Source organism: Rana temporaria, chromosome 4, assembly GCF_905171775.1.
Source record: "Rana temporaria chromosome 4, aRanTem1.1, whole genome shotgun sequence".
Lineage (NCBI taxonomy): Eukaryota > Metazoa > Chordata > Amphibia > Anura > Ranidae > Rana > Rana temporaria.
Window position 1 is genome coordinate 239227199 of NC_053492.1, and position 144179 is coordinate 239371377.

The window sequence follows — 144179 nt, forward strand, 5'->3', positions numbered from 1 at the left end:
ACCATTAAAAGGTCAAGAGAGCCGTCTGCTATATAAATGTCTCTTCGAAGGTTTCATTAGAAAAACTTTGCTTGCAGCTTAATAGCTTCAGACAACTTCCAAGAGCAATGTGTCCGCTGACAAGTATTTCTTAATGTCATCTGTTTAACAAAGACTTTTGTCAACTGTGTATATACTAAGAAATAATTGAAATGTTTGCATGTAAGCTTTCCTAATTAACCTCAATCACTCTTTTAAAAATATTGCAAATGTGTCTACACGTCAGTTTAACAACATATTTGTCTGCTGGTCAATCATGACATAAAAATACTTAAAAATGAAAAAAGATCAATTATATTATGTACAGTAATTATATATATATATTAGTGCTGTCAAGCGATTAAAATTTTTAATCGCGATTAATAGCATTAATGTCATAGTTAACTCACGATTAATCGCGCCATTAAGGAGGTTCACCCTTTAAAATTTTTTTTTTTTTTTTCTTATTTTTTTTTATTTTTTTATAATATTAAATTGTGTTTTTTAAATTTTTTTACATTTTGATCACTTTTATTGCTGTCACAAGGAATGTAAACATCCCTTGTGACAGCAATAGGTGGTGACAGGTACTCTTTATGGAGGGATCGGGGGTCTAAAAGACCTCCGAGCCCTCCTTTGCACTTCAAAGTATTCAGATCGCCGAAAACGGCGATTCTGAATACTGTGTACTTTTTTAAATCCGGCGCCATTGGCAGCCGAGAAACCCGGAAGTGACGTCATGACGTCGCTTCCGTGGTTTCAATGCGGAGACTGAATCAAAGCCGCTTACGGCTTAGTGTCAGTCTCCGCCTGGACACAGAAGGCGCCGGATGGAGGATCGGGTCTCCCGGTGGGACGGGAGGCCCGGTCAGAGCGGCGAAAGGCGGCGGGAGGGGGGGGATGTCCCCTCCCGCTCCTCCGGCATAACAACCAAGCGGCTTTTAGCCGCATCGGTTGTTATGTTTGGATAGCCGATCGCCCGCTCTAAACAACGGTACCGGGATGATGCCTGCGGCTGCAGGCATCATCCCGGTATAACCCCCGAACGCTGCCTCGTTAATCGCGCGATAAAAAAATTGACGGCGTTAACGTGGGTTTGCGTTAACGCCGTTAATAGCGCGTTTAACTGACAGCACTAATATATATATATATATATATATATATATATATATATATATATATATATATATATATATATATATATATATATATAGAGAGAGAGAGAGAGAGAGAGAGAGAGAGAGAGAGAGAGAGAGAATTACTGTACATAATATAATTTATATTTTTTCATTTATATATATACATATATATAAATATATATTTACAGTATTTACATATGTAAATACAGTAAATTCAGTATATATTTTTTAACATTACATGCCTTTGAATATTTAATGCACAACAGGCCTAGTTTTCCTCAGCAGTGGTCGAGATAAATAATAACCCAGCCAGAGGAGCTTGAGCAGCTTTTTTAAAGAATATTTAAACTCTGTGGAAACTATTCTGGTAGGCATCCCTGGCAGTGTTAAATTTTGTCCTACCCATTTCCACTTTTGCTGGACAACTTAGTCTGCATGTACTGCATGTGGAGAAAACAATATAAAGAGATTTGAAATAAAAAAGGATTCATATGCTAAATACTATTTGCATTTAATATATCCACCCCCCCCCCCCCCCCCCCACACACACACACACACACTTTTATACAACCGTTATAGAACATAAACAGTTTAGCTGTTCCACCGTATTTCAAGCTTCAGCTTAGCCTTAGAGAAGAACACACCAGTAATTGGGAGCAATGAAATCATGTCCGCCTCTATTTTATTGTACCCACTGAAACCCTAATGTGGGAACTCCACCATATGCACCCCATATGTATATCCAACTATAAAGTGCTGAGTTCCAGACTTGCAAATTTGTATGGAAAATTATTTAAAGCTTGCTTAAATAAAAAGAAATGTGGGAAAGTAAAATGGTAACAAATTGGAACAATTTCCCTCATAATATTTGTTTTCTGTGGAAGTCGTTAGATAGCACCCATGGGATCTGAAAACAAATAAACACCCAGTCCTAATACAGACTGTGTGCCAAGAATCTCTAAAAACTAACAAACTGGCAGAAGATTCTAATTTTCAAGATATTGCTCCTAATGACACTGAGAGCAAGGTTATGTTAATAAATATTGTACTATATTAAATTATTATTCAGTTAGTACTATTTAAACAATAATATGAAATAGAACATTTCTAAAATATATTGACGTGTCATTGATTCCACACCATTGCACAAAATAAAAGACTTTTATGCCTTTAAGAATAGTATATGGAGCCATGATAATTTAATTTTGTGCTGGTTATAGTAAGTAGAGGAAATCTGTATTTTCTTGAAAACAAGTTCATTTGCAAAGCATTGATTTCACATAAGGTAACTAACATTGGGGTATTACCCCCTTTGCTATATAATTTAAATCTTTCATGTAACCCCAAATTCAGATATAGTCATTAATTCTGCTTGAATACTGCAGTTTCCCACTCCTCACTCCCATCAGTTCATAATGTCAATTGCTAGGGTCTTACAAGAGCTTTTCATGGCAGTAATTTATTTTCCAAAACACAACATCAAATTTCCTATCTGAGCTGTGGGTCATTATTTTTCCTCAGTGTACAAGTCAGTGGGAAGCACTCTCAGATATGCTGGAAAAGAGATTGTGTGATATAATCAAAGGCATTAAAAAAGGCTCATCTGGCCACAGCTTTATTTATAATAAAGAATTGCTGTTTTTGTTTTATTTGTGGTAATATAAAATGAACATTAAATAAATCAGTACCTTAAAAAATGTATGTAATATTTAGTAAATTAACAAAAAACTTTTGGAAGATTGATCAAAGAAATTGAAACTGCAGATCAATGTTTCTAAATGTAAATTAATGCATCCATGGAAAAAGAATCCCTTGGTAGACTACAATATTGGGTATACAGTGTTGGCCAGCACTACAGAGGAAAAATATTTGAGTGTACTTATTTCAGATGACTGCAAAATACACAAACTGTGTGGCCAGGCAGTGGGAAAAGTGAATAGAATTCCAGGCTGTGCAACTAGAGGGGTCACCAGCAGGGGGGGAGGAAGTCCTGATTCTCTATTTTAGGGGTATCAAACTAAATTTCATCGTGGGCCGCATCAGCATAATGATTGCCCTCAAAGGGGCCAGTTGTATCTGTAAGATTAAATGTCTAGCACTTCCCCTCCCCTTACATTAGATGTCAAGAGCCACCCCACCATCAGTAGTTAAGTTCCCCACTCTCCCTTACATACAGTGCACCCCCCTTTCCTTATGCTGCTGCTGGGAAGAAGCTGGATGCATTGCTTGAAAGCAGAAAGTAAGGGTCTGGAGGAGCACCAGCTGGAGCTCTCCTGCAGCTTTAGGAGAGGTGCAAGGGCCACATGAAATTGCCTGGAGGGTTGGATTTAGCCCGCTGGCCTTGTGTTTGACACCTGTGCTCTATATAGATGTTTAGTTAGACCTTATTGAGAATACTGTGTCCAGTTAGTTCTAGAGACCTCACTTACAAAAACATATTGATAAAAAATTGTGAAAAGAAATAAATGATATCAGGAGAGACTTCAGGAATTTGATATGTACAATCTAGCGGAAATAAGGGGAGACATGACTGAGGCTTTTAAATACATCAAGGGGGTACGTTTTTTCAATATGAAGCCAAGCTCAAGAACACTGGGATACAACCTCAAACTGGAGGAAAGTTCAAAACGAATCTTAGGAAGTATTATTTTATTTAAAGAATAACTAATACCTGGAAAAGACTTCCCAGTTTGTAGGATTTCTTACAACTGTATACAGCACTCTTAGGCATTGTACACTTTATAAAATACAAAAGAAGTGCAGCGCTAATAGGGAAATAATGAAGGAAATCAATGATGATCCTGAATACAATAAAACAGACACAGTGATAATATTAAACTAGTGTTTAACCTGGCAATGCCTGCCAGGTGCCCACGATTGCTCCTGACAGAACTGAGATCTGTCAATGTAAACAGACGGATCTCTTTTATGTCAAGGGTGAGGAGACAGATCTGTTGTTTCTAATACTTAGGAACAGCAATCGGTCTCCTCCTCCAGGCAGTCCCATTCCCCACAGTTAGAAACACTCCCTAGGGAACACATTTAACCCCTTAATCGCCCCCTATGTGAACCCCTTCCCTGCCAGCGACATTTACACAGTAAGCAGTGCATTTTTATAGCACTGATCGCTGTATAAATGTCAATAGTCACAAAATAGTGTCAAATCACCGCCATTATTAGTAAAAAAAATAAAAAATAATAATTATAAAAATGTCATACATATATTCCCTATTTTGTAAACTGTTTTTGTTGGCTATTTATTATAGCAAAAAGTAAAAAATATTGTGTTTTTTTTTCAAAACTGTCGGTCTTTTTTTGGTTATACCGCAAAAAGTAAAAACCGCAGAGGTGATCAAATACCACCAAAAGAAAGCTCTAATTGTGGGAAAAAAAGAACATAAATTGTGTTTGGTTACAATGTTGCACAATTGTCAGTTAAAGTGACGCAGTGCCGTATCTCAAAAAATGGCTTGGTCAGTAAGTGGGTAAATCCTACAGGGACTGAAGTGGTTAAAATGTTTTTGTTGTTTTAGCCAGGTATTATCAATGTTATATTCCATGTTCTGTTAGTTTGCCTTACCTTGTAATGATGGGCTTACATGTTGTGGATGCAGCCTGTAGTGTCATGGCTGATCGATTTCCCTATATCCATGCATTACTACAACTACCCTGTTTGTATGTGCAAAGGGGGTAGGACAACCTCCTGTTTCAGATCAGTGATTGCCCCCCTGTTTGGCATCACAAATGTGGGAGTGACAATGGGATGAAACACATCATCTCCCATCTGCTTGAGTAAGCTCTCTGTGTCAGTGAATAATCTGCCTGCTTGTGTCTGTGTCAGATCTAATTGCTGTAAAGCTTTCATCTGCAGGCGCACTAGACTAAGAGACTAATGCCTAGTATACACTGGCCAAATGTTGGGAGAGATTTTCCGGTTAAAAAAATCTGTCATTCGGTCCGTGTGTATGTCAGCCAGTCGGACAGAAATCGGCTTCTGTTGGACGAGCATGCTGGAAAAAAATCAGCCGACCGGATCCCAATAAGCACTCTCAATGGCAGAGAGCACTGATCAGAGTGTTCTGGTGGGGGGAGGGGGTTGGGGCTCCTGTCAGAACACAACAGCTCAGCAGGGGAGCTCATTATTACAGCAGCTCTGACTTGTCAGACTTTTTTTGTTCAACCCACTGGGTTTAACGACAAAAAAACATTGGTGTGTACCAGGCTTTAAGAATTGTTGGATATATCGTTTCTTCACAGGAAGTGACAGGTCTTACACTACAGACAGAGGTCATACATTAAACTGTGCAATGCCATGACACATGCCTCATGTATCACACAAACAGAAGTTTCTGACACAGAAAGCTGAAAATTTATTTTACTATAGGCTGTACATTACGGCCAACAAATGACACCACAAAACTACATGACCATTGCACATCTTATGCAGGTGAAAAACAAAAGGTGTAGATAGGAATTCTTATAATGCCTTTAAATGCCAAAATATCAACCCATGTCATATGATAGAACTGTAATGTGAAATGTATATTTTTTTTTATTATAGATATGAAATGCTCTTAAAACTCAACTCTCAAATGTATATTTTTTTTATTATAGATTTGAAATGCTCTTATAACTCAACTCTCAAATGTATATTTTTTTTATTATAGATTTGAAACGCTCTTATAACTCAACTCTCATTGAGAGTTGAGTTATAAGAGCATTTCAAATCTATAATAAAAAAATATACATTTGACATTACAGTTCTATCATATGACATGGGTTGATATTTTTTGAGAGGCACCCTCCCTGCAGAATATGAGAATTGAAAAATACAAAGTAGAGTGGGACTTTAAATGTGCCTCGTGGGGTTAAGAAAAAAGAAAATAAGTTCTATCAAAATTTTAAAACAACATGGAAAAGATTTTATTTACCATCCTTGGATGAGATTCTTTTAAAAATATGTCACAGTTTGATACAAAATACAGTTTTACTGTTACTTTGGTCCAGGGTGTGTAGATCCAGGTCAGATGTATCATAAGTATAGCCTACGCGTTTTGTGGGTAGCCACGCTTCATCAGGGCCTTAAAAATCACACACAAGAGAAGCAGCACATAAGATAAAATGTGAATCAGAATTTTGAAAATACAATGTCAACAGTGGTAACAAGTATATAAAATTCAGGACAGGTCATTATCATAGCATGAAAAGAGTAAAATCAATGCGGGCCATTTGTAATTGCCCCCTTAAGGACCCATTAACTCACGATTTTAACAAAACATGCACAAACATCTTATTGGAAAGAGATTGAATGCAGTGGTTTGGTTTAGAACACCTGAATACATGAAACAAATTGATGAAAACATCAAAGTTTAAGAAAGAAAAAATACGTTGTTGTTATATAACATATGTCATGCACTATTGTCTAAGCTAGCTACAGACATCTTAGATTTTTGAGGACATACAATAAAATATTGTCAATTACATATTAAAAATTAACTATGCCCTTGTTTCCTTTATAGCAAAGGAAGCTGTCTTCTTAGCCTCTTTTGATCTGTTTGATGTGCAGTTGCTGTGAACCTTGAGGGCTTAAAAGTTTGGTTAAAAACTGATATACCACACCAGCAACTGTGAGAGTGATTACCAGAGGCGTGCCTTGAATTTAATTGTTTTGGGAAACAGTTAAATTGGTGGGTTTAGTTAATTTATACAATATCCAGAGTTTATGAACCATTTAGATAAAAATAAAACCTTTCATGTTATTATTAAAAGGCTCACAACACTATATGTAATTCATCTCATGCAATTGCAAAAAAATAAAATGTCATAAAATTCTCCTATAAAGAGATACATACATCTTATTAACAGGGAAATTAAACTGTACCACTCTATTCATGTATACCTCAAGCCCAACAGACAAGCTGAGAGGATGATTTATTCCTTGAGCCCAGGTTCACACTGAGTTGCGGGAATGAAGTCTGAACTCGCACAATTTCACTCCCGCATGTCAGTCCCGATTTCGGCCGTGATTTCAGAAACATCTGTGCAGGTTTCTGCACAGAAGTCAATGTAAATCGCAGATTGAAATCTCAAAAAAAGTAGTACAGAAACTGCTTTTTGAAATCAGCTTGGCTCCGCAAATGCAGGGTCGCACCGATTAGGACGGTACCGATGTCAAATCGTACCACAGTGAACCAGGGCTTAGTCTGTAAGCCTTTTTTCCAAGAAGCCACTTATCTTACTTCTCATTTGTTGCTACTGAGAATGGCTAATGAGTCTTCTTCCAACTACCAAACTGATTTGTGAACTGCCTATTCACAGCAGCTATTGATTCACAGTTATATTGTCCAATCAGCAACTTGATTGCAAAGATGTGCTAAGGAGCATTGTGCAATGCTGCAGAGGAAAACAAATATTGTACATCCAGTGCACAACTGAAAACATCTATGCAAACTCAGAGATGAGGGTGGGATTCTTTAGGATAGATGTCCTGAGCTTACCAAAATTTTAAAATTCAGAACTTTACTGAGTGAAGCGACACCCTATTATTTCAGCAAGACAGGACCAACTACAGTGCAATCCCCTAGTCAGTAGCTTTTGCTAATTCTTAGCAACCCTCACCACGTCTTCATGACTATGACTCACCCTTTCATTTAAAACATTTATTCTACTGCCTGTCAACAGCACAAGTGCCCTGTGTGAAATTCCCAGTCAGCAAACTCCTAAATACTTTCAGTGCTACACGTTTACACATATTCAGCTGTTGTCAATTGTTTCTTGTTGGCAGTCAATAATCACCCGATCATATCCTCTATCACTTCAGAGACACTTTAGTAAGTGTGAACAGAAAGCAGTAGCAAGGAAAAATTGGGCACATGTTAGTATGTTAGCCAGGGGTCAAGAGCACAAGTTGTAGAATATTTGCATGTTTTCTTACGTCTCTTATTTTTTGTGTTTTTTTTGTGTGCTTCTGCATCTTGTGAATAGCTGTGTATTGTCAATGTATTTTCGCATTCTGCGCAACTTGTTTGGGTGTATTCAACAAGTTTTGCAAATATCAAAGAACTAAGTGCAAATTATAGGGCCTGAATGTGTAAGTAGTAAAGAGCTACTGTAAGGGCCCTTGCACACTGGGCGGATCAATAATGATCCGCCCTGTGAACCTCTGCTTGCTCAGCGGGGATCGCTCCGTTGATCCCCGCTGAGCCGGCGGATGACAGGGTGGTCCCCGCACCGTCTGTCCGTGTTCACCCGATCCGCAGATGGAAGGAAAATAGGGTTTTCCTCTGTCTGCAGAATCGGAGGAATGCAGAAGCGGGCAAGATCAGGTGTCAGCGGATGTTCATCCGCTGACACCCGCAATCTCATAGGGACCAATGTATGTCCCTTTTTCATCCGCACATGGATGGATGAAAAAGCGGTTATAAGGGCCAGATTCACAGAATTGATACGACGGCGTATCTCCTGATACACCGTCGTATCTCTTGTCGTATCTATGCGGCTGATTCATAGAATCAGTTCCGCATAGATAGCCCTAAGATCCGACAGGTGTAATTGACTTACACCGTGGGATCTTGGGATGCAGTACCTCGGCCGCCGCTGGGTGGAGTTTGCGTCGTTTTGAAGCGTCGGGTATGCAAATTAGCAGTTACGGCGATCCACGAAGGTTTTTGCGTTCGTTACGTCGGCGCAAGTCTTTTTTTCCCGTCGCAAAGTTAAGTGTGCTATTAACATGGTGTAAAATTACTCCACCATGTTAAAGTATGGCCGTCGTTCCCGCGTCGATTTTGAATTTTTTTTTCCGGTGTAAGTACGTTATGCACGGCGCGATTCACAAACACGTCGCGCCGACGTAATTTTGCGCAAAGCACGTCGGGAAAATTGCGAACGGAGCATGCGCAGAATGTCCGGCGCGGGAGCGTGCCTAATTTAAATGGTACACGCCCCATTTGAATTGGGCGGGCTTGCGCCGGACGTGTTTACGATACACCGCCGCAAGTTTACAGGTAAGTGCTTTGTGGATCAGGCACTTACACTGAAAACTTGCGGCGGTGTAACATAAACGGGATACGTTGCGGCACCGCAATTGTACCTGAATCTGGCCCTAGGTCCGCAGGTGTGAAAGGGGCCTAAGTGCAAGATATAGAGTCTGATGCAATCAGTCAGAACCAATTGTGTACTGCTCCGACCTTAGTAAAGTGAAATGTAATAATTTATTTTTTAAATAATTTGTTAGAAAGTAATGATTAGTGGGTGGGTTGTATTTCTATGAATGTACAAAACATAATTAATACAAAATATATATATAGCAGTGAACTTCAGAAGGCCCCTGTGTAGCAATAAGATTTGAGATTTCATAATTTCGTAATCACTGTTGTTCTGCTTATCTGTTAGTTATTGTCTTCCTAAGGCCCCGTACACACGAGAGGATTATCCGCTTGAAACGGTCCTCCGGACCGTTCCTGCGGATAAATCCTCTGGCGGATTTTGATCTGATGGTTGTACTAACCATCAGATCGAAATCCGTGCGGAATCCATCCGCGGTGACGTGTCGCGCCGTCGCCGCGATGATGACGCGGCGATGTGCGTGACGCTGGAAGATGAAGACTTCCACGCATGCGTCGAATCATTACGACGAATGCGAGGGAGAGGAGCGGACGGATTGATCCGGTGAGTCTGTACAGACTGTCCAGCGGATAGATTTCTTAGCATGCTAAGAAATTTATATCCGCTGGAAATCCATCGGCCGGAAATATATCCACGGAAAAATATCTGCTCGGACGTACACACCACCGGATCTATCCGCTGGAACTGATCTGCGGATAAATCCCAGCGGATAGATCCGGTGGTGTGTACGAGGCCTAAGATAATGTTCCCTGGTAAAGTTCCATTTGACCACTGTCAGTGCCCACAACAGATGTTATTGAAATTGCATTATAACTTCAACCATTTCATAGGGTTAGCTTTCTACCTTGGTTCCATTTCCTATTATGTCCCACAACTCATTGACCTTTGTATCAGCCACGCGTTAAAAAAAAACACTGGCTTCTGACTATTCCCATATCAATTGTACTCATGCTATGCCTGTAAAATTGTAGCGTTATGGTTGATTCTCCATACAGAAGGCCCACTGGTGAATGGCATCTGTCCCCATATGGGGCTTGCTGAGTACAACTTTTTATGTAAACCACCCAAATGTCCATAATCTGTGTAGAAAAGGATAAGTGACAAAAAAATCTTCTGCCCTTCTGTTTACCTACTTTGAACAATCATCTACTAGATTAATCAATTAGCTGATCAATTGGACAGATAGGCTCGGATTCACAAAGCACTTGTGCCAACGTATCTCGAGATACGCCTCGTAAGTGCAAATATGCGCCGTCGTATCTATGTGCCAGACTCAGAAACTAAGATACGCCTGAAAATAGGCTTCAACCGACCGACGTAACTTGCCTACGCCGGAGTAGAGTGGGCGCATATTTACGCTGGACGTATTTGGCGCTCCCATTGATTTTCTATTCACATATGCAAATGAGGGAGATATGCCGATTCACGGACGTACGTCCGTCCGATGCAGTGCGCATAAAGTCATACGTCCGGCATAAAATTATGCCCCATAAAGGAGGTGTAACTCAGCAGCATCCATGCAAAGGGCTGCAACAGGGAACACAAGCCTACGTATTTTACGTAGTTTACGTAGGACGTGAATATGACTACGCGTAGGTTACGTTCACGCCGTAGGCAGTGATTCGATGTATCTTAGGCAGTTGTTCCGACGTGATTGTGAGCATGCATACTGAGATGCGCCCACGGGATGGCGCATGCGCAGTTGGCGATTCGTATCTGTCTGGCGCTCGGCCCATCATTTGCATGGGGTCACGCCTCATTAGCATCACTCACGCCCACTTCCACTTACGCCGACTTACGCCTTGGAAACCCAGCGTAGATTTGGGAGGAAGTGCTTTGTGAATTCAGTGCTTGCCTCTCTGCGCTGCATCAGCGCAGCGTAACGGAGATACGCTACAACGGCATAAATATGCGCCAGTGTCTGTAAATCCGGGCCATAGAGTGTTGATATAGGGAGTATTCTATTTGATCAGGAGGGTATTTTTTCTCCTTTAAAGCATGCTTTATAAGTTTTTTTATTTTTTTGTCTTTCTCTAGTTTAAATGCAGAGTTTTCTTTCATGTATTTATTTTTTCATTTGGTTGAAAGCAAACATAATTTTTCTTACTTTTTTCAACAGTTAACCTCCACCCAAAACTACAAAGAAAGTGACTAGGGTGAGAATGGATGAAGATGGGGTAGGACATGGTAGGGAGATGCATTAGAAGGAAGGTAAGAGACAATAATAAAAAAAACTCTGGATGTTTTAGGCCCGGTTCACACTGCTGCGTCTTCAAAATCGCGGCCACGATTTTGACACAATTTTGTCGTGATTTGCGGCCGTGATTTCAGGGAATGCCAGTCTATGGAGCTGAATTCGCATCACACACGGATCAAAGTCGCACAGGACCCTTTTTTAACGCAGCTTAGATTTGCAACGCATTGATGTGAACAACACTCATGGAAAACTATGTTAGTAAAATGACTTGCGAATTTGAGCAATTGCAATAGATCAAATTCGCAATTGAATTTGCAGCAGTGTGAACCGGGCCTAAAGGGGATACAAACTGTCTTTGTCAGCAGTAAGTAGATAACCAGCATGTACATGTTTCAACTCCCTAGCAGTCCTTTGAATTAATGTGTTCTATACAATTGTACTAGTATGTACTAATTTTCAGATTTTGTACCTTTAAGGCCTCGTACTCACGACCAAACATGTCTGCTGAAACTGGTCCGCGGACCAGTTTCAGCGGACATGTTCGTTCGTGTGTAGGCAGTAACGTACAGAATTCCAGCAAACAATCGTCGGCCAGACCGTTTTCCAACGAACAACTGTTTCCTGGTCTTGCTTTAAAACAGTCTGCTGGAATCGTGTCCGTCAGACATGTTCGGTCGTCTGTACACAAAAGCAGCGTACAAAAACCCCGCGCATGCTCAGTCCAAATGAGGAGACGGGAGCGCTCGTTCAGGTAAAACTCGCGTTTCTTTGGGATATGGCACATTCGTCATTAGAAACCTTTTATTCTAGCAAGAGAACAATGTCTTAAAAAGGCGCACTAAACCACATTTTAAAGCCTCGTTTTATTAATTCTTCTCTTGCTAGAATAACCCCGTTCTCTTGCTGATGCAATTTCAATAGAGTTGTCCCATACTGAAATGTCACATTTCTTGCTTGTGATGTAATCCTTTAATAATGTTTTCTATGCCAGACGTGTGTTTTGGTTGGTGGTCCTCCATAATTTAGAGTAGTCATTTTTGTAAAGGAATGTGCATTTTTTTAATTTTTTTTTTTGTTTCTAGTTATGTCACCATTTAAACTATTTTTTTTTTACATGTTTTTTTTTTTTTTTTTTTGGTGTTTCATTAGAGAATATTAAACCATGTTGGCACACCAAATGTCCCCCCCCCCCCCCAAGGAGTGTGTCCTTTGTAAATTAGCCATTGTATATTTATTAAAGGTTTGCTGCCTAATAATCCCCACAGTATATCAAACAATAGACATGTTTTCAAATGAAAGCAAAAAGCCTTTTATTCAGGCAAATGTCATCACAAAAAATAAAAAGAACGGCAGCACTAGAATAGATAGCAAACTATATGCAAACTTGCATTTCCAACATGGTGAAGGATAAACTTCCAAGCCTCAGGAGCCAAACACAAAAATATGAAGCAGCAGCACACAAACAAAGGAACCCAAACTGTGGTAGTACAAACAAGATGTCCTTTATGTGGAAGGAAATGGAAGGCAGAAAATCAACGTTTCCTCCTCTTTCCAGCCTTCCCTCCAGGCAGCCTTCCAGCGGATCGAACACGGGGTCTTGCAGGTGGGGTTGATGTGGCAGCAGGAGGATGGTGTTCCGCAAGCCGGGCCGGGTCACATAGCCCAGTGTCTGGGGTCAGCAGGCCCCTCTGCATCCACCAAAGGACCTGGTTCATCAGGGCCTTTGCCAGTCTTCTCTGGTCCTCCTCCCCTTCATTTAAATCATGGGCCAATGAGGCACTGAAGGCCTCTGTGGGGTTGAGGGGGGCCCTCATGATGGCGCTTGCCTCCTGGATCATGCGGAGGCTTGCCTCCTCCACAGGCCTCAACTGCCTCCTTCGGCCTGATGGCCTCACCTGGGGGGGAGAAGACTGGCTGGTGGTGGTTCTCCTGGCCGGGTGGACCTGCTGCAGGCCACTGGGCCCAGCCTCCTCCTGGCTGCCACTGACCCCGGCCTCCTCCTGGCTGCCACTGACCCCGGCCTCCTCCTGGCTGCCACTGACCCCGGCCTCCTCCTGGCTGACAGACACCTGAGGATCTGCCACCTCCTGGCTGATCTCTTCTTCCTGTGTGGAAAAAAAATGAATTTTTTTACAATTTCGCTAAATAAAACCACACTCATTTTCATGTTTTTCGTTTAGTATTTTCTGTTCATTATTACTTGAATACACTCTACTTCTGACACCTGCAGTTGTCATCCCTGACACCTATTTGTCTGTACACCTTTTTGTTTGCTTTTTCCCAGCTTGGTTTTTTTTGTAAAATATCTAATCATTAATCCACCAAGAATTATTTACGTCATAAATATAGAGGAAACTACTATACCTCCTCATCGAAGGGTGGCAGATCTGCATCTCTGTCAGCCAGGCCCTCTTCCTCCGACTCTGCAGGGCTGTGGTCATCTGGGGAATGTCCGCTGGAAGGTAGCATGGAGGAAAGGTTGGAAGAAAGACTGGACATCGTTTTCCTGCCTTCCATTTCGTCCCGCAAAAAAGCCATCTGTTTATAATACCACAGTTTGGGTTCCTTTGCTTGTCTTGCTGCTGCTCCCGATTTTTGGCTTCTATTAGCTTTGTATGCTCTCCTGTATGTGCTTCTGAGGTTGGCAAGTTTATCCTTCACCATGTTGGCAGTGCATCCTGGCACCCAAGTTTGCATATAATTTGCTAGCTCTTCTAGTGCTGCCGCTCGTACCTCTTTATTGCAATATAAAGAGTGCTTTGAATTCCACAGGATGGGCATGTCCTGGTATTTTTGAAGTAAGGCCTCTATAGATTCCTTGCTTTGTAGGAGGTCCATTGTAATTTTTGCAAAATTATATTTCTTTTTGAGTCTAGATTACAAAAACATAAACCACAGAAAAATAAATATTCCAAAGGATCAGCGTTGACCTTGATCTAATATGTGTCTTCAAATGTATTACCTATATCTAATTCCAAACACAGTCTCTCTTGTTTAAACAATGATTGGCAGCTCGGCCGCATTGCTTGTACCAAACATTGATTTGCTAGATGCAGAGCCATTGTTCACATTGCAGTAAATATTTTAAATATATAAAATTAAACAATGCTTACAAATGACAGTTTTCATCTAGGCACTCTTTCATGTGTAAATCTCATGCCCCTGACAATGGATGACATAAAAGACACTTCCTAATGACCTCTGTACAACCAACACTTGAACAATACTTTGCCTGATCTGAATACACCATTCAAAAACTTGTCAATGAGGTACAGCATTGTTCACATCTCTATTTTGTGAGGTGTCCAAAAGCATTTGGATACCAAAATAACATTGTGGTACCCCATAGACAGAATAGCTTAAAAAGGGTGCAACCAACAGCCCAAACCCCTATCCCATGTGTCTACATTTTCAAGGCCTCTGCTGATCACATTTTTAATTTCCTTACCTTCCTGTCTCTCGCTCCTCGTTTCTCACGCTCGCCTAATTACCGCGTAAGATGCGTAATCACGGCGTAAACCTTTTAAACACTCCGCGTATTTATGAAACCCCGCCCTCGTCACCTTTGCGAGGCCCCTAATCAATGAGTTTAGGAAATATGGCGTTAACTGTGTATGTTCTGGATGCGCTCGAAGATTCTCCGCGTAACGGACGTAAACACGTTGTTTGCATTCTCTACACTCCGCGTATGTATTAAACGCCGCCCTCTTCTCCGCCCATGGCGTAAGAATTCATCTTTTCCACGCCCATAATCTCTGTGGGAAAGGAAAGATGGCGATGTCACACGAGCGGGCACGATGCTCTCATGCCACAAGTGAAGGGACAGAGGCAGGGACGTCCCGATCAAGGAAAAGAAGATATAAAGCCACTAATATGCGGTTCCAGGAAATGGTGGAGTTAGTTTACATCATGCGAAAAAAGGACTATGATGGTGAATTAGGGCCATACAAGACCCCTAACCGCCGAAAGGCACATATTATGGACAAGGTGGCGAGGAGAATGCAGAGGATGTTTGGGATCACCAGGTCCAAGGAACAGCTGAGGAAACGATGGTCAGACTTAAAATTGAGGGAGCCACATCAGATGAAGAAAATACTTAAAATTCTGCGTAAAAGTAAGTAAATATATATTGGGGTTGGGGGGGGGGGGGGTGATTGTCTGCAATAATGTGTTGCCATGTATATTTCACCATCTGCCTCCTTGGCCTGCTTGTAATTTTAAAGACATGTTGTCATTTATTTTTTAGGACATAAATAACTACATATTTACAAACAGTGTTCTTAGTAAACAACGTAACATCACATAGTTTATCAGAAAGGCTCGGTTATTCCAGGAACAACACACCTGGACATGGCTCACTGGCCAAAAACTTTGTTTGTAAACATTGTGTAAAAGCTAGTTCTAGAAAAAAAAAGTATGAGAATGGGAAAGGCAAACAGGATTCATTCTAAAAACAGTGGTAATAAAGCAGATGTTTTCACATCTGCAATGCAGAGCACCTGTGTCTCCCCAAATCAAAAATGGGTTTTGGTAGGGTCTCCCAGAAATACAGTTTAGGGGGGACATCCATGTGTGTCACTTTGCTAAAAAGGGGCAGGATCAGAGCTTGCCATATAGAAGTAATTGCAAAATGTAGGTTTGGTGAAAGATAAAAGTAACTAAATGAAAGCATCTTCTAAGCAATGTGTGCGATTTATGCTCTCCAATATCTGTGTGCTGATGAGTCTACATTTTTTTTGGTTTATTTCAGGGGAAAGAAGTCGCCAGCATTTGGAGGAGGCAGAGAGGGCCAGACAAGGCCAAAATCTGCCATCTCAACATGTGGAGGAGGAGGAGGATGTGGAAGGAGAAGAGGATGTGGAAGGAGAGGAGGATGTGGAAGGAGAGGAGAATGTGGAAGGAGAAGAGGATGTGGAAGGAGAGGAGGATGTGGAAGGAGAGGAGGATGTGGAAGGAGAGGAGGAAGGAAGAAAGGAGGAAGGAAGAGAGGAGGAAGAAGTAATTTTGGACTTAGAAGTCATAGCAGATGAAGGGCAAGTGGCGGAAGAACAATTTGGCGAATTGAAAGAAGGTGGATTGATGGATGAAGGAGGAGTCCAAGATGATGGGGAAGTGGTGGAAGAAGGAGGAGTGATTGAAGATGATGGGGAGGTGGTGGAAGAAGGAGGAGTGATAGAAGATGTCGAAGAGGTGGAAAGGAGAAGCCCATCAGGTCAGTGTCACCCTAGCTTGATTCAAAAAAACATATGTAGATAGGCCTCATTGAAAAATAATGTTGTAAATGCCATTTTTTTTTTTTGTTTTAGGGGAGGAGGATGGTGTGCCAATATTTTCACGTGCAAGTGCTGCTATAATTATTCAGCAGGTAATGGAGTGCAGCACTGAAATGCACAATATGCGTGAAAGGATGTTTCTCATGGAACAGAATGTAACAAATGTCCTTTTGGAATGCAGCACGGAAATGGACAATATGCGGCAAAGAATGATGGTCATCGAATCTAATTTTAAGAACATTATTGACATGATGGGCCGTGTCAAAGACTGAAACACCCCCCGCCCATCCCCCGCCCCCACAAACATTTTTACAGTTTGAATAATGAATACGCCAAAATTTGAAGATACACACACAGTGTGCCAACATGTGCTATCTGCCATCACAGAATATCTAATGTCTGTGCTTTGTGGGTCCAACCCCCTCCTCCATCCTCAAGTAGTTGAGAGGAAGGGTTTGCTCCCACAAAACACAGACATTGATCACCCATGATGTCAGATAGCACATGTGGCCATTTGTCTGTTGAACCAATGACATTTGGCGAGTTTGCACTGAATGTGTGTATCTTCCAATTTTGGCGTGTTCCAGTGTGAAAGCACACCATGACTGACTGCTGTTGTGAGTTTTTATATTTTTGGAATTGGATTTTGTTACTTTTTGACCATGTTGAACATTTTGGGATACTATAAAGTTTAGACCATAAAGAATAAACAACGCCAAAAAATTTTAAAAATATATATATAGAATTATAAATCTCTCTAATCACTGAATTTAGTGAAGTAGAGATTTGACTCCAAATTCTCACCTAAAAATTTACTTTTAGAAAAACACACCAAAAAAAAAACAAAATGGTTAAAAAATTATTGTTTTTTGTGCATAAAAAATATGCCCAAAAAAAAAATTAAGGCGGTAAACACCCCACCAAATATAATCTATATATATATATATATATATGTAAACAATAAATCTAACTATATTTGACAAAAAAAAAAGTGAACTTGTTAATAAATGTATAATCTGCATAATATTTTTGGTTGAATTACCTGAAAAAAAAAAAAAAGTTTAAAAAAATGTTGTAGACTCCTAAGTACAAAAGCAGGGAGTAATGAAAAAAATATAAAATTATTTTTGGGGTCATGAACAAGCAAAAATTAAAAAACTTGACCTCAACATTTACAAATGGAGTTGCTTCTTATTTCTAGACTCAATACCCTGTTTGTAGATGAGTGAATACTGTGCAAAATGTGGTTAGTTACTAAAAGTGGAGAAATCAATTATGCATTACAATTGAAGAAGTTAGTTAGAGAACCAGGAAGACAGAAAAAGAGAAAAAGCATTAATGACAAACAACTGTATAAAGTCCAATGGTCTAATTATTTATTATTTTTTAGAATATTCCTTTCTTTGGGGGCCGAATTAGAAAGAAATATGATCTGGCATAGCAATGGCCCCCCGACCCATGAAGTACTCAACATATTTGTCGCGTACCTCACGAGCTGATTGGGGGGCCAAGCCAGCGCGACCAGTGTCCAGCCCGGGAAGGGGATCTGAGGGTAGTCTTGCCTCAGAACCGATGTCGGGTAGGTACGTCTGGGAGTGCCTGCGTAAAAAGTTGTGCAAAATGCAGAAGGCAAATACAACGGTGTCCAATTTATATTCCGCCAGATGTATCGATGTCCTGAACAGGCGGAACCGGTTGGTGAGTATCCCAAAGGCATTCTCGACTACCCTCCGAGCCCTGGCCAACCGAAAATTAAACACACTCCTCTCTGAGGTGAGGGTCCTCTGGGGAAAAGGCCGCATGAGGTGAGGACCAAGCCCGAAAGCCTCGTCCGCTAGGAACACAAACGGAAGTCCTTCCACATTATCTTCATCTGGTGGCAATGCCAGACCACCAGCTTGGAGACGATCATAGAAATCAGTCCGTGCGAACACTCCCCCATCAGACATCCGGCCGTTCTTCCCCACGTCCACATATAGAAACTCATACTGTGCCGACACCACCGCCATCAACACAATACTATGATAACCCTTGTAATTATAATAGTAGGACCCCGAGCGGGGTGGGGGCACAATGCGGACGTGTTTCCCATCTATTGCTCCACCGCAGTTTGGAAAATCCCACCGCTTGGCAAATTGGGAAGCCACAGACTGCCATTCCTGTGGTGTGGAGGGTAGCTGTGGGGACAAACAAAATTAGAGATTTAGTACTTTGTAACAAATACATCCTACAAGCATCCTTGTGACAGTTCACAGTATTAAAATTGCTTTAGAAAAATGTGCATGGAGAATTTGGGAAATGAAATATATAGGGCCACTTCATTAAGAGACTCCACAGCCCTCTGATGGGGACAATAAAAGTTTGAAGGGGGGGGGGGGGGGACACAAAAACCAAAAAGTCCTGTTTGAAAAAATGGCAAGGTGGGTTTGTCCCTAGGATAGCATGCTGGACAGGTTAATATTGGGTAAGGGACAAATATGCAGGTAGGCCAAGAATAAAACATGTAAAGCTGATATCAACATGCATAGGGAGAAAAGGTAACGTTAGTTAAACACACAGCATATCTGGGAAAATAAAAATAAAGTTAGTTGGCCACATTATTAGAGCCAGGAAACTTACCTTAATATACTCCTCATGCATAACTTTGATGATGGCAGCACACGTGTCCGGTATGATGACCCCAAGCGCCTGCGGAGAGATGCCTGTCGAGAACTTGAGGTCCTGCAGGCTCCTCCCAGTCGCCAGGTACCGCAACGTGGCAATAAGCCTCTGCTCGGCCGTGATGGCTTGGCGCATCACAGTGTCCTGCCTCGTGATATAGGGGGACAGAAGATCCAGCAGACGGTTGAATACGGGGTCCGTCATGCGGAGAAAATTCCTAAAGTCATTAGGATTATTCTCCTGGAGTTCCCTAAGCAGAGGCATATGTGAGAACTGGTCACGCTGGCGCAACCAATTCTTGGTCCAGAAACGCCTCCGCCCCCTGTTTCTGGCCAAAGTACTGGACAAATGAACATATCCAGCAGCCATCCCATAAACAGCACCAACTCGCGAAAATTGACGCTGCTGCTCCATCATGGCTTCAAACCGGCCGGCTGGTCAGTCAAGAACACACTGAAACAGAAAGCACTCGCAAATCCAGCACTACCTGCGACAAACGCGTGACAAACAGATACGAGCGCACAGGATGCAACTGCTAAAGCAGAAACAACCTGCTTGCCTATAGCCGAATGACAACTACGTTACCGCAAGCACACGCACTGAACCCGTGAATACACGCTGTCAAAGCCTGGAGACCGAGAAGCGCGAATCAGCTCTAACCAAACCTTCACTAACACGAGCAAACCCGTAACTAGCAAAAGAGGAACAGAGGGCGGCGCCATTAACTTTGGTCTTCCCCTTTATAGTGACGTCGTACGTAGTTTACGTGCACGCGTTCCGGTACGACGGGAATTTGGTCCGCTGGTGTGTACACGCCAGCGGAACAAAACACAAATCAGCCTTGTACGCCGGAAACTGTCGGGCAGACAGTTTCCAGCGCACAGATCCGGTCGTGAGTACAAGGCCTAAGGGAGAGGATCTATTTATAAACAAAAAACGACTAAAAACCAATAAGAACCAATGGACTATGAAAGCACTATAACATTTTGTGTACTATAGGTAGACAGTATTAAACATATACACAATAAAAGCAATTATAAAAGACAGTAAATCTTTTTCTTGGCTACCCTGTTGAACCCATGGAATGTATTTCTTTTATAGGTCTGAGAAAAAGAAAATGACATTACCAATCAATCATTTACTTTTTGGATTTCTGTAGAAATATACGCACTGTTCTTGCAGCTCACCAGGAGCATAGTATTAAACATACTCATTCAGTCTCACTGATTAAACTGAATCCAAAACAGCTACTCAGTAGGTGCCTCCATACTAAAATCCCTCTTCACTTGGCTTCAAAATGGATAAAATTACTCTCTAAAAGCTGAGCACAGTGAAAGCCAAGAACAGTGGAAGGACTGGGCATTTTGAAACCTGTATCAAGCAGACACTGTAATAATTTGCTAAGAGCCATCTGTTTTACAGATCACAGCTGCTGGAATATTACATAGACATCAGCACTGTAAAAGTTCTTCCCAATTTCAAATACATTACCAAAGCCAGTACATGCCATGGATCCACATCAGACTTTAACTGTATTGTTGCCATTGCTGTTGTATAAAGTGACCCATGATATTAGATTTAAAAAGTATTTTTCATTTATAGTACAGTTGTAGTGAGGAAATAGACTTATTCAAAAAATGCAAAAAGTTGCCTTACTGTCATGTTGTTACTATGGCTTTAATATTTTTTGAGTCTGTCTGCAGAGTAGGAGATTTGATTTTACTTTAACTTTCCTGATCAGCAGGCTGGTTCTGGGTCAATGTCTCATAAAGTTTTAAATGTCAGTGTTAACCAGGCAACAAGCATGTTCAAAGGAGGTCAGCAATGAGAGCCCTCATTTCTGACAGTACAGTTGTCCTTTATTGCCTCTGGATAAACAGTTTTGCCTTACTTAGTTTCTGAATTCAGATTTTTCTCGTTCAAGAAAACAGTCATGCCTTGTACACACGACCAGTTTTCCCGTCTGGAAAACTGCCATGAACATGGAACTGGGTTTGGGACTTTGAATGAGGCATGTGGATGACACATGCCTCCATCCCTGAAAATTGAAAGAAAGAAAGGGTTGGGACTTTAAATGAGATGCGTGTTGATGCAAACAGTATGTATAAGTAAATAAATAAAGTAGTATAGCGTAATAACCAGGCTCAAGCTTACCAACCAAATTGCAAGCCAAATTCAACTGTCTAACTTAGTATGTTAAAAGCAGAGGATTGGTTGCACACATTTGCAAATATATGGATAAGCCACAGGCTGCTTACGGACGCTGGAAAACTGCCATGACAGCTTTTGGCCGGGAAAACTGGCCGTGTGTATGCTCCATGGTAATTTTCCCGACATGAAAACTGCCAGGAATCCCGGACGGGAAGAATGAGAACATGTTTTCTTTTTGCCTGCCGAGATTCCCGGCGGTTTTTAAGCCGGCAGTTTTTCTATGGGGAAAGCCTGCGGTGGAGCATACACAGCCGGCCGGGTTTCCCGACCAAAGCTCTCATGCCAGGAAAAGGGCTGTGTGTAGGTGGAAATAGCTTCTGAGCAGGTTGTCGGTTTTCCCCTTGGTTGTCCCGGCAGACTTTTTTCTGCTGGGAAAACCAATCGTGTGTACAAGGCGTTACAGTATATATAGCCAGATAATATAAGCATTTTGTGAATGCTATAAACATAAAGGCAACATGCATGTATCAGAATATCATTAAAACAGCCCTAAAATTTGGTATGGCCAGACTGGGAAACATGGCAAAGGGCAACCCTATTTATTGAGTTACATGAGCTTTAGCAGAACAGGTGTGAAGGTCAAAATTACCTGTCCTTTAAAAGAGAAAGTCCTGATCCAAGGATAAGAACTTTGAGTCATAGGAGTTTGAAGACATTGTCCTAAATAATGCTGCAGAAGCCAGCCACCTGTGGGGGCCTCCCTATTCAGAGCACTGAGTGCACATAAAACTAAGAACATAGGGCCAGATTCACGTAGAAGTGCGGCGGCGTAACGTATCGTAGATACGTTACACCGCCGCAAGTTTTCATCGCAAGTGCCTGATTCACAAAGCACTTGCAATGAAAACCTACGCTGGCGGCCTCCGGCGTAAGCTTGTGTAATTTAAAGGGGCGTGCGCCATTTAAATTAGGCGCGCTCCCGCGCCGGACCTACTGCGCATGCTTCGTTTCGAAATTCTCGCTGTGCTTTGCGTGAAGTGACGTAATTTTTTCGAACGGCGACGTGCGTAGCGTACTTCCGTATTCCTGGACGTCTTACCCAAACGACGTGAATTTTAACATTTCGACGCGGGAACGACGGCCATACTTTATACAGCACATACGTGTGCTGTGTAAAGTTAGGGCACCCAAAACGACGACTAACTTTGCGACGGGAAACTAGACTAGCAGCGACATAGCGAACGCGAAAAACCATCGTGGATCGCCGTAACTCCTAATTTGCATATCCGAAGCTGGTTTACGACGCGAACTCCCCCCAGCGGCGGCCGCGGTACTGCATCCTAAGATCCGACAGTGTAAAACAATTACACCTGTCGGATCTTAGGGCTATCTATGCGTAACTGATTCTATGAATCAGTCGCATAGATACTCTGAGAGATACGACAGAGTATCTGAAATACTCTGTCGTATCTCCTTTGTGAATCTGGCCCATAGGGCCATAGATAGCCCTAAGATCCGACAGGTGTAATTGTTTTACACTGTCGGATCTTAAGATTTGGTACCGCGGCCACCGCTGGGGGGAGTTTGCGTCGTAAACCAGCGTCGGGTATGCAAATTAGGAGTTACGGCGATACACAACGTTTTTTTGCGTTCGCTACGTCGCTGCTAGTCTAGTTTCCCGTCGCAAATTTAGTCGTCGTTTTGGGTGCCCAAACTTTACACAGCACACGTATGTGCTGTATAAAGTATGGCCGTCATTCCCGCGTCAAAATTTAAAAATTCACATCGTTTGCGTAAGACGTCCGGGAATACTGAAGTACGCTACGCACGTCGCCGTTCGAAAAAATGACGTCAGTTCGCGCAAAGCACGGCGGGAATTTTGAAACGGAGCATGCGCAGTAGGTCCGGCGCGGGAGAGCTCCTAATTTAAATGGCACACGCCCCTTTAAATTACGCGGGCTTACGCCGGAGGCCGCCAGCGTAGGTTTTCATTGCAAGTGCTTTGTGAATCAGGCACTTGCGATGAAAACTTGCGGCGGTGTAACGTATCTACGATACGTTACGCCGCCGCAGTTCTACGTGAATCTGGCCCATAATGACAAGGTTCTACCTGGAAAGTACAGTACCTTTAAAGCGGATGTGCCACGGGAAAATAATATTAAAAGCCAGCAGCTACAAATACTGCAGCTGCTGACTTTTAATATTAGGACACTTACCTGTCCTGGAGTCCAGCGCCGATCGCAGCAGAGCACGAGCGATCGCTCGTCTCTCTGCTGCTCCCCCCACCATCCACGCTCAGGGAACCAGGAAGTGAAGCGCTGCGGCTTCACTGCCCGGTTCCCTACGGCGCATGCGCGAGTCGCGCGGCGCCAGCCGATTGGCTCCCGCTGTGTGCTGGGAGCCGAGTGTTCCCAGCACACAACGGACGACAGACGGGATGTGACGGAATGCCCGTCTTTTGCCCGTAGCGTCTGGCCGGAAGTGGGTGCAAATACCTGTCTTTAGACAGGTATCTGCACCCCCCTCCCCCCTGAAAGGTGTCAAATGTGACACCGGAGGGGGGGAGGGTTCCGATCAGCGGGACTCCACTTTAGGGTGGAGAACTGCTTTAAGTGAACGTTCACAATTTCAGAAAAAAATGAAAAGGTGAGCTAACACCCTACACCCCACCATCCCTAGTCCTTGTTGTACTTACCTCCCATGGGTGATGAACTGTCAGCACCCACCCAGGTGGTGTAGGGCTCCAGGAATTTCTCCCTCTTAATTATCTAGGTCTTCCAGGACAGATTAGAGTGCTTCTGATTGTTTAGAGCCAGAACATGCCTGGCCAGATCCGAGATCAGAGACTGCCTTTGCCCCACTGTGCAAACTATTAAAGAATGTTCCCCATACAGAGGACCTGGAATGTCATTTAAAGAGACTCTGTCATTTTGTTCATTAAAGGCAAATTCACAAATTCTCTTACTAGTCTACAACTTCTCCAACTCCCCCCCCCCAAACAAACACACACAACAATGCTTACCTTCTCTCTGATTATCTATCACTACCACTGGTCCTTCAGGATTCAAATCATAAGCTATGTTCCAGATGATGTCAGAGTTTACACAGGGTTAAAGATGTCATCTCCTTGTTCATATAGTGACTGGCTACTGAGACTCAAGCATTGTAATCTAGAGGAACCACATGGTCCACCATATCTAGAAGCAGAACATTTTTTGCAACCCCTTTTACAGAGTGGTGGAAGGAATGCAAGTAAGTGAGTATGTGTGCATCTGGAAGTGGGCTATTAAGTCTTCTTTCCAAATTCCAAGTCCCTTATGTAAAAAGCATTTTTTAACTGCCTATCGAATGAGGCAAAGGTAGTTTTAGATATGTTGCCCTTCAGAGACCAGCCCACCTAACTTGGTCTACTTAAAGGGGTTGTAAAGGAAACATTTTTTTTCCCCTAAATAGCTTCCTTTACCTTAGTGCAGTCCTCCTTCACTTACCTCATCCTTCCATTTTGCTTTTAAATGTCCTTGTTTCTTCTGAGAAATCATCACTTGCTGTTCTTCTGTCTGTAACTACACACAGTAATGCAAGGCTTTCTCCCTGGTGTGGAGAAAGCCCCTTGAGGGGGGAGGGGGCGAGCAGGAGTGTCAGGATGCCCACTAACACACAGCTCCTTTCTCTATCTGCAAAGTAGAGAGTGTCCTGACCCTCCTGCTCGCCCCCTCAAGAGGCTTTCTCCACACCAAGGAGAAAGTGTCGCATTAATGTGTTTAGTTACAGACAGAAGAACAGGAAGTGGGGATTTCTCAGAAGAAATAAGGACATTTAAAAGCAAAATCGAAGGATGAGGTAAGTGAAGGAGGACTGCACTAAGGTAAAGTAAGCTATTTAGGGAAAACATTTTTTACCTTTACAACCCCTTTAAGGTGCTTTTAGGTCTTGAATGGGCAAAATGATTGATTATCTTTAAGACTTTGTCATGTTTCAAATGTTATCAGGGACCGTTAATGTCTGTTAAGTACCACTAGTCTCTTGCACCTCTGTTTGTTGCAAAGTAATGTTAAGTTAACACAGTAAGCCCTGCTAAGGGATGGGTTTATTAACTATATACCAGAATCAAGAATGTTGCTTTGTGAGGTAGCCATAGATATTAGATCGTTGTTCAATTTGGATGATTGTTTGCTTCTAGCTCCAGACCATTTTTTTTACTTATATACTCTAAGTTTTGATGGAACGGAAAAATATTAAACAGTCTGATTTTTATGGTCTTTTTCTACACTATTGTTTTGACCTGTTTCACATAGGGTTCAGCCTGTATAAGAGCTTTTGCAGACCATTCAGCAAGCTTTGTTCAAGTTTTTAAGGTATCATTTAGCTCCAGTTTAGTAAATGTTGAAAACAGATTCTAATGGGAGTGCTAATTGCCACTTTAAACAAGCTGCTAGCAGGCTTCAGTGCTGCTTGAAGCTTGTTTTAAGCCTGCTGAAGCATGCTAGCAGTTTGTTTATAATGGCAATCAACACTCCGATTAGGATCTGCGTATATCATTTCCAACAGAAGCTGATGGCCGATGATGAAGATGAAGGGCTTGATGTACAGATGTGCTGGCACATACAGTAGAGGGGTGAATTACATTAGCAGGGTTGTTGTTTTTTTGTTGCCACTGTGCTGTATTTCACTGATGCAAGCTGGTAGTCAGGAGACATTGGGGGTTATTTACGAAGGGCAAATCCACTTTGCAGTCGCTGTAAATCTGAGGGGTACATCTGAAATGAGAGGAAGCTCTGCTGATTTTATTATGCAAACAGGTGCAGGCTAAAATGCACTTTTTTAATTTTCCCTGCATGTCCCCCTCAGATCTACAGTGACTGCACTTCCAAGTGCACTTTCAGTGCAATTTCCAGTGCACTTTGCACTTGTAGTGCAAAGTGGATTTGCCTTTAGTAAATAACCCCCATTGTTTCCTCTCATGGACCAATCCTGATCACCAGCCAGTGACATATCGCAGCTAGCTGCAGCATGTGTTTACATTATGTGATGCTTTGATTGGTCACAGAGATGACATGGTACAGAGCCATGGTACATTGACTCTGTATCTTTTGTTTGTGATCTGTTGTGTCCAATCACTGTGCAATGACAAGTCTGTGTGCCTGCAGGTATGCACAGGAACTCAGTTCCTGGAAGACGCACCTGTATGTCCTCTCGGGACAGAAGCAGGCTGGTAGTATTTATCCAGTATAGTGGCTGGTCTGCAAAAAGTTAGTACCCAGAGAGAAAGATTACTTTTATACTCATATATTTAAATGTCCTAATCTTTATTTATTTTATATTATATACAATTCTTAAAAAATATCACTTTATTATTATTTATTATTTTTATCACTTTATTCATATTTTAATAAAGCAATATGTTTCTGTGTTTTAAAATTGCAATCAAGACAAAGTGTATAAGCTGTAGACATCAACAACAGTTAATCAATGATAATATTTTTTACTCAGTGAAGGATAATTACCCCTTCTCGGTTGCTTGCGCTGGATGACCTCCTATAATTAAGGACCTCTTTCCCAAGTGAGCAGGCACTTATTATCAGAGTGGTGTTTGTTTAAGGAGTGTGTGATTACACATGAAGATACCCTGTGATGGTGGGGAGCACATGACAGCAACATTGAAGTACTATTGGTGCACATTATGAATATGTTTTTTAATGAACATTGAATTTCTGACACTGTTTATAACATGTATATGCTTATATTTTGATGTGAGTGATTGGTTTGACACTGAGCCAACCAAGGTTTAACAGTTTTTTCTCTATTACAATAATTTATTTGTGCTGTGTTTTTTTATGTTTGTAATTTTGTAGCTGTTGCACATTTACTTTATAATGTTTTTTTTTTTCAGGAGCTGCACTATTTTCAATTGTTGCATGTATGTTCGATGGTGGGAACCACTTTTTAAGGATGGTTTGATCATTTATCGGTTATTGCATATGTGTTTTTAAGTGTTGCAGTCAAGGCAAATTAATCATTGAAAATATTTTTTATTAGTTTTTTTTACTTAATGAAAAGTGACAAACTGTGATGAGCCTGCACAGGATTTACAACCAGTGAGTCAGTAGCAGCTTTATAAATTGTGTTTCTTTGTATAATGCTCATTGTCTCCTATAGGAGCACTCCAATTAGGCACAGCTTGTATCTATTCACATGCAAGAATGATATTAAATGATGAGTTTTATACCTAAGCAGGATCATTTCCTGCTTTTCTCCAACCTGTCATTACACAAAATGGTTAAGCACCTCATTCAAAATTGTGCTAGGGATATTCTTTCATCTGTGGGTAAGGGACTTGTAATATGTAGTGCAGGTACAGCTAATTATGGTTGTTTATGTAACCTCATATATATTTTATATAAGTTATGTTTTATATAAGTTTTTTTTTAGCTGACCCCCTATGCTTGTGGCCTCAGCCTTGCCTTTTTCTTTTCTTGGTGGTGCAAATTGCAATAATTACGTCCTAATAGTTAAACAAGTATAAAGTTGTCAGTGTTTATTCCGTTGCCAGCCTCACAATATAAACAGAATGCTGAGATGATGTATATTTGACCAAACACACTACAAATGGGAAATCTCTTGCAAGGTGATAAAACTCCCACATGAGCACATGTTATTCTTCCCAGTTCTCATTTCCTACCATTGGCTAGTACAGAAATGTTCACCATAGGATCATCTTATTTCCTAGTAGGAGCTGAGATATGTGGACGTAGCAGGGAGCTGTCATGTGCAGCCCAGGCTTGCAAGTCACTCATTCTTCAATTCTAAAATAAAAATCCCTTGCCTGGTATTTATATCAGAAGTTCATATACTCCACATTTGTCATGGCCTTAACCTTCAAGTGACAGGACATTTTTACACTTGCTGGTTAAATATAACATGCAGTAATGCGCTCTTGCTAATCCCGAGTAATATTTCAGCTTAGTGAAGCTGATGAGTTTTTAAGGACCTTCACTGTATATACTGCAAAGCAATTTACCCCCCAGGAGATACATGGAAACTCATTCATATCAAACAAATGACATATTTTTTGCAGTCATACAATTTTTTTTACCCATAGCTCATAGTAATATAAAGCATAAAGCCCTGTACACACGATTGGTTTGTCCAATGAAAACGGACCGATGGACTGTTTTCATCGGACAAACCGATCGTCTGTGGGCCCCATCGGTTTGTTTTCCATCGGTAAAAAAATAGAACATGCTTTCAATTTTTTCTATGGATAAAAAAAACTATAGAAAAAAACAATCATCTGTGTGGAAGTTCATCGGTCAAAAATCCACGCATGCTCAGAATCAAGCCAACTCATGCTCGGAAGCATTGAACTTAATTTTTCTTAGCACGTCGTAGTGTTTTACGTCACCGCGTTTTGACTGATGGTGTGTAGGCAAGACTGAAGAAAGTCAGCTTCATCGGATATCCGACGAAAAAATCCATCTGATTAGTATCCATCAGATATCCGATCATGTGTATGAGGCTTAATAGTATCAAGCAATACATTGACAGTATGTGTAATATTTTTGAGTGTGTGTATACTATATATATCCAGTACCGTGTGTGTGTCTATATATATATATATATATATATATATATATATATATATATATATATATATATATATATACAGTGCCTTTGAAAAAGTATTCATACCTCTTCACATTTTGTCATGTTAAAACCAAAAACTTAAATGTATTTTATGGGGATTTTATGTGATAGACCAACACAAAGTGGCACATTATTGTGAGTTTGAAGGAAAATGAAAATGGTTTTCCAAATTTTTACAAATAAATATTTGAAAGTGTGTTGTGTATTTGCATTCAGACCCCTGAGTAACATTTGTGCCCATTATTATTTGCAAAATAGCTCAAGCTCTATCAGATTGGATGGAGAGCTTCTGTGAACAGCAATTTTCAAGTCATTACCAAAAAAGTGTGAAAATGGGAGTTTTGCACTGCAAAATGACTCAACTTGAAACAAAATCAAAATTTACAACATTTTTATTAAATAAAAATCTTAAAATCAACATATGACAAATCATATGATCGTAGTACAAAGGATTTTCAGCTCTACATGTTTCGCCATAAACATGGCTTCCTCAGGAGCTTATTGGAAACCTTGTGTACAGTATCACTATAAGTAAACAAAGAAAAATATTAAGTATATTCAATCAACATAATAAGATAAACAATTAATTTATAAAGACCATAAAGGTCTAATAATAATACACTACAGAAAATATATACAATCATTTACATATATCATCTGATGAACAAACTCTCACCCCAAATGCAAGCACCACTTCAAGGGACTACCAAAACCTCTGAATGGACAGTCTTGTTAATATGTCGTAAGCTCCTGAGCAAGCCATGTTAATGGTGAAACATGTAGAGCTAAAAACCCTTTGTACCACGATTGTACGAATTTTCATATGTTGATTTAAACATCTTTAATGTTTATTTAATAAAACATTTGTAAATTCTGATTTTATTTCAAGTTGAGTAATTTTGCACCTCAAAACTATTTTTCACACTTTTTTTGGTAATGTCTTTATTATAGGAAGGGGGTGCATTCTAATCCTTGGAGAAAAATGTATTGTTCCTTAGCAATTTTCAAGTCTTGCCACAGATTCTCAATTGGATTTAGGTCTGGATTTGTCTGGGTCATTCTATCACATGGATATGTTTTGAGCTAAACCATTCCATTGTAGCTCTGGCTGTATGTTTAGGGTTATTGTCCTGCTGGCAGGTGAACCTCCACCCCAGTCTCAAGTCTTTTTAGCAGACTAACAAGTTTTCTTCTAAGATTGCCCTAAATTTGGCGCCATCCATCTTTCCATCAACTCTGATCAGCTTCCCTGTCCTGCTGAATAAAATCATCCCCACAAAATGATGTTGCCATCAGGGTGGGGATGGTGTGTCCAGGGTGATGTGCAGTGTTAGTTTTCCGCCACACAATAGCTTTTTGCTTTTAGGCCAAAAAGTTATATTTTGGTCTCATTTTACCAGAGCACCTTCTTCCACATATTTGCTGTGTCCCCCACATGGCTTATTGCAAACAAAAAAAATGAACTTCTTATGGCTTTCTTTCAACAATGGCTTTCTTCTTGCCACTCTTCAATAAATGGCAGATTTGTGGAGTGCACGACTAATGTTTGTCCCATGGACAGATTCTCCCACTTGAGCTGTGGATCTCTACAACTCCTCCAAAGTTACCATGGGCCTCTTGGCTGCTTCTCTGATTAATTCTCTCCTTGCCCGGCCTGTCAGTTTAGGTGGCCATGTCTTAGTAGGTTTGCAGTTGTGCCATACTCTTTCCATTTTCAGATGATGGATTGAACAGTGCTCCGTAAGATGTTCAAAGCTTGGGATATTTTTTTATAACCTAACCCTGCTTTCAACTTCTCCACAACATTATCCCTGACCTGTCTGGTGTGTTCCTCGGCTTTCATTATGCGTTTTGTTCACTAAGGTTTTCTAAAAAACATCTGAGGGCTTCACAGAACAGTTGTATTCATACTGAGATTAAATTACATACAGGTGGACTCTATTTACTAATTAGGTGACTTTTGAAGGCAATTGGTTTCACGAGATTTGAGTTAGGGGGTATCAGAGTAAAGTGGCTGAATACAAATGCACTCTTTTTCAGATATTTTTTGAAAACCATTTATCATTTTCCTTCCACTTCACGATTATTTGCACTTTGTGTTGGTGTATCACATAAAATCCCAATAAAATGCATTTATTGACAAAATGTGGAAAATTTCAAGGAGTATGAATACTTTTTCAAGGCACTATGGGCCAGATTCACAAAAGAGATACGACGGCGTATCTCCTGATACGCCGTCGTATTTCTGAGATCCGTCCGTCGTAACTATGCGCCTGATTCATAGAATCAGGTTACGCATAGATCTCCCAAAGATCCGACAGGTGTAATTGACTTACGTCGTTTCCGTAGAGATACGTGGCGAAAAACGAAACCTGCCCTCTAGGTGGTCTAGCCAATGTTAAGTATGGCCGTCGTTCCCACGTCGAAATTTGAAATTTCACGTCGTTTGCGTAAGTCGTCCGTGAATGGCGCTGGACGCCATTTATGTTAACGTCGAAACCAATGACGTCCTTGTGACGTCATTTAGCGCAATGCACATCGGGAAATTTTAGGGACGGAGCATGCGCAGTACGTTCGGCACGGGAACGCGCCTAATTTAAATGGTCCACGCCCCATTTGAATTAGACGGGCTTGCGCCGGGCGGATTTACGCTACGCAACCGCAAGTTTACAGGCAAGTGCTTTCTGAATCAAGCACTTGCGCTGAAAACTTGCGGCGGTGTAACGTAAATGTAATACGTTCGCTGCCGCAGAGTAAGCAGATTCGACGTGAATCTGGCCCTATATATGGATGTTAGTGTTTTCTGGAATGGCCAACAACAATATATCTATTTTTTATATATATATATATATATATATATATATATATATATAAATATATGTACACACACACAGTATAGACATAAAAAAGTATTGGAGAGGATCTTGCAAACTTTTGATTCAAGAGGTTTCAAACTCTAAATGCAGGCAGAATGAAATCTTGAAAACAGTGATGTTCTCTAAACATTGCTTTCTGGAATATTTTCATGGTTTTTACTTACAAAGTACCACTATGCCCTTTTGGGAGGCTTTGTGGTTACATTAATGTAACTTGTACAAACAACAGCACTTAAGTTGGTATGTTATCAGTGTTTGATTTCCATAGAAACCGCTTCAATAACATTCAATGGGAAAAATGGCAATTTCTCACAAGCTCAGATAAAAGTGAAAAATGTAATTGTAGTTTAATGTCACACACCAAAATTTCATGGGTTCTCTACAGGCTTGGATTTAGGTTTTTACCCCAGAATTAATTTTACCTCCTCCATCGGTCCTCTTGAAAATGTTTTTGAATGCACAAAAATGTTTTCTTCCGGTAGTTTTGCAGCGATGTTTGGGTGATTTGTAAATGTGAACGGGAGATATTTTTATGTTAAAATGGTAATTTTGTACCATTGCGCCTGGATGGGCAGCCTGCAATACCTGGTTTCTTAAAGCTGGTCACAAAAACTATGAATTATTGAGGCCTTCCCAACTGTGCATAACTTGATAGGCACTTGCTCTACAAAATTGTTGATACCTATAAGACTCTATTTACAGGTATACAGTATGTGTAATGTCCCATATCCTGAAGAAGAGACATGTCTTTGTGTTGCTTTTCATTTGAACAACAAAGATAATTCTTTAATATAAATAAAATATTAGTAAAAAAAATAAATAAGGACAACAATACAGGTTATCTCCATATTAAAACATTACTAGAGTCATATTTAGAATCAGTCTACTGACAACCAATATAAATTTTTTTTGTAGATTGTGGAGAGGTAAACCCTCTTATGCTCTATGCTTGAGTATCAACTCAGCACACCAGTGGTGGTCATTATGGGACTTTTTATTTATTTTATATTAAGAATACAAATATGAGAGTGAGAACATGTTAAGCCCCGTACACACGATCGGAATTTCCGATGGAAAAAGTCAGACGGACTTTTTCCATCGGAAATTCCGACCCTGTGTCAGCCCCATCAGAGTAATTCCATCAGAAATTCCGATGAATTCCATCAGAGTTTAGATAGAGAACATGTTCCCTTTTACTCCGATGGAATTCCGTCTGAATTCTGATGTAATTTTGGTTGGACAAAAATCAGATCGTATGTACGAGGCTTAAAGGTGTCTGGTAATACAAGAAGCCAGAGAGTTGTTAAACCCATCAGGTTCCACCTTTAACAAAAATACCAGTTTTGGGGGCCCTTTAAAATGAAAGCAACAATTGTTTTTTTAAATAGTTAACTGTGTTCCCAAGTCCATTAGACATCATTTAACTATTGCGAGCGTTTAGATGTATGGCACTTTGAATATTATTTTTTTTACTGACTACAAGAAAAGGAGTCAGGAACTTCTAGGATAACGTGTTGCACAAAAATGCCGCGTACACATGATCATTTTGCGGCTTGTAAAAAACTATGTTTTTCAGCATCTAGAAAAAAATTTGTTTTTTCCAACTTCATCATTAAAACGGCCTTGCCTACACACGATCGTTTAAAAAAAATGCTCTAGCAAAGCGCGGTGACGTACAACACGTACAACGGCACTATAAAGGGGAAGTTCCATGCCTATAACGCCACCCTTGGGGCTGCTTTAGCTTATTTTGTGTTAGTAAAAGACGATTTGCGATATTCTGTCTGTTACAGCGTGATGAATGTGCTTACTCCATTACGAACAGTAGTTTTACCAGAACGAGCGCTCCCGTCTCATAACTTGCTTCTGAGCATGCGTGGGTTTTTCACGTCATTTTAGCGCACACACGATCATTTTTTACAACCGAAAATAGACATAGTTTAAAACGTTGTGAAAAAATGCAGCATGTTAAATTTTTTTTTTTGTCATTTTTCAAAAGCCGAAAAACGATGTGAAGCCCACACACGATCATTTTAAATTACATTTTTTAAAAACATAGGGCCATATCCACAAAAGAGATACTCCGGCGTAAGCCGTCGTATCTCTGGTTCTAACTTTGGAACTGATCCTCAGAAGCAGTTTTCCTAAGTTAGGCAGAAGATCCGACATCTGTAAGGGACTTACACTGCCGGATCTTAGGATGCAGTACCGCATCCGCCACTGGGGGCATTTCGAGTCGAAATGCCTCTGTTAGTATGCAAATTAGCACTTAGGGCGATCCTCAAAGCTTTTGTACCTAGTTTTTACGCCGTAAGTGTTAGTTTGCCTGGTGTAAAACTAGGGCTGCTTTTACAAGGTGTAAAGTTAGTCACACCTTGTAAAGGCCCATTCAAGCGACGGCATTTGGTATGCATTCCCGAGGGAGAACTCCATGCCAATTTTCAATGAAAAAAACGGCATGGGTTCCCCCTCAGGAGCATACCAGGCCCTTAGGTCTGTTATGGGTTGTAAGGAGACCCCCCTCCGCCGCAAAATTGACGTAGGGGGTCCCCCTACAATCCATACCAGACCCGTATCCAAAGCACGCTACCCGGCCAGCCAGGAAGGGAGTGGGGACGAGCGAGCGCCCCCCCCCCCCTCCTGAGCCGTGCCAGGCCGCATGCCCTCAACATGGGGGGGTTGGGTGCTCTGGGGCAGGGGGGCGCACTGCGGGCCCCCCCACCCCAGAGCACCCTGTCCCCATGTTGATGAGGACAGGACCTCTTCCCGACAACCCTTGCCATTGGTTGTCGGGGTCTGCGGGCGGAGGCTTATCGGAATCTGGGAGTCCCCTTTAATAAGGGGGCCCCCAGATACCGGCCCCCCACCCTAAGTGAATGGATATGGGGTACATCGTACCCCTATCCATTCACCTGTAGGCAAAAAGTAAAAGTTAATAAACACACAACACAAGGCTTTTTAAAATATTTTATTATTCTGCTCCGGACGCCCCCCCTGTCTTCGTTATTAGCTCAATTACCAGGGGGGGCTTCTTCTTCCACTCTCCGGGGGTCTTCTCCGCTCTCCGGGGGTGTTCCGCTCTCCGGGGGGGGCTTCTCCGGACTCCGGGGGGCTTCTTCCATCTTCTCCCCTCTTCCGCTCTTGACTCGGCGAACCCCGGTTCTTCTGCAGCTCTCCGGTGCCTTCTTCTTCAGCGCTGGCTGCCTGCTATGTTTGTGTGTTAGCTCGATTTCAAACAGGCAGCCGGCGCGGTCTTCTGTGATGTCAGGGTCTTCTGGTCTTCTGTTCTTCCTATGTTGCCTCGTCGCCTGTTGTCGCTGTAATGATGGAAGCGCGCCTTGCATCACATTTATATAGGCATCACCGTCCCATCATGCTCCGGTAGGTACCCACGTGGTGGGTGCACGTGGGTAGGCACCCACCACGTGGGTACCTACCGGAGCATGATGGGACGGTGATGCCTATATAAATGGGATGCAAGGCGCGCTTCCATCATTACAGCGACAACAGGCGACGAGGCAACATAGGAAGAACAGAAGACCAGAAGACCCTGACATCACAGAAGACCGCGCCGGCTGCCTGTTTGAAATCGAGCTAACACACAAACATAGCAGGCAGCCAGCGCTGAAGAAGAAGGCACCGGAGAGCTGCAGAAGAACCGGGGTTCGCCGAGTCAAGAGCGGAAGAGGGGAGAAGATGGAAGAAGCCCCCCGGAGTCCGGAGAAGCCCCCCCCGGAGAGCGGAACACCCCCGGAGAGCGGAGAAGACCCCCGGAGAGTGGAAGAAGAAGCCCCCCCTGGTAATTGAGCTAATAACGAAGACAGGGGGGGCGTCCGGAGCAGAATAATAAAATATTTTAAAAAGCCTTGTGTTGTGTGTTTATTAACTTTTACTTTTTGCCTACAGGTGAATGGATAGGGGTACGATGTACCCCATATCCATTCACTTAGGGTGGGGGGCCGGTATCTGGGGGCCCCCTTATTAAAGGGGACTCCCAGATTCCGATAAGCCTCCGCCCGCAGACCCCGACAACCAATGGCAAGGGTTGTCGGGAAGAGGTCCTGTCCTCATCAACATGGGGACAGGGTGCTCTGGGGTGGGGGGGCCCGCAGTGCGCCCCCCTGCCCCAGAGCACCCAACCCCCCCATGTTGAGGGCATGCGGCCTGGCACGGCTCAGGAGGGGGGGGGGCGCTCGCTCGTCCCCACTCCCTTCCTGGCTGGCCGGGGTAGCGTGCTTTGGATACGGGTCTGGTATGGATTGTAGGGGGACCCCCTACGTCAATTTTGCGGCGGAGGGGGGTCTCCTTACAACCCATACCAGACCTAAGGGCCTGGTATGCTCCTGAGGGGGAACCCATGCCGTTTTTTTCATTGAAAATTGGCATGGAGTTCTCCCTCAGGAATGCATGCCGAGCGACGCTGTCATTTTTTTTTAACATTATTTGTTTTCCCGGCGCGTCTTTTTTTCACCCGTCGTAACTTTAGTGTCCCGTCGCAATCCACAAAGCCGCCCGGCGTCAATTACGTTCGCGCGATGCACGTCGGGAAAATGACGTCACGCGCATGCGCAGTACGGCCGGCGCGGGAGCGCGCCTCATTTAAATTGTAAACGCCCCCCGGAGAGGAGGAACGCCTTACGACGGCGGCACTTAACTTACACTGCTTGAAATTTTTACGTAAGTGCTTTGAGGATCAGGCACTTAGGTAAAAACTTTAAGTCAGTGTAACTTAACTGCTGAAAGTTAAGTTACGCCGCCTGGCTGAGGATTTGGCCCATAGTTTTTTACAAGCCGAAAAATGATCGTGTGTACGCGACAATAGGATGAGAAAGGTCACATTTTTGCTAAAATTGGTTGCATATCCTGTGATAATTTATCTGAACTAGAACTGGGTATCCAAAACTAAAAATGATTATACACCCTTCCATCTAATTCAATCTCTGTACAATCTCCTTTAGATATACTGTATCAAACTGTAGAAAATTAGGGCATTCTTAAACAATCCATTGAATTTAGGTAGGCATTCATACTTATTGTTTGTTGGTAAATCTAAAGAGGTACAATCACAATGCAAATGTATTGTCAGCAGTGCCGGCTCAAGACATTGTGCTGCCTGGTACCAAGAATGAAATGCTGCCCCTCCAAAAAAAAATTACGCCCACCAAAATGCCCCCACATCCATTATTTTATATCATGATAACTAAAGTGGACCTATCATGGCTCTATACATGTATATAGGAGTATAAAAAGGACCTGTTATGGCTTTATTAATGCAATTAACCCCACAGTGGAGCAGAGAGCGGAACGGGAGGAGCGGTCGGGCGGCAATTAGCCCCACAGTGGAGTGGAGAGAGGAGCTGGCGGAATGGAATGGCGTGCAGGTAGGAAATTTGCTGCCCCCCTGAAAGTTCTGCCTGGTACAATGGTACCATTGGGTCCCATGGTAGGGCCGGCCCTGATTGTCAGTTTTAGACTGATGTCATATATACTCCCATGGATGGACAATTGCCTTATGCATTACAGCATGTTTCTACATTACTCCTTCTATTTAGCAAACACAAATCTTATGTACATTGTAATTTTGTATTTTTTTAAATGTTTAATATGTCTAATGTCTAATAAGCTGGAAATTACAGGACATACAGTATCTTATTCCTATTTAGCAAGTTCACCAATCATCTAAACAGAATGTTCGACTTTGAAAATGATAACAACTGGGATAGTCAGTTTGACTTGTTGACATTGGAATGTTGTAGACAAGAAACATCACCAATAATCTAGAGGCATCAGAATACTATACTGTGATGTACGCAACAATTCTCAGACCTTGTTATGCCAGTCACCAGCAGATTCCTTCTTTGACATAGATAGGGGTTGCTTGTGTGTTAAAACAGGTGTCAGTTTAAAGACAGGCAAAGTCTCTGGTCATAGGGTACTTTAAAATACAGCACTCAGAAAATTCTAAACTGTAATAGATCATTAGATTGTAATGTTGTTTTTGGAATGTGCTTTACCTGAAAAAATAAACAAGAATCATATATATGTACATAATATACTGTATGTTTTCATACTCTTTGTGTATTTCATACAAGATGTACTGTATAGTACAAAGAGTTTACCTAAAAGTATAGTAAATATCTATATATCATTTTAATTCCATAAAAGGTTGTATTTCGCCAGTAACTTCTCTGTTTTATGCTATATTATTTGACTTTAAATGATAATTTCTTTGTAAGGAACATATTAAGTCTTTATCCTGTATCCGTGGGAAATTGTTAACCCCACAGATCAAGTGTGAAGAATGTTACGGAAGGTTTTAGAATAGTATGTTCATTTACTTACAGTATCTCTTTTAAGAAGATACATGAGTAGAAGGAATGATGCTTTCCATTTATTGTATATTGCTCTATATCGTGTCTAGGGTTAGTGATTAGAAATATAATCAGGTCCATGGAAAAAGGGTAGAGACAGCCCTCCTATATTATATCTGCAGCCCTTCAGTTCTGCAGGGACAGAAAGGAGACTCTTTATTTACCTTTTGGACACAGCAGGGGTAATCATACAGCTCTCATCAGTTAACTTTCCTGGCGGTATGATTATGTCAGATTTTTTATGCTAAAAGCAGTACAAATGTTTTGCAAGGCGTTTTATATAGTAGGCCTGTGGTTCTTGGAAATAACTCACTTTAAAGTGGTTGTAAACCCTCGGGGACAAGTTACACCTATAGGTAAGCCTAGATTAAGGCTTACCTGTAGGTGCTTGCAATATCTGTACATCATGGGTGCCCAACCAGTGGCCCGGGGGCCACATGTGGCTCACGGAGCTCTCTGATGTGGCCCTTGGCCTCCTGCTCTAAAATGGCAGGTTGGCAAGCCCAGATCATGGGTTGCCGACCCTCCATCCCAGATCAGCAGTTTTGTGAATGAAGCTGCTGGTAGAGGAAACCAGCACTAAGCCATAGACTTCTGTTATTACCTGCGGGTTTTTTGCGCTTTCAGAAAGTGTGCCACACCTGCAGGATATAAAAGAAGTTTACGGCAAAGTGCAGCTAACCCACAGAAGGTCCACTGCTCTGCACCCACGGTTTGGCCAAATCCCAGTGCATCAGTGTGAAAGTAGCCTTATGGGGCAGCACATGTAAACAGACTTGTGTCTGTTTACACCCACTTACCTAAAAAAAATAAAAGAAAGGGATCTGCCCCCTTCCATCTGGGTGAATCGGATTGGATAAGAGGGCACATAGAGTAGAGTGGGCTGTGTCCGTGGACATGGACCTGTCATCCTCCCGCTCCGCTCATTGTGGCCCACGATCAGTTACCAATTCGCTAAAATGTCCCTCGGCCTTCAAAAGAATGTGCACCCCTGCTGTACATGGATCCAGCGATGCGATCCCGAGTGAGGCTCGGGGTTACCGCTTTTGGTACTGAAAATTCACCCCGAGCCAAACTCGGGAATACCGCTAAGGAGGTTAAAGAAACGTTTCCTGGACCCCATAAGATCAGTGGGGGGGGGGGCGCTGGAAGCAGGTGGAGAAATCTTCCGTGCTGCTGCTCGAGACAATTAAATTACAATTCTGGCCTTTTCTTTTATATCAATCTACAGAACATTTAGGTGGTTGGGCAAACTTTGTGTGCCAGAAAGACAGCGCTGGTCCTCATCTACTGGTCGGTATGTCTATTTTTGTAGACTAGTGAAGTTACTCTTTAGATTATTACAGTCACAAAATGTGAAATTTAATATCAATCTCAACCTGTCTATGCAGGCAATATGTAGCTGTCAAACATTATGGGGGAGATTTTTCCAAAAATAGAACACTCAAAATCTGGTGCAGCTGATCATGGTAGCCAATCAGCTTCTAACTTTGACTTGTACAATTAAGCTTGGAAGCTGAATGGTTTCTATACAGAGCTTCACTAGATCTTGCCTTGGTAAATCTCCCCTTTATGCTCATTCACCACCATGAATTTTGTAAAGTATGGCTGATACATGGGCTGATTTAGGAAAGGAGAACATTCAGACAATAAATTGTGTGCATATTCACTTTAATTATCTAATCACGTGAAACACAAATTCATGTTCACTCTGAAAACCAAATCATGTGCAGATAAAAGTAAACATGAATTTGCTTTTCACATGTTTTGATATTTGAAGTGAATATTGTATGAAGATTCTTAACTCCTTCAGCTAATCAGCCTCAAAATCTGCTTCCTTGCCTAATAAGAGCCTGAAGATGCTCTGAAAACTCTTCATGAATGCTCCCAGAAATAAAATTTTCTGCTTGTGCAATTGACTTACAGCTTTTCTCAGAAATCTGTACTGCAATCCAAGTCTAATTTCAGCTATATCCTGCAACAGAAGAAGTCGTTGCAATTCCTCCTGTTAAAACTGATAATTTCAGGAACTGCTGCTACAACAAATTATGTAAAACAGAACCAACTAGCCCTTTCTGACACTTTACTAAGGTTACTTAGGATCCTGGTCTTAAAGCGGGAGTTCACCCATTTCTAAAAATTTTTTTTTTCTTCCCCTAGATTCCTGCTCGTTCGGTCTAGGGGAATCGGCTATTTGTATTAAAATAGGTGCAGTACTTACCCGTTTTCGAGCTGCATCTTCTTCCGTCGCTTCCGGGTATGGTCTTCGGGAGCGGGCGTTCCTTCTTGATTGACATTCTTCCGAGAGGCTTCCGACGGTCGCATCCATCGCGTCACTCGTAGCCGAAAGAAGCCGAACGTCGGTGCGGCTCTATACTGCGCCTGCGCACCGACGTTCGGCTTCTTTCGGAAAATCGTGACGCGATGGATGCGACCGTCGGAAGCCTCTCGGAAACCTGTCAATCAAGAAGGAACGCCCATTCCCGAAGCCCATACCCGGAAGCGACGGAGAGGATGCGTCTCGTAAACGGGTAAGTACTGCACATATTTTAAAATAAATAGCCGATTCCCCTAGTAATAACGAGCAGGAATCTAAGGGGGAAAAGTGCCCTCTAAGGGTGAACCCCCGCTTTAAGGTGTTACAGAATCTGTCATGTATCACAGTAGTCTGTGGTTCCTGGAAGACAAAGTAAAAATAGGTCTTGTAGACATACTGAGTAAAGGGAAACCTTCAGCAACAGAGGACTGCCTTTTAACAGGACTCGTTTAGCTGTTTCTTTAATAAAATTGAAAACAATAGCTGGATGGTGTATTTATTTTGTCTTTACATCTACAGAAAATTAGCCCAATGGACCCTAGTTCTAGTTTGCTTTAGAAGATAACTTGGAGACAGGTACATTACATACAGGAAAAAACCCTGTATCCCAACATCCCCAGGAGTAGCAGTAAAGGATAGACATGTGCATTCATTTTCGTTAGAATGCATTTTCGTCCGAAAATCTGTTTTTTTCGTTATCGTTTTAACAAACGATAACGAAAGTGCAAGAAACGAAAACCGAAAGATCCGACATAAAAAATGTTTTATTTTAGTTTCCGTTGTGGTAAAAATTCGATATAGAGAGATTCGACATTATAGGGAAAAGATTCGACATCATAGAGAAAAGATCCGACATTATAGAGAAAAGATTCGACACTATAGAATAATAGATTCGACATTACAGAGAATAGATTTCGATTTATGAGAAAATAGATTCGACATTATAGAGAATAGATTCGACATTATTACTAGTCATACAACATTAGAATTCTTGTAGGCGGAATATTCGAACGAAAATGTACGATTCGACGTTCCGTCGAATATTCGTTTGACCCACCGACACAAACCAAAAATATTCGATGTTCCGTTGAATATTCTTTTGACCATTCGACAGAAACCAAGTATTATTGGATTTTCGGACGAAAGCTATTCCCCAACGAAAAACGAAATAAATCAAGACGATTTTCGGGAGTAACTAAATAAATTTATTTTCCAAACGAAAACGAAAAAACAAAACGAAATATTCCAGTCTGCACATGTCTAGTAAAGGACTGGTGGTTTTGGAGCTACTGTCAGCATGGCAAGGAACCTTCTATATTGATACCAAATTGTATGCTTGGTGGAGCAGGTTGATATTTTTGCAGGAAGGCTGCAGATTTTTGAACAGGAAAACTGCACAAGGAAAATACAAGAAAGAATAATTGTAATGGAAAGCTTGCCCTGTTGTTATTTTTTTTATTTAAAAGAGAAGTATGTTTTTTTTCTGAATCATGCTTACCTAGATGAACCTCTGTCCGATGCTGCATCTGTCCCCCACTGGCTCTAAGCTGTCTGCTGAAAATGGATCACAGGAGTGCAGAACAAACTGTACTCCTGTGAGTCACAGGAGAAGCGCAGACAAAGTAAATTTGTCTGAATTTCTCCTTTAAGTTAATATGTTTCCAACTATTAATTTATAACTTTTGTAGCATGTGCTAACTGTTACCTACAGCTTTACAGCCACAGCTGATATGAGAGAGGACACAAAGGCAGCAGTGCCTGTGTAATAAGTTGGCGATACTCGCTTCCCAGTGGACAAAGCTAGGACCAATCAAAGAGGGAGCATGTAGTCCATGTACCAAGTTACCTGATGACAACCTAAGGAAGGGAAAATACAATCCCCAGCATACGTGTGGAAAAGGGTGAAGAGAGACGGGAAGATGGACACCACAAGGCGGATAACAGGAGAGAGGAACAAGACGGTGTGTGGTCCAGAAATGGAAACCAAGGGGCATCGTGGTCAGGGTGGTGGAATAGATTTTCTCTAAACAGCTCCATAGTCGGATGCAGACTCACCGCCACGGGTGTTTCATCTACCACACTAGTGTCTGCGCAGATATCCTTGGTCCCTTCTTCATCAGGCTGTCAGTCAGGCCTTTTTCAAGAGTCTGTCTCAGGATATCCTGTCTAGAAGATGGGGTTGCCAGAATTGGTGAGAGGGCTGAAGCCCACCCTAAGCCTGCTTTCACAGAAACACTACAAGCAATATTATAACCTCCCCCTCCCCTTTATTGTTTAAGCTTAAACAAAAGACATTGCACGTTGATCCACCTGGATTGTTGAGTGTACATGTTCTCGCAGAGGAGTTGGCCTGGCCAAGGATACTGGATGTTTCCAATTGGTTTATCAAAAGAGGAAAACTCTTAATCAAGGTGTAGCAATTGTAGCAATTGATTTTATGTGTTGCCAGCCATTGTGTGTATATTCTAATTTGTGCAAATGGTCTCAGGACTATGGATAGTATGAATATATATATATATATGTATATATATATTCTCGGACCTCAAGGTGCCCTATAAACTCAGATATTAAAGGGAGAGAATAATATTCTGCTTGACAACCCTTTAATATCTGAGTTTATGGGGCACCTTGAGGTCCGAGAATATATATATATATATATATATATATATATATATATATATATATATATATATATATATATATTCATACTGTGCCAATATTTAGGTACATTGTATGCTTCCCTCTGTGTATAGTGCTGCCACAACAGATAAGCAGAGGAAGCCTTGTATTATTTGCAGGGCTTTTTTAATCAGAGGATAAATGCAGGAACCCACCCTCCACAGTCAACTCCTGCCTCTGTAGCACTGCAGAGTTGCCACCATTTAGGAGATATTGACCTTGGATGCAGCCGGTGACGTCACCGGTACATGTGCTCTAAAGGTCCGGAAAACAGTTATCAAGGCTCTGGCTACTCACACAGCCGGAGTCCATGAACCAGGATAGAAGACTGGGAGAAGATGGAAGCTCTCTCATCAGTGACTGCTGGGGGACTTCGTTTTAGGGTAACTATTTCATAATGTGCTGTCACCTCTGAGAGGGCTTCCATCTTCCCCCAGTATTTCTTCCAGGTTCGCAGACTCCGGCTGTGTGAGTGGTTGGAGCCGCAATAATGATATGCCAGACCTTCAGAGCACATGCACTGGTATGCCGGACACCCAGGCCTTCAGAGCACATGCGCTGGTGATGTCACCGGCTACATCCAAGGTGAATACCTTCTAAACAGTGCACGTTTAGTAGATATTAATTTTACCTACAGGTAAGCCCTATTATAGGCTTAACTGTAAGTCAAAATCACAAAACAGACTTTACTATCCTTGTAATGCATATAACTGACCTTAATAATAAAACAGACTTGCCATGTTTCCTTGTAAAGGTAAATATCTTAATGGGGATAGATCTTGTTTGTATGCAAAAGTGCTTAAAAAGCAGCTAAGCCAAATATAAATAAATGGTCAATTTGCCAAACATTTAAAGGAGAAGTCAAGCCTGGGCTTTTTAGGCTGGGCTTCTCCTCTGTCTCTGCTTTGTACCCACGTGCACATCTCTGCACCTCCAACCCCCAGCACATCTCTGTATCTCCCCGAATTTCCAACACACACAATAGTGTACTTTCAGTATCTTGATCACCCCATGGACATTCACCTGCACATATTGATTGGCAGTTCTGTGATGCCCATTGCATTTCCCTTTGCCACTCCTGCCATCATTTCAGCTATACAGTGGAGAGGGGAGGAACCTCTGACCTGGGAAGCACTAGCTTCAGTACACAAGTAAGTCACTCAGCCTGTGCACTGAAGCCAATGCCTGCCTGGGTCAGAGGCCCCTCACCTCCCCTCTCCACTGTATAGCGTGAACATCTAGCCAGAGGCGAAAGGGGAGATGCTGTGGGCACCACAGAGCTGCCCATCACCCCCCCCCCCACACTTTATAGTGAACTGAGGTGCAGGGGGGATGCTGGGTCTTCCCCCCCCCCACAGTGGTGGAAAGCCAGGGCCCAGTAGCAAGTGTGACCTTTGCGACTCTGGTAGCTGAAATTTGATTTGAAATATTAAGGAATGTTTTTCTAAAAGCATCGTACAATTTTACACTATATTATATAATCCACAACGAAAGCATGGCCAGACATCCTTTAGTTTGAGGTCTGGTAAGCAGCTTTTGTTTGTTGGTGGTCAAAAGCAGTAAAGAGTCTGCTTATTTATGGGGTCATCTGGGTTGCTGTATCCACGCACCATTTTATTTGGTTATGGACTGTTTTTAGCACTTTATATATTTTTGGGGGATATCCAAACTGATTTATTGTTAAGCACATGCACTTTTTCTTACTTTTGGTAGGGCAATGCAACTAAGATAAATAAGATAGAAAAGACATCGCCTATATTCCAGCTTTCATATTTATATAATTTTTTTTATTTCAGATTCACTTAACACTGTCAACCCAACTTAAATTTGCAATACTGCAGGAGTACCTCCTTAAAAATACCACCCTTCCATATGCTACAATTGCACACAGCACAAATTCAACCCCCCTTTATGTAAAATGTATATTGAATTACCTCAATAAAGTCTTTAAAGTTAAAGTACAGCACTGGCTCTATAGAAAAGCAGTCTTTGTTACAAAGAAGATCAACATGCCCTGAGCCCTCTGTGCTGCCCAAATATAATTTCACCTATTGATCAGAAGTAGCAGTGTGCAGCTCTCAAGTCAGTGTACCAGGGTACCAAGACATAACAGCAACTGCAAGCATATAATGCTATCCAAGCCTCTCAAAATGTATTCAGTGTAATGCAATATATTAGAAAATTAATTAATAAAAACCCGGGTGAAACAAAAACGTACCTCTCTGAGCAGTTGTAAAAACACACAAGTGTAGCAGCATCTGTACACTGCTAAAAAATACCTATAAATCCCAAGGAGTGGGTGGTTTTGGATGGACTGGTTGTGCATACAGACAATGCCCATCAAGTACAACATAAGAAACCATGCCCACAAATGATGTTGGGTGGAATGAGCACAACCAATATTGTTTAATGGTGGGAAAAACAAGATGGCAAACCAACGACAGAAGGAATAGAAAGAAAAGGCTTAATGACAAACTAAGCCATTGTGGAAACTAAGTGGCTCCGGAGAGGTTCTGCAGATTATATAGATGCATATTGTGAAGATGACGGCAGGCAGCAAATTGAGAGTACTATATTTGAGCAAAGCATAGGCTTTGCTACTTATTTGATGAAAAAAGGAGAACTGGAGTTCAGCTTTAAGTATCCCTAGTAATACACATGTTTAAGAAACTGTCCATTGATTGGTGGGAAGCAACCAGTCAAACTCTTACGTCTTATTTTCAGTTGTTTGCATTAAATGATGTTTATAATCAATACTGAAGTTGATAAATGTACAAGTATAATAATGGGACACATAAAAGCCTTTGGCTATGTAAATGGTTGTGCTTGGTTTGTTATTTATTCTGTGCATAGGCAAAATACAAGAAGTACAAAACGTACAAAAAAAGAACAAAATAGTTAATAGCAAGTTAGTGCATTTGTCTTTTTGTAATGTATATATATACATATCTACAAACAAAATTTTAAATGATTTAAAGTTCAGTTCTTAAAAGGTACTCTATTTACAATCAATATATAAATTGAATAAAAAAATCCTGAAAGGAACCCTTTTATATAAAGAGTACATGGTCAAACCATATGTGCAGGTACTTGAGATGTTGATAGTGTTAGACCTCCTAAACTTCTGGAGTCAAAGAAATTTTGCTGCCCAGCACCACTAAGAAGGTGAACTCCATCCATTGAAGGAAGAATTTGTCTGTCAGTCATGGTTCCACTTGGAGATGAACCCAAAAAATTTCCTTGAGATGAGACAATTTTTTCAGGACTAGAAGCTAATTTGGGAGAAGTGGAAAAGTTATATCCATACAGTGCACATGGGCTGTGCAGTCGAAAGGCATTATAAGAGCTTTGGTGAGGTTGTCCACTGCTGAATGCATTGCCCGTTGGGGAAGGCATAATATATTGGAGCTGAGGAGATATTCCTGAAATTTGCATAGATAGACTTGTTTGAGGACATCCAAAGTTGTCACTGTCATGTCCTGTCATAGACATATTTACTGTGGCACTGCTTGCCATGCCAACGTAGGAAGGGGTTCTTGGGGTTCCAAAAGAGTCACTGGTTGAGTTGGTGAGTCTGTTATAAGTTTCAGCAAGTGACGTGCTATATCTATTAAGTGCTAGGCCAGATCGACCACAGGCTGAATAATCTGCTGGACTCAGGCTGCAAAGTTGACTCGTGTTTGCTCCCAAATGATGGAAAGCAGGGGAAGAACATGGAGAACCGGGCAAAAGATGTGGATGAGTGGCTGAAGCTCCAGATCCAGAGAGTAAAGAAGAAGTGCCTACATTTCCAAAAAAAATAGAAATACATTGTGAATATATATATATATATTTCTAATATGCTATGATAATATTCTTGCAAGGATGGATACATTAAAAGTAAAAATATGGTAGAAATGTTTATCTCTGATAGTGTAAATGCTACTTTAAGTTTTCTTCAGCGGTAGCTAGATGTGTAAAGACCTAAATATTTGGTAATTTGATTTTTGCTAAAGGGAAGGACAAAAGTTTTGTTCCTTCCTCTAATCAGACATTTTGACCAACTGCTAAGAGCTTCACACAGGCGTCCTGCAGTGAAAGGAGCCTACAGCTGTTTTTTTCTCAGAAATTATGATTATTACATCCTTTATACTATTTGTTCCTTGAAAACAGTGTATAAGTAATAAGTACATTGTTGCGTCAGAAACTGTACTGCTGCACTGTGAGGCAGACACACCAATGTTCTTATTAAGAGTACTTGGCTAGGTCCACAAGCTGCAGACAAATGGGTGGAATATCATTCTTTTAAGCTAGGTTAAGCCAGAACCCACCTATGTGTCTATAGCTAAAGGATACAGCTAGGCACTTGTAATGGGAGCACTGGCATGCAAGGTTGTCAACACTGCACACAGGACAAGCAAGGCAACAGTACTGTTAGACAAAAGCACAATATTAATTTACTGCTTGCAAGGCTTACTATTATAAAACATGTCAAATAAAAATGCCAGAACAGTATGATGATCCCAGAATGACCACTTGTTGAAAAGAAGACAACCCAAAGTGATCAATTTTTTTTGTCACAAATTAAGAAACTTGCTGGTATTGAGATAGTTAAAAAACAGAGTTGAAGAGGTTAAAGTTTTACTAAACCCAGGACCCTGCATTCACTATATCTGGTTTCCCACAGTACACAGAGCATGGAAATGCAATTATTTTAGTAAATATAAACTGCTATACTCATCAGCAGTATATATCAGTCCTGTGACTTCTTTCAGCACTGGTTAAAGCTTGTAGGAGGCGTTTTCATTCTCCTCTGATTGTCCTATGAGGCTGCAGGACCCCTAACCCTTTGTCTGAACAGTGCTGATTGGCCCTGTGCTGATCACATGCACCCTCACAAAAAAAATTCTCTAGCAATACACACCAAACTGAGCATGTGCAGAGTGCCCCCAAATGCATCAGGAGATAGATTGATGATGGTGAAAAAAGGGGAGGATCAGAGAAGACAGGATCAAACAGCATTTTTACACAATGTGCAGGCTTAACCCCATAGGTTCCAAAGTGAGAATAACAAGCATTCAGTACTTAGTAGCATATACAGACTGATTTTACTGTTGTGGGTTTAGTAACACATTAATATCACTATAGAAAAAGGCTTGGAGCAAATATGTATAGGAGAGGAGGGTGGTGATTGGGTTAATGATCCCACAATAAAATGTATTCTTTCATTCATCAGTTCCCCCTTACCATGCTGTAAGAGGAAGGGGCAGGCTGTAACTATAGTATTTACATTTGTGATCACTGTTATTAGTCATCACAGTGATCACAAAGTAAAGAGCCACTTGGATCAGCTCTGTATATTGTGTCTGTGATCTAAAGTCTACAATGACTCAGATCACAGCCAATATCAAGCGCACTGGCCATCTGTGCGTGTTTTCTGGAGTGATGTTTATGACCACCACTCCCAAAATATACTTCCCAGACATTTTTTTTTTACAAAACAGTAGTTGGGAGGCAAATAAATAGTAAAATTATTTTTTACTGTATTAGTATATTTCTTCTTTCGAATTAAAGTGATTCTCTACCAACATCCTATTCTGTTATCTAGTGTGTATTAGGACCTATATTATGAGTCATATTATGCAATTATTATTTATAGAATGGTAGGTTCCTTAGTATGATTGCATATAACAATGTTTTTATTAATCATTCAGTTTGAGTGAGTGCAATGTACACTTCATACAATGCCTTCATTTTTAGCTATAGGACAATGTGTTAAGTATTAAAGTTCTGCAATCATAGTGAAATATTTTGCTTTTTATATAGGTAATTCATTACAGAATGTGCTATTTCTTAAGAATGAATCATGAAAAATGTTTCAAATCAAGTCCATCTGTCTACAAGTTACCCCCAGGTGTTCATTATTAAAGAGAATGCAAACATTATTTAATAAGTATTTTATTCAGTTATTATGTTCAGACAAAAGGTAAAATAAAAAGTGTGGTATATTTTTTTAGGTAAATAAAATATATTATATTGCAAATTATTGTGTCATATTTTTATTAGATAGAAGATATCATGTCCATTCTCCCATGTGTACAAGGCTCAATTTTAACATTCTGCTTATAAAGCCCAAAGCTTAAAAAAAGGCTAAAATATAACTAAAGGCAGTAAAAAAAATTAAGTTTGGATAGAGTGGAGATGGATAAGAACACCTGTCTGATTTTGTATTGTTCTCTGTATATCCGTTAGGAAGATTCTCCCTCTCTATTTGTCCTGTTGACTGTTTTCACCGAAATAGGACACTAGCTCTGATGACCCTGGTGACACTCAAGGATTCTCACATTTTGGAGGGATTTTGTGAAGGGGAATCTCCCCAATGGCACACAAAGAAAAAACTCATAGAGGTTATAACCCTCCCTTACTCTATTCCAGAGGGGCCATATGAAGATTCAATTAGAGAGTGGGTCTGAAAGCTCCCCCTACATATGGACTTTGGTGTCCTTTTCAGCATATAAGCATATGGTTGCTGCTCAAATAAGCTGCTATTTTAAATATTGCCAATATGAAACTATAGATCCGATTTATTTACCGGTATATAACGCTTTGCTCTATCATTGTAGCCTTGTCGAAAGGGCAGTCTCTGGCCCCTGAAACATGTTGACTCTGTCTACTATCTGATCACACTATGGAATCATTTGTATATATATGAATCATTTTTCTTTTATTTACATTACAAACCAAGGAAACTGTGCAAATTAATTTGTGTGTAGGAGCTGCCAGCCCAAAATTCACATATCCTGTTTAAAAACTGCAACACTATTGGATAAGCAATACCAATAGAAAAATCCTACGGTTACAGTGCTACTCATCAATTTACTTAAAGCGGAGTTCCACCCAAAAATGGAACTTCCGCTTTAAGTACAGGTGACCCCCTGACATGCCACATTTAGCATGTGATTTTTTGGGGGGGAAGCGAAAACCCTATTTTTAGAGGGATCCAGCTCTCACTTCCTCCTGAGGCACAGCGGCACCGGAAGGAAGTACACCTCTCCCCCTCCCTCTCGGTAATCATCTGGGACACGTCACAGGTCTCAAATGATTGCCTGGCCAGTCACAGTGCACCACGTGGATCGCGCATGCGAAGTGAGTGCCCGGCTGTGAAGCCACAGCCAGGTGCCCACAGTGTCAATTCCAGCACCACAGAGAGGAGGGGGAGAGGAGCGGGGCTTTGTATGCCCACATCACTGGACTGTGGGACAGGTGAGTGTCCGATTAATAAAAATCAGCAGCTGCACTTTTTGTAGCTGCTGACTTTTATATGGGTGGAACTCCGCTTTAAGCGTTATACACATGACAAGTAAGGATGGTCCGAACAAATGTTCTAACCAGAACTGCAAAACTCATGTGAGCCTGAACAGGAAAAAATAGAAAGTGCCTATTTTGAAGGCTTATATGCAAGTAATTGGCCATAAAAGGGGTATGGGGGTCTGGATACTGCCCTGAGGATATGTATCAATGAAAACTTAAAAAAAAAAAAACAATTGTTTTTTCAGGAGCAGTGATTTTAATTATGCTTAACGTGCAACAATAAAAATGAAAATGTCCTTTAAATATAGTGCCTGGGGGGTCCCCTTAGTCTGCCTGTAAAGTGGCACATCTGTAACATGCTTAAAACATGCTACAACAAAAATTATATTTGTAAAGAAAAAAAATCTAATTTAAAATGACTCGCTGTTGCAAGTACCGGCACCCGGCTATTGAAAAAATAAAGAAAAAAACGCGTGGGGTCCCCCCAGTCAATACCAGGCCCTTAAGGCATAGGGACCCCCTCAAAATCCATACCAGACCCTTATCTGAGCATGCAGGTGACTAAGGTTCACTTTCAGATAGGGAATATGCTGGTATAGGAGCCAGTTGTGTAGATGGAGAACTAATCTCTGTCCCAAATCAATTAACCACTTCCAGACCTGCGCACGACGATGTACGTCCATTTTTTAAAGATTGATATCTCGGTAACGGCAGCAGCTGCTGCCACAACCTAGGTATCAATCTTTAGTGTGCGCGGTCTGGTAAACGATAACGGCGGTCTCCGCGGCGGATTCGCCGCGAGTTCGCCGTTATCGGTGGCGGGAGAGGGGCCCCCCCCTCCTGCCGCTCTCCCGTGCCCTCCGCCGCTTTCCGGAGCCGTCGGTAGCGGCGGAGGCGATCGGGACCGTTCGGCAGCTGAGCGGGGACGAGACTGAAGGAAAAATCTCCTTCGCCCATCCCCATAGCTCTGCTGGGCGGAAGTGACGTCAAAACGTCAGTCCCGCCCAGCCTCTTAAAGAGACAATTTTTTTTTTTACCCCAGATCTCATATTTAAGAGGACCTGTCATGCTTTTTTCTATTACAAGGGATGTTTACATTCCTTGTAATAGGAATAAAAGTGATCAATTTTTTTTTTCAGTGTAAAAAGTAATAAAATAAATAAAAATAAATAAGAAAACAAAAAAAAAAAATTTTTTTAAAGCGCCCAGTCCCGACGAGCTCGCGCGCAGAAGCGAACGCATACGCGAGTAGCGCCCGCATATGAAAACGGTGTTCAAATCACACAAGTGAGGTATCGCCGCGATCGTTAGAGCGAGAGCAATAATTCTAGCCCTAGGCCTACTCTGTAGCTCAAAAAATGCAATCTCTAGAATTTTTTAAACATCGCCTATCGAGATTTTTAAGGGTAAAAGTTTGACGCCATGCCACGAGCGGGCGCAATTTTGAAGCGTGACATGTTGGGTATCATTTTACTCGGCGTAACATTATCTTTCTTAATATATAAAAAAATTGGGCAAAATTTATTGTTGTCTTATTTTTGAATTAAAAAAAGTGAATTTTTCCCAAAAAAAGTGCGCTTGTAAGACCGCTGCGCAAATACGGTGTGACAAAAAGTATTGCAATGACCACTATTTTATTCTCTAGGGTGTTAGAAAAAAATATATATAATGTTTGGGGGTTTTAAGTAATTTTCTAGCAGAAAAAACTGTTTTAGTCTTGCAAACACCAAATCTGAAAAACACCTAAGGTCTGGAAGTGGTTAATGTCTGAGAATAGTTTACTATACTATTTCAAATTTCACATTTCCTTAAGAAAAAAAGGTAACCAGTTGTCATAGCAGAGCCTCACTGTCCTTTTATTTTTTGAGTTAAGGTAATGAATAAGTATCCACTGTAATAGTGTCTGGAACTTAAAAACTCACTTCAATGTGATTTTGGCTAAACCCTGACCGGCTGTGTCCAATCACACACAGAGTTCTGTGTTTACAATCACACAGAACTCTGGGGTTGATTTACTAAAACTGGAGAGTGCAAAATCTGGTGCAGCTCTGCATGGCAACCAATCAGCTTCTAACTTCAGCTTGTTCATTTAATCTTTGACAAAAAAACTTGAAGCTTATTGGTTTCTATGCTGTCCTGCACCTGATTTTGCACTCTCAAGTTTTAGTAAAGCAACCCCTCTGTGTACATTGAACAGCAATCTGGCAGTTTCTTCTCCCTTAAAAACAGGGAGAAAAAACAGCCAGATCTGTTAGTAAAAGCAGCTCACATTACACACATTATACTTGTTAGGCACACAGTTAATTCCTTGATTTCCCCTAGATGTTAACCCCTTCCCAGCCAGTATTATTGGTACAGTGTCAATGTACAATATTATCACTGATCACTGTATTTATGTCTCTAGCAACTTCTGTGTCAGATAATGGCCCTCCCAGCCAGTGTCTGTTAGCGCCAGATTGACCCCCCCCCCCCACCCTATCACAGTCACATTATAAATCACTGCTCACCGCCATTACATTATAGCATCCATACCTGCAGTAGAATATATATATATATATATATATTTTTTTTTTTTTTTTTTTTTTTTTTTTTACTTCTAGTCTTTTTTCATTTATATAATAAACAAAATAACACAGTGGTAATCAAATACCACCATTAGAAAGCTCTATTTCTGTAGACAAATGATATACATTTCATTTGTGTACAGTGTTGCATCACCATGCAATTGCCAGTTAAATTAACACAGTGCTGAGTAGCAAGAAATGCTCTGGTCATAAAGGGGGTAAAGTCTTCCGGAGATCAAGTGGTTAATAGCTATATTTACTGTACAAAACAAAATTATCATATGAAGTAATAATAACAAAGCAAAGGGAATACATAAATATTATTATTAGCATTTTGGAACTGTGCTAAAGTATGGCTTTAGTTGATCATACAAGTAACATATCTGCAAACGTTAGCTTTTCAAACCACTGTTAAAATACATAATTTTTTTATTAGTATTGATTTAATTTTAGACAGACTACTATTTCAAAGTAGAATAAAAAAGATAAAAATGTTCACGGTCACCTATTTCTGTAACTACACTTAGGCTAGGAACTGTATATAGCATGCAGATACCAAAATAAATGCAAAGCAACATATATTATGTTAAGTCTTAAAAGTTTACAATTTTTTTTGGCATGTGCACAAAAACTGGGCCTCACCCCAAAATACAAAAATAACTCAAATTTTCAAAAAATAATAGGAATCATCGTAAAACATTAATTTTTAAATTATCCATTACTTAAATATGATCCATTCTGCAATTAAAATAATTCTGCTATATTTAGGTATCTAACAAAGTATAAAGATATTTACCCTGTTTTGGAATGCCAGGTATATCCTCAAATGTCAGAGTTCTCAAAGATGGTCTCCAAAATGCATATGATTCCACAAGGGCTTCTAAACCCATCCTGCAAAAATCCAAACTTCCAGTAAATATATTTCAACAATTATATTTTAACAGCACACACAGATGTAAAGAATTGCCGCATTAAAATGCATTAGCTGTCTCTACAAAGTTCACACTCTGAAATGATTCAGACATTAAATGTACACTCACATTGCCTACCTATAATTTACACTTAGAAAACCTAGAAAAAGGTGAAAAAGTCATTTTCTACAAAAAAATTAAAATAAATAAACTTCTTCAAATCTTTTACTGTAAGTGATTTGTTTTTATTTAATGCTAGCTTGAGAACGTACTCATACTCATCAAACAGTATTATGCCAAGTTTTTTTGAGATCACAGATATTGTGCAGGCAAAGGCTATAAAGTGTTTATTAGCCAAACCTGGGCAAAAAAAAAACGTTATTTTCGGCAGTAACCCAGACTTTTCACTTCTAGTTAAAAAGGAGATAAAAAGGTACCTCCTGGAGAAGTATAGGCTGGGTGATAATTTATACAAGATGCCTTCCAACAATTTCCACATTTTATCACCAATTTAATTGATACAATCAAGTGGCCACATATATTTAATGAAATACTTACAATTATTTACAGGGTAGAAATTGTTTTGCCTTCCTGATTTAACATTTTATAGGGTCAAACTCAAACTTTAGCAAAAGAATGGAACTTTATTCTCACCACATAAATTTGCTTTCACTTTGCTAATATACTCCAGGATATCTTTTAACGGCTTAAGCTGCTGATATCTATTAAATAAACCCTGCTATTATATATGTCTTTAAGAAGGTTGAAATGTTATATATATATTTATACAAATATATATACTGTGTATTATAAAATTGTGTTATACCTAAAGTTACTGTTTAACTGGTAAATTATTACGATTTTAACAACTTAAAAATGGTATTGTATAACATTTAATTTTTATTTATTTGTTATTTTTAAAACATTGTCACATTTTGACTTTTGCACATAGTTACCTTTCCCAGCTTTAGAAACTGAGACAATGGGGTTGGTTTATTAAAGGTTTAGAGACTTTTCACTTAACTAATTGTATATTCATTTGGAAAGAGAATTATCACGATAGATAAGGTGATGTTTTAGTAAATTAACCCCTACGCAGATATATTTTAAATATAAACAGCTTTACCGCTAGTACAAAAAGTGGAAAATTATAGTGGTAGTATTAAAAGTTATTTGCTACAAACAACAAAGCTTTTAAGCATACAACTGTTTATTGATTACATTATTAACTTGTTTTTGATGAGTTTGTTAATATTATTATGGAACAAATATACCCTGAATGCAGTTAGGTTGAATAATTAAGCGGGCCTTATACTGTTAGAATTATGGCCGATTCAGAGGAATCCATTATAACTCTAACAGTAGGTGGCCCTTCCGGCTCAACAAAAGCTGATTACTCAGGACCAAAAATCATCAGCCAAAAAATCACCTGAAGCCAATGATCTGCAGGCACTGTTTGGGTATTTTGACAGCTGGTGCTAGAGGCTGTCAAAATACAATAGCCCATCAGCGGGATCCATCTGTCCACACCATTTGTGTAGATAGAGGAATCTGTGCAACTTCTTTCATTCAGCCTATTAGCATATGGCCAGCTTTATCCTATGTGTCCAGGCACAGGAGTACTATTGTGAACTCCAATTCATTGGAACTTATTTACTATAGGGAGTACAGCCTGCTCACATAGCAACCTGAATATTTACTGAGCTTGGTTAATATGCTGTGTTCACTTCAATCATTTATTTATTTATTACAGGTATTTATATAGTACCATCAACTTACACAGTGCTTTATATATACTGTACATTCACATCAGTCCCTGCCTTACAATCTAAGGTCCCTAACTCACATTCATAAATACATATACTAGGGCCAGTTTAGACAGTAGCCAATTAATCTACCAGCAGGTCTATAGAGTATGGAAGGAAATCGGTGTACCTGGAGGAAACCTGTGCAGGGAGAACATGCAAACTCCAGGCAGGTAGTGCCGTGGTTGGGATTCAAACTGACGACCCTAATACATATAATCATGTGCATGTAATAAAAAAATAAAAAAAACATTTTTATACATATTTTTTTTTTTAATATTATTAGATAAATAAAAGTGAACAGGGCTTCACTATATTCGCTAAGATAAGCAAAGTCTGCAGTCCTTGAAGTTCATGGTTTGATCTTTATTATTACAATTATTTTTCACTTATTTAAATTTTTTTGGTATAACATAATTAAAAAAATATATTTAAAATAGCTTTAACAGTAAAATAAAATAGTGTGGGGGGGAAAAACAAATAAACAAAGGGGCCCGGATCCACAAAGCAGTTACGCTGGCGTATCTATTGATACGCCGCGTAACTTCTAGGTTGCTCCGGTGTATCTTTGTTTTGTATCCACAAAACAAGATACGCCTGAAGCTGGGCTAGATCCGACTGACGTACGTCTTAGTACGCCGTCGGATCTAAGGTGCATATTTACGCTGGCCGCTAGGTGACGCTTTCGTCGATTTCTGCGTTGAGTATGCAAATTAGCTAGATACGCCAGTCCACAAACGTACGTCCGCCCAGCGCTTTTTTTTACGTTGTTTACGTAAGGCTTTTTTCGGCGTAACGTTACCCCTGCTCTATGAGGCGTACGCAATGTTAAGTATGGACGTCGGGCCAGCGTAGAATTTTCTGTCGTTTGCGTAAAACGTTCGCGAATAGGGCTTTGCGTAAATTACGTTCACGCCGTCTAGGCATTGAGCGGGCGTAATTTAATTTGAAAATCCGACGTGATACTGAGCATGCACACGCATGCGCCGTACGAAAAGAGCGTAATTTACGTGGGGTCAAGCTTGTTTTACATAAAACACGCCCCCCTGTTCATCATTTGAATTCCGTGCCCTTACGCCGGGAGATTTACGATACGCCGCCGTAACTTTAAAGGAAAGTGCTTTGTGAATACAGCACTTGCCTCTCAAAGAAGCGGCGGCGTAGCGTAACTACGATACGCTACGCCTGCCTAAAAATACGCCGCCCTACGTGGATCTGGCCCATAATGTCTTACTAAAAGAGAAGTTACCAAAGGATATTAGGCAATTTTTATTTTACATTTTTTTTATACGTTTATAAAATAATCTGTTAAATTATTATTGTTTGCATTTTTAAACAAATATTTTATACAGGGGACTTTCATAACAGTTTCCTAATTAGTAATTGCAGCACTGACTGCTCACTTTTTAACTGCTTCTTTTTATAAAAGAATACATATTTGGAGATATATTCTAAGAAGGAGTGGGTGTGTCCTTCTACTAGCATATTCAGCTGTGTATGTGTAATTCAGCTGATGAGCTATTCACAACATAGAGATAAGTCAGCTTGTGGAAGAGCTGCAGAGTAGCTGTAAGTGTGCCACCTGCTGCATACAAGTGGTAAAGATGATATATTCATATGAAAATATTCACATTGAACTGGCAAGAAACGCAGTACAAAAACGGACATGTTATTTTTTTAATCCTGAACATTTTAAAGAAAATATATAAAAAAAACACTATACATTCCCTTTAATCTATTTATTGGAAAATGGTGTGCTTCAGGAATTAATTCTGTTTTCAAGTCTATTTCTTTGTAGTCCAAAGACTGTAATATCTGTGAAGTAAGGTCCCAAGGTCTTAAAGTAGACTAATTCTGAGCTGTGATTAAATCACCTCTTAAACTAAACCAGATTTTAGCCTGTCACCCTTCTTGTAGATCAAACAAAAGCAATGAGCTAGAGGGAGAAAACATTCCTTTTTGTAAAAGAATAAATACTTTTTTTTCTCAGTGGAAGCAAGAGCAATAAAGAGGCAAAGCAAGTCATTTCCTAACAGCAAGGCATACATGCTAATATTTAATTCTACCCTCCTTGTTCTAATGACTACGGTTCATGCATTACTTTAATAAATGTACAAAAAATATATCAGTTGCATATTATTGTTATAAATAGTATTTGATATAAGACTTAAATAGGCCACGAGTAAATATTTATGTGAAATGTGAATATGTACAGGTAGAGAGTAGCTTGAACTTTGCTAAAAGCTAGGATCCAGGAGCAACCAGCTAGGTTAAAGAATATTGGGCCAGATCCACGTACAGCGGGCGCAACTTAATTTTTGGGATTTAAGTTACACCGCCGCAAAATTTCTACCTAAGTGTCCGATCCACAAAGCACTTACCTAGAAATTTTCAGCGGTGTAACTTAAATCCGTCCGGCGCAAGGCGTGCCCAATCTAATGGGGCGAGTCCCATTTAAATTAGGCGCGCTCCCGCGCCAGATGTACTGCACATGCTCCCGACGCGATTTTCCCAACGTGCTTTGCGCAAAGTTACGTTGCGCCGAGTTTTGTGAATGGCGCCGGGTAAAAAAAGTTGCGTCGGGGAAAAAAAGAGATGCGGCGGGAAAAAAAAAATGAAAAAAAAATTGGACAGCGTCGCGGGAAAGAAGGGTCTACTTTTACATGGTGTACTAACTTTACACTTTGTAAAAGTAGCCCTAATTTTGCGTTTGCAAACTAACAACTTACAGAGACTTCACGAAGGGAAAACGCTTCGTGGATCTCCGTAAGTGCTAATTTGCATACCCGACGCGGAATTTCGACGAGAAATGCCCCCAGCGGCAGCCGAGGTACTGCATCCTAAGATCTGACAGTGTAAAACTATTACAGCTGCCGGATCTTAGGAATATCTATGCGTAACTGATTCTGTGAATCAGTCGCATGGATAGAAACAGGGATACGACGACGTATCAGTAGATACGCCTGCGTATCCCTTTTGAGGATCTGGCCCATTCTTTTTATGTGAACATTTTGTATAATATTACCCAGTATAAAATGTAAACATTGGTTGTAAAACTAATGTAACACATGTATTTTTAGTAAATCATGTTCTAAACTTTTACAAACCATAATCAACACACCACTGTTATGGTTCAATCATAGTTTTGGGCAAACAGAAATGTATATACTACTTTTGCTGCCTGTGTTCCCATTGGAGAGATTTCAAAGAGGTAGGACATTTCAGGGAAATCAGGTAAACCTCTGTTTGATTTATCTGCAGGATAAAAACCTGACATAGGTTCTAACCCTTTCTTATTCCTTCACCTCTATTTAAGACTTGACATCAGTCTCCTTAAAGGCATCTGACCGATCAGATATTGTCATAGAATAGTTGTTTTATAGTAAGGAAACTAGTGATTCAAAACTAAAAATCCATGTGTAAGTTTAACCTATCTGAAGCTAACGGACCTGCCGCTCCAGTGTGAAAGTAGCCTATTGCCGCGTACACACGATGAGGCTTTTGCCCGGCCAAATCACATCGGAATTCCATTGAAAAAAATAGAACATGTTCTATATCTAAACTCCGATGGAATTCATAGTAATTTCCAATGAAAAAACTCAGATGGGGCTACACACGATCGGAAAATCCAATAGAAAAATGTATTTTCCGTCAGAAATTCCGATTGTGTGTATGGGGCATTAGGCTAAAGACATTAATGAGCAAGTTTAGGGTGGAGGAACTTGACTGGCCTGCACAGAGTCCTAACATCAACCAGAAAGAACATCTTGGGGATGAATTAGAGCGGAGACTGTGAGCCAGGCCTTCTCTTCCACATCCGTGTCTGACCTCACAAATGTGCTTCTGGAAGAATGGTCTTAGCGGCGGAGACAATCCGATCCCATTCCCATCAGGTACATGCAGCCGAGTGAGTGGAAGATGGCCCCCACTTGGCTCCATAACATTAGATGAAGGAAGCGACATCAAACGTCACTTCAGCCCAATGGTCTTAAAGGGGTAATGATTATTTTTTTGAAAAATAAAATGTTTTTTTTTTTTTCTTTTAATTGCATTTAAGTGTAAATTTGAGATCTAAGGTCTTTTTGACCCCAGATATCACATTAAAGAGGTCCTGTCATGCCTTTTTCCTATAACAAGGGATAACAATGGATGTTTACATTTTTTTTTTAAAAGGACAGTGTTAAAAGTAAAATAAAAAGGTAAAATAAATAAGAAAAATGTATAATTTAAAGCGCCCTTTCCCGCTGAACTCACGTGCAGAAGCTAATGCTTATGTAAGTCACACCTGCATATGAAAACAGTGTTCAAACCACACATGTGAGGTATCAATGCGATCGTTAGAGTGAGAGCAATAATTCTAGCAATAGACCTCTTCTATAACTCAAAACATTTTTAAACAACACTTATGGAGATTTTTAAGGGTCAAAGTTTGTCGCCATTCCACTAGCAGGCGCAATTTTGAAGCATGTCATGTTGGGTATCAATTTACTCGGTGTAATGTTACCTTTCACAATATAAAAAAAATTGGGCTCACTTATTGTTGACTTATTTTTAATTAAAAAAAGAGTATTTTTTCCCAAAAAAATTGCACTTGTAAGACTGCTGCGCAAATAGGTTTTGACTTAAAGTATTGCAATGGCCGCCATTTTATTCTCTAGGGTGTCTGAAAAAGGTATAAATAATGTTTGGGGGGTTTTAAGTAATTTTCTAGCAAAAAATACGATTTTAACTTGTAAACAACAAGTTTGAAAAATAGGCTTGGTCCTAAGATTTTTCTTTCTGGTGTATTCTTTCAAACATGCACACCCCAATGTTAGTCACACAAATAACTGCCAGTTTATGAAGTCTTTTGCAGGCTTGAAGCAAACCCCTTCAGGAATGACAATTAATGTACAGAATTCATTTATATGACCAACATTAAAGGGTCAAGAACTGTAAGCATTTTAGGAAAGGGAAATGTTTTTTTTTTTTCCCTTCTTTTTTACTTTTGCTTTTATAAATAAAACTAGAAGTTACAGTTTTGCTTTAAAGGAAAAGTATAGTGCATTAATCATCCACATTTTGAGCAATAATTGTAAGGTTTACCTGTTTTATTCAATTTCAAAGCAATCTCTTAGGGGTATATTAAAAAAATCAGTCAATGTAACATTTACCAAACATTTTGTGGCAGGTAAATCAATCACTGTAATTTAAAACACATACATTAGGAGCACAGACATTAATTAACCTGCAGCAAATGTTTGGTAAATATCACATCTCAGGCATATAGAGAGTGGGTTCACCTTTTTTACCAGCATTCAGCTTGCAAATTGAACAACCTTTTAGAAATCAACCCCAGTGCGGTTTTAAGTAATCACACCTAAACAGCCGGCTTGACATTGAGGGCCGGTTCACACCAGGGAGCACACAGGAACACACTCATTGGAATGGCCTGAAATCACACTGCACCGTACAAAAACAAGTGCATGCATTACTTTAAAAAAATGACCAGCAACCAGATTGCATGGTACTTCTGTACATTTCTATCTGGTGGAAGCAAACACACTGCAATTGTGACCTGCGTTTGGGGTGTCGTTAGCATTGCATTGACACCCACTTCAGATCGCAAGTGCAGTGCTTAAACATGGTGCGGGAAATGCACGGGGAACACAGGTTTCCCTCACCACATTCTAGTGTGAACAGACCCTGAGAGAAAGAAAAGGTAATGCACAACAACTGTGCCAATCAGGAATCAGAAATTGTATAAAGTACATAGCAAATAGCTCTACATACATTGAAAATGATGCAAAATATATATATTTAAAAACAGGCTGTTTAACCACTTAAGGACTGGGCCTATTTTTCAGACTCAGTGTTTACAAGTTAAAATCTTTTTTTTCCTAGGAAACAACTTAGGACCCCCAAACGTTATATTTTTCTAACACCCTAGAGAATAAAATGGCGACCGTTGCAATACTTTATGTCACATCATATTTGCACAACGGTCTTACAAGCGCACTTTTTGGGGGAAAAAATACACTTTTTTTAATTAAAAAAATAAGACTACTGTAAAGTTAGCTCTATTTTTTTATATTGTGAAAGATAATGTTACACAGAGTAAATTGATACTCAACATGTCACGCTTCAAAATTGGGCCCGCGCATGCAATGTTGACAAACTTTTACCCTTAAAAATCTAACAATTTCTACAGGTTTCCAGTTTTGAGTTACAGAGGAGGTCTAGGAGTAGAATTATTGCTCTCGCTCTAACGATCGCGGTGATACATCACGTGTGAACACTGTTTTCATATGCGGGCACTACTCACATATGAGTTCACTTCTGTTCGTGAGATCAGCGGGACGGGGCGTTTAAAAAAATTGAATTTTTTTAACTTTTTTCTATTTTGACACTGTCCTTTTAGAAAAAAAATGTGGGTCACTTTTATTCCATTACAAGAAATGTAAACATCCTATGTAATAGAAAAAAAGCATGACAGGGCCGCTTAAATATGAGATATGGGGTCAAAAAGACCCCAGATCTCATATTTACACTTAATTGCAATAAAAAAATAATAATGTAATTTTGAAAAAAAAAATCTCCTTTAACCTCCTGAGATTTTTGGGCTAAAATCGGTAACCCCGAGTCAGACTCGGGCTTGCCTCGCTGGATGTACAGGGAGTGTTTACTTACCTTGTCCCTGAATCCAGCAATGCCACCGCGCTGTGTGAGCGAGCGGGTCCTCGCTCGATTCACACAGTGTCCTCCTGTGCCGCCGATCTCCGTTCCCTGCGACGTTACGACGCACGGGGACGGAGAACGGCGCCAAATTCAAAAAAGTAAACAAACACATTACATACAGTATACTGTAATCTTATAGATTACAGTACTGTATGTAAAAAAAAACACACACCCCTTGTCCCTAGTGGTCTGCCCAGCGATAATAAATTATAATCACTTTCAGAATTGTGCGATAGCGATTTGTGGGGAAATTTGTCATAAAAAAAAAAATAATGACAACGACAATTCTGCAACTGAGCAAATTTCAGTGATTTTGATTTGATTACATTATTGAATAATTTTTATTATAATTATATTATTATTTGTTATAATTATTTCTAGTTATTTATTATATTATAATTTATAATTTTGTTTTTAAAAAAAATGTCATACCCGGGATGCCTATTAGAATCTTGTTTGGTCAGATTTAAGTGAGTTATTTCTAAAAATTACAGGCCTACAATATAAAACGCCAAATTTCCTTGCAAATAATGGTACCGCTTTCAGCATGTTTTTTCTGAAAGAATCATACCGCCAGGGAGGTTAAGCGCATTGGGTGGAAGTGACATTTGACGTTGCTTCTGCCAGTCAATGCTATGGAGCCGAGCGGGGGCCATCTTCCCCTCACTCGGCAGCCAGGCATTCACAGGAAAGGACACGATTGTCTCCGCTGCTACTGGCAGGTCCAGAAACCCCCGAAGCGCGGCGGGAGGGGCACCTCTCCCAGCGCCCATAAAAGTGGTCTTGCGGCGAATCCACTGCAGAGACCACTTTTATCTGAAAGCAGACCGCCCTATGAAGAAGAGGATACCGGGGGTTATAGCAGCTAGCTGCTGCCATGACAATGATATCCCTCTTCAAAAGCAGCCATATAATGATGGTGGGCAGACCGTAAGTGGTTTAACAGACCACATTTTCTCTTCATGAAATGTATTTAGTACAATGTAAAATTCAAAAAGAAAGAGTTGTACTAAATGTTTTACCATTTGTTAATTTAGCATGAAGAAAAACACCTACCTGTTTCGCCCAGAATCTCTAAATCCCTTTGCAAAAGGATTTCTGTCGATTTTCAATCGCGTTATCTGGAAAAAAGTACAGAAAAGGTGATTAATACAGTTTTAAAAAAAAAAACAATGAAACATATGCATCCTTGAATTTTTAAGCAAAGTGATCATATAAAATGCATTGTTTCCTCTTAAGAGTGTGTTTTTTGTAATATTGTTGTCAAAAAGTTATTTCCAAGTTTTCTTACTGAGGCTCCATGCACACTGGGCTGAAAAAAAATGGTAATTACCGTGGCAGAAAAAAACACTCTTACAGAGCATTTTTGTACACAGTTTGGCGAGTTTCAGAGTGTTTAAAGTTTTTTCTACCAGAAAGCGCCAATCAAAAACACAAACTAGAAGGGGTTTTTTTTCCAGCTTCTAAACGCTAAGCTTAAATTATGCCTATTATATTGTCCTAATATGCAAAAACACATAGGATAGCATAGGATAGCATTGAGCTGCTTCTACAGACAAAACTCCCATAGAAGCAATGATTTTTAAGCCAGTGTGCATGGAGCCTTATACATTTTATTCATTAAAAGGGAAATATTTTCCTGCACTGCATATATCTATTTATTAGTTTATGGTTTCTGTTATAGCACATTTCCAAATGTATTAGTATTAGATATTATCATATATCAGAAGAGTAAGTGAAGCAATTAATTATCGTAATAAAAGTGACAATTGACAAGTGACTATTGATAATCAGTAGAGTTTGACCAAAGATTTATGGATTGTGAGCAACAAAGACCCTCTGCATCCTTAAAATTTGTCAGGACACAAAATAAGAGCTCCTGTTGCTGACTTGCTTCTAAAGTTGCATGCTCCATGGCTGTCATTCTTGTCCTTGAGTCATTACTTAGTGAGTCACTCACCTGTAGAAAGCATGTGCATCTTAGGTTACACATCACCTAAAATGTGCATGCTACTTCCAGATTCACCAAGTAAAAGGATAAGGTTGACAAATTCAAAGTATGTACCTTCAAAAACAAACAAGCAATTTTGTCTGTCATTATTTAGCCCTAAGAGAGTCAGGCCTCGTACACACGACCGTTTTCCTCGACAAAATCCATCAAGAAACTTGGTGGCAGAGCTTTTTTCCCAAGGAAAACGGTCGTGTGTATGTTTTTCGTCGAGAAAACTGTCGTGGATCTCAACGAGAAAAAAAACAAGTTCTCTTTTTTCTTGTCGGGAGTCTCAATTTCCTCGTCATGTTTCTCGTCGGGCTGGTTTACGACGAGAAACACGTTCGTGTGTATGCTTAGAAACCTGCGCATGCTTAGAATAAAGTATGAGACGGGAGCGCACCTTCGGTAAAAGTAGCGTTCGTAATGGAGATACCACATTCGTCACGCTGTAACAGACTGAAAAGCGTGAATCGTCTTTTACCAAACTTTTACTTAACACGCAGTAACATGAGATTAGCAAAATCAGCCCCAAGAGTGGCGCCAGTGGAATCGAACCTCCCCTTTATAGTGCCGTCGTACGTGTTGTACGTCACCGCGTTTAAGAACGACGAGATTTTGTCTTGACAGTGTGTACGCAAAAAAAGCCTGACAAGGAACTCATCGAGGAAACGATGTTTCTTTTACAATGAGTTTCTTGGTCGTGTGTACGAGGCCTCAGAGTTAACAGTGTCGATAGTGATGGTAGTGCCGTAAAATAAATATTGTCCTAGCAAATTAAGAAATCATCTAAGACGAATGACAACACTATCTCATAAAGTCATAAAGTCAATTTCAGCCAATCCCGCAGGATAACCCTACTCTGATTTACTTTGAATGAATGTTATGTGTATATGTATATACGTCCAAATAGACAAATTCCCTAAAGGGGAATACATCCCTGTATTTGTAAGTGTCTTTTTCCAAAGGGCTTGCCCCACAGAATGTGAATAAAGATTCAAAAACAAAACAAATTTTTTTTTTATCTTACAATTAAATTATCATTTGATCATTTTTTAGGTTTATAAATGTTTTCTTATTACTTTAATTTCTTATAGTTCAGATATCACCTGCTGTATATTGCCGAATAGGGTTTTAATTAAAAAATATATATTGTAATACAAAAAAAACTATAAGAATAAATTCATAGAGGCTCATTAGTAAAGGAGTTGGTAGTCTTCATAAAAAAATAAAAAAAAATTGAATATTTTCTTTAATCATCCAATTGTGAAAATGTATACAAATTTTCAGTGAAGATTCTCAACGCCTTTACTAAATCAGCCTCAATGCCTCATTCAATGTTTGTGTTGAGTACAGGTTGGCTAGCCTGGCATATCTGCTGTGCTTCCTGGCACCCTGGAAATATTCCTGTCATATCTCACAAAAATCACAGTCTTATGTCCCGTACACACAATCGAAATTTCCGATGGACTTTTTTCATCAAATTTTCTGATCGTGTGTAGCCCGATCAGAGTTTTTTCATCGAAAATTCCGATGAATTCCATCGGACTTTAGATATAGAACATGTTCTATATTTTTCCGATGGAATTCCGTCAAGGTTCCGATGTGATTTGGCCAGGCAAAAGCCTGATCGTGTGTACGTGGCATAAGTTGTTTTTCCATTAAAAATAAACACATTTCACCTTTATATTTTAAAAGATTCAGTATATTAGGTTTTAAATTAAAAGGTTTGATTTCATTCCTTCTCTGTTATCCAGCTGCACCCAAGCTAGTAATGAAAAGTTTAAAAGAGTACCTGTTGATTCTGGTATGCTGTTACAGTAGTGAAAATTGTTTCAGGGAATGCGAATGCCTTCTCCCCTTCTCCTGCTGGAATTGGTTTTACTGGAGACAGTTCATCGCCACAGTCTTTCCGAATCACATGGACACGTGGTTGATATTTGTGCATTGAATGAAGAATTATCTGTGAAAAATTACATTGATTCATTATTTACTGTGGGCATTTCCTTTACTGTTTTCATTTAAAAAAAATCCCCAAGAGACCAAAAAATTTTATGAAACGAGGTGACCGAAAGTTGATCATTAGTTATAAATTAGTTACATATTTTAGCCTGTAATAATATTTTACTCGGTGCTAAATATTAGTCTGATCCTAATTATTCACAGTTGAATAGCCATCAAGAGTGCGTTTACAATTGTGGTTTGGTTTTCATCCTGCAACTTCAAACGCTAATAATAACTTATTTCAATGCTGATGACTTCAAAATCGTCATGGAAGGCATGAATAATCAAGAACAAACTGTAATGGAAATGGTACTTTGACCATTCCCAAATCCTATTGATGTCGTTGCCGATGTGCCTTGGCTTTTCATAGGAACAATATGCGCTCTTGCTTTCAGTAATAGGGAAAATAGTCACTTGTTTCCAATTAGGCAAAAGTTACAACACATCTTTCATCACAGTAAAATGTACATGGTTACAGTGACAGACTTCAATCAGCTAAATGATATTCCAACTGTGAAATACATAATAATTAAGAAAAAAACAAGAGTGTTATTTGGACGAGTACGTTATTCTGGGGTTGAATTACAGTATCAGAGAATAGTCTTTTGTAATTTTTATTTGTACTGGGGTTTTATTTGTACTGGGACGTATGATCTCAAAAACAGTAAAGGGTTAAATATACTTCTTTCTTTTAACTTTTTTTAGTGGCTACCGGCTAACCCTGCCCTGGGAAGCAGTGAAACAGTTTATTGACATCCTATGCATTCAATGCATAAACGTTTAAGGGTAAAAAAAAATGTACTATATAAAATGTTAAAATAACACATAACGGTCTCCTTACTGTGTCCTGCACAGTTCCTCCTCATCATCACACAACCACATCTAAAGTTAATACCAGTCTATAGCTGTGGTGGCTGTATCATGTTTCATATTTCAGCCTAAGAACATTTTCCTATGTACAGAAAATGCCTTTTCACTTTGCTAGAAATGAGTCCTATTTTTGAGCTGCAAAGAAAGCAAAATTATTTTGTCTTTCTTTTAAAAAATTATTAGTCCCATCAATCCACTGTGACAGTAAATTGACAAAGGTATATGTGTTTGAAGTTCATCCTGTTGACCAAAAAGGGTCTCCCTACATAGGTACAGTAGAGATATGAATGTAGCTATGATGGGACAGAAAGTTTGTTATTGTGGGATTAGTAGGTAAAAAAAAGCCAAAATAAGCATAAAAAAGTAATGCAGCCATCATATCTAACAACTGCTGAAATTGCAATATACTATATTTTTAAAATGAAAAAGAGAAATCACCGCTCTAGGATACTAATCAGAAAGTCTCCTCACCTGATCCAAAGCCACGGGTGCTGGCAATGCATGGAATGATGCAAAATGAAGGAAAAACGTTCTGGACAGCCGCACTCCAAAAATAAATTGCTTTTATTTTAAAATCAAAAAACACACAAAAAGCATGCCACAGTAGATGGGGTAAAAATCTGACGCGTTTCACACCAAATGTTAGTGCTTATTCATAGATTTGAATAAGCATTAAAGTTTGGTGTGAAATGCATCAGCTTTTTACCCCATCTGCTGTGGCATGCTTTTTGTGTGTTTTTTTATTTAAAAATAAAAGCAATTTATTTTTGGAGTGCGGCTGTCCAGAACGTTTTTCCTTCATTTTGCATACTATATTTTTACATTTTAAAGTTTAAAGCTTCCCAACTGAGCTACTCTAGAACTTCCAGACACCCAAAGGTGTTTATACTAATTTGTGCTACAGGCAGAAAATTAAGGCAGGTGGCAGAAAGATTAATCTAGAAACCAGGTTAAGGTCATACCCAAAATAGCAGAAAGAAAAACAACAAACTAAAGCCCTGTACACATGATCGGAATTTCCGATGGAAAAGGTCAGACTGACTTATTCCATCAGAAATTCCGACCGTGTATGTATGCCCCATCTGAGTTTTTCCATCGGATATTCGGAGAAATTCCATTGGAACATGTTCTCTTTTACTCCGATGGAATTCCGTCGGAATTCCGATGTGATTTTGGTCGGACAAAGGTTTGATCGTGTGTGTACAGGGCTTAACAGGGATCTTTGCTTGATCATTGGCACTGCACTGGGCAAATTATAACCTGGTGCCTGGTCAGGTCTGTGGAATGCTAACAGCTGGTAGATTCTGTAGGCACTCTACAAGAAACGGTACACCTGACCAGACAACAAAAAAGAAGAAGTTATGGGAACCAGAATGGCAAGATGTACAGGTGTAGGTAGGTGGCTAGCAGAGAAAGAAATGGTAATCCCTGCACAATCGTATCTGGACTGCTCACTGGAAGACACACTTGATGAGATTACTTCTCCAAATGACTAATATATGAATTAATTTAACTGATGTGAATCAACTCATTAAAAAATCCATATCTTTTCAACATGTTTAAGCCTTTTGAACCCATAATATTTATTTTTTTACTGAATTAATGAAAAATAAGCAAACCATACTTTCTAACAATCATGAAGCTGACTGCTGACTACTAAAAACCAACAAGACAGTCATTTGTAGCCCTCAATAAATAGATGCGGAGTGACACACTATGCAAATTATATTAACTAGATCAACTAAACATGCCTAAAATGTAAAACCGGTGTTCAAGAAACAGACTAATAACAAAAATGTGGACGATGACTATCAACTCATTTAACAATAATATAATTTTTTTTTTTAATATTTAGTCCATATTGCTTTAATATGTTTAAATGTATTGAAACCCTAAACCCAAAAAATGTATATATTGCAGCCAGTATTTAGACGTGATGGCTGCATTTGTTTTCTCTTTTTTTTTGTTTATTTTCACCTGGTAATCCTCCAAATATTACACTTCTTATCCCTTCATGTCTACATATATCTGCACACACAGACTGAACTTCAAACATGTCTGGCTTTGTTCATTTCTATTACATGATGGATTGTTGCAATTATAGCTTATAAAATTAGGATAAGAATGTGTGTGCTTTTTTCTAGGCTCACAGGAAGTGTCAAGGAAATTGTATTTCTGGCAAGATTTAGAAGTGTATTCTTTCTTATTACAAATGTTTTTAACCTGAAAGTTAAAACGAATGCAGCTACCTCATCTAAGAGCTGGTAAGCTGCAATATACCACATTTTTGCTTTTAGGTCTAGATGCGTTTTAATGTCTTATAAAGAGGGATTTGGAAATCTCGTCTGTTAGATTCTTTCTGTATGGTTGATGATTGCTTTTTCTTGTTCTGGTGGAAAGTTTTTTTTTTTCTAAAGAATCTGTGTGACTTTAAATTTCTTTAAACTATACTGAGTGTTCCTGCCATGGATGTCCTTAGTCAGGCACTAATAAGTCTCCCAACTGTGCTTCTGTATTGTCATCCTGTCACACAGGCAATGATGTATCCTGGCCTAGGCCAACAAGGCCCAGGCCTAGGGGAGCACTTTGCAGGGGGGCAGCATGAAACAAGTCCCCACCGGCTTGCGCTACACTGTTAGGCAAATTAGTCTAGCGCCCCCATAAAGCGGCCACACTGCTTCCGGTATGCGGGCGACCTATCATCCTGGACTACAAACCTTCCTCACTGTGCTATGTATCTGCTGCACCATTGGCATGATTATATCTTCTTAGTCTTCTCCATAAAATTATCAGAAATTTGTGCTTAAAGTAGAGCTATAGGCAACACGTTTTTTTTTTTCATTTTGGATAGAGTAAGGGAGGATTATAGCCCCTGCCAGTTTATTTTTTACCATCCCTGTCCCATTGCAGAGATTTCCCTTCACTTCCTGCCCCATAGCCAAACAGGAAGTGAGAGTTAATCTATTTAAATTAAGGGAATCCATTGCCCCCCCCCCAGGCCCTCAAAACTAGTGTCCCCACTTGAAATTTCAGGGCAGGTCTTAAACAGCAAGGGGGTGTGGCTTGACAGGAAGGGGTGGGTCATATTTAAACTAGGGTGCATGAGTTTGGTCAGGCCTAGGGCAGCACAAAACCTAAATGCACTGCTGCACACAGGTTTGCATTGAAGACTGCAAGTGACTGTTTCAACACATATGAAAAAAAGGGCCTTTACATTTGTAAACTGTTTTATTTAAAAAAAAGAAATACTTCTCTATTAATACAAACAGAGCATTTTTTAGAAATAAAACCCAGTAACAATATCCTAGAATATGATCCTATAATAAAATTAAAATAGACTGACAAAGTTTGAAAACTGCTAGTTAATAAATAAATGGTACTGCAGATGCAGACAATACAGCCCAAAGGTGGCAGTGTTTTTCAGCAGGCTGAAGGCTTTCATTTTTGTCAACGAGGCCTCCAGAGCTGATATAGTGGCCACATGATCAGGAACCCATCTGATTGGTTCCCAACCATCACTGCAGCCTCAGTTGACCTTCAGTGAAAGACAGAATTGAGAGCAAGCAACTGTGCAAAGTGGTGGCTGCTTGATTTCAAAGGCAAATATGTTTGTTAATGTATGAGTCATCATGCTGGGAAATGTTTATAATCAGATTGCAGGTGGGAAGGGGTTAAACTATAAATATGTATTGTTTAGGAACCCTACTACATTATGCATGTCATACCATACATTTACATTGTCTAGTTGGCACCACTAGGTGCTTGCATGAGCCTTGTGATATTTTGTATAACTTTAAAAGTCTCCAGAAAGGTTTTTCATTCTGATAAGGAGACAGCAACCAGCTCCCATGATCAATGCCTCTGATTACCACTTGTACCCCACTGTTGGTTGGTGGAGCCACCCATCATATTGATGAAGTAATAGCATGGCATGGGTGGTTGGAGGGCTGGTATGGAGCAAGAAATTATAGGAACATTCATTGTTTCAGAGTGCTTTACTTTTGGAGATGACCTTTAGAGAATGAAAGTACCTGTTACATACATTTTATATGAACCCATGTACACATAGAAATTTACCAACAACTATAAAATGTGAATATCTCCTTAAAAATTCCATGCAATTTACATCCAATCCAAAAGTGGCCCTTACACCACAATTATAGTATTTACTTCAACTGATTCTATTTAATCCATATCTAATGCAACCATTTCAAACTGACATTTACATGTCTAAGTGGCCAGCAATAAAACTTTTATTGGAGAGGAGATGACAGGTGAAAAAAAGCTTAGCCCTTAAAAAAAGACATATAACCAAAGCTATTTTGGCTTTACTCCTCCTGTAGTTCACGGGAGTGCACTTAGTTCTGCAATCCTGTGACCCATTTTCCGCCGTCAGTGGGCTAAAGCCTCCTGTCAGCTGACGTCACTCAGCCAGTCCAGGCTCTGAAAAGTTCCCCACTTTAAAGTCGTGATTCAACCCAAAACCGCCCGGCACCTGGCATCTGTGGGGTTCCATTTTTAGTCTTAATTTACACTACTGATTGTAAACATTTGTATATATACATATATATATATATGTATATATATATATATATATATATATATATATATATATATATATATATATATATATATATATATATATATATACTGTTCAACTCAAAATGTATTTAAACCAAAGCTAAACACATCTCCTATGGGTAATGGTCCTAGGGCAGTGATGGCAAACCATGGCACCCCAGATGTTTTGGAACTACTTTTCCCATGATGCTCAGCTACACTGAAGAGTTCATGAGCATCATGGGAAATGTAGTTACAAAACATCTGGGGGTGCCAAGGTTCACCATCACTGTCCTAGGGAGAACCAACAAAGTGGTATATTAACTCAGGAAATCAGTCTGAATCTACTGACCTGGAATATAAGTTTGACCTTTATTAAGCATTATTAAACTTTACATTCTGTAATTGCTGTCAATGGAGCACCAAGAAATTCCACAGCAGTTTTTTCACATGCTTATATAGTAATATTTAGGATGAAGTACTTATAAAGTACCCATTTTTTGTTTCATTATTTTCCCTTCCAGCATAGTTTTTGGATTATGTATAAGTGGACCTTTAAATATGAAAGACATTCAACCAGTCACTATTAAAATGAGTCTGGACAATGTCAGTCTTAAATGGTTCTAAAGTTTGTGTGTGTTTTTTTACCCTAATGCATACCCTGCATTAAGTTAAAATAACACCCCACTAACTATTCCCTCCCCCCACACTAAACACTTACCTGAGTCCTCTCGCAATCTTGCACTGTGCCTGTTTGTAGTGCCTCTGCCCTCTATTATTGGCCTCTGAGAGCAGTGGGAACCATAGGCTCCTGCTGCTGTCAGTCGAATCCTTTGGGGAGGAAGCAGGGGTGTGGCCGAGCCATACTGTGTGTGTCGCACAGCCTGGCTCAGAAGCACACCTGACACAGGTGTCTCCATAGCACAGGGCTTTCTATGGATGCATTGGTAAAAAAAAAAAAGAGGGGAGAACACCAGCAGGGGAGCACCGAAAAAAAAGGTAAGGGACTGCACTGTGCAATATCATTTCACAGGGCACGTAAGAATAACCTCTTTTTTATTTTCATTTTAGAAAATTGCCTTTAAATTATGAGTTATGAGTCCATCTGCTGAATATACTAAATACTAATCATACGATTGATATACATTCTGAAATCTTGAACTATTCCAGAAGAATAGACAACTAGAAACCCCAGAAGATCCACTAAAAAACCTACACACACAAATGCACTCTCTTTTAGAAAATAACGAGTTATATATCCAGTCTGCAAAATATTTATTTTCTTGTATTATAGAACAGTCCTTCTACAAATCTTTTAGAAATAGTATTTCAAAGTCTTTTACTTAAACCATAATTTGAGGACAATTTTAACAATTTTAACAATTTTGCATCAGCCTGCATCAGCCTGCACCCCAGAGTTTTGTTTGAGTACACCTTTAAGTAAAATACATTCAACCAAATAACTTTTGAAAATAAGTTTGGACAATATCAATCTTGAATCGGACCACACTAACAAATGAAGCCCCAGCGAAAACCCTGAGTCTATACGCTATGTAATATTGAAACCCTAGTTTTAACACCATCTTGAAGGTATATTTACTGTGTGTTTTGTAGTTCAGCACCATTTGCAGCTGTGAGAAACTTGCTATTTGTGTCAAAAACTTGAAATCAGTAACTCTGCATTTGGGAAAAAAATCCCAAGTTAACTTTGTTTTCTTCTGAAATCTTGAACTACTCTAGGAAAAATAGGCAACTAGAAACCCCAGATGACCCACTAAGAACCCACACACACATACATGCACTCTCTCTCTTACAGAATAAATAGTCGTATTTCCAGCTTGTAAAAATATTTCTTCCCTTACATTACAGAACAATCCCACTACAAATCCTTTCAAAATATTCTTTCACCAAACCATAATTTGAGGCCAATAGAAACAATATTTCCATTGTTACAGCCAGCATTAAAAGAACCCTATGTAATTTGCATCCACAATCTAATCTGTGCGTGGTTCAATCATTAGTTGAGGCTGTCCTCATTATAACTGTCAGAAAAAGCATTGGTTTCCAGTGCTCCACTCCCAAAATGTTGTCTCCTTTAAAAAGCTTGAAGTACTTTTGCTTTGAAATATCTGAATTAACATTTACTTTTATGCATTCAAGAATCAGCTGCACTAAAACAGATATGTGCAATAAGAAAGAACATATTAATAAATACCAAATAAAGCATTAAAACAAATTTAAAAAGTAACCCCAAACCAACATAGCTTGCCTTTACTAAGATACAGTAAGTGAATATTTTCTTTGCTAAGTAAACAACCTCTACTACTTTAGTAAATCAACCCCACAGTTTTGTAAGGATCATTAAGTCTGCTTTCACATTTTGTTATAGCACTATAAAAAAGATGTTAGTCAAAAGTCTACATTTAGAATTGGGTATTTACTCTTTTGGACACGATCTACAGCCTTACAACTTTGTGTTTTATACTTTAGTAAAAGTCCTTTGTGATAGCTGTTACCCATATAATAAAACCCAAGGAATCTCCATCTACAATAACTGTCTATCGAAAAGTGGAAACTCTAGGTAAACAATTAAATAATTAGCCGAATACTTTTATATGAACTGTTTTACCTGCCAAAGCATCTGTCACCAGCTTGGTCACCACCTTGCTTCAAAGCCTGTGATTCGACAAGGACCAAGCAGCATATTGATAAGCAGGAAATTGGGGGGGGCAGGGGGAATACATGCCTGGGGCGCCAACTTGAGAGCGTCTGATATATGCAGTGCTGACACTAGCTGGGATTTGGGAGGTTGGATCAGGCTGAACTGATCCACTGAGCTGCATTTACAGGGAGCCAAGCTCACACACCACTGGTTGCTCTGTGAGCCCCCACTGCCACTGATCACAGTGGAGCTGGGATCCGGACACCAGGACTCAGCCTGCTACCTTGCTGCCTTGAAGTTAGACCTGGGCAGGAGGGATGACGGGGGCATCATTTGCTAGAACTGATCTAGAAGGCCAGATTCAGCAGCTGCAGGAGGAAAATACAACCAATGGCGATCGTTTCTCACCTCCCCGCTGGCTGCTGCGATGTGTCAGGATGGAGAACAGGAAAGGGGCTGGTAAATATGTAATTTACAGCCCCTTCCTTTTTTGAATAAAAAGTGAATGAAACATTTTTGAGTGATCAGAACTGACGGGAAGCACAGAGCACTTTCTATTAATTAATTCAGTCTAGTGCATCTGAGGCTGCAGAGAACAGAACTGAAGGGTCTGTATCAAAAGTTTTTAAACCCTGATTTTTCACCAAAGACCCCTAACATATAAGATTGCAAAAAATAAATAATAATATTGTAAAAAAATTATTGAAAAAATTATTATTGTAAGAAAAAAAATACAATTAAATATAAAACTACTGACACCATTCTCTGCCCTACTGCCAAGTTCTCTGCCCTACTGACATCAGCCACTGCTCTTTTGACTGACACAACCCACTGCCCTACTGACAACCTCTGCCCTACTGACATTGTCCACTGCCCTACTGACACCAATCTCTCTCCTACTGACACCATCCACTGCTCTACTGATACCAATCTCAGCCCTAATGACACTCTCTAGTGACCTACTGTCACTGTCCATACACTATCCACTGTCCTACTGACACTGTCCACACACTGACTGACACTGTCAACAGCCAAGTTCATATTTTTGCAGTGACATTTGTTTTAGTATTCATAGCATATTTTTAACGCAATTTGGCTATACCCAGTGTTCTCTGTGGCGCGCATGCTTTTCTTGGGGCACCCAAAGGTTTCCCAGGTCTTTTACAATTCTATTGTGTATACAAAAAAAAAAACAACGCTTTATGTGGAGATTTCAAGCCTCGCCCCCAAGGTGTATTGGGAGGGGCATTGCCGGGAAGGAAGAAGGGCACACAGAAGCAGGACTTAATAAAGACCCACTTCTTGACTCACTCACTTCAAGCCGCACTCAAGTGCTGCTTGAAATCTCTATTACAAAAGCTTTGAAATGACTAACATATATTATTATTACCATCCTATGTCTTATCGATATATATATATATATATATATATATATATATATATATATATATATATATATATATATATATATATATATATATATTACACGTCTCTCTCTGGGCAGGGGCTGGGAGTGTGTGGATGGGGGACTTATTTCCTGGGGCTGGGGAGGGTGCCAAACTGAGTCTTTACCCCAGGTGAAAGAATTTCTAGCTTTGCCACTATTAAGATAACCATCCTGCTATTTCTGCCTGTCACAAGCTTCCAGTGCTAGACTGATAGCGCTGTGCAGTGTAAGATCTGATTGGCTTAAAGTGCTGCTCCTATTTCTCCCAGGCTTGCTGTGCCTGGGAAAAAAAGAAAACCAAAATATACATAGAATTCAGTTACTTATGCCTGGTGTATTATAAATATATTTAAGGATTTACTATTTAACAACTGGGTTATTATGTTTATTTATATTTGCCCAGAGCTCAGCTTCAACTGATTCTACTGATATTAAAATTGATATTGAAATTTTTCACCTATAAAGTTGAATGTTAGGTTCCTACTCCATATACAATCCTATTCCTTCCGTTCATAAACAATAGTCCCCCATAGGTACCATTATATATGAATAGAGATTAATATAGCATTAAATATATAAACAGCAGTGGTGACTTAAACTAGGAACAAACATGTTGTCACAATAAAGTCTTATAATAATCTTGGCATTTTTAATTTAAGGTAAAAAATACACTCAAGTTAATTAAAAATAAAGTAATATAATGCATACAGAGAATTTTGACTCTTAAACTTGGTTATTGGTATATAGAAGTTGTTTTGCACCAAGCCACACACTAATTCCTGTGCCTTTGGATGTGCAAACTAGGTCTGGTCACCTATACAGAATTATACATGTGGCAGTCCAATTTGTCTTGATGATGCATGTAGGAGGGGCAACTATTGTGGGCACAGACATGCACATAGCAACAGTTTGTAACACAATGTGGTGCCTTAAAGTGATTGTAAAGGTTTTTATTTATTACAATAATAAATATGTTATACTTACCTGGCCAAACCTCCTCTTCTCAGGTTCCCTACTTCTGGATCCTCCTCTTCTTAGTGAGCCCCCTTAGGAAGTCACTTCCAATGGGAGTCCACCTGCATTCTCGCTCCCTAGCCGTGCTGTATGCATCTATTGATACTCGGCCCTGCCCCACTCTCCCTCATCACAGGATTTAATTAACAGCAGCGGAAGCCAATGGCCCCAACTGCTGCCTATGTTATCTGTAAAAGGAGGAAGAGAGGAGAGCAGGGCTGCCAGCTAGGACAGCACTGGATCGAGTGGTGTCAGGTAAATGTTTGGGATGGAGAGGGGGTGAGATGCATAGACAGATAACGTTTTTTTACCTTGCGAGAGAATGAATTAGGGTAAAAAAAAATCCCATTACAACCACTTTAACTAATAATCAACTCCATTCAAGGCAAATGAATCACTTGAAGGAGCTTACAATTATCAATGCACCTGTAAGTATGGTGCTAGAAACTAGAATTTACAGCTTTCTCCCTGGATAAATAAAAACAAAGGCATAGGCTCTAATAGGCTTCAAAATAGGGTGGACTCCGAGCACAGAGCATTGCCCTCGGAGCCCACCCAGGTGTGTTGGAAAAGCAAATGAATATTCGCTTTTCTAACACTGCATCGCCTCTCTGCCAATCAGGTAGCCCGGGTCTGATACCTGTTTCCCGATTGGCTGAAAGTTCAGGTGATCTTATTGGACACATAGGAGGAGGAGGAAGGGGATGCACGGCAGAAGGTGCAGTGTTTCACACCACAGGAGGAGGAAGAAAGTCTGCCCGCTTCCTAGATAGGGTTGGTTCTTATGTCCCAGCTGTCACAGCTGTCCTTGGGGGGGGGTTGCCATCACCGCTGGCTAACCGACTGTTAGCCACCCCCCCCAAAAAAAAACACCAGCCGCCACTGCAAGAGAGGTTGGCTAGATTCCTACAAACACTGTGACAATGGAGAATGAATGTAGCTACCCTCTAACAGGAAATCAGATCACAGATTAAGGTAAACTACACAGTGGCTTAATAATTAGCACTTGCCTTGCAGCATTCCACTTCCAACCAGGACACCACCTGCATGAAGTTTGCATGTTCTGCCTGTGCTTGTGTGTGTTTCTTAAAGGTATTTCCGGCTTACTTCCTCCCACACTCCAAAGACATTAAGGTAGGTGAATTGGCGCCTGTCTATTTAGGCTTTAGTATATGCGTACATGCATATGTAATATAGGGATCGTGGATTGCAAACTCCTGAAGGTAAGGGATTAATGTGAATGTACAATAAAGTGCTGTATAAATTGTTGGTGCTTTATAAATAACAATGCCTGTATACCTGTAAACATGTATATACCTGTAATGAATAAATAAACTGGTATGAATATATGACTCCTTCACAATTGCTGCCTTTGTTCACTTGTAAACCAGTGGAGAGGTAGGGGACAGAAAGATTTACAATTTCTATCTGCCATCTCTTCAGATATACATCTGAAAAGATGACAGATGGAAATGTTATCATGTATAAGCACAGCTAAACAGGGCTAATATTCTATTCCCTTTGAAACTGACGCAACTAAAATTAGCTGATTTATTTCCGATACTCTCCAAGGACAAGACTGTATCTAGCCATTATTTAAAAAGATAATAATTTCAAGCACCACTATAAAACTACAATCCCTCATCTTAGATTGCTAGCAGATGTCAATTGGTTCTCTCTTTAGTAAATACATCTTGGATTAATTTGCAAAGCTCATTAAGTATTTAAAAATAAATGTATCTTTTCCTAAAAATGTTATTAATTCCAAAGCCTTACTATATTTCATGCTAAAATTCATATTAGAGGATTTCACGTATAATAATTTATTTTGCATGTGTTCATTTTCTCGAATGAACAACACCATCAAATGATCTATTCACTCCGAATTGACTTCCTGTACCTCTTAAGATTCCATCACTGAGATTTTTGCATCCAAGTTCCCAGCTCTGTCTTGCTAAATCAAGATTCTTAATACCCCTAGTACACCCACTCTAATTTAAAATAATGGACATTTTAGCAAATAAATTATGGAGAAAAATATTATGGTGACAAAATAAACCTCCAAAGATAGATGTCAACGTTAGTGAGTGGACCTGAAACTTATATGCAGAGATTTCGGTGCAGAAGTCAACAACATAAACAACAACATGAATAAGAAGCTACTATGTAATATCTGTCATAAAATATGTTGCAGAAACAAACAACCCACTCCTGACATAAGAGGCCACCAGCATTGGCCTAAAACTTAGATATAGGTTCAGTGGGGACTAATGCTTTAGAACTCCTTTGCATCTACAGTTCAGAAATACTTGCGATTTTCAAAGTGAACATTGAATACAATGAAGGTGTCCTGTCATTGCACTGCACGTAAAACTTAGTTTAAAATGCTGCATGTGTGAGTCTATGAAGGACTGCTAAAGTACCACTGCCTAGATCTTAAATCAACCAGGAAAGGAGCTGCGGTGGCTCAACGCGATTGGCACTGCGCTGACAAGCCATTGCCAATCGCGTGCTAGAGGTTCGGATCCCGGTCTCAGCTACATGTGAATTGAGTTTTGTGGTCTCAGCCCGGCTCCCGGTGGGTGTGCTATGCGAGGTAAGCTTGCGCTTTGTAAACCCACCCCCCTCCCGCAAAAACCACCACACTTACACGCACTCGAAATTGGGTTAACATGCACGCACTTTGACCACACGGTCTCTAAAAAGAGAGGCGAAGGACTAACGGGGCTGGTTGAGCGGGCTAGATCCTCTCACTCCCTTATAGGGAGTCCCTCTGCCACCCAGGCATGGAGAAAGGTGGCAGATTGCCTCTGGGGGAGGCCTGCCTACTCCCAAGTCCGGCTCCTCTCTCGAGTACACGCACAAAATACACTTAAAAAAAAAATCAACCAGGAAAAAAAATGGTCCAATTCCCATATGCAGTGTACAGTATATAGAATGAGAAGAACATCACAAATATAAAAAAAACAAACATAGAAGAGAACACAGAGTAAAAAGATCACATACAAACTACAATTATATTAAGATATTTTGTTATTGCTAATACTTACATGTCCTTGGTCATCCAGCTCATTATTGGTAAGTTTCAGTTTATCAAAACTAATGACTTGTCTCATCCATGTCTCACCAGAGGCTGGGGAATCTGGATGTATATAAACACGTGGGGGTACTGGAGAGTCTGCATTGCCTGCAACCATCCATTTTGAACTGTGGTAAACATAACTGTAAAAAAAGGATACAGTCATTTAATAATGCGGAAGCAATTTACGTAATAAAGCATTTATTTAACTATCTGAAAAAAATGGTTAATTTAGTATGGTCTGCTTTATATATTCACTAAAAATGCATTAGCTTTCAGTATTGCACTGTCATCTCAACGCAATTTCTTATAACTTAAGGATCTGTCACATATGATATAGCGCAGATTAAAACAATGAGAATTTCATATTTTTACTTTATTGATTGATACTATTTCCAAGTAAACAGAAGTGAAAAATGTCTGTGTGAAAATGCTTACATGAAAGTTGCTATTAACCCTAAAAGCAGGGGATGGCTGGCAGCCTTAGTCCAGTCAAGTGGCCCATTGAACCACTGAATCAGATCTCCTGAGTTCATGCTGTAACCTGTAGTCCTTCACTAGTTGAAGGGCCAGGGGGACATATCCTCAGCTCTGAAGATTTTATTCTGGGACAGTGGGAACCGTAGTCCTTCACTAATTGGGGGGGCGGGGGTGTGTGACACATCCTGAGCTCTGAGGGGTTCATGCTTGGAACTGTAGTTCTTCACTTTTGGGGGGTCACATCTGTAAAAGTAAATGTAAAAGACTAAAAGTCCCATCATGAAGCCTCGCTGAGCTCTAAGGATGTGACATCCTCCTCTGCTGCCAGCTCATGCTCCTATGACACACATGCTCCATATGACATGTATGTTATAATTCATTCACTGCTCCCAACCTCACCTAAGGCAGGTTGACTCTGGAGAGGTGCTCCTGGTACAGTCAGTGACAGTTCCCTTCCCTCAAGCAGGCTCTGAGGTGAGTGGAGCCAAACAGTGATAGGCATGGAGGAGGAGGAATATCCTCCTCCAGTCTGAATGCTGGGGCCTCGACCTTACTTTCCTCCTCGGGACTGTGACGTCACTGCTTTCTAGACGCTAGGCGGCAGGTGATCCTAGCAACCAATGCAGACGATAGAGGCCAGCGGTTGAACAAACAGGTCTTGGCCGGCCGGGTCATTCTGTAAGTAAAATGGAGCTGCTGCTGTGGTGGCACCCTGCCCTCTGGCCCAGTCTGCCCCTATCTAGAAGGTACACTGGGCTAGGACAGTGATATCACTAAATAGGAGGCTGAAGAATATCAGCTTTCGAGAACATTATGATGTGTTGTCTAATGGACAGTACATACTACTATTTTTCTTTAGTTCAACCAAGCGGATTGAATGAAAGAAAACTAACAGCTTAGGTCGGAGCCGCTATATTAACAATCTGATGTTAGTACAATGATCTCTCCTGCTGTGCTATTGTGTTGTGACAGGGAGAAGCCATTGGCTGACCGGAAGGTAGTCGGGGGACTTTGATTTCAGTCATGACCCTTCGACAGGAGCTTCTGTCAGCCCCGCTGTCATACACATATGCTGAATGTCTGCCGGTTTCTAATGAACTAGCTGATGCCACCCGACATTTGGCCCGTGAGTACTAGGCCTAAGTGTCAGATAATGTCACCTTTAATTACTTGTTTTATACATGAGTACATTGGCCTTGTGTCACATCCTCTGTAACCTCTTTTGAACAAGCCACTGTATATAAACTGCCCATTCACCCCCCTAATGTTCTGCAAGGGCATATCGGTGCATACTTCAGGAACTGTGCTCCCGTGTGTGCCTAATAGAATCACAGAATGTAAAGAAAGGTTCTTGTTAGCAGCCATGTCACGCTGATGCTGGCCAGCAGATTAAATGATATAAACTGACCCAATTCCTCACATATTTGCAGTGGATTAGGGAATCCTCCCTTCTTTGTTATTGTATTCTGACAGTGGGGAGACTTCCCCGCTGTCAGAATACACAGGTCAGTGCTGCAGTCTATAGCATGCAGCACTGATCGAGGGGAAATCTTTCCAACAGGGCAATTGAACAGAAGTTGATTGGTAGATCACTTTTGTTCAACCACAGTGGCCATACATAGATCGGAATCTGTACGGTTCCTTTACTGGCTGATGATCAGGATTGGTGTGTGAGAGGAAAGAAAGCCTTCTGAGTATAAGCCAGCACCAGTGCAATCCAGGATCAGTGCCAACAGTATTAAAATCCATCCTTCTATTGTCATTCACTCCTCTATAGTACAGTATATGTCAGCCCCACCCTGTCTGTGATCTGATCAGTACATTACCCCTCATCACACATTTCCTTCACATCTGCACATTAACTCCTTCATCTCCATCATCTCCATCTATACAGAATACAGTAACCTCTCCACCTCCTGATTACTCTTTTTGTATGACCTGCATTGTATCTAGTGCATCATTACCAAGGTTCATGTTTTAACCTTCTCAATACTGCCATGTTTCCCCATTGCCAAAAAATGATGTCAAAATTCAGATAACCTTGAAGTGTCTACTTTGCAATTCAGATGTTTTCAGACTCTGCTGGGATTTTTATTTTATAACAAAATGTAAATTTAATTTGTTTATTTTCAAATGTATTGATCTTCTATTTCCCTTTATATAATATAACATGAACAATCCAATATTTATATACTACAAATACTCCATGTATTATGGAATATATTTTTTTCAGAATATGACAGAGCTGAAAACAGGAAAAAAGGCCTGGTAATAAAGAGGGTGAAACATGCTGGCAATAAGGTGGTAAAAGTCCTAAAAAAAATTATAGCATATCCACCCTGTAAAATAAGACCTTTATACTTACCTTTCCAGCAGGTGAAACCCTTGCTGGCCTCTCCTGATGGCCCTTACGTCTATACTGTTCTGAAATCCCACCAGATCAGCTGACAGATGCATAGTCAGCAAAGCCTCAAACTGATGCATTTGCATTGTATATACTCAGTTTTGTCCCCTTCAGGGACAAAGAAATTGAATTTGTATTTTTTTATGAAACACATTGGATTCAATTCATTTTAATTAAGTCCCCCATCCCTAAACCAGACATTATTGGGATTGTGCTTGGCCTAGGAGCTACATATCAATATTTAAAGTGACTGCACTTAAAATTTATATTTTTTGTACATAGACACTCAACAACTTAATGTAACTGTGATATTGTACGTATAAGTGAACTAAGTCAACATATAGGGTTAATCAAGCAAAGTTTGATTTGCAAGAGGTTTGGCAAAGAACAAGGAGAAGCACATCGCTCCAGGCAGAATCAGGTGCAAGGTACCGTAGATCACAGGTGCAGACCTCGGCTCACGACTATGGAAGACGAATAAAACAAGAAATTGGTCACACACTGGAACTCCAAATTATCTTGATGTCATCTTTATTGTCAAAAGGGTCAGACAAATACAGGCAATGGTAGACACGTTTCACAAGCGATAGCTTGCTTGAACAAGCAAGCTATCGCTTGAAAATATTTGCTAAATCAGAACATAGCAGCAATCCCTATTGAAGTCTATAAGAGTGGCTTGTTGTCTTTCTCAAGGCCAACTTGCAAGCATTTTCTAAAAAAGGGTATGGGTAGCTGGGTACTACCATGGAAGACATGTACTAATGCAATGAAAATACACAAAACTAAATAACATTCTTTGGGATTGCTTTATAGCCCAACTCTGGGGACAAGATAAAAAAAGTGGAGCCCTCTACACTATAGGGCTTGGTATTGGCTTTAAACCTGAATGTCATGCTGTGGAACAGAAGGATGTACACCTTTAAAAGTGGAATTTGTTTTTAGAAACAGTGGCCATGGATATCATTTAGTCGCAGTAGTACTACCACTTCTAAATGACAGATCCTCGCCCAAACTAGTGTTTATTAAAAAACCTTTATCCAATCATCCAATCTGTCCTTTAGCAGTTGCAGCAATACCATCTCCACATGACAGCTCTCTGCTGACTTGTTTGTAAACAAACAGGCCATGGATCCTGGATGACCAAACTTGGTCAATGACATCACCTGAGATCACGATCTGTCTTTAGATTCCAGAAGCACTAGCATTTGCAACAGGAAGTAGCAATGGGTCATCATATTGGCTGAATGATCTAACTGATGTTGAATTTACATCATGAGACAGAAAAGGACTTTTTCATGGTGTGGATGCTGTTACCTACTACTTACATTTTCTGTGAATGAGTAACAGAGCCTACTATGCACTCCTTACTCCTTACTTACTTAACCTATGGAGTGGAGTGAATATCTGGAGACTCCCTTATTCTAAAAGAGGCTTCCAGATTCCAATAAGATTACAATAAGTGATGTGGGGATGAGGCTCCTGCCCTCATAAACATGAAAACAAGGTACTTTCCAAGGGAAAGGGCTTTGCCACCCCCATATCTCCTTCCTCAGGCTGGTATCGTTCCTATGGTTCAGGAGAGGACACATACTCACTGTTCCCCTCTTTACCTGTCACCCAGACTTCATGTCCAGATAAAAAAAATTATCCATTTCCAAGGGCTTAAAGGGACATATACCTTGTAAATAATGTGTACTGTTTCTATAAGAAAAATACCAGTGTGGAATCGCCCTAAAAATATTCAAAATACTCCTATCCATTCATGCAGCCTGGATTTTCAGGAAAGAGAGGGCAGTAAGTATGGACCCACCCCCCCAGCCTTCATCTCTGGACCATACCAGACCACATGCCCCCAACATTTGAAAGGTACCTTTCAAGGGAGTGGTGAAGCGTCCTTCATTTCAAGGTAACTTGTGCCCATATGATGGACACAAGGGTCTTTATTCCGACACCCTGTCCCCCAAAATGGATGTGGGGGTTGTGGGGGGATCTACTGGATTCCATAAGCTCCCTTTCGAATAAGGGAGCACCCAGATTTTCATCTTTCTTACTAGTGGAATGTGTAGATTCAATGTAGATACATTTAAGTGCACTGAGGGAAATTCAAGAAATAAATGGTAAAGGAGGTATAATTTCCCATGTGATTGTGGATGGCTAAGGTTCCTAGGCCCAGGCTGTACATAGTTCCTCAACTTCTGTTCCACACATTATAACCCCACACCACTGACCGAGCCTCCATGAGCCATAATGGTTCTGTTAATGGACTGCAACTATCATGATGGAGAGGTTTAGTGTCAACTTGCATATATGTGTAGAAATAGAGGCCCTGTGTAGACCTAGAACCTAGGTTCAAGGGTTCTTCCCAGGTACAAAGAATCTGATCTAGAAGTAAACCCACATTATTCTAAATTAGGTATTTTAATGAAATGTTCGAACTCTCCCATATGTACATATATATTTTTCTAAATCTAATGTACAATTTTATTAAATGTAAATGTTTCAAGAACACTAAAGGGCTTTCTAGTGATGCAACAATTGTTTTTCAGATTCTTCAGCAAAAAGAATAATGTGGGGTTGATTTACTAAAACTGGTGCACTCTGGCGCAGCTGTACATGCTAGCCAAACAGCTTCTAACTCCAGCTTGTTTAATTAGGCTTTGACAGTAAAACCTGGAAGCTGATTGGTTTCTATGCAGAGCTGCACCAGATTTTGCACCCTCCCGGTTCAGTAAAAAAGTGTTGATTGGCTAATTGTTCTAATTGTTCACCAATCTGAGAAAAAAAACATTTAGCTAAACACTTTTTAAACCTCCCCAAGGAGAATCTGACTTAAATAGGAGAAATCATACTTAGAAATGCATCTTCACTTAAAAAATAATGGGGTTGATTTACTAAGGTAGCAGAGATCGCAATTACTTGCAAAGTAGAAAAAAAGGTGAATCTGTGTTGCCTTTGATTACTGTGCAAGGAATATTAAAGTGAAACTGTGTTTACTTAATCCAAACATGTGCAAGCAAACATCCTTTTTTTTTTATTCTTTTCTGGTACACGATTGGATATTTATTGTGAATACAGATTGTAAGCTCTAACGAGCAGGGCCCTCTGATTCCTCCTGTATTGTATTGCAATTGTACTGTCTTCCCCAATGTTGTAAAATGCTGCGCAAACTGTTGGCGCTATATAAATCCTATATAATAATAATAATAATAATAATAATAATAATACAAACATACCTTATTTACTAAGATTAGTGAATATTCACTTCACAAAGTGAACATTCATTTTGCACAGTCTCTACCCCTTTAGTAAATCAACCCTAATGTGTTTTTAATGAGTCTATCAACATCTGAAGTAATGCCACAAATTACACTTTGGACACAGCCATACTTAATAATTGCAGCAGCCATGCACAGCACACTGTAACGCCAAATGCAGTTTCTTTGCAGCATTCTGCAATGCGGAGACAGATTTAAATAAAAGATTCTAAAATTCCTGATTTTTCCGCAGCTGTTTACTCAGTATGGATAGCATGAATTTAATAGGCAATTTGTATTTATTTATTTTTTAGCATTAGTAGAGTCTGCTGTTCTACATTGAGACCTTCATATTTGACAGATTCAACTTCATTCAGTTGGGTCAATTGGTAGATCTTTAGTATCGCAATGCATTACAGAAATTATTTTTTATAAAGCATAATATGCTTAATAATAATAATAATTCTGTTTTTATAAAGCATAACAATTTTCAAAAACAATGTAATTTGTGAACTTAGATATGTACTAATGATGGCAGTTTACTGTAACCAGGTACTTCCAATCTTACATAAGGTAACATAATCGATCTTCTCATGCAAATTGTAAAATAAATCTTGGCATTCATCATTCATACAATGTGAATGCCATGGATAACATAAAAGCAGGTAGTTAGAATTTTAAATGACTACATAGGTTAAAGAGCATTGTACTAACAGAAATTATGATGTAAAATCCACCCATAAAATACGTGTGTCTGTTAAAGTAGAAACAAATAACAGTTAATAAATATATGTATGGAAAACTGTACTATACTCCCTAATATTCCCAGTGGAGAGCATAATATGTTTTGCAGATATGTATAAACGCATATGTATAAAACACTGAACTGCACTCCCGGTGACAAGAGACTAGTTCTGATACAAATGCGACACTGTTATTCCATCACAAATACAAATGTTATGCTGCTGTATTTCAAGTTTGTAATTTATGTCCATGCCACTTAGGAATATGCTATTCCATGTACACCGTGTAACAGTTTAGCACTGAAAAACAGCAATTACTCTAAGCACTCACATACTTTGCAAGCAATTACATTGTCCTGATTCTGAATGATATATACAGAAACCATTCTATAGCTGTATGTGTACAAATCCAACCATAACTGCACTGCCAAAGAGCACATTTCAAATGGACAAGTTAAATCATGGGGATGATTCAGAAAAGCGTTATTGTACCAGCCAACCTGCTTTCCTTTCAAACACCTAATCAGGAGGAAATAAATTAAAATCACAACATGTAATTCAACAATCAAATAAATCAATTGACGACACTTCCCTCAACCTGATAGGGCACCTAAAAGGTGAATGGTCCTATGGTTTCTTAATATATCAGCCACTGTTTGCAGCAGCTGTAAAAGTTATTCTGAAATATTCTCAGACAGGCAAACAAATAGATATATTTGAGTTTTTTTTATTTCCTTTTTTTTTTTTTGTGATCTCACATTAGAGCTGCTTTATGAAAGGATTGACGCTTATCTAGTAAACTTATAGGGAATTTAAATAGAAATACATTTTTATCATTTCTGTTGAAGTTGCCACATTGAAAAACTAAGTAAAAACAATAAAAAAAATAATATATATATATATATATATATATATATATATATATATATATATATATATATATATATATATATATATATATATATATATATATATAGTGTATACTGTATATATACCGGCATACCCCACTTTTAAGTACACAATGGGGTTTATTTACTGTAGCTGGAGAGTGCAAAATCAGGCTCACTTTTGCATTGAAACCAATGAGCTTCTAACCCCAGCTTGTTCAATTAAGCTTTGATAAAAAAAAAACTGGAAGGTCATTGGTATCTATGCAGAAGTGAGTCTGATTTTGCACTCTCCAGATTTAGTAAATAAAGCCAAATTTGTACTTAAACGTGGGGTATGCCTATATATATATATATATATATATATATATATATATATATATATATATATATATATATATATATATATGTGTGTCACACCATCACCAAAATCACAACTTGTATAAAGCAAATATGCAGCCAAAAAACATTGATATATAGGCAAATCTGCAACCTCCCACATTAAAATTAAATTGATATAAACATAAATCAATGGCCTTAAAGATTAAAAGCAAAATTTATATAAACATAAATTGGCAACCTCAGACATGAAAACCAAAACTGAATATAAACACACATCATCAAACATGTGTATATATATATATTTATAGAGAGAGAGAGAGAGAGAGAGAGAGAGAGAGAGAGAGAGAGAGAGAGAGAGAGAGACAGAGAGAGAGAGATATATAGATAGATAGATAGATAGATAGATAGATAGATAGATAGATAGATAGATAGATAGATATGTATACATATATACAGATTTAGGAACAGCTGCTAACTGACACAATTTGAACTTCCACTTTAGGCTTTTATGCTGTATTGCAAAAAAAAAAGTTACAAATAGAGCGTGGTCATGCAGTACAATGAATATTCCTGACACAACCCTAAGCAAGGGGATTAGACGGGCCATAAATAATTATAATTCACATACGTATAATTAAATCATATAAATCTGTGCGCTGAATTAGATCCTTAGAGACCAAAATAATAATGTTTCACTTTACTATTAAACAGCAGATGTTGCATATACACATATAGACATTCTCATGCAGCAATCATCATATGTAACACACGTCACTACATCCCAAAATACATTCCAAAATACCCTCAGCAAGCTTCTTCCAAAGCAGATTTGAGTGACAGCTTACAGCAAATGTATACATTAGTTGCATATTTACCGATATCTTTTATTGTCCACAGGCACTATATCCATGGCTATATAGTATTGTTGATGTGGATCTAGCCCAGAGATCTTCACTCTCATAGCTGGAAACATTCGCCTGTAATAGAGATTTACAGAAATTGTATTTAAATATTATACAGCTCTATTTTAAAAGCATGCAAATTGTCTGTCTTTATGCTAATAGACAGATTATTAAATAACCTAAACTATTTTGCTGTGTGATTTTTGTTTCCAAACTGTAAAAATTAACTCTTAACCACTTCAGCCTCGGAAGGATGTACCCCATTAATGACCATATTTTTGCGATACGGCACTGCGTCGCTTTAACTGACAATTGCGCGGTCATGTGACGTTGTACCCAAACAAAATTAATGTCCTTTTTTCTTTTGGTGGTATTTGATCACCTCTGCAGGTTTTATTTGTTGCACTATAAACAAACAAAAAAAGTACATTTTGAAAACAAAATTTTTTTTTTACTTTCTGCTATAATACATATCTCCAAAAAATATAAAAAAAAAACTAAATTATTCATCAGTTTAGGCCGATATATATTTTTGTACATATTTTTGGTAAAAAAAATCACAATAGGCGTATATTGGTTGGTTTGCGCAAAAGTTATAGTGTCTACAAAGTATGGGAAATATTTAGGGACTTTTATTTTTATTGTTTTTACTGGTAATGACAGTGATCTGCGATTTTTAGCGGGAGTGCGGTGGGCAAATCTGACCCCAAATTTCACTTTTTGGGGACCAGTGACATTATTACATTGATCAATGCTATAGAAATGCACTGATCAATGTAAAAAATGACAGTGGCAGGGAAGGGGTAACACTAGGGGGCAATCAAGGGGTTAAGTGTTTTCCTCCAGTGTGTTCTAACTGTAGGGGGGATGGGCTCACTGAAACATGACAGAGATCACTGTTCCCAATCACTGGGAGCAGTAGATCCCTGACATGTCACTAGGCAGAGCGGGAAATGCCTTGTTTACATAGGCAGTTCCCCGTTCTGCTTCTTTTCGCCGTGATGGCGGACCGCCGGCAGACATCCAGTCCACGCCAACAATCCTGCTTTTGCGGACTGACTTACAGGTCATGTCAGTTTGCGCAGGAGAGCCGACCTGCTGCAGTATATCTGCGTGAGCGGGTCTGCAGGTGGTTAAAGGACCCTTTTTATACTGAAGGTAGTTGGATACAGTTTGCTGCAGCTGGATGCATTTTGAACTGCACTCCAACTGTATAGACAGCTCAAAATCAAGGTAATCCTATGGGCATAGTTCACATCATTGCAGTGCCGTTCAGTGCAGTTAAAAGAAAGTAAAGCATGCTGCATTTTTCTGTGCCGCAAATGCAGGGAACATGCTACAAACACACTACAAACGTGCTTCAAATGCACCACAATGTGTTCCTTTGAGCCAAGAGAGCTAAACCCAAAAACATATAGAAAAATTCACTGTAAATGCAGTGCTAAACGCACCACAAAACGTATGGAAAATGCATTCAAGCGCGCGTCAAGCGAACGTCAGACGCATGTCAAGCGAGCTTCACATTTCACTACAAATGCGTGTAAATCTGCAGTCAAAAATGCTCAGTTGTGTGTATCCCTTTAAGACAAGAAATCTAAACCCAAAAGCCTTATAGAAAAACTCACTGCAAATGCAGTGCTAAACGCACCACAAAACGTATACAAAATGCATTTAAGCGCGCGTTAAGCGAACGTCAATCGCATGTCAAGCATGCTTTAAATTTTGCTGCAAAAGCATGTAAACATGCAGTCAAAAATGCTCAGTTGTGTGCAGTTTCTGGTGTGAATGGGCCCAAATTCTCTTTCCAGACTAAAAATTATTCCATGGGGGAAATTAAGTCAACCTGTCTAGGCTGCCATTTAACAACCACTCAGATTGAGAGACTAGTATGGCTATGTGGAGACACTTAATGAAATAAAAATAATGCTTAAGGCCTAATGACCCATACTGGCTAATTTTTTAAAAATGAGCACCAAATTTAAGTTGATACTTAAAGCAACCAATCCAAATTCCTGATTCATTTTTCACACAGACGGAATCTGATTGGTTGCCAAAGACAACAACTCCTGTTGTATGTTAATTTTTTTACGCCCTGATTGTTTGATCAGCCTCTCAGAAATCAATAAAATGCCACCTCTTATCAGTGAGTGAAATCAATAGAATAAAACAAAATTGCCAATTGGTTGTGTTGGCCATTTGGCATATTGCCCTTTCCCTTGTGACGTAATCCCAGTAACAAGCTGGCCAATATATTGTAAACCCCCATATCCTTATTGCTGAGGATGCAACAAACATCAGGCCTCCAGATAAGAGTAATCTCCAGTGGATTCTGAGAAGATTTATGAAGACTCTGTGTCCAGTTAGAGCCCCCGGTGTATGGCAGACCCTCTACAGAGGCACTGACAGCCAAGAAAATGTCTTCATATTTTCTAAGTCTGTGCACCTGTAAAACACACAGCCTTTGGCTGAAAATCCACCGGACAAATACTGCATTGTGCCGATTGGAACAGCATTTAGATCACTGCTATAGAGGCATGTAGCCTGTAACACATGGATTTAATCAAATATGTTTTTGCAATCTTTAATAAGCTGAGTTCCTTGTATAATATCCAGGTTTCCTTGTACATCTGTCTTTGAACCATGTCTTTTCTGAAGAAGACGGAATTCATGGATCTCGCTCTAATGAGCACTACACAGACTCAGCTCCATGTTAAAGGCTGATAAAATAGACTTGCCATCTGTAGTCACTTCATCATGCTGTAAGTTTCAATTTAGGTGTTGGGACCCTATACTGATACCTTTCAAATATGTAAATCTAGATGTCCGATCTCCTTGGGGAGTGAGGCAAAACGCTTATTGTAAACATCTGTAAGATCAGCATTTGTTTGATGATCAGGGTGAAAGTGGTGACATCAGTGCTAGGAAGGAAATCTATGTGGATGTGTTCCTTAGCAGAATCATTGAGTCAGAAACCCAAGTCAATCTGTCCTAAGCAGTTCCTAAATCACAAGTAAGCTCATATCTTGACCTAAGGCAACATTTGTTGACACACTGTTGGCACTGTTATCACACAAGCCAGACTAGCCTTCATATACTTGTAAACCTAGGAATGAACCTGTAGGCTAGGGAGTACAGTAGACTAGTGGAGGGAAAATGGGTTGCCTAAAGTAACCAATACATTGCCAAAAATGAGAGATGCAATCTAAATAGTTACTATGAGCACATCACACCTCCTGGATTCATAAATCAGCTTTGGGGTTCCCTTTTATCCTTGGTCTTGTTTATTTTCTACTACTGGCAGAGATGCTGGCCTCATGGGTGAATATCCCTTAACGGTGTGAGAAATCCAGGTTTTGGGGCAGGCTGTATACAGTCTAGGTAATGGCAGAGGAGGTGATTAACAGTGCATGGTGTTTATCCAACAAATACATCATGATGGAAATATTCTAAGTGAAATAGCTGGCCTCTACCAAGAAGCAGGGAGCCAAGACATGTCTAGAAGGATGTCACTGGCCCCCTGGCAATCACCTTACATCCAGCATGATGATGGATAGCTTTAGGCTTGGCTGCTCTCTGGCTCATGTACATTTACAGCAAGCTACTTCACAGCATTCCTTACATCTCCCTCAACGTTTCCACTGAGGATTGGAAACCTGGAGAGTATGACCTCCATCGCCTGAGCTCTGGAGACTGAAGAGATCTCTCACCTCCCGGCCTTGGTGATGATCATCTCGGTTCCGATCTCATGAAAGCGTTTCCATAATTCTGCTCCCTGCAGATCAACACGAATCACCGAGGAAGAGGAGCCCATCGGGGCCGACACCACTGGGGACGTCAGGGGGGGACTGCAAGAGCCAGCTGCTGCCTTCACTCCTCCATAGGAGTCCTCACTGGGAGCTGCCGGGAGGACACAAGGGTCGGGAGTCAGGGACAACCTACACCGTCTACTACACGGAGCATAACCACACATCTCAGGGCGACAGCTAGATACATTAAAACATGCTTCTGACAAATACAAATACAACTCACAGCGTGTAAGCATCAGTATGCAAATACATAAATACATCGAAAAAACTATATACATTCAATATACTTTGTATGAAGTCCCGATGTGGAAGTAAATATTTTTCTAATTGGAGATTGTGCCCACATTTTTTATATATTTCGTTTGGTGGATGATTGAGAACCCACCTTGATATATATCTATATATCCTTTAACAAGAAAAAGAGCATGGACTACACATCCTCTGCTCGGTATATATATATATATATATATATATATATATATATATATATATATATATATATATATATATATATATATATATATATATATATATATATATATATATGTATATATATATATATATTTATATATACATACATATACCAAGCAGAGGATGTGTAGTCCATAAATTTGTCAAACTGCTCTTTTACTTGTTAAAGGATATACAGATATAGAGAGAGAGATAGATAGATAGATAGATAGATAGATAGATAGATAGATAGATAGATAGATAGATAGATAGATAAATCTATATCTGTCTATCTATCTATCTATCTATCTATCTATCTATCTATCTATCTATATATCTATATCTATATATCTATATATATATATATATATATATATATATATATATATATATATATGTATATATATATATATATATATATATATATATATATATATATATATATATATATATATATATATAGATAGATAGATAGATAGATAGATAGATAGATAGATACACATATTGAGAGAGATATATATCAGTTCGCACACATACACATATTTACATACATACACACACATATATATTATATATAATATTGTAAAGAGAGATCCATTAGCATGATATATATTTGTACACATATATACTATTTTTATAAATATATTTGATGCATTCTACATTTCTTTTTAGCATTCTATAGAGAGGTTATGCTCAGAGGTGTAAGCAGATACGAGTTCCATCAGATAGCCGGTACACATCGTTCTGTACCAATCACACCGCACAACAAACATGTTGTAACTTTGTCTTGACAATTCTAGCAAGATGCCCAAATAATGTGATCACAACAATATGCATAAATGTAACACTCCTCACTTTGATAACGTCGGAAAATGTATCCATGTTCACTGACAATTACAACATCTTTAATGCTTTCATTTCAATCTAGGGAAAATACTAAAAGATTTTAATTCTAAAATGAAGAACACATTATGGCCTGTGATTCGGTGTATGTATTGGTTCAAATGTAACCTAAGTGAGAATTTTTCTAAGCTAGATATGTTTTTTAGAACGCATATTTTGCTGGAGAAAATATACTAAAATATATTAAAATGTAAAAAAAAAATTGACATTTATTAGTGTCGCCTTCTAGGTGAAACTGATCAGCGAAGTTAACGTTAGGTCAATGATATACATACACAGAGATAGCGAGACATAGACAAAGATATTTATATACATATAGATACAGACATAAGGATTTATTTATCAAAGTTTTCACCCAAGATTCACACATTTTCTAAGGGAAATCTATATTTTGACAGATGTGTGAATCTTGGGTAAAAACCTTGATAGATAAACCCTTATGTCTGTATCTAGCGTGTAAATATCTTTCCACACATTTTCTAATGCAATTCTGCGTTCTGAAAAACATGTGGGAATCTTGGGTAAAAACATTGATAAATAGATATATTGAGAATATAAAGAGTTAAGAATTTATATAATAAAACATATTAAAATAGTTTTAAAACTATGAAGATAGAGAGAGAGAGAGAGAGAGAGAGAGAGAGAGAGAGAGAGAGAGAGAGAGATACATCTTAGACGAAAGCATAATTATATATATATATATATATATATATATATATATATATATATATATATATATAGATAGATAGATAATAGATAATTACATATATCTATATCTATATATATATATATCTATCTATCTATCTATCTATATATATATATATATATATATATATATATATATATATATATATATATATATATATATCTTTCGAAATGCAACATTTAAAAAAATGTTGACTTTTTTTCTTCTTTTTTTTTTATAGATAGATATTTTTTTCAAAGTGAGGAGAAAGAAGTACAGCTTTCTGCTTAGTGAAAGGGAAAGAAGCCCTGGCCAGTGTCTCCCGAAGCAGTGTGCTAATGAAGTATTACATCCAATAGAGTATAGAAGGAAGGTACATCTGCTATAGGTAAGGGGGTTCAGTTATTATAAGTAGTTTATAGAGCGAGGGGGACGGGGACGGGTGGGTACATCTAATGGAATACAGTACATGGACTAGGGTACAGACAAGGGGGTTCATCTCTATAGAGAATGGAGTTAATCTATTATAGAGAAGAGGGTACATCTAATGGAGCACATGGATTATAGAGGAGGGGGTTCATCTATTAAAAAGAAGGGGTACATTTAATGGAGCACATGGATTATAGAGAAGAGGTTCATCTATTATGGAAAAGGAGTTCATCTATTATAAAAAAAAAAGGGGTTAGTCTATTATAGAGAAGGGGTACATTTAATGGAGCACATAAATTGTAGATAAGGATGTTCATCTATTATAAAGGAGGGGTTCGTCTATCATGAAGGGGTTCATCTATTTTAAAGAATGGGGGTCATCTATTACAGAGAAGGGGGGTACACATGGAGTACATGGATTGTAGAGAAGGAAATTCATATATTGCAGAGAAGGGGGTATATTTAATGGAGTACATGGATTGTAGGAAATTCATCCATTACAGAGAAGGAGATATAGCAATTATAGAGAAAGTTGGTACAGCTATTATAAATAAGGGATGAATCTATTATAGAAAGGGGGTATGTATAAATATATATATATCATATATATCATAGAGAAGTAGGGCACATCTATGAGGGGGTAAATCTACCAGAGAAAGGGGGTACATCTACTATAGAAAGAGGGTAGATCTGTCATAGAGCAGTAGGGTACATATATGAGGAGGTATATCTACTATGGAAACGAGGCACATATATCATAGAGAAGTAGGGTACATCTACCAGAGAAAGGGGCTAGATCTATCATAGAGAAGTAGGGTACATCTACCAGAGAAAGGGGGTAGAGAACTAGGGAACATCTACCATATAAAGGAGGCACATATATCATAGAGAAGTGGGGTACATCTTACAGAGAAAGGGGGTAGATCTATCATAGATAAGTAGGGTACATCTACCAGAGAAAGGGGGTAGATCTATCATAGAGAAGTATGGTACATCTACAAGAGAAAGGGGGTAGATCTATCATAGAGAAGTAGGGTACATCTACCATAGAAAGGGGGCACATATATCATAGAGATGTAGAGTGCATCTATGTAGGGTACATCTACCATAGAAAGAGGGTAGAGCTATCATAGAGAAGTAGGGTAAATCTACCATGGAAAGGGGATACATATATCATGAAGAAGTAGGGCACATCTATGGGGGGGGGGGTACATCTACCATAGAAAGGGGGTAGATCTCTCATAGAGAAGTAGGGTTTGTCTACCATAGAAAGGGGATCATGGAGAAGTAGGGTACATCTACCATAGAAAGGGGTAGATCTATCATATAGAAGTAGGGGTTGTCTACCATAGAAAGGGGATCATGGAGAAGTAGGGCACATCTAGGGGTACATCTGTCATAGAAAGAGGGTAGAGCTATCATAGAGAAGTAGGGTAAATCTACCATGGAAAGGGGATACATATATCATAAAGAAGTAGGGCACATCTATGGGGGGGGGGGTACATCTACCATAGAAAGGGGGTAGATCTCTCATAGAGAAGTAGGGTTTGTCTACCATAGAAAGGGGATCATGAAGAAGTAGGGTACATCTACCATAGAAAGGGGTAGATCTATCATATAGAAGTAGGGTTTGTCTACCATAGAAAGGGGATCATGGAGAAGTAGGGCACATCTAGGGGTACATCTGCCATAGAAAGGGGATCATGGAGAAGTAGGGCACATCTAGGGGTACATCTGCCATAGAAAGGGGGTAGATCTATCATAGAGAAGTAGGGTCCATCTACCATAGAAAGGGGGTAGATCTATCATATAGAAGTAGGGTTTGTCTACCATAGAAAGGGGATCATGGAGAAGTAGGGCACATCTATGGGGGGTACATCTGCTATAGAAAGGGGGTACATATAACATGGAGAAGTAGGGTACATCTATGGGGAGTGAGAGTATTAGAGAGTCGGGGTACACTCACAGGCTCCCAGTATCCCGCACACAGAGTGATCCAGGTCGGTGACCGCGGACTGTTGTCCGGAAAGAAGTTCGGATCCCTCTGTAGAACTCCGGTCGCCATGTCCATCCTCCAGCTTCCTCTTCTTCTTCCTCTTCTCCTTCTCTGCCCCGATGAGAGCCTCCACGGAGAAGGCGTGTGCCTTGAGGCTCATGGTACAAGGTGACCTCCTCTTGTCTGCCATGTATGTCCGGTAGAGATTTCAGGCTCTATTCAGGCATTAGGTGTAATCCAGTCCTGTATAAGTCCCGGGAATGTTCAGTCCCCTCAGGCTTCCTCTCCTTGTCTCCCTCCTCCTCCAAGCTGTGACTCGTCCGGCGGGCCGGGACACACTGACACGGCTTGCGCTCGCCCCGGACACAAATTACAGCTGCTAATTGAAATTTGTAGCCTGGGACTGTCAGCACTCGGATAGGAGAGGGCCGGGAAGAACTTGCTTCATTAGTGACAATAAAGCTGCAGGACAGGGAGGAGCCGACACATGTGTCAATCACACGAACATCGGACCAATCACAGTGGCATCATTAGAGCAGAGCCGGACCTACTTCCAAATTAGGCTGAGGAAGGTCTGAGCTTGTCATGTCCCCAAGCCTTGGAACCCTGCACTCCTCATTAATATTCCTCATTCATCCCACCTAATACTGAGCCCATCATTCTAAGCTGCCTTCATTCATCTGCTCTCATACTAACTATGGGGAGAATTCGCTCATCATGCATCTCAAGGTCTGCAAAGAAACTTTGGACAGTCCAATAAATCCACATCAACACTCATTTACTAAAGGAGTACAAAGAAAACAAGCTGCACACATACATTGTGTAAATGATCACTACTATAACTATCCAATCATGTGTAGATCAAATAGGGGGAGAGGAATTGTCTTTTCACATGATTGTACAAACAGAATGAATAGTCATGGCTCAACAGTTTTCGCTATTTTATTAATTGTATTAATTCAGCATTACTACTATAATACTACAACCAATCAACCCTATTCATTACAGCTATACTATAGTCTCTACAACTTTACTTTTATTTATATATATATATATATATATGTGTGTGTGTGTATAGAGAGAGAGAGAGAGAGGGAGAGAGAGAGAGAGAGAGAGAGAGAGAGAGAGAGAGAGAGAGAGAGAAATAGATGGATAGATGTAGATAGATAAGATATTCAGCATCAATGGCTCTAGATCTTTGTAACTCATAGTTAAAACTAATTAATATAGAGAATATATATATATATATATATATATATATATATATATATATATATATATATATATATATATATATATATATATATATATATATATATATATATATATATGTGTGTGTATGTATGTATGTATAGATAGATAGATAGATAGATAGATAGATAGATAGATAGATAGATAGATAGATATTCAGCAGATGGATAGATAGATAGATAGATAGATAGATAGATAGATAGATAGATATTCAGCATCAATGGCTCTAGATCAGGCAAGGGCAAACTCGGCCTTCCAGCTGTTTTGAAACTACAAGTCCCATGAGACATTGCAAGACCCTGACAATCACAGCCATGACTCCTAGAGGGAGAGGCATGATGGGATTTGTATGTGTGTATATAAATATATATATATATATATATATATATATATATATATATATATATATATATATATATATATATATATATATTATATAAATATAATAATATATATAATATAATATAATATAATATATATATATTTCCCTTTCTCTTTTTATAACTTCTTAATTCAGCATCAATGTCTGTACCCATTGCAACTATAATATCTCCTGCATCTATAGTATATATATATATATATATATATATATATATATATATATATATATATATATATATATATATATATATATATATATATATATATATATATATATATATATATATATGTATGTGTATAGCACCAATGGCTCTAGTGGCTGCAACTATAACATTTACTTTAGCAATTCAGCATCAGTGGCTTTAGTACTGGCAACTACAAAACTATTTTAGTAATTCAGCATTAATAACTCTAGTTGTTGCAACATTAGTGTGTTACTCCTATTACTTCATCATGGATGGCTCTAGTCATTGCAACTATACTATATACAGAGGAGTTGATTTAGTAAAAATCTGGAAAAACTTTTTTTTTTTTTTTAGAGCTTAATTGAACAAGCTGAAGTTAGAAGCTGATTGGCTGCCATGCACAATTGTACCAGATTTTGCACTGTCCAGTTTTATTAAAACAACCCCATCGTGTAAGTTCTTTCAGCATCGATGGTTATGTAGTCATTGCATCTCTAATATATATATATATATATATATATATATATATATATATATATATATATATATATATATATATATATATATATATATATATATATATATATATATATATATATATATATATATATATATACTTTAGAACAATGGCTCTAGTCGTTGCAAGTGCAACTATAGTATACAGTGTATAACTCAGCATCAATGGCTGTAGTGATTGTAACGGTAGCAGTGTAGTAGTATACAGTAATGTATATATATATGTAGTGTATAACCTTTTTCATGCCTATTACTAAAGCCATTACTCTTCCCCACGAGAAATACATTTTTATTACAGCAGATTGCCCACGAAATGGTTAATAATAGTAAATATTTATTTAAGTTGATATGTAAAAACGCATTTAGGACTTGGGGTGTTGCATCAGGTGACAGGGTCCCATTACCTATCAGTAATATTGCATCAGGTGACAGGGTCCCATTACCTATCAGTAATATTGCATCAGGTGACAGGGTCCCATTACCTATCAGTGGGGTATTGCATCAGGTGACAGGGTCCCATTACCTATCAGTAATATTGCATCAGGTGACAGGGTCCCATTACCTATCAGTAATATTGCATCAGGTGACAGGGTCCCATTACCTATCAGTAATATTGCATCAGGTGACAGGGTCCCATTACCTATCAGTGGGGTATTGCATCAGGTGACAGGGTCCCATTACCTATCAGTAATATTGCATCAGGTGACAGGGTCCCATTACCTATCAGTAATATTGCATCAGGTGACAGGGTCCCATTACCTATCAGTGGGGTATTGCATCAGGTGACAGGGTCCCATTACCTATCAGTAATATTGCATCAGGTGACAGGGTCCCATTACCTATCAGTGGGGTATTGCATCAGGTGACAGGGTCCCATTACCTATCAGTAATATTGCATCAGGTGACAGGGTCCCATTACCTATCAGTGGGGTATTGCATCAGGTGACAGGGTCCCATTACCTATCAGTAATATTGCATCAGGTGACAGGGTCCCATTACCTATCAGTAATATTGCATCAGGTGACAGGGTCCCATTACCTATCAGTATATGAGCCATAGTTTAGTTGGATCAGCCAGCACAGAGCTTGTAAAAGGGTCTTGGGATTCTGGGTAATATTTTGGGACACAATCAAATGAACTTTTGGACAGAATGGCAAACTTTAGTTGGAGATGTAAACACGTTCCAGTAACATCATTAAACATATGGGGCTCTTGCAAGTTATGCTCTAAACTTTATGCATGCATTTTCATTTCAATTAGTCAGGTTTTCACCTAATTATAGTATAATTTTATCACACTGGCTGAGGCTTTTCCCTTCCTAAAAGAAGAAGAAGATTGGTGTTTTTACCACAGTAAGTTGAATTTAGCACCTTAATAAAAAGTTAAGGCTTCCTTTTTATAGGTTGAGAAGGTTTATGCTGGGAGTTGTTAAAATGTTTAGAGGTGCAACGGGATGGAGGACTTCACAGCTTTCCTGACTGAGGAGAAGGAAATGGGACTTTGTTCCCAGCATACCCTCAGCCTCTAAGTCTCTCACATACAGCTCACTTGTGTTGGCTGGAACCTGGGGATCTCAGGGTATGCACACATGTGGGCTGAATCAGTTCTTTTTTCTTTCTTTCTTTCTTTAACCCTTGATTTGCAACAAGACAAAGAAAACAAAATATAGTAATTACACCAAATTTGTATTACTATTCTACTACTACTACTACTACTACTACTACTACTACTACTACTACTAATAATAATAATTATTACTATTATTACAATTCTACTACTACAACTACTACTTCTACTACTACTAATACTAATAATATACTATTACTACTCCTACTAATATGCTATTATTATTATTATTATTATTATTATTATTATTATTATTATTATTATTAGTAGTAGTAGTAGTAGTAGTAGTAGTAGTAGTAGTAGTATTGCTATCGTAAAAATAATAATAATAATAATAATAATAATAATAATAATAATAATTATTATTATTATTATTATTATTATTATTATTATTATTATTATTATTATTATTATTATTATTATTAATAGTATAGTATTAGTAGTAGTAGTAGAAGTAGTAGTTGTAGTAGTAGAATTGTAATAATAGTAATAATCATTATTATTATTATTATTATTATTATTATTATTATTATTATTATTATTATTATTATTTTTACGATAGCAATACTACTACTACTACTACTACTACTAATAATAATAATAATAGCATATTAGTAGGAGTAGTAGTAGTAGTATTAATATTAATAGTATCATTATTATTATTTTCTAGTAATAATAATACATGTTGTTATTATTATTATTATTACTTTGATACTAATAATATTTATTTGTTATCATTACTACCACTACTACTACTACTGATAATAATAATAATAATAATAATAATTATAATAATAATAATAATAACAACATACAACATAATAATAAATATTATTGTTATTATTCATATTATTATTTATATTATTATTATTATTATCATTATTATTATTATTATTATTATTATTATTATTATTATTATTATTATTATTATTATTATAAAATCAATATGTCTATTTTTTAAATAAAAGAAAAGTGAGGATTTCTTTCCATCTCACTATGCTGGGTAATCATTTAGAAGTCAGTGATTTTCACTGGTATTTTATTTTTGTCGATCAAAATATTCTACTCCATGATGTTGAGTTTGATCGATGCATGCTACGGATATGAAATAAATGGAATAAAAGTAAACTGCTATATATATCCAGAATTTCTACATGGCTGAAGCAGGGCTCATAGAACTCTAGCCCTGGGATAGCATTATATATTATAACATTTTAAATAGCTAACTTTGCTTTCTGAATATTCTGTGCTAAATATTTGATGAACATAAGAACAGTATACCTGCATGGGGGAAATAATAATAATAAGTCACATTATTATTCATATTATTCATATTATTCATATTATTATTATTATTATTATTATTATTATTATTATTATTATTATTATTATTATTATTATTATTAAATTAATAACGTACATATTTACTAAGATCGACCAACTAAGAAGACTGTGAAGCAGTTGTGCGTGGCAACCAGCTTCTCTCTTTCATTTTCCAAGCTTAACTGAATAATAAAGCAAGAAACAGATTGGTTACTATGCCAAGCTGCACCAAATGCTGTCTCAGTAAATCCCCCCCAGAGATCTTGGCAGTTAACCTGTTGTAGGTTAGTCATAAATAAACATGGCATAAGTAACTGGATAGCACTGCAGATATATTGTAAACTAGAACAAAAAAACTCATCCTATGTACATTTTCAGTAATAGCATTGATGGGCATTTGGACACATCATTTTATTAGAAAAAGGGAATTCTTGAATTCATTTTAAATCGTTTAAAATGATAAAACGCACAGCGCGGAGAGCAATGTTATGATTTAGGAAAATAATAAGCTAATAGATTGACTCCTGTATTTCTGTATATTTGAATGACAAGCCCCTAGGTGCCCTCTCTATGCCAAAGATGCAGGCATTGTATAATAACCCATCTCTATTCTCTTCTTGTGTCCAGCAGCTACAATGTTAAGTTTTCAGCAGGTGATGCAATTAAAGTGATACATGCCATCTTCCCCGAGGTCTGGGTGTATGGTGATGTGTCGGATTCCGTCAGTGGAATTGGAGGATTGTGTTCCTGCAGTCAGAGCCATAACAAGTCCCCCAGCTGAGCCAGTGTGAAGAATGAAGGATAAGTGGTGGATCTGGACTGTGCCAGTCGGTGGTGGGTACACACGGTGCCGGCTTATCATGACCATAGCTCCAGATTACAGAGGGCTCACACTCCACGACTATCATATATCATGGCATGAAGAGGGAATGGGGCATACTACACAGTGGCACAATCTATGCCATGTTCTCACATATGATATGACCATTTAGCTTATAAAACAATTCTTTATTATGACATCATAGAAAACAAGACTTTACTCTATTTCTTAGTCTATAGACAAATCATAGCTTGCAATCATGCAGTTCTACTACCTTTCGGTAAATACTCCTAATTTTGCTAATCTTAACACACGTTATATGCTACTCTGATGATTGTCCAAGCTACACCTGTCAAACCCCACTGATTCCAATGGGATATGTCTACATGTGTCCCTTTTATAGATGCAAAACCAATTTTATTTAGAGTTGTCACCAGGGGCATATTGTCCAATCTACCCCAACCACACTAACCTCTGTTTAAAGGAAATGGGGGATTTTCCAGCAAATTGGGATTTATCCCTTAAGGGAAACTTGCTTACTAAAATAAACTTGGATGAAAAAAAGCCGAATACAAGCATGGTGGAAACAAACTAATATTACATAAAAAAATAAAATAAAGCCAATCATCAATTAAATATATATATATATATATATATATATATATATATATATATATATATATATATGCAGAATATATATATAAAGAAACTTCAGTGTACACTATATGAAAAACAAATACACTTATAAATATATGTACAGTGTATATATATGTATATATATATATATTGATATAGATATATATAGATAGATAGATAGATAGATAGATAGATAGATAGATAGATAGATAGATAGATAGATAGATAAAGCCATTCATCAGCACACTATTTGAAAAATATACACAATGCAGTGTATGTACAGTATATATACACACTGTATATTTTTACTGTATATACGTGTGTATATTTTTCATATACTGTGTGCATGTACTATATATATATATATATATATATATATATAAAAGTATATAAGTATAAGTATAAATATCTCACACAGTGATGGGCTGCACAGCTAACTGGAGCTGTGTACAATATCTATATAAAGTCACTCAGCAGTGCACACTATTTGAACAACATACACATATAAGTATATGTACAGTAAAAAATATATATATATATATAAATATATAGCCACTCATCAGTACACAGTATATGAAAATATACACATTATACAGTATCTATATAAAACCATTAATCAGAACACACTATTCGAACAATACATAGAAGTACAGTGAATGTAAAGTACTTATATAAGGCCACTCATCAGTATGCATATAAGTATATGTACAGTAATATATATATATATATATATATATATATATATATATATATATATATATATATATACGCATATATATATATATATATATATATATATATATATATATATATATATATATATATACATATATGATGGGCTGCACAGCTATCTAGTCTAGTTGGTTGCTAGGGGTTAGTTTTATGCCAGTACATGCCAGTACTATAGGGTGAAGCAGTCATCGTGGAGTTTTGATACTTGCTATCCAAGAAGAAATCATTGCTGTATAATGGTCTGGGAAAAAAGCATTCTAGTGGTAACAAAATACAGTTGCAAAGTCACAACATCTTCCTATTATGGTTACAGATCATAATGGGACAGCCATCTCTTTTTAACGTTAGGATCTTTAGATACTTTTAACAAATTTCTGCACGTTAAACCAATCAATTTTTTTTTTTCCCTAGGATGTGAGATCTTTCAGTCTTCTATTTGTCTTGTTGTGGGATGCTGTTTTGTCATGTTTGTTAACGACGATGTGTAGTATACACACATGGGAGTCTTTCCTCTCTCGTAAAACTGCAATAGGAAAAAAAAATCCATCTGGCATGTTTGACAAAGTAGAGAGGTCCAGAATTTAAGAAGGTAATTCATTGTAAGTGATGAAAAGCAAAGAAACAATCCATCTACATGAACTATATAGATTTGCTGAGAATCCAGCACTGGTAAATTGCTGTCAGTGCATACTGATAGTAAGCAGGCTAGTATTATCAGCTGGGAAACAAGTGCTATCTTCTATATGGGATACCCATCCAGGCGGCTTCACTCACTGAGGCTTTAAATATCACAATTAACAACCAGAGGTAAATGAGGGGGTGATTTACCGAAGGAATAGACAATGTTCACTTGTAAGGTGAATGATCAGTTAGGTCAGTGAAAGGGTGATACTGTGCTCTTATTGGGGTTCGGAGTAGAGACTGTTCACTTCGCAAAATGTACCACTAATGGAAATTAGCAAATAACAGACATCTTTGCTCACCTTAGGGCTGATTTACTAAAGACTGTTCACTTTGCAAAACGTATGTTCCTATAGTTAGCAAATTGGATAAATCTGTGCTCACATAAGGTGATTTGCTAAAGACTGTTAACTGCAAAATGTATGTTCCTATAGCTAACACCTTAGGACTGATTTACTAAAGACTGTTCTTGCTAAATGTATTTACTTAGCACCTTAGGACTGATTTACTAAAGACTGTTCTCCTTGCAACATGTATTTACTTAGCACCTTAGGACTGATTTACTAAATGATGTTCACTTTGCAAAAATATGTTCATATAGTTAGCAAATTGGATACATCTGTGCTCACCTTAAAGCTGATTTACTAAAGACTGTTCACTTTGCAAAATGTATGTTCCTATAGCTAGCACCTTAAGACTGATTTACTAAAGACTGCTCACTTTGCAAAATGTATGTTCCTATAGCTAGCACCATAGGACCGATTTACTAAAGACTGCCCACTTTGCAAAATGTGTGTTCCTATAGCTAGCACCTTAAGACTGATTTACTAAAGACTGTTCACTTTGCAACATGTATGTTCCTATAGCTAGCACCTTAAGACCGATTTACTAAAGAATGTTCACTTTGCAACATGTATGTTCCTATAGCTAGCACCATAAGACTGATTTACTAAAGACTGCTCACTTTGCAACATGTATGTTCCTATAGCTAGCACCTTAAGACTGATTTACTAAAGACTGCTCACTTTGCAACATGTATGTTCCTATAGCTAGCACCATAAGACTGATTTACTAAAGACTGCTCACTTTGCAACATGTATGTTCCTATAGCTAGCACCATAGGACTGAATTACTAAAGACTGCTTACTTTGCAACATGTATGTTCCTATAGCTAGCACCTTAAGACTGATTTACTAAAGACTGCTCACTTTGCACTTTCCTATAGCTAACACATAAGACTGTTCACTTTGCAAAACGTATGTTCCTACGGGTAGCAAACAAAATAAACTTGTGCTCACATTAGGGCTGATTTACTGTTAAGCCCCATACACACCATCAGATTATCTGCAGATTTTTGTCTTCAGATTTACCAAAACCATGTAGTACAAGGGCCTGCCTGATTGCATACAAATTGAAACTCTGAAGGTTTGACCTCATATTATATGGTTTTGGTAAATCTGAAGACAAAAATCTGCAGATAATCTGATGGTGTGTATGGGGCTTTACTGTTCTCTTTGCAAAACGTGTGTTCACACAGCAAAGAAAATAAGTGAATGTTAGTAAATAATATAAAGCTGTGACCATTTTGAACACTGAATCATACTAAAAATAAGTTTAAATAATAGGACTTTTGCTTGCAAATATTTGGTTGATTACTTTTTTTTTTTTTTTTACTAATCCAATTAAACCTTATTACTTTGTTAAGTGAACAGCCTCTGTTTGCCTAATTAGACTACCAAAGCATGTTGGAGCAAAAGAAAAATACATTTCGCTTAATTAGTATTAAATGGTTGAATTTTAAGCAGCTTCACCATATATAGATAGATAGATAGATAGATAGATAGATAGATAGATAGATAGATAGATAGATAGATAGGTAGGTAGGTAGATAGATAGATAGATAGATAGATAGATAGATAGATAGATAGATAGATAGATAGATAGATAGATAGATAGATAGATAGGTAGATAGATAGATAGATAGATAGATAGATAGATAGATAGATAGATAGATAGATAGATAAATATATATATATATATGAAAAAAAAAAAATATATATATATATATATATATATATATATATATATATATATATATATATATATATATATATATCTTGATATATATTCCAATTTTACAATTTCAATGCCGCCATACATGCACCCCCTCCAAGGATCCTTGGAGGGGGTGCATGTATGGTGGCATTGAAATTGTAAAATTTAAATATATATATATCAAGGTATATTTCATATATATATATCTATATCTATAGATAAATCTACATCTCTCTCTCTCTCTCTCTCTATATATATATATATATATATATATATATATATATATATATCTATATCTATAGATAAATCTACATCTCTCTCTCTCTCTCTCTATATATATATATATATATATATATATATATATATATATATATATATATATATAGAGAGAGAGAGAGAGAGAGAGAGAGAGAGGGAGAGAGAGAGAGAGAGAGAGAGAGAGAGGGAGAGAGAGAGAGAGAGAGAGAGAGATCTCTCTCTCTCTCTCTGTATATATATATATATATATATATATATATATATATATATATATATATATATATATATATATATATATATATATATATTCAGTTAAGGTTTGAAACCAAACAGTTTGTAGCTTCATTGTTCAGTTAAACTTGGGAAATGAAAGACAAGAGCTGATTGGTTGTCCTGCCCAGTTGCTCCAGATTTTGTCTGTTCCAGTTAGTAAATTCCCCTAAATGCTGATACATGATAACCACACTGATCAGCATGATAATTAAAGATGTGCATGTATCCCATCAATAACACAATCAGCATGTCACGTCTGATTACCCAAATGAGAAAAAACTTTAAGGATTATGTTGAAATAAATGCCACAAAGAATATTGATTGTAATAGATATTTGTAACCATCCAGTAGCATGCTATTGATGATTTCATGGGTGGGTTTGAGCTGGCACTAGTGGGTGACATGGGGCTGAGCACACGATCCTATTTTCCCAGGAGTAGAGCCATACAAACAAGTCAATTAGCTGTACATTTGTCAGCTGGGATAATGGCCCTTCGCTGGGGAGGTGTCACTCTTCTTTAAACATCATTAGTGTAACATCGCCTGACATGGGACACCGAGGCAAATGTAAGCACTTTGTTTAACAAATGGTTCGACAACACACTGATATTCTCAGAGATGCCTGAAGATGGGAAAGGAAAAAACTTATTTACTGAAGAAAACATATGTGTTACTATTTACTAAATTCTGAGCAGCGGAAGAATTTTCAGATCTGCTTGAATTGCTGATCTTTAATACAGCTTAGAAAACCATTCTAGTAGGTCACTGAAGTGTGTGGGGTTTCTGTTTCATGTACTTTTGGGGAACACCATTACTACTCACCCTAAACTCAGGCATGGCATTGCTTCTTCATTTTGACATGGAAAGAAAGACCAGATCTTCATGCCCTCTAAGGTAAGTTACCAACATGTAGTGGACAATGACAGATGAATACAATTGCATGATGGGAGTCATTTATTATTTTTTTTATTTTACATTGGCAAACTGATTGCTATGCAAGGGGTTGTACCAGATAGTCTCAGCATTCAATAATGAGTAAGGATAAATTGATTTGTTGGGGTTCAATTCACTGGGGGTTCATAAAATACTGCTTAAAAAAATAGTTCAAACCCCAAATTAGCATTAAACCACATTATGGTAGGCAAATCTTGTTAGTAAGTTCTGGCAATTTGAAGGAACTAGGCAAACTTTCTTATTCATGGTAAGTTAGGCATTGCCATGGGGGATATTCTCCTTTGAAAAATAAAAAAATACTATACAGTGGGGTGAGAGTCTTTTCATGAGGTTCTGGTGCCCCAAGAAGCAATTAGGGTTAAATTGAGGAGATGTATGGTGGAATCTGGAAGTCCACTTTATTATAACGAGTACAGATGTAAATTATTGTCCTTACCCCCAGACACACACAAACACACCGCACTCACTTTTTTGGGGGGGCTGGTCTGTCACAGTGCAATGTAGCCCTTATATACTGGATTCTACTCCCAGAGCTAACATGGGTAATGCCCAGTAGTGATGTATAGAACGGTTCGCCGGCGAATAGTTCGCAGCGATTTTCGCTTGTTCGCGTTCGCCACCACCGGCGAACATATGCGATGTTTGACCCGCCTTCAATTAACCTCCCTTGCGGTATGATTCTTTCAGAAAAAAGGTGCTGAAAGCGGTACCATTATTTGCAAGGAAATTTGGCGTTTTATACTGTAGGTCTGTAATTTTTAGGAATAACTCACTTAAATCTGACCAAACAAGAGTCTAATAGGCATCCCGGGTATACATTTTTTTTAAAAACAAAATTATAAATTATAATATAATAAATAATTATAAATAATTATAACAAATAATAATATAATTCTAATAAAAATTATTCCATAATGTAATCAACTCAAAATCACTGAAATTTGCTCAGTTGCAGAATTGTCGCTGTCATTACTTTTATTTTTTTATGACGAATTTCCCCACAAATCGCTATCGCACAATTCTGCAAGTGATTATAATTTATTATCGCTGTTTTCTAGCTGATCTAAAACCATTTTTGACATAAAGGGACACTTTTGGTTGCTATGGACAATATACAGTTTGCAGGGAGAAAGAACCGTTTTTATTATATAAAAGTACATGTAGGGCACTGGGCAGACCACTAGGGACAAGGGGGGTGTGTTTTTTTTACATACAGTACTGTAATATATAAGATTACAGTATACTGTATGTATAGTGTTTGTTCACCTTTTTGAATTTGGCGCCGATCTCCGCCCCCGTGCGTCGTAACGTCGCAGGGAACGGAGATCGGCGGCACAGGAGGACACTATGTGAATCGAGCGAGGTCCCGCTCGCTCACACAGCGAGGTGGCATCGCTGGATCCAGGAACAAGGTAAGCCAGCGCGCGCTGCATAGCTACCCCGAGCGTGACTCGGGGTTACCCATTTTAGCACAAAAAATCCACCCCAAGTCACGCTCGGGAATACCGCCAGGAGGGTTAATTAACGTTGAGCAAACTTCGACCCTCTACCTCACAGTCAGCAGACACATTCCAGCCAATCAGCAGCATACCCTCCCTCCCTGACCCACCCACCTCTCAGGCAGCATCCATTTTAGATTCATTCTGAACCTGCATTCTTAGTGAGAGGAGGGACAGGGTTGCTGCTGCTGATTTTATAGGGAAAGCGCTAGCTAGGCCAGTGTACTCCAGTCCTGAAAGACTCATCTGATCTCTGCTGTTAGAACAGCACCCAAACAGCCCTTGTTAGGGCTAATCAATCAGTCTGCTTTTTTTCTCTGTAATCTGTGCTGCGTGGTTTACAGAGAGAGACAGACAGAGAGAGAGAGAGAGAGTATAATTTTTTGGAGTTAGATAGAGCAGGCAGGCTAGTCAGTTAATGTTACAGTGTGTAGAGGATATATATATATATCCCTGGAGTTGTACATATATTTATACACTGTATAGTTTAGTTAGATTAGAGGTGCAGAGTGCTGTGTAATATAAAGGGGTCCAGTGGTGCAGGGTGCTATGTAAAGGGGCCCAGAGTTGTGGGGTGCTGTGTAATGTAAGGGGCCCAGTGGTGCAAGCTGCTGTGTAATATAAAGGGGCCCAGTGGTGCAAGCTGCTGTGTAATATAAAGGGGTCCAGTGGTGCTGGGTGCTATGTAGAGGGGCCCAGAGCTGTGGGGTGCTGTGTAATGTAAGGGGCCCAGTGGTGCAAGTTGCTGTGTAATATAAAGGGGTCCAGTGGTGCAGGGTGATGTGTAATATAAAGGGGTCCAGTGGTGCTGGGTGCTATGTAGAGGGGCCCAGAGCTGTGGGGTGCTGTGTAATGTAAGGGGCCCAGTGGTGCAAGCTGCTGTGTAATATAAGGGGGTCCAGTGGTGCAAGGTGCTATGTAAAGGGGTCCCGAGCTGTGGGGTGCTGTGTAATGTAAGGGGCCCAGTGGTGCAAGCTGCTGTGTAATATAAAGGGGCCCAGTGGTGCAAGCTGCTGTGTAATATAAAGGGGTTAAGTGGTGCTGGGTGCTAAGTAGAGGGGCCCAGAGCTTTGGGGTGCTGTGTAATGTAAGTGGCCCAGTGGTGCAAGCTGCTGTGTAATATAAAGGGGTTCAGTGGTGCTGGGTGCTATGTAGAGGGGCCTGGAGCTGTGGGGTGCTGTGTAATGTAAGGGGCCCAGTGGTGTAAGCTGCTGTGTAATATAAAGGGGTCCAGTGGTTCAGGGTGCTATGTAAAGGGGTCCAGAGCTGTGGGGTGCTGTGTAATGTAAGGGGCCCAGTGGTGCAAGCTGCTGTGTAATATAAAGGGGTCCAGTGGTGCAGGGTGCTATGCAAAGGGGTCCAGAGCTGTGGGGTGCTGTGTAATGTAAAGGGCCCAGTGGTGCAAGCTGCTGTGTAATATAAAGGGGTCCAGTGGTGCTGGGTGCTATGTAGAGGGGCCCAGAGCTGTGGGATGCTGTGTAATGTAAGGGGCCCAGTGGTGCAAGCTGCTGTGTAATATAAAGGGGCCCAGTGGTGCAAGCTGCTGTGTAATATAAAGGGGTCCAGTGGTGCTGGGTGCTATGTAGAGGGACCCAGAGCTGTGGGGTGCTGTGTAATGTAAGGGGCCCAGTGGTGCAAGCTGGCGTGTAATATAAAGGGGCCCAGTGGTGCAAGCTGCTGTGTAATATAAAGGGGTCCAGTGGTGCTGGGTGCTATGTAGAGAGGCCCAGAGTTATGGGTTGCTGTGCAATGTAAGGGGCCCAGTGGTGCAAGCTGCTGTGTAATATAAAAAGGCCCAGTGGTGCAAGCTGCTGTGTAATATAAAGGGGTCCAGTGGTGCAGGGTGCTATGTAAAGGGGTCCAGAGCTGTGGAGTACTGTGTAATGTAAGGGGCCCAGGCTCACAGCGTAAACTGTGCCCACCTGTCCAGTGCCACATCTTATCTATATTGTGTTGGCACAGTTGATAAGATATAAAAACAAAATTCACTGCAATACATAATAGTAGTCATTTGTCTAAAAAAAAATGACAGGCAGAGGCAGGCCATCCCGCATGGGCCGTCATGGTCATGGTGCTGTGATTCCCTTTGGCCCTAGAATAATGCCCAGTGTTTAGAGGCCACGTACCCTGAACTCGAAAAGTTCTGAGGACATAGTCAGAGTTTGGTCTGTCACTGTGAACCCTAACCCTATTACAGACAGGGTTAGGGTTACAGATAGGGTTAGGGTTACAGATACTGTTAGGGTTAGGGTTAGGGTTACAGATAGGGTTAGGGTTAGGGTTACAGATAGGGTTAGGGTTACAGACAGGGTTAGGGTTAGGGTTACAGATAGGGTTAGGGTTAGGGTTACAGACAGGGTTAGGGTTAGGGTTACAGACTGTAACCCTAACCCTATCTGTAACCCTAACCCTGTCTGTAACCCTAACCCTAACCCTGTCTGTAACCCTAACCCTATCTGTAACCCTAACCCGATCCCTATCTGTTACCCTAACCCCAACCCTAACCCTGTCTGTAACCCTAACCCTATCTGTAACCCTAACCCTGTCTGTAACCCTAACCCTAACCCTTACACTACCTGATCGATACAACATCATACCTGATGTTTTAAAGCACGTTATTCCAAACAATTTATGAATGTTAGGTGATTTATGCCCTTTATGGATTAAAAACAGACTCTGCGACAACTACGTAGTTTTCCATGGGAGTTTTTGCCATGGATCCCCCTCCGGCATGCCACAGTCCAGGTGTTAGTCCCCTTGACACAACTTTTCCATCACTATTGTGGCCAAAAAGAGTCTTTTAGGTTTGCGACATCACTAATGCCCAGCTCTGCCAGGGTGCCCGGTGCAGGCATCTTAGGCTTGTCTCTGCCCCTTTTTTTAATATGTAAATTCAAAAGGGTTCCAGATTTGTTGACAATGGAGTCATCCCGTCACCCCGCCCTCCATCCACATCAAAGAAAGTACATCCCTGGGAGCTCCCAACATTTAATTAAAATCAATTTTTCTTATTAGGTCTGTTATTGTTTTCACTGCTTTGAAAGATTAACCACTTGCTGCCGGCCGTACGACTTTGTACGGCCGCAGTGCGGATCCCAATTGCCGGGAGGCCGTCTATATACGGCCTCCGGCCTCCAGCTACTGGGGGGCGCGCGTGCCCGCCGCATCACTGAGATGCCGATGCGCGTGCCTGGTGGCCGCGATGTCCGCCAGGCACCCGCGATCGGCGGTTACACAGACAAGGACGTGGAGCTCTATGTGTAAACACAGATACACACCCTGTCAGGGAAAGAGGAGACCGATGCTGTGTCCCTTGTACATAGGGACACAGATCGGTCACCTCCCCCAGTCAGTCCCCTCCCCCACAGTTAGAAACACTATGCAGGGTACACATTTAACCCCTTCCCTGCCAGTCACATTTATACAGTAATTAGTGCATATTTATAGCACTGATCGCAGTATAAATGTGAATGGTGCCAAAAATGTGTCAAAAGTGTCCGATGTGTCTGCCATAATGTCGCAATCCCAATAAAAATCACCGCCATTACTAGTAAAAAAATAAAAATAAAAAAAATAATAATTCTGTCCCCTATATTGTAGGCGCTATAACTTTTGCGCAAACCAGTCGCTTATTGCGATTTTTTTTTCATACCAAAAATATGTAGAAGAATACGTATCGGCCTAGACTGAGAAAAAAAAAGTTTTTTTAAAAAAAATTGGGCTATTTATTATAGCAACAAGTAAAAAGTATTGAATTTTTTTCAAATTTTTTCAAAACCTGCAGAGGTGATCAAATACCACCAAAAGAAAGCTCCATTTGTGGGGAAAAAAGGACGTCAATTTTGTTTGGGAGCCATGTCGCACGACTGCGCAATTGTCAGTTAAACCGACGCAGTGCCGGAAGCTGAAATTTCACCTGGGCAGGAGGGGGGTATATGTGCCCAGTAAGCAAGTGGTTAAAAAGGTAATAAAGGTTTGGCTTAAAAACAAACCAAAAAAAAACATGTTATACTTACCTGCTATGTGTGGTGGTTTTGCACAGAGCAGCCCCAATCCTCCTCTTTTTGGGTCCCCTGCGGACGCTCCTGGCTCCTTCCCCTTGACCAGTGCCCCCAAAAGCAAGCCGATTGCTATTTAGACACTAGTGCATGCTCGCTCCCGAGTCCTGCTTTATGCAACCATAAGACACATAGAGCCATGTCTCAGCCCCACCCATGCTCTCCGCTCATTGGCTCACTGGCTGTGATTGACAGCAATCAAAGCCAATGGCTCCAGCTGCTGTCTCAGCCAATGAGGAGAGGGAGTCCTGAGACAGCAGAGGTTTCCAAGGCACATCACTGGATCAAAAGGGAGCTCAGGTGAGTATCGGGTGGGCGGAGGGGAGGGGGGCTGTGAGGGGAGCAGCACACAGAAGGTTTTGTAGATTCATACATTGATTTCATGAAGGTAAAACATGTTAAGCCTTTGCAAACACTTTAGAAATATAGGAGCTGTTTTACTTGCCAGAGGATTTGTATTTCTGTCCATCAGTCCTATAGCTCTACCCTACAGCACAGCCCTGTCTAGGAACCTGAACCTATCTGCTGCAGTTTCACTTTCACTTACTACTAGGTCTTCTCACACACTGGGGTTGATTTATTAAAACTGGAGAGTGCAAAATCTGAGACAGCTCTGCATGGAAACCAATCAGCTTCCAGATTTTTTTGTCAAAGCTTAACTGAACAAGATGTAGTTAGAAGATGATTGGCTACCATGCACAGCTGCACTAGATTTTGCACTCTCCATTTTTAGTAAATCAACACCAATTGCTACGTGGTGTGGCGCACAGCTATTGCAGTAAAGAGGCTCCTTGGGATTTGGTTGCTTAATCCTGCAAGGTTGATTTGCATCCGATTCCGACCATTATATTAATGGACGGTGGGGTGGAATACCCATCATTTATTTTGTTTTTTCTTTAGAGGAATTCCCTCCCAGGGTTCCCATTTGGCGCTACATTTTTATTTTTATTCACGTTCACGAAGCATCCACTTTGTTATGTTGGCAGCCTAAAATTTCACTTGTGGTTAGCGCAGTATTTTACACACACAATCAACACCAATGTGACTAAACAGGGAAAAGAGAAGTAGAACACTGATGAGCTCTTCTCTCTGCCAACTATTTTGCTCCTTGTGCTGCTTCTCCCCTGAATGCCCTGATCTCCTTTTTGCAGACTGTATAGTAGACTGCAAGTGGCTAGTAGCAAGCCAAATTTGTGTACTCACACTGCTTGCATTGGTAAAAATAAATGCAATTGATGTATTTATGAAAACTGAGCTGAATGATTGTGTGCTTTTTATATCTGTTTGGAGTTCAGAATTTTTATAATTACAATACCAGAAAAAAAGAAACTTGACAAAAAATCATACACAATATACACTGAGCAAAATTATAAATGCAACACTTTTGTGTTTGCCCCTATTCATCATTAAAGATCTACGACTTTTTCTATGTACACAAAAGGCCTATTACTCTGAAATATTGTTCACAAATCTGTCTAAATCTGTGTCAGTGAGCACCTCTCCTTTGCCGAAATAATCCATCCACCTCACAGGTGTGGCATATCAAGATGCTGAATAGACAGCATGATTATTGCACAGGCGTGCCTTAGACTGGCCACCACAATAAGGCCCCTTTCATACGGGGCGGATCAGTAATGATCCGCCCCGTGAACCTCCGCTTGCTCAGCGGGGATCGCTCCGTTGATCCCCGCTGAGCCGGCGGATGACTGGGCAGGGGCGCTTTAGGAGTGGTGTATTCACCGTTCCTATTGCGCATGACTTTTTCTGAAGCTCTGTCCTCAGGCTTTCACACTTGAGTGAATGTAGCGGCTCTTTCAGGGTGCTTTGCAGGCACTAAATAGCATATAGCTAGATAGCTATAGCACCTGCAAAGCGCCTCAGTTTTACTGTATTGGGGGGGGTCGGGGGGAGTCTGAAAACCAGTCAGTATCTGGTGAGACCACCATTTGCCTCCTGCAGTGCAATGCATCTCCTTCTCATAGAGTTGATCAGGTTGTTGATTGTGGCCTGTGGAATGTTGGTCCACTCCTCTTCAATGGCTGTGTGAAGTTGCTGGATATTGGCAGGAACAGGAACATGCTGTCATATACGCCAATCCGGAGCATCCCAAACATGCTCAGTGGGTGACATGTCCGATTAGTATGCTGGCCATGCAAAAACTGTGATGTTTTCAGCTTTCAGGAATTGTGTACAGATCCTTGCAACATGGGGCCGTGCATTATCATGCTGCAACATGAGGTCATGGTCGTGGATGAATGGCACAACAATGGTCCTCAGCAGTGGCTATACACAAAATAATTTAACCCTTTCTTTAAATGCTAGTGGGGGTTAAAAGCGCCCAGCTAGCGGCCGAAAAGCACTACTAAAATGGTAAAGTGATGCTTTTTAGTGGCGCTTTACCGATAATGCGGCCAGCTGGCAGTGTGAAATAGCTCTTAAGATAATTCAGCTTCACTCCATGCCCATATAAATATAGCCTAGAGAATGTACAGACCCCTCTTCAGCACAGATGGACCCCCCTTCCGCACAGACCCCCCCTTCAGCACAGACCCCTCCATTCAGCACCGATGGACCCCCCCTTCAGCACAGACCCCCCCATTCTGCACAGAACCCTCCATTCCGCACAGATGGACCCCCTTCAGCACAGACCCCCCATTCTGCACAAACCCCTCTATTCAGCACAGATGGACCCACTTTAAGCACAGACCCCCCTTCAGCACAGATGGACCCCCCTTCAGCACATACCCCCCTTCAGTACAGACCCCCCTTCAGCACAGATGGACCCCCCTTCCGCACAAACCCCCTTCAGTACAGACCCCCCTTCAGCACAGATGGACCCCCCATTCAGCACAAACCTCCCCTTCAGCACAGACGGACCCCCCCTCCCCCATCCCATTCAGTACCTCAGATCAGCCATCAGCTGATTACGACAATTCATTCAATATTATTCGATCAGACAATCAAGAAAAATTTCCTTGTACGATACCAGATCGTACAATTTTTTTTTAGTCAGTATAGTTGCCCTGAAAAAACAGCATGGGCGGGCGTTTCTTTAGAGTGCATGCGCCAATGACGTCGGCAGCGGCGTCTATAGTAAATATCTTTAGGAGATATTTACGGTACTTACCGGTAAGCCTTATAATAGGCTTACCGGTAAGTACAATTAAAAAGGAAGACTTTACTTCCTCTTTTAAGCCTATATTTGTTTAATTAAAATAAATTAAAAGGTTGTACTTACCTGCTCTGTGCAGAGGTATTGAACAGAGGGGTCCCTTACCTCCTCTTCTGGAGTTCCCTGCCACCACTGTTTTTTCCCCGTGTGGTCGCATTCCTGACCCAGGCTGTGTGTTTCCATAGATACGCACAGTGTGGCTCCCCCCCCCAACTCCTCCTCACAGGATTTGACAGACAGCAGCAGGAGCCAATGGGTCCTGCTGCTTTCAGAGTCTCCTGTGAGACCAGGAAGTGAAGGGAAACGAGCTACAGGCAGAAGGAACAGTAAGTAATGCAGGGAATGTATTAAAGCGGAGGTTCACCATAAAAAAGTATATATCATCCCATCCAGCATACTTGCGTCAGCTACAGTACAGTATGCTGTTTTTTTTTCTTTGCTGTACTTACCGTTTAATCGTTCATTTTCTTTTCTTCTTCCCGCGGGGAATAGGCGTTTCTATGAAGGGGCGTAGATGATTGACGTGCGGCTAAGGCGCGTCAGGCTTTCCGAAAATAGCCGACCTAGGACTCGGCTATATATGGCGCCTGCGCAGTCAGCTCCTAGTCTTTGCGCAGGCGCCGTATAGCGCCGTGAAGAGCCGAGTCCTAGGTCGGCTATTTTCGGAAAGCGTGACGCGCTTTACCTGCACGTCAATCATCTACGCCTCTTCATAGGAACGCCTGTTCCCCGCGGGAAGAAGAAAAGAAAATTAACGATTAAACGGTAAGTACAGCGAAAAAAAAAAACAGCATACTGTACCTGACGCAAGTATGCTGGATGGGATGGTATATAATTTTTTTAGGGTGAACCTTCGCTTTAAAGTAAAAAAAAAACGATAGACTTTAGAAACCCCATTAAAATAAAACTGTATTAATGTTTTTTTAATGAAACTTCAACTGGATGTCATAATACTGTATATTTAAAAAGCAAGACAGAGAAAAAGCCATGTAATTGTTCTAACTTGTATTTGATTGTTCCTTTGCGATTACAAAATCATTTGTAGTAAGAGAATATCTGTCATCCTAAAATTACAGATTAAGCTGGAAATTTATCTAAAACGAAGTGCATATTTATGGAGTTATTGAGGTATTTGTCTGTCTGTCTGAAAGAGCTCTTTCTCTTTCTGTTTTCTCAGCTGTATAGCATATCGCTGTAGACTAAGAGTAATAGTTGTAAACAGTGAAGAAATTAATCTTCAGGATACCTGATTCGGATTGGACCATGTAAAGTACCTGCAGCATTAAAGACATATTACATGAAGCACTATCTGCACCTAATATCCCCATAATAAACCCAAAATGTAATTTTAGAGGAAAAACAGCATCCTTTGTGTTAAAACCTTGACTGCATGTCAGATGAAAGCTGGAAGCCATCTTGGAAGCATACCTGGAGGTGTTCGCTCAATTGACCTGGGGCCACCGTGGAAAGTAGGGTGGGCCTAAAAGGCTAGCAAGTCTACTTGTACAGTACATTACAGTACAGATGCGGCGTTGCACTGATTAGGATGCCATTGCTGGTAAATGCCGCCAATTTGACATGCGATTAGACATGTAAAAACGCACCTGTGTGAAGGACATTTAGATAGAGATTTTTTTAAATCCAGCAATCAAATGAAGGGGTGGGCGGGGGAGAAGATTATCCAGGAGTAGTGCTTTAACTATATACTGTATACCAGGGCTCAAAATTTCAAGTCCTGAGCTACTAGCCAGGCCTCAAGAGTTACTCGCCACCAGTTGCCCCACCTAATTCATACACTGCCCTGCGCCTAATTGCACCCGTAAACATGCCCTCGTAGATTATCTCATGGAATGACAATGTTTTATGCAGAATCAAGTTATAAAATTAAATATTACCAACAACAACTTTAACAAAATGGGACAGGGCACTGGGGGCAGACCAGAGGGACAGGGCACTGGGGGAAGATCAGAGGGACAGGGCACTGGGGGCAGACCAGAGGTACAGGGCACTAGAACTGGGTCTCTTCCCCATTCTCTTGCTGTCTCCTCTGCAACTCCCATCCATCCTCTCTCTTTCTCCCATTCATCTCATCATCAGGAGCCTGTGTGTGCGGCTCCACGCTTGCATGTCCCCACTTCCCCCTTTTATTCAGGCTGGCAGAGAGGAGAGGAGCTGCAGCACAGCGGGAGGAAGTACAATCCAGCGCTGAGATCCACACAACTGCACAGCCATTGACACCATAGCACAGCGCACACTGACAGCGCACAGCACACATTGAGACCAGTCTGTTCACAGTGCTCAGGCTAAACTGTTGGACACTTACATAGAGCACAAGGAGAAGAAAACTGCACAAACTAGTAGGCTGCCGCTCTCATGTCAGGGCAACTTTTAGAGAGGTCATACTGTTAGGTCCCATGGCTTAATGAGAATTGAGCGCGACTCATCAGACTACTTTTCCCGAGCATGCACCTTTCCTCTTCGGCCGCCAATCTCATCTGGACTCTAAGTGTAGGCACAGATTGGAGGGAGATTGGTCATGCAGCCCTGTCATCACTCGCCCCCAGCTTAAATCCACTCGCCAAATGCTAGTAGGCGAGTGGAAATTTTGAGGGCTGCTGTATACCTTATATAATGTATATGTTTTACACATAAACATTTAATACTTACCTGGCAGGGGAGACACCATGATCATGAAGGTGGTTCTCCCAGGGCGAGGCACGGCTATTGCACACTCTAGGCCGTGCTGATCGTGGTTGTCTTCCCTGCCGCTTCTCGGCCTTTTGGCTGGGACTGGGTGTGGTATCTGTCCTTATCAGTTGTCAGCGGAGCGCTGAAGCACCTCCTACATGGGGAGGGTGGATGCAATCCAATGACGTCATTGCACCTGGAAGGATGGTTTCAGCAGGGACTACGCTGTGCTGCCCGACAGAATACTGGGGGCCGGCCCATGGTTGAGTCTGAGCCATCTGGAAGGGTGCTCCTGGTGAGGATGGGTACTGCGCTTGGTCTTGGTCTTTTTGCCAAGTTCTAGTCTGGCCTTCTGGCTGGCTGGTGTAAGTGCTATCTCTGTCAGCGATCCGGTAGGAGGAGCTGGTAATGCCCTGGGATAAGACGGGGTAGGACCATGCAAATCCGCCGGGTTGGCTGGCAGGGGTGGAGGGCTGCACTGGCCGGTCGGGGGGTCGGATATGGAACGAAAAGCCTATGGTGCATGTGCCCCTGGAGTGGCAGTCCAGGGGTATCTGAAGATCACTGTGTGTGAGGGACACATTGATTTAAGATACCACGGTCACTGCACCAGATACACGCTTTTTTTAGCACCTGCCTCCTGGGCCGGGCCTTTTGGCTAGGACCGGAGGAATTTTTTATTCCTGGCCGGAGGGCCTGGTCATTGTTTCACCACAATGGCCACTTCTTTCACTCTCCTCTCCACTATCCCTTCCCCCACTTTATTTTATTTAAGCCTGTGTTTGTCACTTTTTTGTCTTTTTTTGTTGTGCACGTTTTGTCACTGTGTGATTAGTAGGGTGCGGGTCCTCGGGCCAGCCCTGAACGTCTTGGGAGTGGGTGGACATGGCCTTCTGGCTTAGTTCGCCTGCTCTCATGGGGTCTCCCTTCGGGGGAGCCCCACCTAGTATTGGGAGGGTTCTGTTTCGGCAGTCCCTCCGAGGAAGTTGGGTCCGTGTCGGCTTCGGTTGCTCGGACCACAGTACCTCAGTCCCCGTCTGGAGCCTAACGCCCCGGGGGATCAGGGTTTGGGTCCCTCTTCACAGGAGGACCACTTGACGTTGCACCCGTCTGCACGTTTTTGTGAATACTCTTTATGTGTGTGCACATTTTTTCTGCACCGGGTGGAGTTTTTTGGGTGTGTTCACACACCAAAGGCTTTTCAAAAAAAAAAAAAAAACATTTAATACATGGCAGATAATTGCCAGAATACTATGGGACAGGCCAAACAAACAAAACAGTAGTTCTTGGCTGACTTTGATTGAAACATTGTATTAAGAACTGTACCATAAGGGTTGGGTCAGTGTTGAATAATCATCCTCTTCTGTGTGTAAACTGCAGCTTGAGCTACAGAGCCTTTTTCAGCAGGCAGTACTGTAAACAAACAGAGATATACAATATGTGAAATGGTGCAGGAAGCTTTTTTGGTTGTCTCAAAAATAAATATTCATGTTAAGCCTCATACACACGGTCGGACTTCAAACAAACTTTTCTGTGAATTTTTGTTTGAAGGGCTTTGGCCATGAACTTGGTGTGCATACACACAGCAGGACTTTTTCAGCAAACTTTCCCAAAATCACATGTTTTTTCAACTCTTTTCTGCTCTTTGGTCAACTTCTGCTATTGTTGGTTGATTTTAACATTGGTTCTGAGCATGCGTGTTTGTACTTCGGACAAAAGTCCGATGATCTTCTGTAAACACGATAGGACTTTGCACCGTAGGACATTTGTTGCCGAAAAGTTACTACCCATTTCCTTTAGCAGAGTTTAAACATTTAAATGTAAAAAGATGGTATGAGCAAATGTTTGTACGCCCTCTTATTTAATTAGATTTACATACATATTTTCAATTATATGAAGGTTTGGACAATTTGCTTTTTCTCAAGGATTTTCCCCCCAAATACTCAAGATAAAAACCTTCATGTTTATCAATTTGTCTGCGTAGGAGACAGAGTTTTCCTTTCTGTGATGTGTATTTTCCTCATATTTACGACGCTGTGGAATTCCATTTTGAATAAAAAACCATGTACAATACTTGTGTTTGTTCTGCTGAATGGATATTAAAATACTCAAACAAAAGTATTACTGCAAGCAATAGCAAAAACTCAACCTCTTCTTCAGTACTGACCTCTGTTAAAAATGAGTCTCCATCTAAACAATTAATAAGTAGAAAGAAAAAAGGGGGTTTTGGGACTTTAGATGAGGCAAGTATAAGTGCATAATAAAAAGGACTAGTATCTAGTTACCGGTATACATAGGCTACATGTCGTAAGTCCCCTAGGGGAGCAGGCAGGTACTCAGATAAATAGTTGAAATTAATAAATCTGATTAACTAAATGCAGCTGATGTAAATATTACATAAGTTGCTAAATACTGTGTAATTTTAATAATATACAATACATAATTTACACAGGAATTAACATAATTGATAAAACATATTTATTGTCATTGATACACATATTTATGCAAGCAAGAACAATTGATAAATTACTTACATACATATACAGGTCCAATAAATTATAATCATCATAATAAATATACATATTCAATAAAATCGTAAGAATTCATAATTTGAAAACAAGCTTAGCCTGGCATCCTAGAATTAAAACTCGATGCGTTTCGTGGCCTTGACAATCACTCACCAGGAGTATAGATGCATGAGTAATGGCTAAAAGGTAAGATGGAAAAATAAATAAATAAATCGGATCTTAATAAATGTACCATGCACTTTATATGAGGGAACTAGGGTCTTATACGTTACCTAGGGTGAAACCCATATATGTACAATTGGCCCAGGGATTGCCCGAGATGTAACGGGACCGTGGCTCTGAAGAAGATGTCCTGTCCGGGGTTGAGGCAGGGGCAATCCCCCCCCCCCCCCCCGGAACACAAAAGCTCGGAGGGAACCAAAAAAGGGGCCAAAGATAAAGACAGCCAGGAATCGGATCGGATAGGCACGACACACTGCCAGAGAGAAGGTGGACCCGTCAAAAACATATAAAATAATAATTAAAAATAATAATAAAAAGGAAACAGCGTGGTGTAGTATAAAGCAATAGATGAGAGCGTGTAACCAGATGAAACTTATTGTGTGATAGGGGATGTATGTATAGTATGAAAATGCAAGTACTGCTTCACTTGAGTTTATCATAAAACTACTGTAAACGTATACAGTGGATGAGCATAATCATCATGTTTATCTTGAATGAATTACCAATGCATTACAGGGGTGTAAAGGTAAATTATGAATACAAATAATAAAAATAGATGTAGATAGGTGGTAATAATAAATTCTAAAGTCCCAAAACCCCTTCCTTTTTTTTCTACATATATACATGGGGATGGAGGCAAGTCTATGACAAATTTTGGTTGTTCTTTTTTTCTAAACAATTAATAAGCTAATGTTTTGAATTACAGCAATATTATTCATAGTTATTGGCAATCATTATTATTTTAATATTAACCAATAGAAATAATTTATTGTCTTCTACAGCATATGAGACCCTAAGGACATTCTTAGGGTCCTATATAATGTTTAGGAGTATACTTTTATAAGAGAATTTCCCACCCAAAGTCTCCTAAAAAAAACACATGATATATTTATTTCACAGAATTACATTTTAAATTCCCCCATCAAATTTTGCTCTAAAGCCCTGTACACACGATCGGAATTTCCAATGGAAAAAGTTAGACAGACTTTTTCGATCGGAAATTACGACCGTATGTATGCCCCATCGGAAATTCCGATGAATTCCATCGGAGTTTAAATATAGAACATGTTCTATTTTACTCCGATGGAATTCCGTCGGAATTTCGATGTTCTTTTGGTCGGGCAAAAGCCTGATCGCGTGTACACAGCATAAAAGTTTGATTTCACAATGCTGAAGCGCCTCTGGAACAAATGGAGTTATCAAACTTTAGCAAATTTAAGCCCAAGGCTGACCATACATGGCTCAGTTTTTTTTTTATTCTGCCAGAGGGCTGAATAAAAAAAATTTAACTGATTCCCACATTCAAGGTGAATGAGGGAATCCTCCCCACTGTGCTATTGTATTGTAGTTGATGTACATTTTCTTGTATGTCAATGGATGTACATAGGTTGACCAATTTTTTAAGTTTCTGCTAGCTCACTAATGTGCATGTCCACTTTTTGATTCAGCATATGTTAAAGGACCTATTGATGACAATAGGTACTGCATGAAATAGCATGATTGTTAACACGTAAAAAAAAATGTAAATGCTTAAAGTGGAACTTTACCCATAACAACTTGATACAAATAATGTTCTTAAGCAAGGAACATACATTCCACATTAATAAATATGCTACCAAGATTAGTGTGTCTTGTAAACTGCCTATAGCATTTTTCCTGTTTACTTTTGCTGGAGACTGCCATTTTGTTGAAGCCCAGAACCCCTGAACAGTAGTAAATCTTTAGGCTGTCAGGAGATCAGAGTCTACATTTTCTGTACAGTGCCAAAAAGTAGAGAGCAACTGAGCATGTGCAGAGCAAGATTACGGTAAAGTAGCTGTGGCTCCCGAAGCAACCAAGATAATCACACACAAACCTCTTGCTGTCCAAGAGCTGTGGCGGCTGTCTGGGGGCAGGTTTGGCATCGATGGGGGGGGGGGCAGGGGACGATGATGTCAGTAAAATAAATTTGGCCACACCCACTCTTTGCTGTGGTACACTATACACATTGCATTACTACTCTCCTTGGTGTCCCAGGCCGCTAAAATGTTTCACTTGAATAACAAGGTGGCAGCCCTAGAGGGCCCTTGGGAGGTTCCCAACAATAATGGGGAAAAAGCAAACAAAATTGGGAACATTTTTAGAATGTTATTTCATCAAACCATTTTCAATTGAATATTCATACAAATTTTCATATGACTTTTGAAAATCGACCATTTTATACCCAGCTTCAGTGTGTTGTGCTAACACATGCTTCCATGTCTTAAGTGATGAGGCAGCTCTCAAACTTCCCTGCTCAAAGGATTTCTTTAGGGGCCATTTGCATCTTCACATTGCAATAGCATTAAACAGTAAACACGCATTTTCCTGTGTCTTACATCAATGCATGGTAAAGTGTAAACCACAGTGTATCGTGGTGCCATCCATTTTACATGGCATCTAAGCCTACAATAACAGTAGTGGGCAATGGACCCACACCACAATGCACATGCTGCATAAAAAAAAAAGTTCAGCCTTTTTGCACATTAGGATGCATTGCCAGTCTATTCAAAATGAATGGGCTGGTTTAATGCACAGAAAGGCTTTGCAGGAATGTGTGTTAACTGATCACAAAGTGTGAATGGGCCCTTAATGCAAAACATCTATCCAGCTTATTCCAGCGCCATTTTACCTACTAAACTGAAATTGCTCCTGCCAGAGGAAGTTATTTCAAACACACAGTTCTCTCAATGTGTTTGAAATAGAAGCTGTTTGGCATACGAGAAAAGTAATCAAAGATTTTGTTTTAGGTCATATTATTCCTCACCTAATATAAGTTTTACCTCTGAGCTAAATTAAAACACACTGAGCATATTATATCACTGCAGAAACAGGGGAGTAGATCTATGTGTCAGATGTGTAATTGTAACCCAATCATGCTCTAAGCACCTTCTGCTACAAGGCCTTGTTCTGAAAGCATTCTCTTTAAACACATAATAGAACCTTACACATTGTATTTTTCTTTTATTAGACCAGTCACAGCAATATATGGCATTAATGTGATTAAACAGTAGAAATTCTCTTTATTCCTTCCCTGGATGCTTCTGCTCAGCTGTAAGTGTTATTTTCATTACGCCAAGGCTGTGAAATTAGGTCAAATATGAATGGAGTATGGTTTTTCCATCAGAAATCATGCAGTTCTAATTTAGTTAATATCCTACTCATTTTTCTCCATGCCGGATAAGCTTTATTGCATTCCAAGTATACGCTGTGTGTTACCTCTGCCAAGAGCTGTGTGCATCATATACTTCTGAAATAAAGCTCACTTCCTTATTATGTTTAAATACCTTTCAGGGCAATATTTTAGCAATATTTAAAACTGACAGTACAACTCTGTTTAAATAATGTGTCATTTTTTGCTATCGGGCACATATCAAGTTGCAATTGATATATTAACACATTTTATAAGACCTTATTTTGTTGTAGCTCTACTGTTCTTCCCATACATATTTAAAACAGTGTATAGTCAGGTTTTAATTGGAATACTGTGTGGCTGGAACTGAAAAAGACTGCTTTTTAATACGAAAAGAATAATGCATGTTGCATAATACTATTTTGACTGATGTTCAGTAGATACGGCTAACTATTGACCTTCAGCTCATTAGTGGCTATATTGTAAATGTCCCAGGTATACGTATTAGGTAATAATGTCCCAGGTGCATTCTTCTCAGGGTGTAGTTCTTTTCTCTGGACATTCAGCGTGATGGGCGACAGTCAATGTTTTGCAGTTTCATTGCACTAGTGCAATGAAGAACAGGAAGGAGGATGGAGGGAGCATGGAAATTGTAAGTTACTGCTCAAAACACGGCCTCTGGCCTTTCTGGATCACTCTTACAGATCTTGACACTTAAAACGGAGTTCCACCATAAAAATGAACTTTCTATTAACAGCTTGCCTTTAATGTAAAAAATATATATATATATATATATATATATATATATATACATATATTTTACTCACTTCTATCTGGTTGTTACTAGGCACATTTCGTAATCTGCCTAGTTCCTGGTCCTAGGTGGTTCAACTTCCTGTCCTAAGACCCCATTGCTTCCTGGGAAATGATGACACTCATTTCCCAGGAGTCTCTGGGCGTTACTGTGCCTAAAAATCTCCTAGCATGCACCTCTCCCAGAAAACCAGGAAGAAAAAGGAACTGGGCTTCCCATGCCCACACATATAATGGATACGACCACAACATGAGCTGGAGGATATAAGGCAAGTGTTTGCAATGATTTCTGAAACGGATGGGGAGCTATTAACATCCCTGGCGGTATGATTCTTTCTGGTTTTAGGTGCTGAAAGTGGTTCAATTATTTTGCATGGAAATTTGGCATTTTATATTTTAGGTCTGTAATTCTTAGAAATAATTCACTTAAATCTGACCAAACAAGAGTCTAGTAGACATCCCATATATGATAAAGTTTTAAACACAAAATCATAAATTATAATATAATAAATAACTATAAATCATTTTAACAAATAATAATGAAATTATAATTAAATTATTCAATAATGTAACCAAATCAAAAACACTGAAATTTGTTCAGTTGCAGAATTGTCGCTGTCATTACTTTCAGTGTTTGATGACGAATTTCCCCACAAATCGATATCGCTCAATTCTGCAAGTGATTCTAATTTATTATCGTTGTTTCCTAGCTGGTCTAAAACCACTTTTGACATAAAAGGGACACTTTTGGTTGCTATGGACAATCTCCAGTTTCCAGGCAGAAAGAACAGTTTTTATTATATAAAAGTGCATGCAGGACACTGGACAAACCACTAGGAACGAAGCTCGGCGGCACACTGGCACTGTGTGAATCGGGCGAGGACACAGCTCGATCACACAGCGGGGAGGCATCGCAGGATCCAGGGACAAGGTAAGTAAACTCTGCCTGTGGATACTGCGATGCGATCTTGAGTCTGGCTCGGGGATACCGCTAATGGTACAGGATTTCCACCCCGAGCCAGACTCGGGAATACCGCCAGGGAGGTTAATATGTTTTAGGGACTATTTAATGTGATTAAATTTAGCTTGTAAAAAAAAAAATTATGCCCGGAACCGCACTTTAAACATCAAATTGTCCCCTGGACAACTGAAGTTCTAGTGGCATCTGTAGTAGTTTTTGTATTTAAGGTAGGACAGCTTGGAAATATTACTTTCCTTCTCAGTTACTCACTCACCACTCACATTGTAGGGAACATCTGTTTTCTGCTTACTCTAGGCTTAAGTAGAACTCCATGGCAGACAGTATCTTCAAGGGTTCCATTCAAGGGAGATCCTTTTAGCATTCAAAGTTCCCAGACCCTTTGGCCTAGGATAAGATAAGGTGTTACACTGGCATCCTCACAGGGCAACTGACCAGAGGGGAAGATCTTTGCCAGGAAGTGCCTCAGATAATTATTTAGACTCCCTGGATGCACAACCAGGCCCTCCAAAAATGCTGATTGGCCAGGTATTCAACATCCTTACTAGGCAAAACCCATACAAGTGAAGAGGATGATACACTGCATGCTTAGAGAACAGTAGCAGACACACAGCTAAGCTGGCTAAAGCTCACTCCTAGGCTGCATTGACACCTGAGCATTTTGTGGCCTGAGCATTTTGTGGACTAGCGCGACAACGAACGTTTGCTACGGGCGTTTCGTCGCTTTAATCAATAGAACATTTCACCCAGGCAGAAGATTAAAAAAATCTACCAACATAAGCAACAAGTGATGAAAAGATGATAATTTATCCTATTGGCTAAAATAAAAAACGTCGAAGTACAAAAACATCAGACGACGCTGTATGCAAACGCGCAAATAAGCATGAATACGTGCGACAAAACGCTGGAAAAAAACGCTGGAAAAAACGACCAAAAGACCGACGCTCAGGTGTGAATGCAGCCTTAGACCCTTTCAAACTGAGTCGCATCGGGCACTAGCAGTAACGTGTCGCTAGTTTTAGCAGTGCTTTCACTGTTTTAGTGGTGCTTTTCGGACGCTAGTGGGCGCTTTTAACCCGAAAAGTGCTGCTGCCTAATTGCTTTTCAGGTGCTTCGGCAGCGCTTTCAATTCATTTTAATGGACAGGAGCAGTGGAGGAGCAGTGTATAAAGACGCTGCTTGCAGGTCTTTTTCTAACGTCCGGTAAGCGCACCGCTCCAGTGTGAAAGCACTTGGGCTCTCAGTCTGGGGCTGCAGGGGAGGCGTTTTTCAGGTGCTTTACAGGTCCTATTTGTAGCCCAAAAGCGCCTGAAAAATGCCACAGTGTGAAAGAGGTCTTAATGTTTTTGTCAAGCAGAGGTGGAGTTGTCAGTACATTTAGGCACCCAGTTGTCTGTAATGTTGTGGCAAATTTCAAATCTGTAAGAATATATATATTAAAGAACCTGAGATGACACTGACCATTCTAATGTGAATTACGTGGTGCTTTACAACATCCATAAAAAAAAAAGCCTATTTAGTACATCCTTGCAATACAAGCACATCTTCATGTGCTTTGCCTTTTTAAACTGCTGCAAATACAGAGCAATGCTAGTTAATCCATACAGAAATCCAGTGAGCCCCTAATTTCCTGTACTGAGCTGACAACTCCACCTCTGCTGCACTGAAATTCCAAGAAGTGTTGTCGGCCCTGCCAAGTTATTTTCTTTTGGACCACAGTACACTCCCTACTTCTTCATCCACATAACATAAGAAGGTGGAGTTCTGTAATCCAGCATGGAAAAACAGGCAGGACTGACAAGTGTCTGCAACCACTAAAGGTCTCTTCTGGAGTATGTATGTGGCAATCCCACTTAAACTAGGATGTTAAGGACTAATTCACACCAGTCTTTGTGTCACAATGCGTGGTTCGGCGAGATCGCCACACTGCTGAAGCTCTGATCTTGCCACATCGCACTGTTCACTTTTTTTTTTTAAATAAACTTTATTGAAATGTCACAGAGATATTTTGTTATGTTCAATTGTCAGCTGCACAGTGCAATACTTTTTTTTTCAGTGCACACTGCCTGCACAACATCGTAACACAGTGATGTGAAACGGGCACACCGGAGGCAAGGCATTTTGCTTGTCATGCAGTGGGCCTGTGCTGGAATAGCCCCCCATTGCAGTCCCACTGCATCTGGTGTGAAAGTAACCTAAAAGATGTATAGCTCGTTTTTAGATGCAGCTGTGCAGAATAAGTAAGTGAGCCATCAGATTACTAAACACAGTATTACCTGCACTGTGGATACAAAGGAACACCAAAGCAACCTATGAAGTGGCGAGAAGCAGAGCAGGGCCCTCAAGTTCTTATATGGGTCATGTGGACAGGTTTCCTGCTAATTTCAGTTAATTTTATTGTTGAACTGTGCCTGTAAAGTCCTGAACATTTAATTCAATGCAGACTGTAATCATAGAGCTTTATTTTATTGTATTAATAGTGCTTTAGGTTCAGAAAAAAGTCACTACTCTTATATGATGGCTTCAAGAAATGACAACTAACAGGCAAGAGCTTGAGTGCCATCTAATGGCTGAAGATCAAAGTGTCTCATTTAGGCTCCCAGTTGTCTGTAATACTGTGGCAGATTTCAAATCTGCAAGATAATATATATATATATATATATATATATATATACACACACACATATATATATATATATATATATATATATATATATATATATATATATATATATATACACACACATGTGAATTATGTGGTGCTTTACAACATCCAGAATTTTATATGACAGGACAGCAAACCATTGCTCATTTTAAACACCCCATTAGGCAAAGGAACATTGCATAACCAGATTCCCTGACGTGAGCACAGGTTTATTGTTAAACTTACCCATATTTTCAGATGTTGGAGAATTCACCACATGTTTATATTATGTTTTTATTTATCTAATTCTTGTTAAAATGTATGTACTGTAAAGCCAAAACCTTTTTTAAGAGTTCTGGATTTAGTAGAGAATGGTTAAGGCACTTGTCAGTTGCTGTCTGCGTCCCATCTTTCACTTCCTGTCTCAGAGACACAGCAGGAAGTACAAGGAGATATCCCCTCTTAAAGTGTTACTCAACCCAGGAGCCTGCATTCACTATATCTGCTCACCCACAGTACACAGAACATGGAAATGCAATTATTTTACTAAATATAAACTGCTAAATACCTTTTCTCATCAGCAGTATATAGCAGTTTAATGACTTCTATCAGCCGAGCACTGGACAAAGCTTGTAGGAGGAGTTTTCATTCTTCTCTGACTGTCCTGTGAGGCTGCATGACCCCTGATCCTCTGTCTTGACAGTGCTGATTGGCCCTGTGCTGATCACATGCAGCCTCCCAAAAAAAAAAAAATCTCAATACAATGCGTGTCACTGAGTCCTACGGGGTAAAATGACCGCTCCAGCCAAGCAGACTCTGGCTGGAAAAAGCGCACAGAGGCGATTCAGTTCGCATGAGTTGCGCTATACAAGTCATTCATTCATTCATACACACCAAGCTGAGCATGTGCAGAGTGCCCCCAAGGTTATGTACTATCAGCAGATGGATTGTGGCCAGAAGGGGAGGATCAGAGAAGACAGGATCAAACAGCCTTTTTACACAAAAAGCAGAGGATTAACTCCCTATGTTCCACATTGAGTATAACAAGCATGCTTTACTTCATATACAGATTGATTTTACTGTTGTATGTTTAGTAACACTTTAGGATTTAGTAACACTTTAAACATTTGTCACCAGAACAGGTAACATTTCCCCTCTATTTACGTTCCTGTGACTACCTAAACACTTTGAATTTCACATCACCTTCTATACTAACTATTCCCAGGCATAGGGAATGTATACAACACAAGTGGGTTGATTTACTAAAAGCAAATAGTGCAGTTGCTACAGAGTTTAGTAAATTTGGTATAGCTTTACTTTGCAAAGAGTACCCAGATGCAAAGAAAAAAAAATGCATTTTTGCATGCACAAGATTGGATGCTGAAAGTCAACAGAGCTTCTGCTCATTTACTAAGCTCAGGAGCCACTGCTCTTGCAGGATGCAACTACACCTTGTAAAGTACACAGTATTTTTGCTTTTAGTAAATCAACTCTAAGTCGTCTTAGATGTGCCAACCCATTCACACTGCATCCAAAACTAAAAAGATATGCTTTGGCCTTATACGCACATTAACCTTTAACAACCTGGATTTACTGTGTTCTCAATGGTAACTGATTTTGAATAATGCGTGCATTAGGCATTGGAAAATCTTATGCTGCACATTTATACATTACGACAATGGGTTAAAGCTGAACTCCAGGACTAAACAATTGTGAGCCATCTGTGTAAAAATACCTGCTATGGTCAGTGTTCTGCAGGTAAATGTCCCAGCGCGTACAGTACTGTGGGAGCTCAATGAAAGTGAGGCCCCGTACACACGACCGAGGAACTCGACGTGCCAAACACATCGAGTTCCTCGTCGAGTTCAGTGTGGAAGCCGCCGAGGAACTCGGCGGGCCGACTTTTGCCATTGAACAACGAGGAAATAGAGAACATGTTCTCTATTTCCTCGCCGAGGTCCTCGTCGGCTTCCTCGGCCGAAAGTGTACACACGGCCGGGTTTCTCGGCAGAATTCAGCTCTGAACCGAGTTTCTGGCTGAATTCTGCCGAGAAACTCGGTCGTGTGTACGGGGCCTAACAGTTTTATCAATTCAAACATCAGCCACACATGGGACACCCATGATTAGAGGTCATTTATATATACATAGCAAATCGGACCAAATATTTATTTTCTCCAATCAGCCAATTTCTCCAATTCAGCTTTAACATTTCCTTCATAGCTGTCTTGTTCTTAATGATATAAAAAGTGGCCTGTTTATAGAAACTGATAGAACACTATCAATAATCAATATGTAAATATGAATATGAAAGCCTTTGAAGTGGAAAAGTGTATACAGTAAATGTTCATGTTTGGACAATAAGTAAAGCCCTGTACAAATTGCTGCCGCTATATAATTCATGTAATAAATATAAAATTCAAAATAAATACAATTTTTTTTTAAATAAATAAGAGATCTCAAAAGGATGTAATCAATGTTTTTCTACTAATTCAGCAAAGATAAACTGGTGTTGCGATGATCTTGGACTTGCATTGATTAGTTGATACTTTAGTACCAGTCTGGCACTAAATGGTACAAATTTAGTACCATTTGTGAGGCGGAGTGGTGCATCTAAGGTTTTTTTTGCTTGTGTAGTTGCTCAGACACAAACACACTTACTAGTACATTACAGTACATACTTTGAACTTGATACAGTACTACAGCCTGGACTGGGACAAAAATTTGGCCCTGGACTTCATCCAGACTGGCCCACTTTGCCAGGTCTCTCCCATGGCGGCCGGACAACTCCCTGCCTGTCAGTTTTTGGTGATGTGATCAACACAGTGCGAACCAGCACCAGAGGGTTAGGGGTCATGCAGCCTCATAGGACAGTCAGAGGAGAATGAAAACTCCTCCTACAAGCTTTTAACTAGTGCTCGGCCAGACACTGATAGAAGTCATAAGTCTTCTATATACTGCTGATGAGAAAGGCTATTTAGCAGTTTATATTTACTAAAAACAATTGCATTTCCATGTTTTGTGCACTATGGGAGACCAGATATAGTGAGTGCAGAGTTTAGTAAAACTTTAACAGGTCACTATCTTTATTTTTCATACAGCACTCGCCATGTACTAAATGATAATTGTTCTTTTATTGTAGCTGTTCTTTAACCAGTAGTCCACCGCCCGCAGTCATATGACAGCGGGACGATGAACCTCTAGTTCTGGGTGGACGCCATATGATGTTGAGCCTTCCAGATCCACTAGGGGGCGCGCGTGCGCTCGCCGCGTCACTGGGAACCCGATGCACGTGCCGGGGTGTAAACACACAGATCCACATCCTGTCAGGGAGAAGAGACCGATGGTGTGTCCCTTGTACATAGGGACATTGGGACACCGATCGGTCACCTCCCTCAGTCAGTCCCCTCCCCCCACAGTAAGAATCACTCCCTAGGGAACATATTAACCCCTTGATCGCCACCTAGTGTTAACCCCTTCCCTGCCAGTCATATTTATACAGCAATCAATGCATTTTTATAGCAAGGATCGCTGTATAAATGTGAATGGCCCCAAAAATGTGTCAAAAGTGTCCGATGTGTCCGGCCGCAATATCGTAGTCACGATAAAAATCACAGATCGCCACCATTACTAGTAAAAAATAAATAAATAATACAAATGCTATAAATCTATCCCCTATTTTGTAGACGCTATAACTTTTGCGCAAACCAATCAAAAAAAGCTTATTGCGATTTTTTTTACCAAAAATATGTAGAAGAATACATATCGGCCTAACCTGAGGAAATTTTTTTTTTTCAAACTTGTCCCATCTTTTGTTCATAGCGCAATAAATAAAAACCGCAGAGGTGATAAAATACCACCAAACGAAAGCTCTATTTGTGGGGAAAAAAATTATAAACGTTTCATTTGGGTACAGTGTTGCATGATCGCGCAATTGTCATTCAAAATGTGACAGCGCTGAAAGACGAAAAATGTCTGGGGCAGGAAGGGGGTGAAAGTGCCCAGTATTGAAGTGTCCTTTCAATCACTAGTCTTTACAATGTCTTATACTTATCTGCCCTTCCTCAAAATGTTTACTGTAAAGCCTTTTGGGGGTGGCACAGGAGACTTTTGAAGCTGCCTTTCCAAAGTCTCCTGGCCAAGCACTTCTTATTCTTATTCATTACTAGTGCTTGGAGCACTAAATCCAAGCAGGGGAAAACACATTTTATCTCCAATTTAACGGAGGCCGCTCTCTGTTATGAAGGTCTCTCTGTTATTTTTTTTTTTATATACAAATGCTTTTATTTAAGAAATACAGGCATGAACAATAAGCATCCAGTACAGAGTATATAGAAAAAACATAGAACATGTAACAATGTGTGGTATCAATGAGTATAAGGTCTCTCTGTTATGAAGGATCCCTGAAGGTCTCCCGGTCAACTGGTGTAAAAACAGTTTAAAAAGCATGCCACAGGTTAGTTCAAGTCCAGTAAAAGTTTATTATTGTTGATATAAATCATAAGACAAAGCCAATACATTTTGGGGGCCCGAGGCTTCCCCCCCTTACCAAGGATTTAAAGAAAGCTGTAATAGAGGCATACTGTATTACTTGACCCAATAATGCAAAGTAATGCAACTTATAATGACAGCAGTGTAATCTTAAACTGACAGCATTCATTAATTTGGAAAGGCAGTCTACTGTATAAAGAAACAATGTGCAATCTTTCCATGGAAATGAATAACGTTTCTTCTGCACACACATGAGGACAGATAAGTATAGGACTTGGATGTGGGTCATGCTGGGGGTTCCTTTTTTAGGATAAGTGTCATAAAAGTACAGTTATCCTTTAAAAAGATATTTACATTGGTAAAAATACAGCTTAAATAAAACTCCCGACTGTCGATTGAGGCATAAATGTAAATTTTTTGGCCATTCTCTAAATACTTGTAAATATATAGTAGTAAAAATGTTTTGTATCTTTACTATGAAAATGTACTACAGCACTGAATCCGACAAACAGAATAAATAGTATGTCATGTATGAGCCAAATTTTCTTTCTGGGCATGTGAATTACAGCATCTCATGTCTATGTTTTTTTTTTCAACTGGTGTTGCATATGATATATTTCTATAGGCATAGCACCATCTAGTGGCACATGTTCTGCTTCTAATGGACTGTTAGGAACATGTGAACCCCACAAGACAGTAAGGGACTGCTTTTTTCTTTAAATATTCATGTTTGCCAGTTTATTGTTCATGTCTGAACTAGCAAATTGTATGCTCACATATTTTACCATGTACCATGTGACATGCGTTAATATGCTTGCGCAGCTACACAGTAAATAAACAAAATGTACTAACAAATTTGATTTGCTTTGAAATGTAATCACTAGGGTTTTGCATGGACAAATTGTTTCAACCATATTTCTTTCATCAGAGGTTTTTTCCAAAGCTTCTGCCATGGTCCATCCTAAAGTCTTTAGGAGTGTGCTATGATTATAAGCTGGTCTCTGTTGATGATGAGGTGATAGCCATCCTCACTATTAGGTATCTGAAGATTAGGTTTCTTTCTTTCCACTCCCAATGATTCAATAAAACCTGTGCCTCTTCCAGATGACTGAGTAATAATGCTCACTCCTGCCTGATTTACTAACCTGTCATTCAATTACCTGTCAACTGTATTCATTTCTATAAATCAGAGACAGTGGGCCAGATTCACAAAGAGATACGACGGCGTATCTCCAGTCGTATGCGACTGATTCATAAGAATCAGTTACGCATAGATCTCCCTTAGATCCGACTGGTGTAAGTGACTTACATCGTCGGATCTTAGGCTGCAATCTTCCGCTGTCCGCTAGGTGGCATGCAAATGAGGAGAAACGCCGATTCAGAAACGAACGCCCGCCCGTCGCTTTTTTTTTACGTCGTTTGCGTTCGGCTTTTTCCGGCGGATAGTTACCCCTGCTATATGAGGGGTAGCTAATGTTAAGTATGCCCGTCATTCCCGCGCCGAGTTTCAAATTTTTACGTCGTTTGCGTAAGTCGGTCGGGAATACGGATGGCCGGAATTTACGTTGCCACTGAAAACAATGACGTCCTAGCGACGTCATTTGGAGCATGCGCACTGGGAAATATCGGCGGCGGCGCATGCGCAGTTAAATCGGCGCGGGAACGCGCCTGATTTAAATTGTACACTCCCCCTAGCCGCGGAATTTGAATTCCGCCGGGGGAGTTACGATCCACCGGCGCAAGTTTGGAGGTAAGTGCTTTGTGAATACTGCACTAGCCTCGCAAAAGTGCGCCGGCGTATCGTAAATCACATAGATTACGCATAGATCTAAAGATCCGCTAATCTATGTGAATCTAGCCCAGTGTTTTTACAGAATGCATGTATCAGGTGAACCCAAAAGAATAATAATATGACACTTCACAACAACTCTGGTCCAATAAACTGTTAATTAAAATAAACCAATGGAAAAAAAGTTACAATATGTTTACTATGTAGCATACTCCCTTTCTTCCGGACTCAAATAAAGAAAAAAATATTAGAACAGATTGTTTAAAAAGGAAACCATTTTCCAAGCTATTAGAGGGAGGAGAGAAATTTGTGGTTCTCTTACATCCAAAGATGAGTGAGAATTTCTTAAGCTGCAAATTTATACCTTCTTAATTGCTAACAAATGCCACTTGGCTTCCTAAGGTGGGAGAGAAAAGCAGGGTGAAATGTTTTACTACAAGCAGGTCGCTACTAAACAGGGCTCTTGGACAAGTTGCTATTTAAGCTTGTTTCTGATGTAGGGTCAGGGATCTCTTAAGATTCCCAACGATCCCTGACCAAATAAAGTTCTGTCCCAGACTATACTTCCTACGACTGAACACTCTTATGACTTTGATTATGCTTTATATATCAAATCCAAGGTGGCTGCCTAAGTCCTGCAGGAACTCTAGGTCCAATCAGGACCTAGGCTTCCCCAAGATGGCAGTTATAATCCTCAGTTGAGGACAATCATCTCTTATGTTATATTTTCCCTAGCAACAATCTCAAAGCAGTGGTCACCTGATCACTTTATTGACATTCCCAAACAGAATGAGACAAACATAAAACAAGCTAATACTCCACCCCCAGATACAACAGGAGAGGGCAATACTAAGGGGCCTGACCTAACCCCCTCCTACACACAGGTAACCTGTAGCACTAGTGAGGCACCACACAATTGTTTCCACATATATCAGGCATATGTTAAGTCCCTAAAGGAAGGTTTGTAATGCAGGAATTACTAACCTGCCTCTTGAATATGTTTTGTTCCAACACTTGTGTACACTTTGGAATTCTAGTGCAGTGTTTCTCAACTCCAGTCCTCAAGGTGCCCCAACAGGTCATGTTTTCATGCTTTCCATTATCTTGCACAGGTGATGTGATCAGTTTCACTGCCTTAGTAATTACCACAGCCATTTCATCTGAGGGAAATCCTGAAAACATGACCTGTTGGGGCTCCTCGAGGACTGGAGTGGAGAAACATTGTTCTAGTGTCCCAGCTTTCCAGTGCATTACACACATTATTGAAAATACGTTTAGGAACTAAAATAGCTATGAGTGGCCCTATAAATGTTTATTATCTAGATAATCAATAATCTATAAGCTTAGATACTGCTACTGACTGATTAAAAAAACATGGTAATGCTGTTATTACTCCAAATCAGATTTCAGCTGTCATATTCCCAGCACTGATAAAAACACGCCTCTAACTTGTTGTGCCTTTAGCAATGCAAAGACTTTTCTTTTAATAAAAATTTAAATGTATGTACCATACTGTGTTAGATTGTATGCAAAGATATAATGCAAAAGTTAACAATAACGAACTGTTCTGTCTGCACAGTGATTCACAGGACCCTAAATATATAATTTAATTATTTCTGTCCAAAATCCTTACATGAGTAATAAACACTTAGATTTTTTGCTATGCACACTTTTCTTAGTGAAAGAGTTTTTCTATCCTCTTGGCCAACCTCACCACAACCTTGGTTATTCTTTTTAATTTAGCAACATAGTTAAAGTGAGTATATAGCTGTTTCTTTAACATGCATATGCCTATCCACACTTCTGCACAGTTCACAATATTGTTAAATTGTTCCACTATAACCTGTATAATATTTTCCTACTATTCAAGTCTAATCACAACATACATATACAGATGAATGAATAGGGACATGCCTCCTTCCCTTCTGCTAGCTTATATGGACCTATCAGGATTTCCATTTAGACAGAAACAGTCGACAGGAAAGCTAGCAGCTTAGAAAACCAAGCAAACCAAACATATTGTATGTTTTGCATAGGTGTGCGCAGACTATTGCATTAGGGTGTGCACCCCAAAGCTCAAACACACATGCATGTGTGTATGTCTACATATATATGACCCCGGAACATTGATTTCCCTGCCGGCACAGTGAAAGAGAAGAGCATAAACACTTCTCTTTTGCCAGAGCCGGTAAGGCCTCGTACACATGTCCGAGAATCTCATCAGGAAAAACGTGTTGTTTTCCCTGACGAGATTCTTGGCAAGAAACTCTTGTCGCCCAAGTGTACTGACTTTCATTTCAAAAGAACAGCGGTTCTCTTGAAAGAAAAGAACGCAGTGACGTCATTGCGTATGACTAGGGCTGTGGAGTCGGAGGAAATTTTGGGTACCTGGAGTCGGAGGAAATTTTGGGTACCTGGAGTCGGAGGAAATTTTGGGTACCTGGAGTCGGAGTCAGCAAACAATGCACCAACTCCAACTCCGACTCCTACTAAATTTAGACTGTCGGAACATTTAGGAGTCAAAACATTTATCTACCGACTCCACAGCCCTGCTATGACGAGCATGCGCTCGTCACATTCAATGCTATCGCCGCCATCTTGCTTTACCCTACCCATGCCGTGGAAGCTATCGCGCATGCGTCAAAGTCATTTGGAGCATGCACAGGTTTCCACGGTGACAGGTAAGTATACACACTCTCGGGTTTCTCGTCGGGAAACAGGCCGACAAGAATCTCAACGAGAAAAAAGAGAGCAGGTTCTCTTTTTTTCTCGCCGAGATTCTGGCCAGATTTCCAGACAATAAACCTGAATGCCTCGTACACACGAATGGGAATCTCGGCAAGAAGCAGTTTTCTTGCTGGTTTTTGCCGAGAAACCCGGTCGTGTGTACGAGGTCTCAGAGGGAGATCTTTCCCATGTTCCTGCTGCTAAACCGAGCAATAATACTAATGCACATGGGATGATTAGGGTGTGCCTGGGCACACCTGGCATACCCTGTGCGCACGCCTATGATGTTTTGTTTGTAAAATAGAAGGTTCCATTTACAAATGTGTAAATATTCATATTTATAAAAAATAAATAAAAAAATTAACAAAACCTATATCAACTTCCATTTATGTAAATGTGAAAATATTATAAATACAATATAGATAACCATGTCGTGCATGGTTGCTTTTTCTGTGAGGATTTGATTTGAATTTTTACATAAAGACAAGAAGTGAACAACACAAACTGTAGGTGAGGTTGAAAAGTCTTGCCGATTTCACATAAGTTCTTTTGTATGCTACTAACAGCACAATGTTTTGTACACACACAAACCGGCACTTACACAAACACAAAATAAGTGAAAAAACCGAGGACCTCCCATTGGTTTTATTACGTGTAATACAATTTAATAACTTTTTATGCATCTGTTGCTTGAATTTATATATTACATTTCAGCTGTGTAGATGAAGTGTCATTGAGGAAAAAAATGTGTTTTTCGTGCATGTATTTATGCTCTTATTAAGTCTTTGCTGATCTTGCAATGGCTTTAAATATGCTAGAATTTTACAGCTATTGAAAGTAATATGACATACTTTGGCACTACAAAAATGTCACAGAATAGAAATGTCTGGTTTTATTGAAGCATTTTCTGCATCAGTATTTTGCACTGTGTGGTCTTATTGTTCTTTTTTTAATGTCACGGATATATATTTTAAGCAAGAGTCGCAAATTAGGTGCGCTTGACAGAAGTCAGTGCATGTTATCATATTCTGTGTACATATAGTATTTTGTTTGCCCCTTGAGTCTTTCATTTTTTGGTTTGTAGAGTAGGAGACTCTGTAGTCAAATGGTGTCAGGAGAATGTCCACAACATCATGGAGTAGTTCATAATGTTATCATTTGAATTTATGATGTGGAAATGAAAGGATTCTTTGCTTTTTTATGCATAGTATATTGTAAAAAAAATGTAACAAAATATGTTATTGGCTACATTGCTTGTTGACCATATATACAGGAGAAGTTTAAGTTGCAACAAAAAATAAAAATAAAAAACTTCACTGTTACCTTTCAATAGTCAGCTTGGATGGTATATAAGGCCCCTTTCACACTGCCGGACCGTTCAGGTCTGCCTGTCAGTGTTACTAAACCCAAGACCCTGCATTCACTATATCTGGTCTCCTGCAGTACACAGGACATGGAAATGCAATTATTTTAGTAAATGTAAACAAAATACCTTTTCTTACCAGCAATTAGAGCAGTCTTGTGACTTTTGTCAGTGTCTGGTTAAAGCTTGTAGGAGGAGTTTTTATTCTCATCTGACTGTCCTATGAGGCTGCATGGTCCCTGACCCTCTGTCTGCACAGTGGTGGTTGGCCCTGTGCTAATCACATGCATCCTTCAAAAAATACACCAAACTGAGCATGGCAATGTACTATCAGGAGATGGATTGGGGACAGTAAAAGAAGGGGAGGATCAGAGAACACATGGTCAAACAGCCTTTTTAAACAATGCAGAGCCTTTAACCCCTTCCAAAGGGGTTTGCATATACAGACTGATTTTACTGTTGTGGGTTTAGTAACACTTAAATGTGAACAAGATTACAAATCCTTGCTGTAGTTAATTTGCTAAAGGCAAAAAAGGCTGTTTGCTCTGTAAGGGAGGTTGCAATTTGGAATGTTCCCCAAGGCTTATTGAACGAAGTGAAGTTCTGATGACATAAAACATCCAAGCATGTGCAAGCAAAATACTGTTTTTATTGTCCTTGCATGTGATTGGGTATTCTTTGCAAGTGAAATTTCAACACATTCACTAAGAACTAGGGAAAAGTACCTTGCAAAGTGCAACTTTCCTTGCAAAGTGAACAGCCTAGTTGTCCTTAGTAAATCAGTATCTATACTTTGGTGAACTTTTTGTGATATTTTTTGATACATCCATTCTATCTCCACCAGTAGCTTAATTACTTGTTCACAGGTACAGTTGGGTCAGAGAATCAATAAGCATTAGTTGCACATTTATACTGTAGGTGGAAAGATAAACATAGTAGATATCCAGACTATATAATATTACCATAATACAGTGAGCATGCACGTCTATAGGTCCTTTCCGAAAGAGCCATAAATCCTGTTACGTATCATAGAACTATGACCATACATCAACCAGAATGTTCAAAGTAGAAGACAAAATAAAGTAAAAATAAAGAAGTGAGAGAGAGATAGAAAAAGTGAGACATAGAGAAAGAGAGAGAGAGAGAGAATGAGAGAGAGAGAATGTTCCAGGTCAAGTAAGCTAAAAGACTATTAGGTGGATTCAGAAAGACTTAGACTGGCGTATCAGTAGATACGCCAGCCTAAGTCTGAATGTGCGCCGGCGCTAATTTAAGCGTATTCTGGTAACCAGATACGCTTAAATTAGGCTCAGATACGAGCGGCGTAAGTGTCTTACATCGTCGTATCCTAAAGTGTAATTTTTAGGCTGACCGCTAGGTGGCGCTTCCATTGCGGTCGGCGTAGAATATGTAAATCACTAGATACGCCTATTCACGAACGCACGCCCGGCCGACGCAGTACAGATACGCCGTTTACGTAACGCATTATCAGGCCTAAAGTTATTCCATCAAATAGCTGGAATAGTAATGTTAAGTATGGTCGTCGTTCCTGCGTCAAAATTTGAAAATTTTACGTTGTTTGCGTAAGTCGTCCGTGAATAGGTATTTACGTCTACGTCAAAACCAATAGGACCGTGCAGCGTACTTTGCCGCAATGCACACTGGGATATGTACACGGACGGCGCATGCGCCGTTCCAAAAAAACGTCAATCACGTCAGGTCAACCCAATTTAACATAAAACACGGCCCCTCAGCCTATTTTGAATTAGGCGCGCTTACGCCCGCCGCATTTACGCTACGCCGCCGTAACTTGGCAGGCAAGTACTTTGTGAATCATGTACTTGCCTCGCTAACTTACGGCGGCGTAGTGTAAACACGATACACTACGCCACCGCAAGGATAAGCCTGCCTACCCGAATCTAGCTATATATCTAGGATAAAGATGGCTCAGAGATACTGACATGCTTTGCCTATCCAGGGGTCCATATGATCTAAAACTGATAAAGAATGTCACTGGTTGAGAGGAGAGTAAATACTATCGCAACAGGACCTTAGAAATAAACTAAAAAAAGGGAAACTTTCAGAATACTCGCGGAAACCCTACAAAAGCAATTTAACCAATTCTCCATGGAGTAAGACTAAAATGTACAACCCTCACACTGTCATTTAAGACTCTGACTTGTGGCTTGCACACACCATTTTATATAGGGTGTTAATAGCTCCAGCTCTCAAACAATACTTTTATGTTAAAGGTTCTTTGGGATTGAAAAAATGGTCTATACGATATAACCCTTTATTATTTCTACCACTTGAAAATTTATGAGGGTAGACTTGGTAGGAAGAGAGGAATATTGAAGAGTGGGGCTAGCGACATGTGGTGAGAGAGGAGGTGGGCTGATTTATGTAAAATGTCCCACAGGGCTAATGAGTAAGATAATGTGAGGACCAGAACGGGGGATCTAACTTTGGGAGGTAACCACTTTATCAGGTCTGTAGAAAATGAGGAGACCACTAGAGGTCCAATGGGGACCCAATCAGATGTTTCTATCTATATATATAAAACTCAACGTGTGTGTGTGTGTGTATGTATGTATGTTCCAGCATCACGTCCAAACGGCTAAAGATATTAACATGAAACTTGGCACACATGTTACTTATATGTCAGCAACAAACATAGGATAGGTGGTTTAACCCTTACCCACCCCCATTTGCCATGGTCGGG

At 39.6% G+C, this 144179-nt stretch overlaps 1 protein-coding gene and 1 non-coding gene across 3 annotated transcripts; one reads left to right on the forward strand and one right to left on the reverse strand.

Moving 5' to 3' along the window:
• Positions 1 to 6056: 6056 nt before the first annotated feature.
• On the reverse strand, positions 6057 to 98109 carry TBX18 (T-box transcription factor 18). 2 transcript variants are annotated; one of them, XM_040350050.1, is made up of 8 exons: positions 97615 to 98109; positions 93083 to 93272; positions 89349 to 89450; positions 80335 to 80506; positions 66523 to 66690; positions 63794 to 63858; positions 54101 to 54195; positions 6057 to 6238 (listed from the first exon to the last, which is right to left on the reverse strand). In XM_040350050.1, exons 1-8 carry the CDS (start codon positions 97832 to 97834, stop codon positions 6120 to 6122), a joined length of 1131 nt encoding a protein of 376 aa, XP_040205984.1. In that variant the 5' UTR covers positions 97835 to 98109; the 3' UTR covers positions 6057 to 6119. The 2 variants fall into 2 exon arrangements, with proteins under 2 accessions (XP_040205984.1, XP_040205983.1); XM_040350049.1 differs by lacking the exon at positions 6057 to 6238 and adding an exon at positions 46268 to 47232 and having other exon boundaries at positions 97615 to 98105.
• A 22614-nt stretch (positions 98110 to 120723) lies between these two features.
• On the forward strand, positions 120724 to 120882 carry LOC120938484. Its single transcript, XR_005749081.1, has one exon. It is a non-coding gene; the product is annotated as a U1 spliceosomal RNA (small nuclear RNA).
• Positions 120883 to 144179: the final 23297 nt, after the last annotated feature.

Bases quoted from the DNA above. Each gene is read 5' to 3' on its own strand.
- TBX18 (XM_040350049.1), bottom strand. From the start codon at position 97,834: ATGGCAGACAAGAGGAGGTCACCTTGTACCATGAGCCTCAAGGCACAC. The intron at 66,691-80,334 runs GTAAGTATTAGC...AATTTTTCACAG, and splicing joins AGCTGGATGACCAAGGACAT to ATAATTCTTCATTCAATGCA. The intron at 63,859-66,522 runs GTACTCTTTTAA...ACTTTTTTCCAG, and splicing joins CAGCATACCAGAATCAACAG to ATAACGCGATTGAAAATCGA.